General features: G+C 49.1%; 6 protein-coding genes, 2 long non-coding RNA genes and 1 other non-coding gene across 9 annotated transcripts; 5 read left to right on the top strand and 4 right to left on the bottom strand.

Annotated features, from left to right (window-relative positions):
- Window positions 1-7,442: 7,442 nt before the first annotated feature.
- LOC123596782 (translation initiation factor IF-2-like) lies at window positions 7,443-9,070 on the bottom strand. The gene is made up of 5 exons (XM_045475092.1): window positions 8,830-9,070; window positions 8,375-8,496; window positions 8,187-8,309; window positions 7,605-7,701; window positions 7,443-7,483 (listed from the first exon to the last, which is right to left on the bottom strand). The coding sequence occupies exons 1-5, from the start codon at window positions 9,068-9,070 to the stop codon at window positions 7,443-7,445; spliced, it is 624 nt and encodes a 207-aa protein (XP_045331048.1).
- POU3F1 (POU class 3 homeobox 1) lies at window positions 8,986-11,975 on the top strand. The gene has a single exon (XM_045476803.1). It carries the CDS (start codon window positions 9,069-9,071, stop codon window positions 10,425-10,427), a length of 1,359 nt encoding a protein of 452 aa, XP_045332759.1. The 5' UTR covers window positions 8,986-9,068; the 3' UTR covers window positions 10,428-11,975.
- An 18,077-nt stretch (window positions 11,976-30,052) lies between these two features.
- Window positions 30,053-41,742, bottom strand: UTP11 (UTP11 small subunit processome component). The gene is given in 9 exon segments (XM_045476802.1): window positions 30,053-30,793; window positions 31,531-31,641; window positions 33,687-33,817; window positions 33,905-33,929; window positions 33,931-33,999; window positions 34,483-34,596; window positions 35,213-35,315; window positions 36,763-36,824; window positions 41,578-41,742. Coding segments are annotated over 9 exon segments (762 nt in total). The 5' UTR covers window positions 41,641-41,742; the 3' UTR covers window positions 30,053-30,709.
- Window positions 41,743-46,499: 4,757 nt separating this feature from the next.
- FHL3 (four and a half LIM domains 3) lies at window positions 46,500-54,730 on the top strand. Its single transcript, XM_045476801.1, has 6 exons — window positions 46,500-46,720; window positions 51,908-52,081; window positions 52,169-52,343; window positions 53,359-53,528; window positions 53,622-53,808; window positions 53,935-54,730. Exons 2-6 carry the CDS (start codon window positions 51,926-51,928, stop codon window positions 54,087-54,089), a joined length of 843 nt encoding a protein of 280 aa, XP_045332757.1. The 5' UTR covers window positions 46,500-46,720; window positions 51,908-51,925; the 3' UTR covers window positions 54,090-54,730.
- A 4,485-nt stretch (window positions 54,731-59,215) lies between these two features.
- SF3A3 (splicing factor 3a subunit 3) lies at window positions 59,216-84,026 on the top strand. The gene is made up of 17 exons (XM_045476800.1): window positions 59,216-59,438; window positions 59,725-59,772; window positions 62,250-62,302; window positions 62,408-62,513; window positions 65,017-65,089; window positions 65,452-65,543; window positions 66,981-67,063; window positions 67,738-67,876; window positions 68,375-68,443; window positions 69,097-69,164; window positions 69,325-69,432; window positions 70,622-70,691; window positions 72,859-73,023; window positions 73,114-73,224; window positions 74,407-74,497; window positions 82,666-82,721; window positions 83,731-84,026. The coding sequence occupies exons 1-17, from the start codon at window positions 59,343-59,345 to the stop codon at window positions 83,806-83,808; spliced, it is 1,506 nt and encodes a 501-aa protein (XP_045332756.1). The 5' UTR covers window positions 59,216-59,342; the 3' UTR covers window positions 83,809-84,026.
- Window positions 84,027-85,838: 1,812 nt separating this feature from the next.
- On the bottom strand, window positions 85,839-88,166 carry LOC123597647. The gene is made up of 2 exons (XR_006712191.1): window positions 88,081-88,166; window positions 85,839-86,253 (listed from the first exon to the last, which is right to left on the bottom strand). It is a non-coding gene; the product is annotated as an uncharacterized LOC123597647 (long non-coding RNA).
- On the top strand, window positions 87,516-89,374 carry LOC123597646. The gene is made up of 2 exons (XR_006712190.1): window positions 87,516-88,911; window positions 89,101-89,374. It is a non-coding gene; the product is annotated as an uncharacterized LOC123597646 (long non-coding RNA).
- A 2,756-nt stretch (window positions 89,375-92,130) lies between these two features.
- Window positions 92,131-139,582, top strand: INPP5B (inositol polyphosphate-5-phosphatase B). Its single transcript, XM_045476789.1, is given in 26 exon segments — window positions 92,131-92,252; window positions 92,983-93,065; window positions 93,452-93,546; window positions 94,373-94,470; window positions 94,587-94,616; window positions 96,563-96,673; window positions 100,520-100,702; window positions 100,705-100,838; window positions 100,841-100,916; window positions 118,552-118,648; window positions 120,564-120,731; window positions 121,875-121,976; window positions 122,768-122,882; window positions 123,243-123,359; window positions 124,237-124,424; window positions 125,924-126,035; window positions 128,022-128,131; window positions 129,079-129,214; window positions 130,485-130,595; window positions 131,558-131,720; window positions 132,555-132,790; window positions 133,562-133,675; window positions 136,470-136,554; window positions 136,938-137,065; window positions 138,379-138,490; window positions 138,741-139,582. Coding segments are annotated over 25 exon segments (2,994 nt in total). The 5' UTR covers window positions 92,131-92,252; window positions 92,983-93,008; the 3' UTR covers window positions 138,857-139,582.
- LOC123600205 lies at window positions 134,434-134,537 on the bottom strand. Its single transcript, XR_006713569.1, has one exon. It is a non-coding gene; the product is annotated as a U6 spliceosomal RNA (small nuclear RNA).
- Window positions 139,583-139,953: the final 371 nt, after the last annotated feature.

Here is a 139,953-nt window from a genome sequence, read left to right as displayed (position 1 = left end):
AAAAATGTTTTTTAAAGATACACCCTCTTCTCTGAAGCCCCCTTCTTCTAAGACTGAAAGCCAGTGTCTACTTCCTTCTGATACTAAAAGCCGGTATCTCCCCTCCAACTCCCCCCTCCCCAATTTTAAAAATGAAGGAAATGAGATCGTAGTGGCACAACCATGTGCTCATCGTTCAGCAGCCATTCTTTATTGGAACCACTACAGACCAGGAATTGGGCAGGGTGCCGGAGAGACAGAGCCAACTACCCCCGGGAGCTCACAGCTCCATAGGAGAGACAGACTCACAAAGGGTAATGCATGACCATGCAGGGCTGAAAATGCCAGCACGGAGTGGAAGCAGGGCAGAGGTCATGGTTTAGTCTCCAGTGGGAGCACGAAGCCTTCCCAGAGCATGAGACCCTTGAACTAGGACTTGAAGAATGCGAGGAGGGAGCATTCCAAGGAGAAGGAACTGCGTGTGCAAAGGTAGGGAGCCATTAGGGTCTGGTGTGGAGGGGAGGGGGGGCAGAAGCTCCGAGCTGCTGGATTCAGGGGATACACAGAGGCGGGACAGGACTTTGGATGTAACAATGTGCACAGTAAAGACAAATGGAAGGCTTCTCGGGAGGCAAGTGACAGGTCCAAGTTGTGTCTTGGGGAAGCATTCTGACTTGACACAACACAGGGGCCAGAGGAAGGGAGACTCATCCTAGACCAGTCCTTAGATTTGAGGATTTATCTACTCCCCTTGCATATTCTTTTAACATTACTTTCCTGGAGCCACTGAGGTGTAGGCTTTGGCTGTCCCTTGAGGTGCTCAGAGCCAGGAGGCTGATGGGCTTACAAATGGAGGTAAACTAAGGCACTGTACCTGAGGGTCCTTTAGAAAGGACAGCAGGGACAGGAGTCTGACGTATACTCTGTTCCCAGCCACAAAGCAAAGTTGAGATTCGAGGGTGATTTTATCTACAATGACAAGTCCACCCCCAGGCTCAGACAGGTATTGCTCCAGACTCGGCAGACATCCCCAAGTCAGACAGATGTCCAGGGCTCAAACAGACATTGCCCCCAGGCCAGGAAGATGTTGCACCAGGCCTGGACAGATGCTGTACCAAGTTCAGACACATGTCCTGGGCCCCGACAGAAGCTATCCCGGGGCCAGATAATGTGCTGGGCTCAGCCAGGTGTCCCAGCCTCAAACAGATGTTGTCTCTAGCCCAGGCAGATGCTACCCTAAGCTCAGACAGATGTCTGCCACCAGAGATACATAAAGATGCTAAGAGGTCCCTGGGAAAATATAATTCCTAAATCCTCCTTTGCCACTCCCCCCCCCACCTGCTACCCTCAAGAAAGCTGAGGAAGGCCAGCACTGAGCCCAGCCAACTCTCTCCAGAGCCCCCAACTTGTAACGGCCAAGGAGCCCTATCATCCTGTCCCTCCCTCTGGCTCCAGGCTAGTCTGCTACACGGAAGGGAGAAAGGCACGTAGAGTGGGGTGATGAATGAGGCACAGGCACAGGAGTACAGGGCACCTGTCCCATCTGTGGTGTGGCAGACAGTAATGCCTGGGCTACCCGAGCTGACCTCAGGGAGAGGGGGCTGGGGGGTTAAAGGAAGGAGTGGGTTGATGTAAGGACCAGGCCCACTAAGTCTTACTTCTAAACAACACTCTGGGACCGGCTGGAGGGAAGAGGCCCTGTGACCTCATCCGCATATTCCCATCTCTGCCCAACACCCTAAAAACGTCGTTACTCAGTCATTTGAGGGTAATTACTTCTCCAAAGCTGGACAGCATTAGGCTAGGGAGAGAGGAATAAGGAGGCCGGCCCCAGTGTGGACACAAAGTGGAAGATAGTTCCATTCATCAGCTTGGCTGGAAGAATGACCCCCCACTCCCAACCCCCCCTTCTCTAGGAGCCTTCACAGGGGCAGTCGGGATCCAGAAAGAAAAAGACCTTTCCCCTCACAACCACACAGCTATTGTCAGGAGCTAGAATTAATTGCATGGACGGCTGTTGTGCAGAAGTTGGGGTTCAGAAACCGTGGAGTGCTGAGTGTTCCCGGTCTGTGGGTGGAGGAGGGAGCTGTTAGTGGTGGGATGGGGGGGAGGAGTTTTAGTGAGAGCCTAACAGCCCCATCTACCCTGAGGGGCCTCCCTACTGGTCTAAGTCTCTTACAGAGAAGAGCTAGGGAGGCAGCAGTTCATGAATATGTAAATTAACCTTGAGCCACGCCCCCAGCAGGTGAAGGTGGGACCTTCCTTCCAGCTCTACCTACTGCCCCTGAAAAGCTACCTGGAAGCTGAGAAAGGTGAATTGGGTCTTTAAAACCCCTGTCAAACAGAAACACGTTCTGACACAATGACCAACACTGATGCACACACATCAACACAAACCAAGCACCAGCACCCTAACCCAAGCACACAAACACTTTAGGGAAATGTATAAGGTACAAACACGGATTCATGCGAGCACACTAATATACAGTCACCATATACACAAGCACACCAAGCCCAACACACTATTGCAAATGCTGTACCACACACAAACGCAAGGGAATCCCCCCTTCCTTCCCTGCACCCTACCCAAGCTGCCCACTCCCCACCTTCAGTCAGGGCACCAAGTCAACACCAGGCCCGGGAAACCACCTCACTCTTCTACTGAAGGTGACAAGGACTTAAATTATCATTCACTGCTCCCACCCACCCTGCGGTGCTGAATTTTGCAGCCATCCAGATAAAAAGTGTGTTTAAGAAAGAAAGAAAAAGAGGAAGGAAGGAAGGAAGGAAGGAAGGAAGGAAGGAAGGAAGAGAGAGAGAGAGAAAGAGAGAGAGAGAGAGAGAGAGAAAGAAAGAAAGAAAGAAAGAAAGAAAGAAAGAAAGAAAAGAAAAGAAAAGAAAGGGAAAGAAACTCAAACCCAGCCCCAGCCTTTCAGAGTGATTAATCCCTGCTAATGATTTACCGATTTGCAGAGAGCGTGTTCTGCATAACCGGATGGTGGGCATTAACACCAGCTCAGAGGCTGCCATTCTGCTAAAAATGAAAGTCAATTTTAAGAGCAATTGGCCACCCCTAATTTGAATATTCTACAGATGCACTGGGAGGACCCCCCACCCCCACCCGTAGACTTAGGGGCTGAGGCAGGGGAAAGAATGCAAAGACAGATTCATCCCTAAGAGATATTTCACCTTCCATCCCTCCTGCCTTTCACCAAGACTGAGAAATAGGGAGCCTTAGATTCAATAGGTGAGGCTGCTTCCTCCTCCTCTGCCACAGGCAGCAATGTCCTTCCCACCCCTCTATTCCCCAACACCAGGCTTTTGCCAGCACAGGCAGGACAGAAGGGATAGGACACCTGGAGGGGCTGAGTTTAGAGGGGAAGATGTGGGGGCTTGACAGCTCAGAACAGTGATCACATCCCATATGGGACAGCTTTTTGGATGGTGGTGAACACTATGAATCTGTCCAGCTGGCACCAGTCAGCACGGAGGCAACGGATGGACACGATGACCCTGGCACTGCCCCAGGTCAGAATCTGTGACAGCAGGACCCTGCCAGACTCTTTCAATCAAAAACACATTGCAGCCCAGAAAAGAGCAGGGTGTGGGTGTGGTCACTCCTGACACGGCTTAGCAGGAACTGGTTGGGGAGCAGGCAGTTTCCACTCCTGTCCATACAGCTTCTTGCGCAGCCCAGGAGAAAAAGCAAACCACACTTTCCAAACTTCCATCGGGGCAGTGGTCTCATCTCGCCTCCATAAGCCACCCAACAGGGACCACCCTGCCCAGTTTACAGATGAGGATGCTGAGGCTGAGTCACGTCCAATGTCATCCAGCAGACCTGAGTCTGAGCTAAGATGGAACCCTGGACCTCCGACACTCTGAAAATGCGGGATCCAGGGTGAGAGGGGAAAACTGGCAGAAGGGAAAGGGAGCAGCTGTGAGTGCTGGCCAAGTCCTGTCCCCCTACCCCCAGCCCGGCCACCTCAGCAAAACCTCAAAGCTCATGCACTGCACACAGAAGAGTGTCCTCAGACACTAGCTCCCCCAGTAGCCCAGATCTGCCTTTCCTTAGCTCTTTTCAGCACCATGACTTCCAGTGAGGAACCCAGGGGGAGCGTCCTGGAGTCTGTGTTCCCCCAGCAGTGAGAGGCCTTGGGTCTGCAGACACACCTGCTCTCAGGGCTTCTGGGACTCCCAAGCACCCACCGACCAGACTGAGAAGACACAGCGCAGGGGCTCAGAGTCCAAGGGGGAAAGCAGCCAGACCCAGCTGCCCCCTCTTCCTCCCTCCCAGATCTTGCTCCGTGTGCCACTGTGTCGGCTCACCAGCCTGGGATGTGTGTCTGGGATATCACAGTGCATATGTGGCCGCACAGGTGCTGATGGTGAGTGTGGCTGTCTTCTAGAGGCCGCGTCTGACTCTCTCGGGCGGAAGCATGAATGTAGATTACAGAGTTTGCGTCTGCAACTCAGGGCTTTGCAGAAAGACCGTGTGGGGTTGGAGTTCATCCCTTCGGAGCTTCCCCCACCCCCGCGTTCCTCCCCCCCCCCCCCCCGCAGCCCCCTCCGGCTGTGAGACCCCCCACAGTGAGGGCCCCATCTGCTGGAGGCTCGGTGACCTGTGTCAAATGAGCAGGCGCTCAGTCACACTCCAGAGCCTGGAGGAGACCGCACCACTCTGGGAAAGCCCAGCAGCTCCTAGCCCGGGGGCGGGCTGAGCAGGGGCCCCGCTGGGGAGGGAGGCCCCAGAGCCTCTGAGACTGGCGGCGGCCTGGCTGGGAGCTGCCCTCCACAGACAAGGAAATTGGGGGGGGGGGGGGGAATAGGAAAAGAAAGGGCTTCCCTGCTTCCTTGGGACTAGCACTGCTGCTGACGGGCATGAGCCAAACTCTGAGCAGGGCATGGGCCCTCCTCCAGCTTCTGATCCCTTTGCGGGATATATTAGTTCCACAGGGTGTGGGTGTATGCATTAGCCTGTCTGCGTGATAGGCGGGGTTCGCCTCTTTGTATCTGTGCATTGGTGGGGAGAGTGTGCATGTGTCTGTGCGTTCATGTTGGCGAACACCAGGGTGTGCCTGTTTGTGTGAACTGGCATGCCAGAGGAGAGTGTCCATGCTTGTGACCCCAGGGACCTGCAGGTCTCCTGTATTCCGCGTCACCGAAGGGATGCCTACCTGAGCCTCCCTGAGCCTATGTGCAGGTTTTATGCATGTTTCCTTTTAGACACACGCCTGTATTTATCACTGTGTGTCTGTTTGTGCGACTGTGAATTCCGACCCAACAGGATGACTCCCTGTGTCCCTATTGTGAATCTGTTATGTTCGTCCCTAAGCTAAATTGCACGTGTGTACCTGTGTGTTATGTGTATGAACGCATGTCTGTTCACAAGCCTCAACCATTCAGCACCTACATGGGTTCAGGTAGGTGTCTGACTTCTGTCTCCCAATTTTTCCCCAGGCCCTGGGAGGGCAGGGCTCCTGGAGGAGAGAGCCTGTTTAACTGCAGGCATCTCTGCCAACGGGCATGTCAGAGCCCCCGGAGTTCTACACAGAATCTCCAGGAGCAAACACAAGGAGAATGTCGAGACCTCTGGCAGAAGCCTAACTCTCAAATACAAGAAAATTTTGACTCCAGACCAAACCCATACATTGTAGAGGCTCTAAAACTTTCAAAACAGAGATGGGACTGTTACCCTGCCCTAGTCTACACGGCTCGCCCCAGGGCAGTATCTAACACTAGAGCTTCAGGGCAGGCCTAAGAAGCAGACAGTCCTGTCCCCATTTTAAGATGAATAAACCGAGGCTGTGACAGGCGAAGCAGCTAGCACAAAGTCACCGGGCTGCTAGTGGGGGAGTAGGAGACAGGATCAGGACTGAGACTTGCTGGCTGACAAGCTGGTAACCTCGGAGCCCGGCTTTGCTGCAGACACCCCTCAATTCAGCACACACATGGGAACTGGGCTTCAGAAGCCCCAGATGGTCCAGGCCTGCCCTCCCCAACCTCCGCTCCCCAGAGAGCTACCAGAGATGGAGCCGGGGGGCTCTCTCTGCTGCGACAGCCAAAGCCACTGTCCCCACAGGTGTCCTCCCCCATCAAACAGCAATGGGAGCACAATAAGAAGCAGGACCTCTGTAGATTCTGCACCCCTCGGACAAGTTCAGTTTCCTCATCTCTGCCCTAGGGATAACAATCTCAGGGCCCCTCCACAGAGCTGGGAGGTGCAGGTGAACGTGAATGGATGTACAAGCACTTGATAGGGGCACCTAGGTGGCTCAGTCGGTTAAGCGTCTGACCATGATCTCAGGTCATGATTTCACAGTTTGTGGTTTCGAGCCCCACGTCGGGCTCTGTGCTGACAGCTCAGAGACTGGAGCCTACTTCGGATTCTGTCTCCCTCTCTCCCTGCCCCTCCCACTCATGCTCTGTCTCTCTTACTCAAAAATAAGTAAACATTAAAAACAATTTTCTTAAGCACTTGATAAAGCACTGTGCCCATGGGTCACTGTTCTTCAAGTCTCAGTGGCGATTCAAAGGCCAGACATTGTAACACCTGACCACTGTCCAGACACTTCCCTTCCTCCAACAGGAACAGAGAGATTCACAGAATCTGATCATCACAGCTGGAAGGCACTGAGAGGTTAGCTGGTCCAAACCTCCACAATGCCACTTGATGGATAAGAAAACTGAGATTTGATTAGGGAAGGAGAGTAACATGCCTGCTCATTGGGCACTCACAATAGAAACAACCAGAGTAAAAGCCCTTCCTGAGAGTTTTTCACCCCCACTGTCTCAGACTACCATCTGACTTCCCTCAGTGAGACAGGTGGGCTGCCTATGGTACCGTTACTCCCAATTTACAGGGAAGAAAACCAAGAACTACAGGGATTGGACCAGAGTTATTCTCGCCCAGGAAGATGGTGGCAGGTCCAGGTAGGAAGCCCAGGCTTCAATGTCATGCTGGCCTTGGTTAGGGCTGGCATAAGAGTAGCCTTCACTACAGAACTCCCACCTTGGCCCTAACTCCTAGGCTTGGAGGAGGGGCCAGGAAGGCAAGTGTTTTATGATCTTATGAAGGAAAGGTGGCTCAAGGTGACCACTTCTTGGGCCAGAGTCTAGGAAAGCCAAGCATCCCCAGCTGGATTCAGACAGAGCTCCATCACAGCTCTTGAAGCAAGGGTGGTACCCAAGATGACTGCTCAGGACAGTGGCCAATGGCCAGACAAGGGCCCTGCCTTGTCCCACTCCATCCCCTGAGGGCTAGCCAGAGGCTGGTCTAGGGCATTCAAGGCCTGGATGAGCATAGTCTGTGCCCAGGACGACCCTTATCACTGTGGCCTCTGCCCCAGCTACCCCAAGGACCATTCCCAATGCAGCTGCTATCTGAGCCCCCATCACCCTTATTTACTCACTGAGGCTCTATTCTGCAGTTCTAAATTCCCCAGTAGGGTTTAGCTGGGCCCCTAGCTCAGTTCTGTGATCTGGGACCCCAGGGCCCTGGAATCTGTGGATCCACGGGGGGCAAGACGGGGGGGGGGGGGGGGGGGGCGGCGGTGAGCCGTCAGCTGGGAGACTCCCTGGGACCCAAACCTCAGTGCAGAAAAGAGATGAAGACTGCAGCTCACTCCACTTGGCCTCCAGCCCAGTGTTGGTCTTAGAGGCACAGAGTAGCTGCACTGAGGTCCACGTCCACTCAGGATCTTTCAAGGAGCCCTCAAAGAGCTGGGGAGATGAGGAGATCCCCACACTGTACACCTCACCCCTCTAACAAGACTTCTTCGATCTCAATTCCCTTTTCGGCAGCCCGGGCAAGTCCGTTAAATTCCAGCCCGGGCTCCACGCGAGGCTGGACAGCTCCCGGCCTGCACGCGGCATTTCTGAAGTGCCAGCCGCCCTTTCCCAAGTCCATGCCACTCCTCACCTGGAGCAAGTTTCGCGTCCGCAAGTGACCCCGTCATGACCCCGACCAATGAGCCGGTCACGCAGAGAGACGAAGCGAGGAGGCGGCAGCGGCATGGGACAGATACCCGTGGGCGCAGTACGTCCACCACCCCCGTCGGCGGCGTTTTCGCCGGAGCTTCGGTCTCTACCTCAAGGTCCTCTCACTCCGGAAGCCCGGAACGCGGCCTGGATACGGGAGCTCCCGCCTTCCCGAAGCATCGCTGCCGCCGGCCATGCGGGCCCCGAGCCGCCCGCGCGGTACTCACCTGGTCCGCGGAGTCCGGAAGAAGGGGAACCCGCACGAGGCGGGAAGCCAGGGCTGGTCCGACTCCACCCGCACCCAACGCGCTCTCGGGGCCGCGTAGGTCGGCGGAGTTGCGACGCTGGGTCTAGAAGGAGAAGAGGGAAAACGAGACGGGCCGGGGAGGCGCGCAGAGGAGAGCTCTGTGCCGGCTGAAGCCGCGGGAGGCAAGGCGGCCGAGGCGAGCAGCCGCGCCGGAACCGAGCCGGGACCCGCGCCGCCTCCGGCTCGCAGCCGCCGAGACCCGCGGGAATCCCGGCCCGCCGTCAGCGGCACTGCGGAGGGAGGAGCGCGGGGCTGAGCTGCTTCTCGGAGCCTGAGCGCCTCCCGGAGCCCGCGATCCCCGCCGCCGCCTCTTGGCCGCCCGGGCAGGAGACGGGCGGGAATTCAGTTCGCGTGGAGTGTGGGACCTGCCGGGCTCCGAGTCTCCTGCACCGGGGGTAAGCGGGGCCCACGCAGCCAGGACGAGAGGGGGTGCGGTCCCAGTGCCACCCCCGCGCCACTCCCCACGTGGCGGCCGCGCCCCCGGGGCGTGAGTATGTAAGCGGACGGTAGGGGGGCCGTGAATGAAGCCCCAGCGGCCAATCAGCACGGCCGGCGCGCGGGACCCCGGGAGCGAGGCCCAATGGCGAGCTCTGGGCGGCCGGGCCGGGCGGCAGGCGGACGCGGGGGGCGGGGGCCGTGGCCGGGGGGCGGGAGGCGGCTCCGCGGGCAGCCAATGGGCGGCGGGTGGGGTGGGGCTCCGGAGCGCCGAGCGGGTCGGGGCTTTAAGCCGGCGGAGCGCGGCGGCGGGGCCCGCAGACGGAGCGGAGCGGCGGCGGCGGCGCGGCGCTGGGCGCGGGGCGGCATGGCCACCACCGCGCAGTACCTGCCGCGGGGCCCCGGCGGCGGAGCCGGGGGCACAGGACCGCTTATGCACCCGGACGCCGCGGCGGCAGCGGCGGCGGCGGCGGCCGCCGAGCGGCTGCACGCGGGGGCCGCGTACCGCGAAGTGCAGAAGCTGATGCACCACGAGTGGCTGGGCGCGGGCGCGGGCCACCCTGTGGGCCTAGCGCACCCCCAGTGGCTACCCACGGGAGGAGGCGGCGGCGGCGACTGGGCCGGGGGCCCGCACCTGGAACACGGCAAGGCGGGCGGCGGCAGTACCGGCCGAGCCGACGACGGCGGCGGCGGCGGAGGAGGTTTCCACGCGCGTCTGGTGCATCAGGGGGCGGCCCACGCGGGCGCGGCATGGGCACAGGGCGGCACGGCGCACCACTTGGGCCCGGCCATGTCGCCGTCCCCAGGAGCTGGCGGGGGCCACCAGCCCCAGCCGCTCGGGCTGTACGCGCAGGCGGCCTACCCGGGGGGCGGCGGCGGCGGCCTGGCCGGGATGCTGGCGGCGGGCGGCGGCGGCGCGGGGCCCGGCCTGCACCACGCGCTGCACGAGGACGGCCACGAGGCGCAGCTGGAGCCGTCGCCTCCGCCGCACCTGGGCGCCCACGGACACGCACACGGACATGCACACGCGGGCGGCCTGCACGCGGCGGCGGCGCACCTGCACCCAGGCGCGGGCGGCGGTGGCTCGTCGGTGGGCGAGCACTCGGACGAGGACGCGCCCAGTTCGGACGACCTGGAGCAGTTCGCCAAGCAGTTCAAGCAGCGGCGCATCAAGCTGGGCTTCACGCAGGCCGATGTGGGGCTGGCGCTGGGCACGCTGTACGGTAACGTGTTCTCGCAGACCACCATCTGCCGCTTCGAGGCCCTGCAGCTGAGCTTCAAGAACATGTGCAAGCTCAAGCCGCTGCTCAACAAGTGGCTGGAGGAGACCGACTCGTCCAGCGGCAGCCCCACCAACCTGGACAAGATCGCGGCGCAGGGCCGCAAGCGCAAGAAGCGCACGTCCATCGAGGTGGGGGTCAAAGGCGCACTCGAGAGCCACTTTCTCAAGTGCCCCAAGCCCTCGGCGCACGAGATCACCGGCCTGGCTGACAGCCTGCAGCTGGAGAAGGAGGTGGTGCGCGTCTGGTTCTGCAACCGGCGGCAGAAGGAGAAGCGCATGACCCCGGCGGCCGGGGCCGGCCACCCGCCCATGGACGACGTTTACGCACCGGGCGAGCTGGGGCCGGGAGGGGGCGGTGCGTCGCCGCCCTCGGCGCCCCCGCCGCCCCCGCCGGCCGCACTGCACCACCACCACCACCACACACTGCCCGGCTCGGTGCAGTGACCCCGCGGGCCGGGCCCCCGCCGGCGCGCGGCGAGGCGCCGCGCGGCCTGAACTCTTTTTGTTCGGTTGCTTTGGATTTTACAAAAAGCCCAGAAACTTTCGAACAAAACCAAACACCCGGATGACCCTCTCTGGCGAGCGGCGAAGACGGCCGATAGGCTGCGTCGCCCGAGCCCCGGGAGAGAGGAGCCAGAGATCCGAAACGCGCCAACTCACCGGGCATCCTGCCCGCCGCCTGCTCCCCGCCCCCATCCCCTCGACGACCCCCGCCCCTGCCCCCCCGGGCTGTTCGGGGCCGGATCCCGGCAGCGGCCTCCCCACAGCGACAGGTAACGCGGTACGGGGTTAGGGATTCCCCGGGAGAGAGGACGAAGAGAGGAGGGTGCCCTGTCCCTCTCCCCGGCGCGGACTCCCGAGCCTGCGGGTTGAGGGTGGGGGACTGTCACTTTATTCGCTCCACGCCTCTTCTCTCTCATAAGGATGCGCCCCACCCCACCCCCCTTACCCTTCCTCCGGGCTTGGTTTTTTACGGTTTTTATTTATTCACGGAGCCTCTCGGCTCCTGGGGTCCTTCTAACTCCGCCCGCGCCCTTAATTTAAATCGCTGTATACTGTATTTATCGGGGCCCCGGAGGGGAGGCCGCGAGAGCCGCGTCTGTGTATAAAAGCAGGAAATAGCCAAAGCTTTAATCTAGCCTAATTTATTTTTTCCCCTTACCTTCCCCTGCCCTACCCCCAAAAAGCAAAACAAAAACAAACAAAAAAAAAAAACTAACAAAAAAGATTCGAGTGTTCATTTTTTTCGTTTCGTTTTATCCGAGCTGCGATTCGGTTCCCGGCCACGCGGGAGGGGTCTGCGCTCCCACAACATAGTCCATGGGAAGAGGCTTCTGCCCCGCTGCAGACTGACCGCTGCACAGCAGGGCCCCCGCTCCCCGCGGGGCCCTGCCCTCCTGGCCACAAACAAACGAAACTTGACAAAGTTGGAGATATTTTTGGACCAGCTGTAGAAATAAGCCGTTCCCTGAGAACCTTCTGCCTGATTCCCTGCAGCTTCCGCCTGCTCCCTTTCCAGCCCCACCTGGGATGCGGGATGCTGGGCGGCCAGGAGAGAAATCCCCAAGTTTGGGGTGAGGTGGGAACCATGTAAATATGTGAGATATGTACACACTGGCGGGGAGAAGAAACATTTTGTGCTTGGTTTTTATTTTTGGTTTTCCGGGTTGCCCTCCATCCCCATCCTAAAGGATTTTGTACACCGAATAATCCGAAAAAAAAAAAATATTTTAATATGATTTCCAAATTTCTGACCCATCTCTATTTATTTTCTGGATGTGTTTGGAGCTTCCCCCCTTCTCCATTTCTTGTTCTGTTTGTTACAGTTTGGATTTAAATTTTGTTATTTTATTTTTATTATTTTTTGGAACAATGTTTTGGTGCATTCTTTGTATCTTTATTGCAAAAAAAAATAATGTAGACTGGGAAGTTCCCTTTATATTTATGTTATAGTAAATATTTTATTACTCACATAAACATGTACCCCAGGGCTGTGTCCTGTCCTTTTTACTACGAGGGTTGGGTTGGTTTGCGGGTAAAGCGTTGGGATACGCTAGCTAACCTCTCCTAAAGTTCTGGCCACACTATCTTGGAGCAAGGTGACCACACAGACCTTCTCTCAGGCCAGTATGAGGACTGCCTGTTACTTGGGCAACAGTTGGGCCCCTGCCTTTAGGCGAGTGAGTTTTAGGGAAGATGAAGCTGCCTCGTGTCCCCTCCCGTAAACAAGACTATCCTGAGACCAGACCAGAACCTACGACACTGCAGACACCACACTGATTTCGGGACAGCCATTCCCCAGGCACAACTGCTTCTCAGCCAAGGAAGAATTGCCTGTCTCACGTGGACCACCAGCCTGGCATCTTTGTGTTCCCCACCCAAGACCCCAGACCCTGACTTTGGTCTCCCTTTGCGTTCCGTGTGTGGCATCCAGGCCAGCTTTACTCTCCCAGGTCATGGGGCAGTCGGAAGCAGGGTCAGGCCCCACCAGCCCACCCCAGCTGGCTCTCCACCCACAGAACAAATGGTGCCTGAACCTACCTGGATCCACTGGGAGTTCTAACAGCTTCCACAGTGGTCCTGCGGGAATTAAGTGGGCCTGGGGAGGGAGTCCTGCCTGTTTGCTTAGGCAAAGCCAGTCCTACTTCTCTGCAGACAAACCACCTGCCCCAGCTTCTCTGGTGGAGGAATGAGGGCAAAAACAATTGTGCCACCAGAAGGCCCTTCCATCTCTCCAGGGATGGGTCCCCAAGGAAACCCCCCTTCCCCCCACTCAGCGAGTGATGCCTATGCCTGTGGGAAGACTCAACAGTGATACAGCCATGTACCTGGGGGGAAAGATGCAGTCTCAGACATCTCCCCGTTCAAGCTCTCAGCAGCAAATGTCTCCCCACCACCTCCTCAAAGTCATGATGGTGGGGGAAGATCTGGATTCCAGGGCCAGAGCTCAAGGTTACCTGTATCCCCGTCAAGATTCTCTTTTTCCTTTAAAACAACTTTTAAAGATACGCATAAAACATGGATTCAGTTTTCTCAGGAGGAACTAAATGAGGTTTCTCTTGCTCTTCATGGACACAAAACCTGAAGCAGCACAAGCACTGGACAGGGTTGGGGGGTGGGGACAAGTTGTGTCCCTAGTGAGCGTGTATGCGTGGCCCCCTCCTGCCAGGGAAGCTGCCCAAACCCAGGGGCTGGGAGAGGCCTTGGCTCCAGCCGACGCATCTTGGGCACCCAGAGAGGTGTTCCCAGGCCGCCAGTTCAGTGGTACCTGGCTAGGCTGAGGCTTTAGGATGATGGTACCATGCTGAGAGTTCCTGGTGACTTTCTGGGCTCTGACCCTCAATCTCAGGAGGGATTGTCTCTGCAAGTACACAGGCCGCCAAGATTTTTCCAAGGCTCAGCCTCTCACTGCTGGTTTCTTTTTCCTCCCTTCTTCAGTCCAGCCTAGTAGGCAATTAGCCCTGTAATTCGCGCCCATGTCCCAGCCATTGCCTGTGCTGGTGGGCCCAGTGAGCCTTCTCAACGCTTAAAGATGAGGCCGGGACTGTAACAGCCAGGTGACAGCATGGCCTCCATTTCCTGCTCCACTAAGTGGAGAACTTCGAATCAGCCCCATACTCCCCCACACTCTCTCCTCATTCCTCCATTCCTGGATTTGTCCCAGCCTCGGGGCCCTGAAATGGAAGCAAATGAAGCTCAGAGCTCCCTGCCGCCTGCACCGCCCTGAGCCTCAGCAGGTTTGGAGGTTGGAAAGGCAACAGGGAAGACCAGGCCTTTCACTGGCCTCTGCCTGCAGCTGACACCAATTGATTGATTGATTTCCTAATTGTCTGCTTAATCCTGTACAAGAGGGTGGATTTATTATTTAAGCAAGTCAACTCAAAAACAGCAAAACAATGTGGCCTCCCAAGAACCAGCAGCAGCTGAGGAGTAGAACAAAAAAATGAAAAAAAAAAAAAAAGTGGAAACAAGGATGGGAGAAAAGCTTCCACTTTGTGAAGATTTTACTTAACGAGCACCAGCCTGGGACAGCTACCCGGTGACCGACCCCTTGGTCACAGAAGCCCCCAGAGGTCCTTTCCCTAGTCTCTAGCTTGGGATGGCCATAGGAACCATAGCATATTTGACTGTGTGAGGAGAAACCACAGGGAGAGAGACAGATTTTGTCCTGGAGTCTTCCTCCTTGGATACAATACAGCTTGGGAAAGGTTTCTCCATCCCGTGTGTACGTGGAGTTACGTGCTCACTCCCGAGGGCCCCAGACTTCCTCGTATTCAAGAGAGGCAGACGGCCCTAGCATCAGTCTTCAGGGAAGCCCAAGCGTTCCCAAGCAGATTTGGAATTTTCTGATCCCAGCTCTCTCCCCTTCTCACCTGAAGAAAATTATTCTCTATGATCATGTGGACACAGATTCTGTTCCTTAAGAGAGCTTCATTCTCCCCATGTGAACCTGTGTGTTGGTGTATGAATGTGTGTGTGTGTGTGAGTGTGTGTGTGTGTGTGTGTGTGTGTGTATGTGTGTGTGTGCTATAGCCGCTCCCAGAAATAGGGGGGAAAGGAAGGCCATGCTATACCACTAATGACTTGAGCTGGGAAAACATTGACAGGGTGGGGGGGTGGCTAAAACAAGCAGGAAGGTGGCCATCATTGTCAACAAGGCAAACCCAGAACCTAAACCTCAAGGACGCCTATATTCTCCCCCCACGTCCTGCCCCAGGAAGTTGTACTAGCTTGTATGTCACATGGCTTAGGTCCTGTACAATCATCCCTCGACCCCAAGACCGGGCTGGGTGTCCACAGAACTAGCTGACCCCCAACCGTAGCCACCCACTTAGAGCTATTTGGAATGGAGTCTCCTCCAGAGAGGCTCTGGGCCTGCTTGTGGGAGGGTCAAGTTCCCAGTGGCTTTCCCGGGCCCAGGCCTTTTGGAGCAGGGCTTGAGTTCCAGAAAGGAGACCCGCCTGAGTAGGGAGAGGAGTGAGAGTAGGTTAATTATCTGGCCCAGCTGTTCCCCCTAAGCTTAGCGAACGGAAGTCACCCAGGGCCTCTAGCTGAGTGACTGAAGCCAGAGGAGCTGGCCATCTAGTCCCTGCCCAGCCTATTTGAAGGCATCGGAATTAGTGTTTGGCCAGCCGTTCGGGGCTCCATGTGGGAGGACTGCCCTCTATTGGTCCCGGAGCTGGGACGTGGCCACAGTCACCAGGGCCGCCTCACAGCTGAGCATCCCGCCCCCCAAAACTCAGCTTCAAGTTGGCTGTGGTAAGTGGGTTGCCGGGTAGAGCGGAGGCAACCGTCGCCTCCGAGAAGGCAACCCTGCTTCACGTGCACACAGGCTTGCCCACAATCCTTCCTTCACCTACCTCCCCTCCGGTTCTCCACCGTTCTCAGAAGTTCGCCATCAGGCTATCTCCTGTCTCTCTCCCACTCGCACCCTTGCCCGGCCCTCCTCCCCTTGGCCGACTGGAACCCCAAGCACGCCCTCGCCAACTTGCTACCTCACACACATGCTCACACGCTCGTGGCCACACCCATAACCGCGGGCCAGTGCCGGCCCTCTTGTCTTGGGCACTGGGCTCTCCGGAGCTAACCTGGCACTTGTAAACATTTGGTTGAACGCACACAACCATGCTTTGCGGCGTTGGACCAGGGCCCTTTCTCTCAGAACGTGCAAGCACTTACCCCACAAGCCGCTTTCCAATCCCTGCCCGTCATTGTTCCCGGCTCCTCCCAGATCTCTCCTGCTCCCTTCAGATAATTAAAGTTAGGCTGTGTGTTTGTATGTATGTGTGATCTTATTTTTTAAACACACACCCCCACACGTACATATGCGTGTATATATACAAACACACACAGCAATTAGATCTATCCATTCCTGCCGCCGTCCCTCTTGTGCAGTAAAAACCTCAGCTCTGCACATGCCCCCACATCGCCACGCGATGAACCATCACCTAGTCATGGGCTCCTGATGTCACACACACATACACACAGACACACGCGCACTGGAGCTTTCACACAGTTACATCCACCCCAGCTCCCTGGTGTTTCTCCAGGGGCACAACCCACCTCCCACCCACCTCCAGGGCATCTGAATGGGCTCCCTTCAACTGAGCTGAGCACCAGGAGGGCTCTGCTTCAACGCCCCCCACGCACACACCCAGTGGACATGTCGTTAGCTGAGCCTGACCAGGGTGGGTCCGGGTATTATTAGGCTGCAGAGACAGCACGGAGGCATATGGTCTCGTACACAAGAAATAATGTTCATGTTAAATCAGACCTCATGCATAATGCATGGTGCCTGATCTCACATTATTTTGGGTGTTCGTCAAAATCAGTGTTCTTTCTTGCGAGGGCTCCTGAAAAGAAGGGGGAAAGACATTTGCTAATGGCACCCACCGCCTGGACCCAGGGAGCCAACAGTGCCCCCGGAGCGTTCCTCTGGCCCCACTTCACCCACCAGCGGGTCTCATCCCTCTGGCCCGTCCGTCTTTCCCCACAGAAGGAGGGGCTAACTCCGGTTCGTAGCAGGCTCGAGGCCCCGTGTTATTTTTATTTCTTTTCTCTCAGCTCTCTGTCCCCCGAGGGTTCTGGGGAATAGCAGTGGCTCCGTCGTTCTCACACCCGATTCATTTGCCGTTTTATGAACTCCCCGTTGATTCATCGCCTCCCTAAGTCAATGATTCACTCCTGATGGCTTTTCAGAAATCCTTCTTCAAAGGCTCCAGATTATTCAGCTCTGAACAGGGGCAGACCTGGACCCTGCGTGGCTACTGCTCTCCTTGCTTAGGGTGGAAAATTGTCACCTTGCTTGGCCTTTCCCCGGGACTGGCCACCCTGAGAGGAGGGAGTGCTCCCTCCAAACAGAAGCTGCTAGAGTTGACCCCAGTAACTTGTGGGCAGACCCGGCTCTCCAGTAAGGCCCCCTCCAGACATTGTCATCAAAGTTCCTAGGGAAGCTGTGTCTTGCGGGAGGCAGGGAGCAGAATGGTGAAGCACAGTGTCTATAGGACCAGACAGATCTGGGTACAAATCCTGGCTCTACCTCTTATCAGCTGTGTGACTTTAGGGCAGCTACTTACCCTTTCTGTGCCTTGGTTTCCTGATATGTTGATGAGGGCAATGCCTACAGCATAGAGCTATTTTGAGAATTAAGTGGGATGATGTACATAGAGTGCCTGGCATAAGTAGGTGATGAATGAATGAAAGCTGTTTTATTGTGGGGCCTATGCAGGGCATTGTACAAAAACAAGTGAACGGGAAAGAAAGCCAAAATGTAATGAACTTTGGCCGTGGCCCCCACTCTGTCCAAGGCGCTCTGACATAATACTTACCCAGCACTTACTTCGTACTTACTTTCATTATCTCACATTAATTACTCCTATTCTGCAGATGAACAAACTGGTACCCAGAGAGCTTTAGGGACCTGTCCACGGCGACAAGACTGGTTCATGATAAAAGCTGGAATAAAACCTATTGCATCTGACACCTGGATCCATGTTCTATTTACAGCAGTGAATAGCAGTGTCCAGTGCTTGGGGCATGGGCCCAAGGCAGAGGAGGTTCCAGAACTCAAGACTAGGCCAGAAAGAGAAGCTTGAGGACCAAGGGTGTTGGAGCTCATTGGCTAGGATCTGCCTCCTCTCTCCACCACTTTGCCATGAGGTTCAAGGAAGCTGGATGCCTTGCCCGAGCTCACCGAAGAGGTCAGGGAGCCCTCCTCGTGCATCCATTCAGAGAGCTGCATACTGAGCGACCGCATACATGAGGCAAAGAAGGTGGGACCTGGTGTCTTCACAGGCTTTCCTTCTGGCTGCACCACCTGCTACCCCTGGGACCTCAGGCAAGCTGCTTATGCTCTCCATGCCTCAGTTTCCTTGTCTGTCAAAAGAAAATCATGATAGCACCTGCCTGGTAGGATTGCTGAGAGATTATATAAACACTTAAAAGAATGCCTGGCATGTTGTAAGTACACATTAAATGTCAGCCATAAAATTAATTTCATATGTACAATATATGTTATTGTATTATTCCTGGGCTGAATCAGTGTGGAAAAATCATGCCCAGCTTGATTCCAGCAACGCTTCCCCCTGCCCCCCCCCCCCACCCCGAATTACTGCTCTTCACTCTCAAAACCATTCACTCTGGAAAGAAAAGTTCAAGCTCTCCATCCCACTCCACAGATGAGGAAATGGAGGCCCAAGGGTGTGGAGGGACTTGCCCAAAAGAACTCAGAAAGTTAGTGGCAGATGCAGTCTCCCAACCTATCCCCTACTTCTGCCTCTTCATGACAATCCCATGTCCCCAAGAATGTGTACTGAGTCCCTTCTAAGGCTCTGTGTAGGCTCTGGGGAGATAGCACCGAGACGGTCAGAGAAAACCTCATAGACGGCAGTAGCAGTATTTAAGCTGGGTCTTGAAGAATGAATAGGGGTTTCCCTTGGGGCTCACTGCTCAGGGCCTGACCCTGAGGAGGCAAAATCACTCAGCCCCAGCGCCCTCAAGACCCCATTCCTTCCCCCTCCCTAAACCTTCATGCTTCTTGCTGCCTTGGCCAGTACCCATCCACTAATGGGCTCCCACCCCCTCCTTTGATCCCGGCACAGAAGACTCAACTCAGGACTAAGGCTCCTAGATCCTGGGGAGCCACTTACTATGAGACTAAGTCTGAGTGTAGATTCCTTCCAGGCCCCAACTCCTGGTTCTACTGCCACCCTACCCAGAGGTTAACCAACAAACTATGCTACAGGGCATCCTAACATCGAAGGTGGGTCCCAGGTGCCTGGGTCCAGGCCTCACTCCACTATCCATCCTCGGTATGACCCAAGTTGTGTCATCCCTGGAGTTTAACATATGAAGTAGGCATTCCCTCACTTATTTATCCATCCATCAGTCCGTCTATCCACCAGCTCATCCATTCATCCATGCAACCCTTAACCACCTCTTCAACCACCCACCCATTCATCTATCCAACCACCCACCATCCATCCACACATCCCATGATCCAATTTAACAATCAGGCCCTATATTGAGCACTGGGAACACAGAGATAAATCAGACCAGCCCCCCTGTCCTTAAAATTCTCTTGCATTAGCTTCTTCCCCTCACTACCTCTCAGTCATGTAGGGTAGGCATGTGAGGACCCACGTGAGATCATTGTTCGGGAGGAAACAATGAAGTCTATTGTTGCATCTATGCATCTTGTGTGTCAGAGCACTGGGAACCTCCACGCGCCATTCATTTCTTCAGGGCCCCACAGAGGATGCAGTCAGTATGGCTTCTGTGTGGCCCTAGGACTCCCCTTAGCTCCGTTTTCTCACTCCAAGAATGCCAAGTGCTGACCTAAACTAGAGAGATTTCAAAGGAAGCAGAGGAGAGGAAGGTGCTTATAAACATAACTTCTGCCAAGGCTAAAGATCGCCACTGGAACTCAGTCTTTTCTACCACAAATGGCAGCAGCATCTCAGCACCAGGGAGATATGGAGAAATGTTCTGGTCCTAGGCCTGTCACCACCTGGCTGTGTGACCTTAAACAAGTCCCTGCCATTGTTCAGACCTCAATTTTCCCACCAATGTGGTGTGAGGGGTGGTCTCTGGATCCTCTCAGCTCTGAAGTGGCCCCTCTCAATTCTCGCTTCCCTTCTAGCCTGGGTGGGCCTGCCCCTCTGACAATGGGGCCTCTCTGACCGGCCCACACATGAGGAGGGGTAGGAGATGACGTGGTTGGTGTCCATGGCCTGGAGTCCTCTGACTATTCAACACACACACACCCCCCGCGACACAAACAACCCTCAGTGGCCTCCCCCTCCCACCCCCCAGAATCTGGGCACAGCTGGGGCTTGCTATGCCCTGGCCACCCCATGAATCACCCCTCTATGGTCCCGCGGGGGAGTGGTCCAGGGAGCATCCTACGCCCCCCATGGGGTGAGGGCCAGAATCACAACCCTCAAGTAGGCAGTGTCCACAGGAACAATGGGGGCCTGTGGCTCACAGCAGGAATGCAGCCATTGTCCTGCCCTGGCCCCCAACCCCAAGGCCTCAGGTCCCCAGGCCAGGCAGGCTGGCGTGGGTCGGTGCGTCAGGCACTCGTGTGCCTGGGCCAGGACACATGGCCTGCCGGTTCCCCTCTCTGGGCAGGCGGGTGGGTGGGCTAATGGGCCAGACCCCATCTCCATACCCAGCTTCACAAAGGATCCGTGCCCAGGGTGAAGAGAAGCAAGACAGGGCCCAAAGAAGCCAAGCTGGCCTCCGACCCACCCATCCCTGGGGTACTTGTAGCAGACTCAGAGAAGGGGCCTCCCAGCTCTGAGACCCAAGCTATACATCACAGTGGGGAGGGGGACCACATTAGAATAATGCAGGATTCGAGTGGGGTTGCTATAGCGACGTATTAGGGCAATACATCTAGGGAGCCCCGGCCCCTTGGTGATGTATGACTCTGCTTAGCTGAGGGGAGCAGGGGGAGGGGATCTATCCCGCCCCTCCAAGGGGACAGCAGACACCAAACATTCCCTTCACTGGGGGAGAACATCTGCCTTGGACTCCAAAAATAGGCTTCTCAGAATCCTGTCAAGACTGAAAGAGATGCTCTGCCAACCCAACCTCCAACAACCCCACCTTAGTCCATGCTCTACTTGGCTTCAGCTTCAAATCCCAGCTCGAAACTCAGCCTCGACCCCACTGTGCCCCGCACCAACCTCAGGCCCAGCCCCCAACCCAGCCCTTCCCCAGCTCTGTCCTTTCTGCTTCAGTGCTAAAGACCATCCCTGCACTATCTGCCCAGCATCCAATGGGATTAACAGAACTATATTGGGGAGGGGAGGGTGTAGGGGAGCAAAAAAGGGAACAAAGGGGAAGGAGGTAGAAACATCCAGAAATGTTCCTCAGCCAAACCACTCAAAGCTGTTAATGTGAGAGATACCTGGAGAATAAGTCTGAGGGCACACATGCGCTCCCTTTCTCACCCACAGGCCTCCCCATGCCAGTATCCGGGCACCCACCCCCATCTAATGCCAAGTCTGGAAATTTAACTTCCCTCCACATAGTACCGGGGCCAATGAGGGGGTGAAGTGGTAGACTAGCCTTAGAGAAAAAGTTGTATTGGGGCTCCCCATGAAGGAGAGCTCGTTTAAAAATCTTCACGTAATGTTTGCTGTATCAAATCATTTGTACTGGCTTGCCCTCGACCCTTTAGGGACTTCAGGGAAAGATTCTCCTGAGATAGCCCCCTTTGCTACATCCACCTGAGCATCTTGGTGAGGAAAAGAAGGACAGATAACCCCATTTAAGAATCACAGGTGTTGGGGCGCCTGGGTGGCGCAGTCGGTTGGGCGTCCGACTTCAGCCAGGTCACGATCTCGCGGTCCGTGAGTTCGAGCCCCGCGTCAGGCTCTGGGCTGATGGCTCAGAGCCTGGAGCCTGTTTCCAATTCTGTGTCTCCCTCTCTCTCTGCCCCTCCCCCGTTCATGCACTGTCTCTCTCTGTCCCAAAAATAAATAAACGTTGAAAAAAAAAATTTTTTTTAAAAAAAGAATCACAGGTGTAGGGGTACCTGGGTGGCTCAGTTGGTTGAGCATCCAACTCTTTAATTTTTTTTTTAATGTTTTATTTTTGAGAGAGAGGGAGAGACAGAGTGCGAGCAGAGGAGGGGCAGAGAGAGAGAGACAGAATCTGAAGCAGGCTCCAGGCTCTAAGCTGTCAGCACAGAGCCTGACGCGGGACTCAAACCCATGACCCATCAGATCATGACCTGAGCCAAAGTCAGACGCTTAACTGACTGAGCCACCCAAGCGCCCTGAACATCCGACTCTTGATTTTGGCTCAGGCCATGACCTTGTGGTTCATGAGTTCGAGCCCCATATCGGGCTCTACACTGTATCTCCCTCTCTCTCTGTCCCTCTGCTGCTGTCTCTCAAAAATAAATAAACACTTAAAGAAAAAAATAAAATTAAAATAAAGAATCACAGGTGTTCCTGTAAGTATATCCCTGTCTCTCTGTATCTTGATTTTCCCTCTACATATCCTTGTCTGTGTATAGCTCTCATTGTACGTGTACATGTTGTTGCACACGTGTGTGTGCATGCATGCCTTGCCTCCTCACTGAATGCTAATTTTTAGTTCACTCAAGTGATTATAATAATTGCACAACCCCAAAGAAGTCTTCCTTTTTCCCTTTTGAAAGTGACACCCTGGCCCTGTGCCAGATAGGGGATGTGGCTTCCGGCAGGAGGTGGAAGATGCAGACCATAGAAGTCACCCCCCTCCCACCAGAGGACATAGGTCATAGGATAAGCCAAGGTAGGAAGCAGTGCCCTCTACATGAGCACACGTGTCCACCCTGCCCGTGAACACACGTGCATAGACATGCATGCACACACACTTTGGTCCTAGTCTGGCGTTGTCCCCACAACAGAAGAAATTAGGTTCATTCACAAAAGGGATACACAAAAGGGGCTTCTTTTCTCACTGTCCTTCACCCATCAGGTGCCTTTCTCACACTTGCACAAACACACATGCTCGCACACAACGTACATACATTCACACACAAGCAAAGAAAAAGGGAAGAGAGAGATTAAGAGAAGGTAGGTGAAGACAGAGTGCATGTGCCCAGAGGGCAGTGCCTGGGGTGGGGGTGGCAGGGGGCCCAGGGCACTGAGTGGGCAGGAGACCTTCATGGCTTCCTCTCTTCCCTAGCCAGCGACCAAAGGTCAGCCCAGGCGGATCAGCCACGTGCAGTCCATCCACCCCCAGCAGGCCATGTGAGACCAAAACCAAATCCTCATCAACATACCATTGTCCTACAGAGCCCAGCCTTGGGCTGAACTGGACCAGCCCCCTCCAGCCCAAGACTAGTCAGTGCCCCTCTAGAACCTATGGTCTCCATCTGAGAGGAACCTCTGGGGCTGGGGGGGTGGGGGGGGAGGGTGTCTCTCAGCCCCACCTTGAGGACAAGCTGGGTGATGCTCCCCTGGATCCTATCCCTCTTTGGCACTTCCCATCCCCTTCTGAGAAATGGGAAGAAGCCAGCTTTCCATTTGCACTGAATGCCTGAGTGGGACCATGAGCAGGGGAAGAAGGACCATCTCTCTCATGTTCCCTCCAAGGGGCACATACACCACACCATGCCACCCCTGCCCCCTGCCCATTGCCCCAAATGCTCTAAAGGGGAAACAGAGTGAAGCAGAGAGGGTTGAAGAGTTGCCCTGAAGGTCATCTTGCACGTCAGCACTAGGAGGGGCCCCAGATCCCCTTGCGCCCTGGCTCCCAGCCTGGACCACAACACAGGCTCCATTGACTCCTGGGCACCCTTTTTCCCAAGATGCACGCAAAGCTGTGGGCTTGCGGTTCCTGCCCACAGGCCCCTGGGCCCACAAGGCTCCATGTAGCCTGGCCCCACAGAACCCACCCAGGGAAAGAGGCCAGAGCTGGCTGCCTGGATGGCCGTGGGTGGACACAGCTCCCAAGGGGCTGGCAAAAGGGAGGAAGAAGGACGGGATAGATACTGCACCTACACAAGAATCTCTTAGATCTGGGCTGCAGGCCTTCATGGCCAACCTCCAGACCCTGTCCTACCCAGCCTGGAATGAAGCCAAAGATAATGGGGACCTGGCTAGGACAGATTCTCCATCAGTACCACCTTTACCCCTGCCCCCCCCCTTTATTCCTTCCAGAAACAGGGACCCCTTGGCCCCACCACTGAGACTAAACCTGGGGCAAAGCTGCCCTGGCCCACCCTCTGCCTCGTAGAAGGGAAGTCCAGGAGAGGAAAGATGGTGTGTCTGGGGGAGGGGGATTGGAGGAAAGCCGGGGCCAGGAAGGGGAGGGCTGTCCCAGCAGGATGACAGAGAGATGATTAAACCCACAGAGAAGATTGATAAGGGAGCTGAGCAGCTGCAGCTCTGCAAGGTGGGCTGGGGACAAATCTCATCTTGTCCTGGCAGCCTTCAGAGCACTGGGGGGCTGGGCCAGCCAGGATGAGCTCATGACCTCCACAAGCTCCCAGGGCAGGGAGGGGGGTGCGGGAGGAGGGCTGCTCCCATCTTCTTCCCCCTAAGGCCTCTGACGGTGGCTTCCAGAACCCAGCCCCCATTCCCGCCACCCGAGAGCTCCTTCACCGCTCGACACCCCAGTGCACCTGGGCAGCATGCCCCTTCTCACCAGTGCCCCCTTCACCCACGGCATCTTTGCCCCGGCTCTCACTCTCGTTATTATTAGATGTGATTTACGGTGGAAACGCTGAGTCAGACAAACCAAGAGTCCCCAGACAGAAGCAGTGGCAGAGAAGAGTCCAGGCGAGATGGCCGTCTCTGGACACCATCCTCAGAAGACAGTGAGTTGGGGCACTGAGAGGAGCTGGAAGTCCATTTCTGCTGTTTCTCCGGTCTGCTCCAGACCCCAAAATCCTCACCTGGGTCTCCCGGGCATCCAGACCCCCTTTCCGATGCCCACCCAGCCTCTCAGCCTAATCCCGTCACAGCCTGGATCTGCCTTGGCAAGTCCAGAGAACAGCCCAGGGATCCCGAAGTCCTAAAATCCAGGTGGTTCTACTGAGCCGTTTCCTCCAACCAGGGCTCATGGTTCAGAAGGCAGCCCGATTCCCAGAGATGGAGAGAGGCAGGGAAAGTGCACTGCTGGGGTCCCAGCCCCCCACTCCGTAAGCGGCAAACACGGGCACTGTGCGTTCACGTGGGCGTCCAAAGGCACAAGAACGCGTGGGGAGCACATGCTCCCGCTCCTACCTTGCTCAGAGGAGCTCAGTGGGCAGGATGGTCTTCACTCCCTGGGTCTCTGACTCCCTGGCAGGGAGGAACTGGGCATTGTTGCCAAAAATAAACGTTCCCTCTCCCGCTCCCTGGCTCTCAGCTCCCGCTCATTAGGATGCGTGGCGTTTGGCTGCGGTCCCACACCTTGCAGCTCATTATAAATATGCAGTCGCTGCTGGCGCTACCCCAATCATCTCTGCAATCAGAGCTTTTAATTAGGTTAATTAAATTGTATCAAATCTCGCAGGGACGCAGTTCACTGATGCTGATGAGGCAGCCAAAACAGACCCCAGCTCCTCCGCTAATGAAGGCCGCTGCCTGCCTGCGCAGTGAGGGAGCCCGAGCGCATAATAAACGGGCACGTCCTCTGGGAGGAGCTGCTGCCCAGGCCCAGCTCTGGGGACCTAGCAGGGGGTCTGCATCAAGCCCACCAGGCTCCAGCTGCAACAGAGACTCCCACCCCGGGGACCATCCCCTTCGCTCGAGAACTGGGGGTTCTGGGAGCCTGGGTAGGTGGGCAGCGTCAGGGCCCTGAGCACCTGCCACCTCTACACAGAAAACCTGGGCATGCCCCCAAGATCCAGACTTCATGTGGGGTTCCCTCTTTACCTCTCCTCCACAATGGCCCAAGAAGGCCAGGACTCTGTCTCCTACTAAACACACACACACACCACACCCTGTCACTGCCCCTCTCAATTGTCTTATTAGCCAGGGAGGCCAGGCTGGGACCGGAAAGCTCACCCAGCCATTGCTGGCCTGGTCTCCATCTGCCATGGAGGCCATCTGCCCCCACTGGGGGGCAGGCGGGGAGCAGTTTATGCTACCAGCCAGTAACAGGAAAGGGTGGTCTCCCAGTCTCCATGTGCCAGATGGATCCTGCAGCTTCCCACCTACTGCTCCACCTAAAGAGCCCTCTCTGAGGGACCTGCCCCCGATCTCCAGGGATCAAATTAGCGAGAGATGTGAGGTGGTTCCCTTCCCCAGCCCCTGTCTATCCTGAGCTGACCGCCCCTGTCCCTTGGCAATCGACCGCTGGCTACCAGAGACCACAGGGCCCTGCAAAGGCTCTCCCCTGCCTTTAAGCAGGAAAGCAGATGCTGCCACCTCCAAAGGGGCTGTCCCCAACGCTCCACTTGCCTCAGCTCCAACCCCCTCCTCTTAACCCCTCCGTCCGTCACTGGTCTCTGTGGCTGAGCAGCAGAGAGAGGACAGGGGAAATTTCCAGCGCTCTCGGGACATGTTGTTTCTGCTGTAAAAGCTGGTTTTTTTGGTTTGGAAAGGTTTTTTTTCCACCTAGTAATGTAAAAACATGAAACCTGAAACCAACCCCACATTTGTCACCTCAAAAGAGAAGCCTTTGGGGTAACTCGGAGAAAGCTGTAAATGAGTCAGGCTGATTCAGGGCGGGGGGGGGGGGGGGGGGCCTGCCCAGCTGCCTCCGGGGCATCACAATTTCAATTAACACTTATGATGTGAGCAAGGCCATCAGGTGACAGACAACAAGAGGAATGGAAAGGGCTTCCTTCCCACCCTTAACCCCAAACATAGCAGTCCCCACATAAGCTCCTCTTGCCTAGAAATAGCTAGGTCCTGGGGTCTGTTCTGGACCAACGTCTACAACCACCAAAGCCGGGGACTCAGGACTGCACCACAGCCCCAGCACCGAGCAGTTTGCTCCCCAGATGTGAGAGGAAACGGTTACTCTCATGACGAGGGCTATCAAGTGAAGCACGCAAGACCGGACAGAGAGAACTAGGTACAAACTTTGGTTGGACAGATACAGAGGAGACAGAACTCTCCAAATGCAACATTGATGGGTCTAGGAATGAGGAACACGCAGATTCCGTACAGGGAGTCTGAAGAAACAAGAGAGATTTTTTTGCTCTCCGACCAGAGCGGTGTAGGAAAGAACAAGCAGAAGCATGACCCAGCCAGCCTCTTAAGCTTCCAAACTCTAAGGGGTGGACTTGGGAAAGCCAGCTCTGCCTCTCGGGGTTTCGTAGCTTCATCTCCACTCCTCCCCTGCACTTTTTGCTGAGACAAACCCACGGAGCTGGGTGGGAGCCCCGCCAGGAGGGAGGCCCGGTGACCTGCTGGGCAAGAGAGCATGTACCCTCTGACCCCAGGAGGCAGCCGCCCGAGCCCAAGAAACCGCCAGCTCAGCCCCAATAGTATTTCGGGTCCACCCCCAATTCCTCCACTCGCCGGGGGCTTTGGGTCAAGACTCCCACCCAAGCTCCGGCCCACCCTCTCCCAACACCCTGTGCACAAGGCTGTGAATCAACGCATGGGGAGAGCTTGAGGAGGGAGGCCAGCACCGCATACCCACTTGCCTCACTGGTTCAGGTCCCAACAGGCCCTGGCCTCACCGGCCTCCACAGGCAGGCAGAGCAAGTCTGCGTCTGCTGGCTGCCTTCCCTGCTGGAGGATGTGCAGCTCTAATTGTTCACTGCCCCACAACCAGCAGTGGGGGAGAGACAGCGAGCTAGACATAAACCCTCGCAACTGCTCACGGGGAGACCCCCTACCATTTCCTGGTGGAACCACCCTCTCGATGTGGGACTCAACAGGCTTCCTTGCATGGGCCTTACTAGAAACGTTGAGGGGAAAAGCCCTCTCCTGCCCCTTCCTTGTTTTGGGACCACACTTACCTCAAACTGCAGGAGTAGGGGTGGAGAAAACCTTTTTTTCCTAAGAGTTCTCCTCTAAGGCACTGAATTCAGTAAATAGGAACTAAGCACCTACGTAGTACAGGATGCTTCCAACAGAAGCCAAGAGTGCTAAGAGAGTAGACACCAGCACCCAGAGAAGGGGCAGCAGCTCCATCTACTGGGCCGTTTCCTACCCTGTTGCCAGGAATCAGTTCCCTCTAGAGTTAGAAAAAGATTTAATCCGAGAATAAAGCTAAGGCCTGACACTCTACTGCTGGAGTCAGAAGGGCTCTAAGAGGCAGTGGAGTAGGACTCAGGCAGGATAGCTGGTTCCCTGCCCAAGAAACCTCGATGTTCCACGTCAGCTATTGTAGCTGACACTCTGGGGACCTCATTTGTACGAGACCTGAACCACACAGGTTCTGACTCAGAGCAATGCCTTCCACCTCCCTATGCTGCCCGCATTCCCCTTGGCACAGCTAGAGCAGGACGCCACCAAGAGCCCAAACCACCTCTGGGGCCTGGACGTGTGGATCCTAAGGAAACAACAGTCTCTCCCCTTCCCAAGCAATGAGCCAGGAGTCCGAGGTCCCACTGAGCGCCAAAGCATAAGGTCCTGGCCTATTTTCGACACCCAGGAGGCTGGGGCATCTGTCTTGGGTTCATCACAAGGGGCAGGCAAGCTCTCCTTGGGCCTCAGAGACAGCCCTCAGTGTTAACAGCAATTCGGGACACCTGGTTTTATCTCCTTATAGTTCTCTATCTCTAATCTGGAATTTACGGTAGTCCAAAAGGATAAACGTTCCTGCCTACGCACATGCCTCTTCAATGAAGCATTGCTGTATACCTACAGAACACGTGAGGACTTACTTAGCACCTAACCAGCGGATGTGAAACCCTGGTGGCACGTTCGTGTACCAGAGGGTATACAGGTGTGCGCATACGTGTGTGCATGAGGCCCGAGGGGTAGTACCCTAAAAGTCTATTTAAGTGAGAGCCAGGGCACCTGGGTGGCTCAGTCAGTTAAGCATCCGACTTCGGCTCAGGTCATGATCTCACGGTCCGTGGGTTCAAACCCCACTTCAGGCTCTGTGCTGACAGCTCAGAGCCCGGAGCCTGCTTCAGATTCTGTCTCTCTGCCCCTCCCCCATTCATGCTATCTCCCAAAAATAAACAAACGTTAAAAATAAATAAGTAAATATAAAGTGAGAACTAATGAAGTGTGTGTACCTTTGTGTAAGCATAAGCTTCAAGAGAAGGCATTAGGTATATCCCTTCCCTGCCTCCCACCTTCCTATCCAGCAGGGACAAGGGATACGAGTCCGAGTAGCAGCACCAAGCTGGTTTATCCCAGGAACAGACTCTGCCCACTCCTGTCCAACATCCACAGGATAAATCCCTTCCCTGGCTCAGGACTCAGACCTCTATGTCATAAGACCATTAACATTTACTTAGCTCACCACCTCCCCAAAAGGAAGTTCACACAGAGACTGTGAAGCATTTCCTTCCTTAAGGCAAAAGCTACTAACTTCTATTCCCTGGCCCTTTTTCCTACTTTCCACGGCTCCCAAATCTAAACCCCACTGGGTACACCCTGAGGAAACATGCTTTCATTTTAGGCTTTATATAGGAGCCTAACAGTCATAGAAACTTATTAAGTTTTAACGATGATTTTCGTTTTCTCTTTAAAATCCAGGCACAGCTGTTCCTCCTCCAGGGGTGAGGTGTAAGCACACCTCCCAGAACTCTGCTCCTCCCACATTTGCTCCAAGCATGCTCAGTCCTGTCTTGACCAGCCTCAGCTTACCACCCCGACATAGACAGGAAGAGTGAGACTCTAGGAAGACAAAGGAGCTGCTACACATGCTCTGCAGTCCGCACCTCCAGGGCACAGGCCTGTACCAAGCCATCTACAGCCTTGGAATCAGGAGCTGGCCAGAAGTGCAGAGGGCAGGAACAGAGCCAGATCTGTCCGATATAAGCTTCATCAATAAGGAGGTGCCACCATGGGCTCCTAGTTCCAAGGGTTTCTATCTGTAGCTATAAAGCGTAAGAGAAAGAAAATTCCTCCTTGGCTACTTTATGAAGCCACTGAATATCCATAAACACAGAAGGCAGGAAGGTAAAATCAGTCTGCCCACTAAATCAAACATGCAAGCATTAAAAATATTTATTTTAATTTCTACTATGAGCATACACTACTTTTAAAAAATTAATGATGTGTGGCACCTGGATGGCTCAGTTGGTTGAGCATCCGACTTTTAATTTTTTTTTTTTTAAAGTTTATTCATTTTTGAGAGACAGAAAGAGACAGAGTATGAGCAGGGGAGGGGCAGAAAGAGGGAGACACAGAATCAGAAGCAGGCTCCAGGCTCCGAGCTGTCAGCACAGAGCCCAATGCAGGGCTCGAACCCATGGATCACGACCTGAGCCGAAGTCAGATGCTTAACCAACTCAGCCACCCAGGTGCCCTGAGGATCCAGCTCTTGATTTCAGCTCAGCTCATGATCCCCTGGCTCATGAGTTCGAGCCCCAAACTTGGGATTCTCTCTCTCTTCCTCTCTCTCTCCACCCCTCCCCCCCGTTTGCATGTACGCACACGCTCTCTCTCAAAGTAAACTTTAAAAAATAAAAAATTAAGTGATGTAACAAAATGGAAGAATTGAAGTGAAAAAAGATGTAAAATTGTTTACTGTAATTACAACTACAAAACACAAAAACGTAATTAAAAACCAGTACACACCTTTATAGAATGGAGGAAATAGGGGCGCCTAGGTGGCTCAGCCAGTTGAGCATCCAACTCTTGATCTCAGCTCATGATCTCACAGTTTGCTGTCAGCACAGAGCCTGCTTGGGATTCTCTCTCTCCCTCTCTCCTGCCCCCACTCATGCTCTCTCAAAATAAATAACTTAAAAAAAAAAAAAAAGAATGGAGGAAATAAACCAGAATGCTCACAGTTTTGTTCACTTTCATTGCCCTAGCTGCTAGCACTAATAACTATTTATTGTTCCTCAATTAGTACTGGGATTAGGGAAGAATTCGTTTATTTCCCAAATTTGCAGTAATAAGATTATATAACTTTCATAAGGAAAAAAATATATAGGAATATAAAACTAAGGCTGATTTCACAACCCTCAAAACAGTAAGACATGGGAAGGGGCTTTAACGGTGTCCACAGAAAAATATCACATGTCAGATCTATAATAAAATTACAAACAGGAAAAATCATGTCATTCAGGCTAATGGAATGTGAAGTTACTCAGGGAAAAAAAAAGGAATTCTCTTCTGTATGGAATGACAAAGCTCATCTGTACCACTTCAACGTTTTCGACGACTCTGAAATTTGTAAATAGCTGGGGAGTTCACTGTTTCTTTCTTCACCTTCACCTTCTGAGTTTTGTCCTACAAAAGATTAAAAAGGTTACCAGTGAACGGTAGGATAGCATTTTGTAAAACAGGAAGGTTAATAAACTACCTATTGGAAAGCCCCTAATTCAGTCCTTCTCAAAGTACGGGAAGGACAAAGCCCTACTACCCTCAAGTATCCCCAGATGCAGTGAATCATGTTCTCCCCTGGGAATCTACAATGCTACTACTATGTTAAAGTTTCCAGAAAAACTGAGAAGACAGGGAGTCAAATCATTTTTCTGTAGGGCTTATTCTCACACGGAACCCTAGTTGAGAAAGGCAGATCTGAACGATCTACAAAGCTGAAGAATTTGACATTTAGAGGAATGGTACTAATATGAAAGGGGCATCACATAATCCTTAGCTGTGCTATTTAACAACACAATGTTGTCTATTTTTAAACACCAATGAGTGACACACACTGCTTTGTTAACCTGCTTAAATGTTACACATAGCTGCTCATAAGCTATAAAGTTCATATGCTACCTGATCCTACCCTTTGCTGTTCCAAAGCACTGACTAATAAGCCCCTTATTACCTTCTTAATCAAGGAACATTTCAACACTGTCAGAGTAACAGACACTGGCTCAAACCACTGCCCCTGAGGAGCAGACATTTTCACTGGGGTTGATTTACACACAGCTGAAATCCAGTCTAAGTTAAAACCTTTACAAGAGAGAAAGGAAAAAAAAATAAAATAAAAGGAAGGGCCTAAGGCTCTCTCTCCTTACCAGAAGATCTTTGCGTGTTTGAATTTTCTGTGCAATAACAAACAATTTCTTCTCGCGTTCAATCCGCTGTGTCAGGCAGTTATACTGCTTTTGCCTTTCTTTAGCTATCCGCTGTGGAAGAAATACACACCCGTTTTCAATAAAATTAACAAGATAAAAATGAATTAAAAACTGCTTTTAATCCACTCAAGTCCAAATGCATAAATGGTTTCATCAACTCCCTCCTCCTTACTCAGAATCAACACAAGGGACCATAAAATTGCCCATTTTAGGAACACCAGATTCTAGAGCTAACAGAACGTTGGAGACTTGCCCAGGGACACAAGGTTCACCTGGAACAGAGTCAGGACTGTCCCACGAGTCTCAAGGGTCCCAGGAATCTTTCCACTACTACACTAAGCTGTTTGACCTTTGTGTGAGCGTCCCGGTTACCTAAGGCAATGCAGGAATGAGCCAATCCTGGAAACCCTACAAAGTGAACAGAGAATAGAAAGGCTAATGGACAGTGTGCAGGTGTCTGAGAACCACAGAACTCAGAGAGCAGGACTTTTTCAGCAGAAGCTGACCTGAGAATTCTCACTGCTGAAATATCCCCTCAAAGGCCAGTGGCCCTTCAATTTGGGGGAATCATGAACCCCTGAGAAACTGATGAAAGCTGTGGATTCTTTCCTGAAATAAATGTGTATGTGTGTTGGTGCAAATTTGTGCAAACGCATATGCCTATCTGCACAAAATGTCTGTGTGGAATGAGAGTGTTCACAGACTTCCTACAGCTCATCCATGGGCTGCCCACCCCTCCAAGTTACAGAGAGATTAAAAATTCCCTTACAATCCACTCACCATCAGTCTCTTAATGAAAATATTTTTGCTTTAAACAAAACAACCAGAAGAAACAACACCACTGGACAAGAACAGCAAGATCCAAATCTTTCCAACTTACAAGGCATGTCTGTGAACTATTCTGTTGGGAGCACTAATCTCTTTAGGGACCACCGTAACACTTGAGAAGTGTTAGTGACACAGCTAATTGAAAATACAACTAATTGACAAACAGGGTTATCACGAGAATACTAGTCAGCCGGCTCCTCAGCTGGAAGTGTTATCTACAAGGGGGGACCATCACTGGGCTTTAGATTTAAACAATTCACCAATTCTAGCATAGTCTCGCAGCAGTGGTTTCAGACAGCTTTTGTTTTCACTTTATTACACAGACTGTCAAATTTATGGGATTACCCAATATAGTCAAACTAATTAGGGGTATTTATATTACCAACGCAAGTTTAGCTGCCTCTGAGCTAGAGAAACTGCTGTGAAATTAAACATTGGAAGCAAAGCTGATGCGGTGTAAATGATTCAAATCAAAACAGAACAGCTGTCTGCTTGAAACACATTGACAGCATTTTTTTTTTTAATGAATCAGTCAGAAGTGAGAGTTCAACTCCAGAAGGCTCTGAGAAAAAGCATGTCTTCTGCACAAACCCAGTTACAGTGATGGAAAGCACCATAAGGAAAAGTCAATACAAAATTCTGGTTACAAATGTATAATATGTAAAGACTTTTTGAGATGTGTATTTGCTGCTGAAGGTTCAATATCAGAATATACCAAAATCTTCAGTGTCCCCTCCTCTCTGCATTTTACAAGGTAGGCATCAGTCACAAGTCTTAAAGGCACAAAGCCCAGAGTGAGAGGTGGGATTCAAATGCAAATCTAAAAGCCAGACCAGGGGCACCTAGGTGGTTCAGTTGATTGACATCAGTTTGGGTCATAATCTCTGTGAGTTTGAGCCCTTCACTGGGCTTGCTGCTATCAGCACAGAGCCCGTTTAGGATTTTCTGTTCCCCTCTCTCTCTGTCTCTCCCCTACTCACACTCTCACACTCAAAAATAAATAAAACATTTAAAACAATTTTTTTAATTAAAAAAAATAAAGCCAAACCCTTAAGCTTCCAACCACTAAGCCACACTATGCCACACACCCCCCAATCTTAAAAACCAAGGAACCTTCGTCCATTCCCATCCCATCATCAAATCTTCCTTCCACTTTTCTAAGGGAACTTAATGAGCTTTCCTTAATTATAGTAAATGCAGGGGGGGGGGGGGGGGGGTGGATCCTAGATTCTCCTAAGCTCAGACCTGAAAACAACGGAGAAAATTACCTTAAGTCGAGTCTGCTGGGTAACACCCTTCACTTTCTCCTTCTGCAAGGTCTCTATTGTGGGTCTATTAAAGACTCTGTCAACAAGTTCCGGGGCTGTTCGCAGGTGAGTGGCAATATCAAACTGTTCAACTGAAAGTCAAGACAATTCTTAAGGCACTAACACCAAACATACACCAACATGCTAGACTATCCCAGAAACCCTCAAACATTTCATACCTTCCTTTTTGGTGTCAAAAAAAAAACACATGCTTATTCTGTTGCTTTCCCTGGAAATCCAGCAGATGGAGCTCTGATTTCAGTCTTTCAATTTTCTAGAATACGGAACAGGATCTCATTTTACACTGGGTTCTTCCAGGGTATCAGAGATGAATGTCAAAAGTGTAAACCATTTCACATCATTATCACAAGCCAGCAAAAAATGTGCTTCATTCTTTTAAAGAACGGCTAAACATCCATCAAGCACCAACCACAGTTAAGTGACTGGGCTACACATTCCACAAAACTCATTTAATCCTTACAACAATCCCATGAAATAGAAATGAGGAACCAATCTCTCAAGGATGTTAACTTGTCCATAATCATGGGGCTAATAAATGGCAGGGCCAGAATTCAAACCTAAGTCTGTCTCATTTCCAAATCTGAACTCTTTCCACTCTACCATACTGACTACACTTCTAAATCATTATACCATACACAAGTACTTCAAGAAGAAATCAACTTATAATTTGAAGTCACTGAATCTGCATTTCTTTCCTTAACAAAAATACAACAGAACAAAGGGCTTCAGTTGTTACCTTAGCTTCTGCAACCCTTTTCATTTCTATGTATTTGACATCCTGGGTTTTCATCAGTTTCAGCTGTTCTGGAGTTACTTCTTCCTTAGTCTCCTTAATAACGTGAACTCCATCCTAAAATCCAGATTTAAAAGATACAGTCCCTCTTAGATTAAAATCACTGATAAGCTGTCAGCATAGCTTATGACTGGAACAAAGACAACTGAATGCCATCTGCAACAGCAGTCCAATGTACTAAGCCCCTAGATGCATGTTCAATTTAGCACCTCATCATCCACTCTTAGAACAGCTCCAGGCAGAGGTGGCTGGGTGGCTCAGTCAGTTAAGTCTGACTTCGGCTCAGGTCATGATGTCACGGTTTGTGAGTTCAAGCCCTGCGTCGGGCTCTGTGCTGACAGCTCAGAGACTAGAGCCTGCTTCGGATTCTGTCCCTCTCTCTCTCCCTCTCTGCCCCCCACCCCCACTTGCACTCTCTCTCTCAAAAATTAACATAAAAAAAAAAAAAAAAAAAGAAAGAAGAGCTCCAGTCATAAGACAACTCAGATTCAGGAGTAGAAATGCATGCTGTTCATGAAGGGACAGTTTGCCTTGGATACTGACCAAGAGCATTTGGACCAAGTGGAGAAGGGCTAAATAAAGGCCAAGGCTCCTTCCTCTCCACCTCTTCCCCCATCTTATTTTCTTTATTGAGTTGGAGCTCAGAATACCAACTGATCCATTAGGTACCCACCTGGAGTTTAACCCGAGTCATTTTATAGTAGAATTCATCTGGATTTTTTTCAAGAGCCTTCTTCCGGAGAGCTCTGAGGTACTCTTGCTTTTTCCGGTAGTCACTAAAAGGCAGTTTAAGTGAAGTTCATAACAAAAAAAATCCAAAAACAAAAAAGCACAAACAAAAAAACCCACAAGAGCACACTTTACAAGCATCTAAAGTTCATACAAAATGAAACTCAAAAAAGCCAGAGCAATGACTAGATTTGATCCAGACTCCACTGTCACTAATGTTGAGATCCCATCACTGTAGGCTACTCTCTTATCCCAAAATTCACCTGAAACTGTCCCCATCTCACATGTTTTAGCGCTATTTACATCTTTAGAGGGAAACACCAAAGAAAGCACATATTAAAGCTCATTAGAAAGGGTTCTGATCAGGGCGCCCGGGTGGCTCAGTCGGTAAAGCATCTGACTTCGGCCTAGGTCATGATCTCACAGCTCGTGGGTTTGAGCCCCGCATAGGGCTCTGTGCTGATGGCTCAGAGCCTGCAGCCTGCTTCAGATACTGTGTCTCCCTGTCTTTCTGCCCCTCCCCCACTCACGCTCTGTCTCTCTCCCCTTCAAAAATAAATGTTTAAAAAAAAGAAAGGGTTCTGATGCAAGCTTGGGCACCAACTGACCAAATAAGGTTCCAAAACTACACAGCACAGAATAGCATACTGACTAGAATCGTGGACTCTGAAGCCAGACTATCTGGATTAAAACCTTAACTCCACCACTTCTAGCTAAGTAATCCTGGATAATTTAGCTAACCAATCTGCATCTTAATTTAATCTGTAGCATGGGTATGATGAGAATAGTATCCCAGAAGGTTGTTGGGAGGAATAAATAAGTGTAAATATTGCAAGTCTCCCAAAACACTACCTAATCCAATAATAGCACTCAGTTATCATTATTAGCCTTAACTCTGGGACCCAGAGCAATCCACTTAATCCATCACCATCTGTACCAGGAGCACAAAAGGACCTCAGCTGACATGCATAGTTAACAAATAATTATAATTTATTCTCCAAATAAAGTGCCAAAGAAGAAAAATAGAGGTAATTGTTTTATGAAATGTTTTCAGAGTTCATTATCACCCACGCTCAGTCTTATGAATCCATCTTTCATATCTCCTCATTCCACACCACACACGGGACTTAAGAGACTCAATAACTGGAATTTTAGATTCTATCTTGCATTTCAAGAGAAGGGAGAGAAGAAAAGAGATTCTGCTTTTGGCTCAAACACCAAGGCAGGGGCAAATCAAAGCGACTATGAGCAAACTATCTGGAACAACAGAATTAGAAAAAATTTGCAGTGCAACTGTAGTTAAATAAATAACGCTCTGCCCAAACAAAGAGAGAAGTTTAGGGTCACAAACAAGTATCTGACGGGTTGCCAGCGTTCTGGCCATTTTATCAATGGCAGGAAATTATCCCCCGTCAGACACTTGGGCAATCCAGCTGCCGTGCAGGGAAGTGGTCAACCTTCTTGGCAGCACCTCTACCGGGAAACCGAACTCACTCTGCACGAAGTTTGTAATCTTTCTTTTTTTCCAGCAGGCCCAGATGTTTTCGAAAGCCAGGCTAGAAGACAAAAGGGAAAAAAAAGAAAGTGCTTAGTTCCCCCAGCAAACACATGCCCAAATCAACATGACACCTCACAAGAACAAGAGTCTCTGGAGTGCTCAGTAAATCCATGTCCTTGGAGCCAACTTGCTACCCTGTTCCCTTCCCTCCCCCACTGGGCTCTGCCCAAGGATGAGAGGTACTATACGGACGCCAGAGAGGTCATAAGCACTGCCATAGTAGGTTTCCTGGCCTATTAAGGACAGAGAGAGGCAACAATGACTCGGCACTAAGCAAGCAGTTGCCAGCTGTACTAAAATTACTACAGCCTTAATCCAAGGGTTTAAAAAATACTATGAAGGGAAAATATAATAACAGGGAGGCAACTGTGGTAAGGGCTCTAAATTTAGAGTCCAAGAACTGGGTTCAAATCCAAGCGTTACCTCTTAACAACCTGTGACCTTATGCAAGTCACTTCACTTCTCTGAGCTGCTGTTTCCTAACTTTAAAACGAGAATAACAATACCTGCTTCCCCTGGTTATCATTAGGATTAAATGAGCCTCTGTAAGGGGCAGGGCTGGCACCTGGCCTGGCACAAGGCAAGTACCCACCACATGTTTACTGTTATTATTATTCCTTTGGTAAGAAGTAAGAGAGAAAACCGAGTGTGACACAGAATACCCTTCTGACACAGAACTTGGATAGCATGGAAGGCACAAGGATTATATCTTGGTATTATCTTTCTACAAGCTATTTGTTGAGCAATTAATATATGTCAGTATCTGTGCTAGATGTTTCTGCCCACATCATCATAACAGGCCACATTTATTAAGCATGTACTCTGTTACAAAGCAGTCTGCTGTGCTCGTTACACACAATCTCTTAATCCCCACAACAAACAGGAGAAGTAGATAAAACATACGATTGTTATCCCAATTTTCCAAAAGGGGAATAAAGTTTAGAGAATGACTTGCCCAAGAACACAGAATAACTGGCAAAGCTAGAACCAGAACCCACTCTATGTCAGGCCAGAGTCTGTGCTCTTTCCCACAAGAGATCGCATCTTCTCCTGCTCTGAATAATCTCAATTTTTGAGAAGGTACATACACTTCTTTTTTTTTTTTTCTTAATTTTTTTTTAACATTTTTTTTATTTATTTTTGAGACAGAGAGAGACAGAGCATGAACGGGGAGGGGCAGAGAGAGAGGGAGATACAGAATCAGAAGCAGGCTCCAGGCTCCGAGCCATCAGCCCAGAGCCCGACGCGGGGCTCGAACTCACGGACCGCGAGATCGTGACCTGAGCTGAAGTCGGACGCTTAACCGACTGAGCCACCCAGGCTCCCCAAGAAGGTACATACACTTCTAATACAATACTACACACAAGTTTAAACTTGTATAATATTAGCAGATGACATTTTTAAGTTACCTTTCTCAATTTTTATCCTTGAAATGATGCAACAAATAATTCAATAATTAAAATAACAGCCAAACTGAAATCAAAAACACAACAAACACAAGAAACAGGTGTTGGCGAGGATGTGAAGAAGAAGGAACCCTCATGCACTATTGGTGGGAATGAAAATGGATGCAGCCACTGTGGAAAACAGTATGGAGGTTCCTCAAAAATTAAAACCAGAGGGTGGCCCGGGCACCTAGGTGGCTCAGTCGGTTGAGCGTCCGACTGACCTCAGGTCAACTCAGGTCATGATCTCACAGTTTGTGCGTTCAAGCCCCTCATCAGGCTCTGTGCTGACCGCTTGCTTGGAGCCTGCTTCAGATTCTGTGTCTCCTCTCTCTGCCACTCCCCTGCTCATGCTTTGTCTCACTGTTTCTCAAAAATAAATAAATGTAAAAAAAAAAAGAATTTTTTTTTTTTTTTGAAACTAGAGAGTGGCCTGGGTGGCTCAGTCAGTGGAGCGTCCAATTCTTGCCTTCAGCTCAGATCATGGGACTGAGCCCCTGTGTCCGGCTTCACACTGAGCATGAAGCCTGCTTAAGATTCTCTCTCTCCCTCTCTTGCTGTCCCTCTCTCCCACGCATGCTCTCACTCGCTCTCTCTAAAACAAAAAAAACAAAAAAAAATTCGAAACAGAAATACTCTACGATCCAGGAATCATAGATACTGATTACAAAAACGCTAATTCAAAGGGATCTGAGTTATAGAAGAAGACTGGCCATTGCATTTGAAGTAGCTCACCTAATTATACCTACTCCCTCCATACAAAACATCTTCAGTAGCTGGCCCACCACCTCAGTGAAGAACCTATGGCATAGAGTCCAAACTTTACCCAGACATAGAGTACCCTGGTCAACATGTTTACCCATCTTTCCAGCACGGCCTTCTTCTTACCTCTCCCACAAAAATCCTCTATTCCTACTCAAACATGACCGTGTCATGCTTATGTCCAGCCTTAGAAGCCCTCTGTCTTCTGGAGTGCCGGTGGCTCAGTCAGTTAAGTGTCCGACTCTTGGTTTCAGCTCAGGTCATGGTCTCACGGTTCGTGAGTTCCAGCTCCACAAGTTTGAGCCCCGAGTCCGGCTTGCTTGGGATTCTCTCCTGCCCCTCCCTTCTCTGTTAATCCAAACCAACTACTTACAACTGATATTTTGGATACACTGTTCAACCTCTTTAAGCATCAGAGTCCTCATATGGAAAATATGGATAACATCCACCTCATAGACACGCTGCAGATTTAAATGAGATCATCCTTGTACAGCATGTTGGGCTGTACCTAACATACAATCAATGCTCAAAAAGTGACAGCTATTATCATTCCCTTCAAAGTTCAGCAAGCTTCCCAGGAAGCTCCCTCATCATCTCTACTTTTCCCATTTAAATTCCTCATTTGGCAGTGTTCCTGTGCTCTTATACAGGTGCCTCTTTTTTTTTTTTTTTTTTTTTAAAGTTTATTTATTTTTGGGACAGAGAGAGACAGAGCATGAACGGGGGAGGGGCAGAGAGAGAGGGAGACACAGAATCGGAAACAGGCTCCAGGCTCTGAGCCATCAGCCCAGAGCCCGACGCGGGGCTCGAACTCACGGACCGCGAGATCGTGACCTGGCTGAAGTCGGACGCTTAACCGACTGCGCCACCCAGGCGCCCCCAGGTGCCTCTTTTTATATATATATATACATATATTTATTTTTGAGAGAGAGAGAGAAAGAGAGAGAGACATGGAGTGTGAACGGGGGAGGGGCAGATAGAGGGAGACACAGAATCTAAAGCAAGCGCCAGGCTCTGAGCTGCCAGCACAGAGCCAGAAGCGGGGCTCAAACTCAAGAACCATGAGATCATGACCTGAGCTGAGGTCGGAGACCCATCTGACTGAGCCACCCAGGCTCCCCTTATACAGGTGCCTCTTTATTCATCTTTTAGTGGCCTCTGGATTCCTGGTCTGATTTCTGGCTTTGCCAGTTGCCAACTACAGCTGTATGTCTTTAGGCAAATTACTTAACCTATCTGAGTCTTAGTTTCCCCATCTGCAAATGTGAGAAAATAACGTACCTACCTCCACACGGTGTCAACAGTTAAATGAGATAACGAGTAAAGCATTCTGCACTTTTGGCTCTGGCACACAACAAACACTGCTATCGTTACTTTTTTTTTTTTTTTTTTTTTTTTTAATTTATTTTGAGCGAGCAAGCAAGCAAGTGGGGTGGGGCAGAGAGAGGGGAAGAGAGAATCCCAAGCAGGCTCCACTCTGTCAGGGCAGAGCCCAGCTCAATCTCATGACCCTGGGATCATGACCTGAGCAGAAGTCAAGAGTCACGCTCAAGGACTGAGACACCCAGGCGCCCCTATCATTACTTTTAGATAGGCCCACAAATAGGTTCAAACAGGTACCACAATTAGGTGGCAAATTGCACTATTGCTCCTAGCACACGACTGAGCACACAGTAAGTGCACAATAAATATCTGATAAATGCTATTAAGGAGGAAGACTGACTCTGGTTAGGAGGCCTTGGTTCCCCCCATCAGTGAGCAACACAACTTTGGACACATCTTTCTCCCTCTCTTCCCCACCTGCAAAATGAAGTTGGACCAGATAACTAGGTTGTATATGTGGTTTTTAAGCACAGTGAAATGGATGCGCTGGTTCTGCATATATTAAACTAGTTTCTACTCAACCTCCCCAACACAGACACACCCTTCACAGAAGTCCTACAACTGTTTATCACCTGAATTTAGGGTTTAGGACTCGGCAAGTCACTTCTGCTCTCTGGGCCTCAGTTTGTTCACCTGTACAATGGGGATGGAAAACATTATGGCCTGAGACATAAAAAGCGTATGCGGCAGACCTTCATAAGATTCTACGCTAAGCCCACGCCTGTCGGTGTTACATTATCAGCACCGATCTCTTGGGTTACTGACCCCCGCCCCCCTACGCAGTGGGCAGGGCTCTGCACCCTTAGATGCGGGTTCCAGTTCCAGCCGGTATGCGCTTTGGCCTCACCTTCCTCCCAGGTCAAGCATTTTACACACGGCGTCTCACCCAACTACCTCCGCACTGAAATTCCGCAAGACAGCTTTGACTATACCCAAAGAACCGGTCGGGAGTAGAGCAGGGAACGGGAACGACGACCCCCCCTCCCTTCCCCAGGCTTCGAGGCTCCGCCCCAGGCACGCCGGCATCATTAGCATATATTTGCATTTATTTACGTGCCCCAGCAACGCGCCAAAGGGACCTGGTGCCGCAGGTGAGGAGAAAGGGGTGAGGGAAGCACACGGGGCCACGGGCCAGCGCTCGTGGGACCTGTGCGGTCCTACCTGGCTTCGCTCTCGGTGTTCTCGCTGCCGGGACTTAGCCGCCTTCCGAAAAGCCGCTGCCATCGCTCCTCACGCCTGGAAAAGCTCAGGAGACAACGCCAGCCCCGCACCGCCTCAGCCGCCTAGTACCTCGATCCTACCGGAAGTAGGCCAGGGCGCCAGACGCTTAGGACCGCCCACTTCCTCCCCGCAGCCTATCCGACCCGTGCGTTTCCGGAACAACGTCATCTAGCAAAGGCGTCCAGCGCGAGCTGCTTCTGGGAAGTGTAGTTTCCTAGGTCTAGTCTCGTGACCCTGCAAGACTAAGTTCTCATTCGCCAGAGCTTGTGCACGTGTACCCAGATCTCTCGTTTTCGCGCTCCGCTCCGCATGGTCACCTGGGAACACGTGGCTGGCACGGCCCTGGGGCTGAGCCGTGCTTGGAGTGTGCGCATGTGCAGTGACCAAACAGCTCTGCTCCACTTGCCCTATTTACACGGTGTGTTTAGAGGCAGGAACCGTGTGAATTTTAACGTGTACAGGAAAGAGCGTTCTAGAGACAGGAGACCTTAAAACCAGGTTTGGCTCTGCCACTTACCAGCAGCTGTGACTTTTGACAGGTCTCTTGACTTTAATGAGCATCATTTTTCTTCGTCCATAAAACAAGGATAATAATAGCGTGCACCGCTCGCTTCACAGGGCCGTCGAGAGACTCACAGTTGAATGGAGGAGTTCTATCCCTTACAGTAGTTGTAAAGTTGGAGTCCCTCACACCCTCTGGGGCATGGCAGCTGGCTGACAGGACGGGTATCAGAGGCAGCACAATGTAATGATTAGGACCATAAACCATACAGGTGTGATCTGATGCTAACAGCCACCAGCCAAGACAAAATTAGCTTCATTTAACCTCTGTCTCCCCACCTGTAAAATGGTGGTAATAATACTATAACCTAGAGAATCGTTGCAAGGATGAAATGAAATGGTATGTCTAAGGTGCTTGCTGCCGCGTTCACCTCTTAACAAGTTCACAGTCGGGACGCCTGGGTGGCTCAGGCGGTTAGGCGTCCAACTTCGGCTCAGGTCATGATCTCACGGTTCGTGGGTTCGAGCCCCCTGTCTGGCTCTGCCCTGACAGCTCAGAGCCTGGAGCCTGCTTCCGATTCTGTCCCCCCCCCCCCCCCCCCCCCGCCTCTCTCTGCCCCTCCCCCCCTGTGAAAAAAATAAACATTAAAAAAAAAAACCTCACAATCGGAGCAATGGATGTTGTTGTTGTTGTTACTACTATTGTTACTAAACCTACCCATAAGGATAGAGAGAGGGTTGGGCACAGCAGAGCTCTTCAGAAGCATTTGGTTTCTTTTCCACTACACGAAGCTAGCCCTCAGCAAGTCCTATAATAGCACCCATTTGTCATGACAGAGCTCACTCCTCCAGCTGAGGCACTCTGAGGAAATCCTCTCCTCAGTCCCAGGAAGCACGAGTCTAGTAGACGGGTGGGTACGACAAAGCTGAAAGTAGCTGAGATCGGCCACGTGACAAGTTTTTCCCTGCCTGTCCGTCCAAGCCTTGCCCAACGCAGGCACATATGTTAACAAACCTCCACCTCATTTGTGACTTAACCATTGAAACACAAGGTCCTTCATGATTTAGCCCACCTTCCCAGTCTCAGCTCAATTAAGTGGGCCCAAGAATCAGCCCTGGAATTGAATTGCACACCCACAACCTATCAGCTTGGATTTAGGGCCACATCGTCAAATTCTCTGAGCCCCGTGTCCTACTCTATCAAATAGCGATAATAATATAACCAACCCCTGTGGCTTTTGTGAGAACCCAAGGAGGCAACGACTAGCACTTAGCATGGTGCCCTGCATATAGTCAGTATTTAACATGTTAGCTCTCCCTCTACCCACTCCCCCCCCCCCACCCCACACACACATATTCATTTCACCCTCTGCACCCACAGAGCATCACTAGGTTTGGGGGCATGAGAAGACTGTTTCTGGGCAATCTAAAAGACGCTGTCTGCTAAGCCATGAGGTCTGGCAGGGGCTCCAGGCAGCCCAATGGGTAAGAGCAGGCAATACGCCCAGAGAAGGAAGGAAGTTTTCTCACTGGGGGAAGGAGGGCTTGTGATCACAAGCATCAAGGAGTGATTCAGCACCCAGAGGAAACCATGAGAAACCTGTCAGTTGTCAGTTGTCAGGCTGTCGCCTTGTCTTAAAAACACTTCCAAGGTGAAAGATAGCTGGGAGACCCTGAACAAGCCCCCTTCCACCACAAGATAAGAAAGGGTGGGTGGGGGCCTCCTTGGTGGGTGAAGAGACAACCAGCTCCCACTCACCCAAGGCTAGTCATATAGCCATCAGGCTCTGCTTCCAGCCTCTGCTCAAATACACCTGTTCCCTACAGGGAGGGTGGGGGTGGACTGATGGGAAACGGGAACAAGGAGTCCATGTGGCTGATCCCTAGACCTTCCTGGGGCACGTTGTCCTCCTGGACCAACAGAAATGTGAGTCCACTCAGGAGTTAGAAATGGGGAAGGGAAAGGACAAAGCCCCTGCCCTACACCAGCGTCCGTCCCCCAGGCTGAGCCAAGTCAGAAATCTAATTTTCTCCGGCTTCCAGATTCCTGGCCCCAGCAGCAGAAACTTAACAACTGACCATGAGAAGGAATATGTTGGGCAGGGCGGGAGTCCCACCTCTTCAATGCCTACTGTGTACCTTCCTTCAAGACTCACAAGAATGCTGTGAGACAGGGGAGTCCACTACTCTTAACAGATGAGCAGACTGAGGCTTAATACGGTTGAATGACTTAAGAGGCTGCAGGGCCTGACAGTTAAGCTCTTTTGGCATAAGGAGCTTTGACATTTGACTGGATATGAATCCAGGCTTTGCCATTAGTAGCTGTGTTGCCCTTGGCAAGTTAACTCACTCTCTCTGTACCTCCATCTTCTCATCCTTAAAATGGGTATAAGAATACATATTTCATGCAGCACCTGGGTGGCTCAGTCAGCTGAACCCCTGACGTAGGCTCAGTCATGATCTTGCAGTTCATGAGTTCAGGCCCCATGTCGGGCTCTGTGTTGACAGTTCAAAGCCTGGAGCCTGCTTCAGATTCTGCCTCTCTCTCTCTCTCTCAAAAATAAATATTTAAAAATATATTTAAAAATATATATTGCATACCGTTGTTGGAAAATCAAGTACGCTAATATATGCAAAGTGCTTAGGCAGAGATCGGTGCAAAGATCTTAGGAATTACTGGCTCTTATAAAGGCTGTTCAGCAGAGATTCAAGCCATGAGTAAATACCAGAGACCCCCAACTCTACCTTTGATCCAGCACCTTCCTTAGTCATAACCCCTCCCTCTCTGAAGGCTACTCATCTTTGCCTCCCCTCACCCCAGAGCAGACCCCTTCTTGTCATCTCTCCAACCTGGCAATCTTCCCTGCCCTCCCCAGGGCCAGGAGTCTTCTACATCTTCAAGACAAAACCCAGAGAAAGGGTGCACCCATGGGCTGGCTGTTCACCCTCTGGACTCCAGATAGCAGGTACCTGTGATCCAAACTGGGGTGGAGGAGAGTTGAAACTGAAGCAGCATCTGTCATTCCTTCATTCATCAGGTATTAATTATGTGCCAGACCTTGGAGCAGGTATGGGAAATACAGGAGTGAATAAGAAGAAACCTGTCCCTGCCCTCATGCAACTTACAGTCTAGGCATCAGGCACAATAATACACAAACAATTGGTTTAATTTTGGAAGGAAACCTGGCCTCGGGGGTGACTTGGTACCCAGGAAGGCAGGCATATGATTCAGAGATGGGAGAGGAAGGTACTCAGGAGCCCCAGCCTGGGAGGGAATGAGTCTGTGCTCTGAAAGCTTGGCTGGATCCAGCCTGGGGGATGGGAGAGCCTCTGTGGGCATCTCTTACTCTAGAGGCTGAGGTTATTTCTAGGGTTGGTTTGTTGTCTCTTGTTTTCCAAACAGCACAGCAGAACCTCCTCCTCCCTCCCCCATCCTACCAGATCGAGGCTATTTATGCCTAGTGACAAGCCTGAGGATCCCAGGGGGGGTGGCCTCAAGGACCTGGAGGGGCCTTGTGTCCCTGGCAGCCGCCAGTCCTCCCTCCCAGGCACAGGGAGGAAGCCAGAGGATTGGAAACTGTAGAGGTGGGGAGTCCTCCTCCCCACCTCTACAGTTCCCTCCACTTCCCTCCACACTGCCACCTGCAATGCCCCATCCCTGCACACTCCTCACACCCCTCCCTGAGAAACCCAAAAATCGTGGGGCCAAGGACTAGGGTCTCCCCTGGGCCTCAAAGGTCAAAACTATTCCTGGGCATTGTGGAACCCAAGGCCGAGATCGTCTGTCCCAGGGTACAGCTGGAGGTGAGGAGGTGGTGACCTGTTTTTGCCCCCCAGAGTTGTGAAATCAAGCCCTTTGAAGGTCCAGGCTCTGACCAGGGTTGGGGGTCCTCTCTTCACTCCTTGTTTCCTGAGAACACCTTGGTTCCCGCTGATAAGAGCCATGACAGCAGTCAAAAGCACCCGCTCTTGCCGGCTGAAGTCCTCTTTTACAAACTCGGGCTACGTGTGACCCCTGGGGGTAAGCTGGGGGTGGGGGGAGGGGGGACATGAAAATGGCATGTGGACTCTTGGTCCCCCAGTGGACCTTGTTCGGCTGGGTCCCGTACCCCTCGCCTGAGACCGAGTACAGCCGTCTCCCGCTGGCTGCTGGTGGGAGGCGTGGGGGAGGCTGGGAGTGAGGACAGAGAAAGCAGGGAGGGGACGGGGGCGGGGTCCTGGCGGCCCGGGGAGGTAGGGAGAGCCAGGTTAGACTGGGCGGGCCGAGGGGCCCTGGGGCGGGATCGGGCCCAAAGAGGAGGTGTGGGCGGGGTCTGGCCCCCAGCCTGCGGGATGCGGGGCCGGGGCGGGGTCCGCACTCTGCGGGCAGGGGCGGCCGGAGGCGGGGTCCGGGCGGGGCGGGCCCCGCGCGCACTTCCTCGGGGAGGGGTTGGGGCCGAGCTCCCACTCGCCCACACAGTCCGTGTGCAGCCGGCACCCTCACCGGCGGCGCGCTCGGCCCCCGCTCGGCCCGGCCCGCAGGTACGAGCCGCCGCCGAGGGACGCGCGGCCCGGCTTCCCCGCTCCCGCCGCCCGCTTCGAGGTGAGCTCCCCGCCGTACCCGGCGCCGAATCCCCGCTCTGGGCCCCGGCCGCCGCCCCCCGCCCGGGTCCGGCCGCGATAACCTGGGGACGCGCTTGGAGAGGGAGGCGCGGGGGCGCTGAGCCCCGGAGGGCGCCCCCCGGATCGCACGGATCCCGGCCGCCCGGCGGCCGGGCGGGGGCTGCTTCGAGACTTGGCGGGGGGAGGGGGCCAAGTTTGAAACGGAGAAGCCAGAGTCGAGCGAGGGACCGAGAGGGTTCGAGAAACTGAGGCTCCCAGAAAGGCCGGTGGAGCGAAAGCGAGACAGGGATACGAGCGATAGGCTTAGATAGGGGGAGGCTCAGGGATGCCCGAAGCAGGGACAGAGACTTAGGCGTAGAGTCACCGAGAGCCGACCGGAGGCATAGGGAGGGACCCAGGTTTTGTGGAACGGAGCATTTGAAGGAGAAGCATACAGTGATCCCAGTGAACACGCTGTAGCGCCCTTCCCAGGGCCTTGCAGGGTCCTGGACAAGTAAGGGGCCCTTGAAGCCTAAGCTTCTTTAGCCTTGTGGTAGATCAGCCTCTGTGAGGCCTATGGAGAAGTCCAGAAACTGGAGACAGAGACGCTCAGGAACAGAGATGTTAAGAGAGAGAGAAGGGGTGGGGTGGGAACCCCTAGGAGACCCTCAGATACCAAGACTTGGGTGTACAGAGGTAGAAATCCGCAGAGCCGGGCCCTTGCGAGATGACTAGCCCACCCCAAACATAAAGACAGCTGAAGTGTGCAGAGACACAGACATGCTGAGTGGGGCAGAGCTGGCTCTGACGGAGGTGCGCTGACAGCTTGGGTCAGACCTGGAGAGACTCAGGCCTGAAAAGACTGGGAAGCAAGGATGTGGAGAAACAGAAACTCTGGGCCAGCCAAGCCCCTGTGAGGCAGAGGACCTGAGACAGACTAAGATCAAAAAGGAGCCCCAGGCATACACCAAGACAGCCCCAACTTATTTTTAAACTCAAATCTTGGACGCACTGCTTCAGCCCTGGGGGATCCGGGGTGAATGAACTGTTCCTCTCCCGTCCCCAGAGCAGCTGCTGGATCCTGCTTCCCACCGCCCCCCCCCCCCTTCCCCTAAACTGCTCTGACTCCCAGGCCCCATGGGGGGGAGGGGAGGGGAGAAGGGAGAGTTTGGGGTTGGTGCCTGATAGCAGGATGTGGGGGGTGAGGAGAGTTAGGTTTCTCCCCTTAAATCTCCTGTCAGTTCCTGGGACTTGGGGGGGGGGGAGGGGTCTGAGCTGATCCTGACTCACAGCTGCGGGGCCTCGCCAGGGTCCTCCTGGACAGTATAGGGTGGAGGTGGGGGCGGGGGAGAGTTGAGGGGTTGGCATGGGTAGTTGGAAGGGCTTCTGGTTGTCTTCCAATCGCGGGGTTAGCAGCTGGGAAGAAGAGTCAGGCTCCTGTGCTAGTGATGTCACCAAGTATCTCCTGTGTCCCTGCTCTTAATGTTGACCACCCTCTTTACCACCACTGCAGCATTTTTAGAGAGACAAACAGGAAAGGGCTCCAGGCTGGAAAGCAGGGAACCTGACCTCTCTGAGACCCGAGTGACCGTGGGCCTGGCTTGTCGCCGGTTTCTGTACTCAACTGTAAGATGGGGATGGTACCCTAGCCTGCCTGCCTTTTGTGAGATCCAGTGAAATGGTGGCTGGGGTTGCACTTTGTGAGAGGCCACACTTTGTGTGAACACCTGCGTACCTGTGTGAGGGGTCTCAGAGTTACGCTCGCTGGGATCAGGCTGGCCCCACTGACCTCCTCAGCCAGCCCTATAACCTGGGCCTCTTTGCTTCCCCCAGCAGAACTGGAAGTTGGTGTGTGTGTGTGGCGGGGGGGGGGGGGGTCCCTCTTTGTTCTCTCCCTGGGTTTACCCTGGGAATGTCCAGATCAAAACCCAGGCCAGCTCCCTGACCCAGGCCTGGCTCAGAAACTTGACTGACCCCAGTGTGAGTGAGGGGGCTAATAATAAAAACACCGATGGCTACCATTTACCGACTATTCACTTTTTGCCAGGTGCTTTCCAAGCACCAACATTTAAGCCTAACGACAACCCCAGGAGTAGGAGGTAGTCTTAGATAAGAAAATAGGCCCAGGAGCTTCAGTGACTTGCCCAAGATCACCCAAAAAGTAAGTGAACAACAAGTCAGGATTCAGATCCACATGCCACATTTGGGCCTCTATCACTACATGCCACAGCCATTCTGAGCTCTGGGAGGTGCCAGACGTGTGTGTCTGGGTCAGGTGTAGTAGTGAAGTGTGTGTGTGTGTGCGCGTGTGTGTGTGTGCGCGCGCGTGCGTATTGGTGGGAGCAGGGGCTGAGAGCCATCTGGCAGACTGAGCAGTCTACCCTGTGCTCGAGCGTGCACACGCATGCACACACACACACACACACACACACACTAGCCATGAAGGAAAATAAGATTGGCTCTCTTCCTAAGGGCTAAGCTCCCTTAGCCCTGCCAGGGAAAGTGGGAGGGAGATGGGGAGGACGGGGGATGGGCAGGGACAGGTGGGCCTTGATAGTGCCCTTCACTGTCCTCATTAAAGCCCAGCTGGACGGACTAGGGACTAGGGAATTCTGGGAAGGAAACAGAAACCATGCTCATACCCTATTTGGGGTGCCCCTGTCTCAGAGTGGTGACTGCATCCCAAGGGATGGCCCCAGAGCTAGCCTGGGCCTGGGAAGGTGATGGCTGCTGTGGGCCAAGCCAGGAAGGAAGGAAAAGACCCAGGGCACCCCTGGACAGACCGTAGCCACACTCCACCTGTGTGGCCCCCTGCTGCCCAGTGGCTGACAGCCCAGACGATACTCAGATGTTGGGCCAGAGGAAACCCAGGCCCGACTGGTAGGGAGCGGACTGAGAAAGAGGGCTACGCTCTACCCTACAGCACAACTCTGCCCCAGAAGTCACCTCTCTGAGGACCCCAGCCCCTGGAGGCCTCATGGCCTGGCCCTGGGTACGAACTTTGTGCCCCCCCCCCCCATTGTACAGAAGGGCAGTTTTGAGTTCACAAACCATCCCTTCAAGAACCAGGCCCTCCAGGCTTGGGGCATTTGCTGGCGCCTGGAGTCTGAACTCCAAGCCAGAGCAGTGCTTCTTGGCCAGAATTTCCCACTGGGGGTGGCTGAGAAGAGGAGGTCTTTCCCTCCACTTGAGCCTGGGCAGGCTCTGGGGACTGCCAGTTACTGGGGTGAATGGGGGGAGGGGGTGGTGGGTTTGGTGGGTTCCTTTGTCCTCCCCAGGCTCCTCTGAAGCTGTGGGAACATCCCCTTCCTCTGAGTCCTGGTAGTTCCTCTCCACCCACCCTAGGATCCAAGCCCTTAGAGAGCAGACTTCATGATGGAGGAGGCTGGGGGTGGGGAGCTCTGAATCTGGGGCTCGAGACGAGTCAGGGGCAGCAGAAGGGACTGAGAACCCCACTTCCCTACCCCCCCCCCACACTCCCCATGCTCCTGTTCCAGAGGCAGCTGTGTGTATGACCTCATCCCACAAACATGCTTTGTTCCTGAGAAAATGGAAAGTGTCTGAGGTTTGGTGGGGGCTGGGTGTCTGCAGCAGCAGCTCTCAGGGCTCCCCCCTGCCTGACTCCCCACCCGAGAGGGGGCCTGATTGGGGAGAAAGTGTCTCCTGTGACTCCCACTCTCACCCTCCACTCCCCCTGCCCCAAACCCTTAGAAACCAGAAAAGCTGGGGAGAGGCTGTTTCTCCCAGAGGCAGGGGGTGGGAAGTAATGACCCCAGGGGATGGAAAGAACTGCCAGGAGCGGATGCCCCTTCGGAGATGGCAGGGGGCACGCTGCATAACCTCCATCTTCAGTTTACCTCTCCCTCCCCTGGCATCTCCATTCCTTCTTCTCTCCCCTGTTGTTGGTCAAACCTGACATCTGGCCATCTGCGCTGCCACAGCTGCTGCCTATGTTGCAGGCCAAGGCTGCCCAGGCTGGTGTGACCAGAGACCCCCGCAGGGGCCGGAGGTGGGGTGAGGGCAGAGGGTCCAGCTGGGGAAGCTTGGCTGTGTCCAGCTTGCAGTACTTCCTTCCTGCTTAAACCTAGGCTGAGCCTCTCAAGTCCTTGCTTGGGCTGATTCTGCAGGAGGGAGGCCCGAGGTGACTTCCACCTCCGCCATTCACGACCCAACATCCTTCTACACACCCCATTCATGTCCCTATGCTCCTCACTCCGGAGCTCTGGCTAGAGGTTCCTTTTTCCATGTCGCTAGGGCTCCTTCCTGGGAGTCAAGAGAGGGTGGGGGTGCTGTTTATATGGGATATAGAGTGGGGTGGCTCCCTGCCCCTGCTGTTGTCCCCTCAGGGACAGTAGGAACAGTGGAAGCTACACTCAGGCTGGGGCAGGAAATGAGTCACTGACCCAGGAAAAGCCCCCTCCCCCCAGATCTGCCAGGGCCCAGATAAGAAAACAACTTCTGCTTCCTGATTTTTTTTCCTGACCCCTTCTCTCCCTCCTCCCCCCGCCCCGAACCCCCATTAAATGCAGAAATAAACATGCAGGGGGTGCCTGGGTAGCTCAGTCAGTTGAGTGTCCTACTCTTTATTTTGATCCCTGATCACGGGATCATGGGATCGAGCCCCGCATCTGGCTCTTCGCTGAGTGTGGAACCTGCTTGAGATTATCTATATCCCTCTGCCCTTCTCCCCCCATCCCCGCTCCTGTGTGTGCTCTCTCTCTCTCTCTCAAATAATTAATTAATTGGTTAAAAAAAAAAAAAAAGAGGGATGCCTGGGTGGCTCAGTTGGTTGAGCGTCAGACTTTGACTCAGGTCATGTTCTCGCAGTTCATGGGTTCGAGCCCCACGTCGGGTTCTGTGCTAACAGTTCAGCCTGGAGCCTGCTTTGGATTTTGTGTCTCCCTCTCTGTGCCCCTCCCCTGCTCGTGCGTGTGTGCGTGTGTGTGTGTGCACGCGCGCGCGTGCACGCCTGCACGCTTTCTCTCCCTCAAAAAAATAAATGTTAAAAACAACAAAAAAGAAAGAGAACAAATGTGCCAGACTCCTCGGTTTCCAGAAGCAGCCCTTCCTCTTCACCACCTGTTCTGACCTGGCATTTCTTATGCCTGGTCTCTTGCAAAAGGCTTTTACAAGGGGCTGAGTCACAGCCCCTCTGGGTGACCCGCGCCCCACCTTTTGCCCCTGGCAGGGCGCACTCATAGCCACCATGAGCGAGTCCTTTGACTGTGCGAAATGCAGCGAGTCCCTGTATGGCCGCAAATACATCCAGACGGACGACGGCCCCTACTGTGTGCCCTGCTATGACAATACCTTCGCTAACACGTGTGCTGAGTGCCAGCAGCTTATCGGGCATGACTCAAGGGTAAGGACTGGACCTGACAGGGCAAGGAGTGGGTGGAGGCTGGCGGAGGGGCAAAGGTGCCAGTGTCCCTTGCCACACGCCCCGCAGGAGCTGTTCTACGAAGACCGCCACTTCCACGAGGGCTGCTTCCGCTGCTGCCGCTGCCAGCGCTCACTGGCCGATGAGCCCTTCACTTGCCAGGATGGGGAGCTGCTCTGCAATGACTGCTACTGCAGCGCCTTCTCGTCTCAGTGCTCCGCCTGCGGGGAGCCCGTCATGCCTGGTACGTCCCCCGGGGGGCTTGCCGTGTGTGGGACCGGGTGCCTACATCTGGGTAGGGTTCTTGCACACACAAGGGACTGGCGCATGTATGGTGCGTATGCGGAGGCTGACTATGCTTAACACCTGCACACACAGCATCTTTCTGGAAATTCAGTGTATACAGGATGGGTCATGCCCGTGTGCTCCCGGGAGATTAGCATGCATGGGGACTGGCACACCCAGCTGTACACATGAAAGCGGAGCATGTACAAGAATGGACAAGCTTGGTACATTCCTGAGGGTTTGGCGTGTGCCGCACCAGCAGGCCTGCTACGCTCCTGTGAATTGACCATGTATGGGCAGACGGACAGGCTTGGTACACGCCGGGGCGCTTGGCACGTATGAGCGCCTGCACGTGTGGTACATGCAGAAGCGAGAAGTGCAAGGAGACCATCGTGCTTGGTGCATTGGGGCTTGGTGTGTGCAGAAGCAGATAAACAGAGGGCTTCACGTGTGTGGTGACCCGCATGCCTCATAGTTACGTGAGGCTTGAGGACGTGTGGAGAATGACATTGTTAGGACATGTCAAGGCTCAGCGTGTACTGGATCGATCACGTCCGGGGCATTGGAATTCTGTGTGGGCAAAGACTTGCTTGCCTAGTATATGTAGGATCGTTGTGGTGTGCTCAAACCATCATGTCTGGCATGTAAGGGCTTAGCGTGTACCGAGTCATCGTGCCTGTGACACGGAGGCCTGGCGTATGCTGAGACAGTCATATCTGGTACACATGGGGACTTTGCTTATGCCAACTCCTCGTGTCTAGTTTCTGGGAGCCTAGCATGTGTCCAGCGAGCGTGTGCAGTGTTCGGGGGAGGGTAGCATGTGCCGTATATGGGGCCAGGGTCCTGCTGCATGTGCATGGATGCCACCCTGCTTAGGCTGTGGGAACAGCGGGGACCCTCCTCGGGAGGGTAGCAGAGGGTGGCACTCAGGAGCTTAGGACACAGCCTCTGAGCGGGACCCCTGTTCCCCACAGGGTCCCGGAAGCTGGAATATGGAGGCCAGACGTGGCACGAGCACTGCTTCCTGTGCAGTGGCTGTGAGCAGCCGCTGGGCTCCCGTTCCTTTGTGCCCGACAAGGGTGCTCACTACTGCGTGCCCTGCTATGAGAACAAGTTTGCGCCTCGCTGCGCCCGCTGCAGCAAGGTGGGGGCTGGGCCAGTGGGGTGGGGGTGAGCCAGGCTCTGTTGTGGGGTGGGAACCGCCACTCCCTCCCACTGACAGATGCTGCCCCCGTAGACGCTGACACAGGGTGGCGTGACATACCGTGACCAGCCCTGGCATCGAGAATGCCTGGTCTGCACAGGGTGCCAGACGCCCCTGGCAGGGCAACAGTTCACCTCCCGGGACGACGATCCATACTGCGTGGCCTGTTTTGGAGAACTCTTTGCACCCAAGTGCAGCAGCTGCAAGCGCCCCATCACAGGTGGGACAGAGGTCAAAGGACAGAGCGGGTAGGGTGCAAGCAAGGGAATGGGATCTGGTGTTGGGTGAGGCTGAGGGACAGGACCGCGCTCCAGATCCGCAGAGCTAACCTCCGGCCTCCCCCCAGGACTCGGTGGAGGCAAGTATGTGTCCTTTGAAGACCGCCACTGGCACCACAGCTGCTTCTCCTGTGCCCGCTGCTCCACCTCCCTGGTGGGTCAAGGCTTCGTGCCGGATGGAGACCAAGTACTGTGCCAGGGCTGCAGCCAGGCAGGGCCCTGAGCCAGGACTCCTGGGCCCAGGGCCTCCAAACCAGGGCTCCAGGACTAAGGCTCCTTTTCCAAACCACCTTTGGGACCCAGCCCCACCCTCCACCCCCAAATTGGGGCTCCTCCTGGGCTCCAGGATTCAGCCTCCCTGCTCCCACATCCCAAACCGGTACTCCCTGACCCAGGGCTCCCAAACCTGGGCTCTTATGGAGCCTCCATGATTCAAATCCCCTCTGCTAACCTAGACTCCCCCTACAGTCTGGGTTCCCAGATCCCAAGCCCTCTCCCCAAATCAGGGCTCTAGACCCAGCCGTCTAAACCTGGACTCTGGGGCCCAGGCCCCCTTTGATCTAGACTTCTTTCCTGAGACGTTAGGTCCTCTGTGGGTGCCTGAGAAGTCCTCAAAAGTGGGCTATATTCAGGTTTGACCCTCCCCACCGTCATCCCAATCTAGCCCCGGGGCTGGGGCTCTCTGGACAGCAAAACAGGCGTTCACACTTTAAAGGGGTCCTAGAGCACAGGGTTTTGCCCATCCGGTATCTGTCGAGTGTTTTCTCCTTTCATTTGAGCTCCATTCTGCCCGGAGATGGGCAGAGGGGGTGGGACTGGCTCACCCCGCCCTTCCAGATTCTGCAATAAAGCAATGTGAGGAAGGGAAGGCCTCTGTGTGTTTGTCTGGGTTGGGCGGGGGTGGGGGGGGGGGGGGTGGGGGGGGGGTGGGGAGGAAGGTTCCCTGGCAGACAGGGAGGCTCTGAGGCTTTTCCAGACCTCCTCCGTGCAGGGCAGAGGAGGAAGCTGCTGGGATGGGAAACCTCCGGAGAACGGGGATCCCGCCGCTGCTACTGTCCATCTCAGGCTCCGCCAACCTCCCCTCTGCTGGCGAAGGACTTTTTCCTCCGGGTGGGGAAGGGAGGGGGCTTGGGGGAGGTCCCGGACGGGAGCGGAGTTGGCAGTGGGTTCCCCATCCAGTACAAACCGCCCCCCTCCACTGGCAGCTCTTCCCAAATCCCGCTGAGCACCCGGTGCGGATTCCCAGTCTGGGCCCAGACCCTCAGCCCCCTTCCCCCTCTTCCCGAGGATTAGCGGAGGCGGCCGGGGATCCGCTCCGGGCCGCACGTTTTTTGCCAAAAAAGGCAAGGATGCAGCTGCACGCGCCGCGGGAACATCTGGATCCGATTCCCGGCATGAATGGGTCACGGCCCCGCCCCCCCGTGATTCAGGGGCGGAGGCGGGAGTGAGCGAGGGGGGTTGTCCCCCAAAGTGGGGAGATGGGGCGGAGCGCTGCTCCCCACCCCGGGTGTCGGTCGCCCGCGGCCCCTGCCCCGCCCTTGGCCCCCCGACGGTCGGGGGCGCGCTCCCGGCACGCGCGGCTTGGGGCGCTCCTTGTCCTGCCCGCCGCCTCTTGGGGTGGGCACCCGAGCTGCAGAGCGAGTGGACCTTAGGGTCTCGTGGGGGAGGGGCCCTCCGGTCCGGCAGAACCACGCGATCATATGTATCTCATACTAAATCCTCCCAGAAATCCTATGAGGCGGGCATTTTTCCATTTCACAGAGGTGCAGACTCCGCTTGCCAGTTCCCCAAAGTCACCTAGGTAATCACAGGTGGATTATTTTCAGACTGCCTCCCGGGCCCGATGCAAATCCTAAACTTTCTGAGACTGTGGTTGCCATTTTTCAACAAACCTTTACAAATACCCAACATGCGTGCTTACAACTGATAATTATGTGTTTACATTTTTGTCTCTTTCTCCCAACGGCTTCTGTGAAGGCTGGGCTCGCGCCTGCCTTGCTCACCCTTCTATTTTCAACTCCCGGCACTTACTACTTGTTCAATAAATACTTGTGGAGGAAGAGTAGTCCAAGCATAGAAAACAGCTGGTGCAAAGAACGGGAGGCTTGAAAAAACATATGGCGCTTTGGGGAAGCAGCAAGTAATTTCATTTGGAGGAAGTGCCAAGAGACTAAAATGGCAGGCAGAAGCCAGGTCACAAGAAATTGAATGCCAAGTTAAACAGACCTCACCCTGCGGGTAAGCAGCCAGTGGAAATGTTTCAGCAGGGGCATAAGACGATCACTCTGACTGCAGCATGAATAATGGATTGAAGGGGTAAGATGAGCAGGCTCTGTAGGAAGCTAGAGCACTGGTCCAGGTGAGAGATAAAGAGGCAGGTGGCATCAGGAGTGGAAAAGACAGGACTCGGTGACTGGTTTGATAGACCGGAGAAGGAGGTTTTAGGGGACGGAAGGTGAATGGTTTTGCTTAAGTGGTCCACCCACCTCAGAGAAAGAGATGTACAGGTACTGTGTCATTGATCTCAAGATAAATATTTTTCGTCTTTAACATCCCAGAAAGCCAGATGCATTGTATAATGGGTAGATGTGACATAGATGGACAATTTTTTCTTCTTTCATAGTGGAACATAATGATGGAGTTAACATTTGATGACATTTTATATTTGATGATATATCATAGATCCCAAATCCTCCCCCGCCCCTGCCCCCCAACACAGTCTCGCCAATCTTGAATGGAGATTTCCCACCTCTTTTCTAGAGGTGCAAGAAAAGTCTCTGGTGAGGACTTTTGCCTGGAGTGCTCTCCCTGCGGTTTAGCTCTTGTTTAAATTTTTAGACATATAACCCTCACAACACCCCATCAGCAGGCAAGATGAGAGTCATTATGCCTGCGTTATTTTTCAAACTTTGAAAAACATAAAGCAATGCGTTCTCATTGTAGAAAAACTGGAGAATTCCTAAAAGTAAAGAGAAGAGGCAAATCACTAAAAATTGCTGGAGATATAACTTTCTAGTTCCTTTTTTGTTAAGCATGCATGTACATATGTGTGTCTTAATTTTTAGGGCTTTTTTATTTCATTTATTTATTTATTTATTTATTTATTTATTTATTTTAACGTTTTATTTATTTTCGAGAGACAGAGCATGAGTAGGGGGGCAGGCAGAGAAAGAGGGAGACACAGAATCTGAAGCAGGCTCCAGGCTCTGAGCTGTCAGCCCAGAGCCCGACGCGGGTCTGGAACCCACGAACTGTGAGATCATAATGTGAGCTAAAATCAGATGTTTAACCGACTGAGCTACCCGGGTATCCCATTTTTAGACTTTTTACAAATGTTTATTTTTGAGAGAGAAAGCAAGAGTGGGGGAGGGACAGAGAGAGAGAGGGAGACAGAGGATCTGGAGCAGGCTCTGAGTTGAGAGTGGAGAGCCCAATGCAGAGCTCAAACCCACAAATCTTCAGATCGTGACCTGAGCTGAAGTTGGACACCTAATCACCCGAGCCACCTAGGCGTCCCTTAATTTTTAGGTGTTTTTTTTTTTTAAGTTTATTTATTTATTTTAAGAGACAGAGAAAATGCAGGTCAGGGAGGAACAGAAAGAGAGGGAGGCAAAAATCCCAAGCAGGCTCCACACTGTTAGCTCAGAGCCCGATGCAGGTCTCAAACCCATGAAACTGAGAGATCATGACCTGAGCCAAAACCAAGAGTTGGACACTCAACTGACTGAGCCACGTAGGCACCCCTCTCCATTTTTCGTTTTTAGTTTATTTTTTAATTTGAAAAAATAATGCATGTATAAGTTAAGAAAAAAAACTTTTCATGCTGGGTATATACAAAGAAAAATTTCCCTCCTGTATCAGATCTTTCAGACTGTCTCCTCATTAACAATTAGTGTTGAACTTCATTGAGTTCATATAGATTCTTTTAATAGATTTATTTATTTTTTATTTTTTAATCTTTATTTTTGAGAGAGAGAGAGAGAGAGAGAGAGAGAGAGAGAGAGAGAGCATGAGTAGGGGAGGGGCACAGAGTGAGGGAGACACAGAATCTGAAGCAGGGTCCAGGCTCTGAGCTGTCAGCCCAGAGCCCGATGTGCGTCTGGAACCCATGAACTGCAAGCTCATGACGTGAGCCAAAATCAGATGTTTAACCGACTGAGCCACCCAGGCGTCCCCTTAACAGCTTGATTGAGGGATAAGTTACATACCGTAAAATTCACCCATTTTGAGTGTACAGTTCAATTACCTTGAGCAAATTTAATACAGTTGTGGAACAACCATTGCCATAATCCAATTTGAGAACATTTCTATCGCCACCAAATTTACTGTCACTCCGCTCTCACCTCCAGCGACAACCACTCATCTCCATAGACTTGCCTTTCTGGACATTTCATCTGCATATACCCTATGACATTTTTTGTATATGGCTTCTTTTAGTGAATGTGATATTTTCATGGTTCATTCATATTGTAGCATTCCTTTACTGCTGAATAATGTCCCATATTTTGTTTACCATTCACCAGTTAATGGATGTTGGGGCTGCAACCAGTTTTTGGTGATTATAAATAATGCCGCTATGAACGTCTGACTATATGGGAATATGTCTTAATTTCCATACCTAGAAATTTGCTTCATTCTTTTTTTATGAAGCTGTATAGCATTTCACTGCTCGGATGTACCATATTTTATTTTTTTATAAATTCAATTTTTTTGACAATTACTTTTTAAATGTTTATTTTTGAGAGAGAGAGAGAGAGAGAGAGAGCATATGTGGGCACGGGGGAGGGGAAGAGAGAGGGAGAGAGAGAATCTCAAGCAGGCTCCCTGCTGTTAGCAAGCAGGAAGCCCCACCGGTGGGTCTCCATCCCAGATCAGGACCTGAGCCGAAATCAAGAGAAAGGCTTAACCAGTTGAGCCACCCAGGCGCCCCACCATATTTTATTTTACCAGCCCCCTGCTTACAGACAATTAGGTGTCCTCCACATGCGAATTTCTTTTAAAAAAAAAATTTTTTTTTTACTGACAAGGACACTGAGGTCCATTGAAGGGAAAAACGTTGTCAGAGGTCACGATGATAGCTAAAGACTCAAGTTCCGGTCTCCCAGCTCCCATCCACGTTCTTCAACTACTCAGTCCACCATGTCCCTGCCTGCCCTGCCCGCCTCATAAAAGCCCAGAAAGCCGGCCTCTTAACCTCAGATGCCTGAATTTCTGGACGCCCTCTAGAGGCACCTGCAAGCCGCTCGGCCTCGCTCCGCCACACCTCCGGCCAGCAGGGGGCACTGCGGCGATCTCGACAGCACGGACTGTGCTCTCCTTGTGAGGCTCCCTTTTCTTCGAGTCCCAGAGGCACTTCCGGCACCCGCGGAACTTTGGTGCAGCCGGACGCTCAGCGCGGGGCGCGGGCGCGCAAAGCGGCGGGAGTCGTTTCCGGCCGTGTCGGTGGTGTGAATCGAGGTGCAGCGGCGGAGGAAAAATGGAGACAATTCTAGAGCAGCAGCGGCGGTATCATGAGGAAAAGGAACGGCTCATGGACGTCATGGCCAAAGAGATGCTCACTAAGAAGTCCACGGTGAGTGGGGCCTGGGCAAGGGCTACGTCGAGGCTGGGCCCCGTTCCGGTGTTTAACCTCGGGGAGCTTTCTTTGGCCCTCAGACCCTTCCCGCTCTGGACCTCCTGCTTCCTCCGGGGCTCCCTCTCCAAGCTCCGCCATGGTTACCGCCCCCGGAGGCGCCGCGCTCCCCGAGGCCTCGGCTACAGCCGCTGGGACCTGGGCGGGTAAGCTCCGCCCTCCGGCGGCCTTTCCACCTTCAGAATTCCGACTAACGGCATCTGTGTCACCGTTTGCTTTTCTTCAGCTCCGGGACCAGATCAATTCCGACCACCGCACGCGGGCCATGCAAGATGTGAGTACTGCGTTGTCCGCTTCTCTTTGGGTCGGGATGAGCTGGAAAAGAGAGGGGAGGAGGGGTGCGGGGTCCCAACATGAATCTTGGCCGAAGGTAACCACCAGACTGACCGGTCGTGGGTTGTCTGTCTGGAGATGTCCTCGCGGCTGCCAAACCCGAGGATACTGAACTGCGCTTCCTCACTTCTGTGAATGGGGACCTTTTATTCATAGCATCCCGTGTCCCATGATGTGCAAAGAATAGTTAAGTCAGTGGCCCAGGCACAAAAGGTACTATCCCTTCTCCCCCAAAAAGAATGCTCAATGTTAGTGTTTTCCCCTCAAGGTATTGTTTTGAAGTATTTGAAGTGTTTTTCCCTACCAAATTGCATTTACTTCGTTCAGTTTCTTACTTTTAGAAAGTGGATCAAAATCAAAATGTTGATTAACTTAATGCAACTTAGTTGCTCATTTAATGCTGAGTGATAGGTAAATGAAGGTTCATTATACTGTGCTCTCTTCTCTTGCATGTATTTGAAATCTGTTTAGAAATGATTGAAAGACCTGGGGCGCCTGGCTGGCTCAGTAGGTTGAGCATCTGACTTCGGCTCAGATCATGATTTCACGGTTTGGTTCATGAGTTCACACCCTGCATAGGGCTCAGCACTGACAACGCAGAGCCCGCTTGGGATTCTCTCCTCTCCCCCTGCACCCCAACTTGTACTCTCTTGCTGTCTAAATGAATACATTTTTTTTTATGGGGCGCCTGGGTAGCTCAGTCAGTTAAGCGTCCGACTTTGGCTCAGGTCATGATCTCACGATTTGTGAGTTCAAGCCCTGCATTGGGCTCTGTGCTGACAGCTCAGAGCCTGGAGCCTGCTTCGGATTCTGTGTCTCCCTCTCTCTCTGCCTCTCCCCTGCTTGTGTTCTGTCTCTCTCTCTCTCTCTCTCTCTCTCTCTGTCAAAAGTAAATTTTTAAAAAAATTAAAAAATTTTAAATACTTAAAAACATTTTTTTGTGTGTGAACATTTATTTATTTTTGAGAGACAGAGAGAGGCAGAGCATGAGCAGGGGAGGGGGGAGAGAGTGAGAGAGATACAGAACCTGAAGTAGGCTCCAGGCTCTGAGCTGTTTGTTAGCACAGAGCCCGATGCGGGGCTCGAACTGTGAGACCATGACCTGAACTGCAGTCGGATGCTCAACCGACTGAGCCACCCAGGTGCCCCTAAATAAATACTTTAAAAAAAAAAAAAAAAAGATTGAAAGACCTAATCAGAGTTTCTCGGTGCAGGAAATGATTAGTATTATTAGCTCCTAGTTCCTTATCTAAATTCTCAAAATCAAAAATACTGTGAAAATGGGGGCGCCTGGGTGGCTCAGTCTGTTAAGTGTCCAAGTCTTTTGGTTCAGGCATTATTTCACAATTCGTGGGGTCGAGCCCCTCGTAGGGCTCTGCACTGATAGCATGGAGCCTGCTTGGTTTTCTCTCTGCCTCTCCCTCTCCCTTTGAAAATAAATAAACTTGGGGCGCCTGGGTGGCTCAGTTGGTTAAGTGGCCGACTTCAGCTCAGGTCATGATGTCGCGGTCAGTGAGTTCAAGCCCCATGTCAGGCTCTGTGCTGACAGCTCAGAGCCTGGAGCCTGTTTCAGATTCTGTGTCTCCCTCTCTCTGACCCTCCCCCGTTCGTGCTCTGTCTCTCTCTTTCTCAAAAATAAATAAAATGTTAAAAAAAAAAAAAAGAAAAGAAAAGAAACTTTACAAAAAATATTGTGAAAACAAAAGAGTCTCTATGTTTTTTGGGTGGGGATGGGGACCGTATTTTTTTTTTGTTTTTTAATTACTTGGTGGCAAAATCTGATCTGAACAGATAAAAGGCTTTTTATGGCCTTTATCCTACTTAGTAAATAATGCATCGTTTTCATTGCGGGATTACTAATAAGTGTTCCAGATGCCAGTAGGGATGTTGCATAATATGTAATCATTTTCCAACTTAAAATTTCCAAATTCTGAAGTGAAATCTGGTCCCAAAAGTTTTGAAGAGGGAACTGTGCTATCTTGAGTTTGAATCCAAAGTAAGCTGTGAGATTTTTGCTTAGCCTGTGCACTCAGTCAAGCTTTGTCAAGTAGTGAAAGTCCTCTTGAGCTACCCTCAAGAGGTAGGGAACTTTTATTTTTGAGGGTGGGGACTGCTGTTTAGAGGGTGACTCTCTTATGTGATTCTCTGACTCTTCCAGGGAAAGTTAAGTATCAGTAGGATGTAAATATAGGAACACTCCACCCTTCAAAACATGTCACTTAGGTAGTCTTCACCTTGACGTGTTTTAAAAACTAAGCAGGAACAGCGCTATCAGTTAAGGGTACCAGAAAGCGCAGGAACTTTTAACACCACCATCTCTCAAGGTTTCCCTGACCTTTGACTAGTGGGCCCTGTTGGTTGCTGAGCCCTATAGTTCCAGATTACTTTGTTCTGATGGGTTTTGTGTTTGCCTTTCAGAGGTATATGGAAGTCAGTGGGAACCTGCGAGATTTATACGATGATAAGGATGGGTAAGTGCTAGTCCCAGCTAGTCCAGAAGTTCATGCCTCTGAGGAGCCACGATTAAAGGACTGATTGTGTGTACTATGTTCTTTGGATTTTTCCTGAAATTGTAGGTTACGGAAGGAGGAACTCAATGCCATTTCAGGACCCAATGAATTTGCCGAATTTTATAACAGACTCAAGCAAATAAAAGAATTCCATCGTAAACACCCAAATGAGGTATGGTACTTAGAAAGTATTTTTTCCAAACCTGCCCGAAAAGCACACTAAAGGAAAGGTGTAAAGAGAATAGAGATGTGCCATTTAGATGTCCCTTCAAAAAAGAACCTGCCATTTCGCTGCAAGCAGATATTTAGCTGACATCCTACAACTCCAGTGCTTTCAGTCTCCCCCTCATCTTTAGACCAAAGCCATACTCTTCCTGGATAGCCCCAGCCAGTGACTGAGCACAGTGAGGGTACTGTGGCCTGGCTATTTCCATCCCCTGAGAAACTCTTGGAATGAGTAGTCTTTGCTCCACAGCTCCCCATTGGGAGGTTAAAGACTTTGTCCTGTCTAAATCACAGTGTAGGCTCTCCCTGCCCAATCATGCTTTGTTTTGTTTTGTTTTGTTTTGTTTTGTTTTGTTTTGTTTAAGAATGGGGGGTGGGGGGGCAGTGCCTGGGTGGCTCAGTCAGTTAAGTTGTTTGTTCCCTTGATGGAAATAAAAGAAGAAAGAGGTAACCCATATGCAGTGGAAAATGGGTTTTCGTATATGTAGCTTTTCAGGTGATAGTGTATATAGGTAGGAGTGTTCCGTGAGTAGTAGGAGTTAGGTGACTGGGGCTTAGGCAAGAGATAAAAGCCTGTGATTTAGATCTGAGAATTATCTTAGATATGATGGTTGAAGCCATGAATCATAGAGTTCTGAGAAAGAGACGCCATGTGAAGGTAGAGGCCAAGCTTTTCCACATGCCTTGAGGGCATACCGATGACAATAAGGTACCTAAATGAACCGTATCCTGGGAACACTTCTATCACAGAGGTCAAACAACAGCTCTAGGTAGTGTGTCTTACTGAAAAGCTAAGCAAAAGACTTTCAGAAAGGAGGCCACTGGCATCACTTGTTGTTGACCGGTAAGTGCCAGGATTGCTGCTTCATCGAAGTAGTGGGAATGGAAATCTGGTCACAGGGGCCAAAAGTGGATCACGGGGAAGCAGAAGTATGGATTGGGGAACAGGCATTTAAAAGACTGGCAGAAAAAAAGAGGAGAGACAGGAGGGTCATAAGGAAGATGTGCATGTTTTAAAGGAGCGGGTAGAGAAAGGAGAAGACTGAAAGTACCAGAAAGAAGACATTGAAGTTCAGGGGTAGGAGATGAAGGTGCTTTCCCCCACCAACAAAAGTCTTCCCACCCTTTTGAAGGGTAGAGTGTAAAGTGTTTTGCCATCCAAGAGACAAGACACGAGTACCATTCTGATGTATTAACCTTATTCCAGCCCTGGTAGAAAGATGATAAGGAATACATAGTTTCAAAAAATGTTGGAAGGATGCCCAAGATACGCTAAGTGGGGGGAGAAAAGGTCCAATTATGTGAAAAACCTTGCACATGCCTGTGTGTGCTTGTACAAATGTGTATATTTAAATATATGGAATAGGGGTTTCCAAATTTTGGTGGATATATTTGAATCCTCTGGGGATCTTGAAAAAGTGTTGCTACCTTCCCCACCCTTCTGATTTAATTGGTGTCAGGGGCATCAAGATTTTTTAAACCACTCCCCAGGTGATCCGAAATGTTCAGCCAAGTTTGGAAACCTATAAAAAGGCCTCTTGGGAGGGACTCCCCGGTGGCTCAGTCAGTTGGGCGGCAGACTTCAGCTCAGGTCGTGATCTCACGGTTTGTGAGCTCGAGCCCCAAGTCAGGCTCTGTGCTGACCGCTCAGAGCCTGGAGCCTGCCTTGGATCCTGTGTCTCCCTTTCTTTTCTTTGCCCCTCCCCCGTTCATGCTCTGTCTCTCTCTTAAAAATGAATAAACAGTAAAAAAAAAAAAAAAAAAAGGTCTCTTGGGGTTCCTGGGGGGCTCAGTGGGTTAAGCATCCAGCTTTTGATATCTGCTAAGGTCATGATTTCACGGTTCATGAGTCCGTGCCCTATGTCAGACTCCACACTAACAGTGTGGAGCCTGCTTGGGATTCTCTTTCTCTCTGCCCCTCCCTCACTTGCTGTCTTTCAAAATAAATAAACGTTTAAAAAAAAAAAAAAAGGAAACATTTCTTAATAGTGCTTACCTATTTTCAACAGAATTAAAGGGGGATTTGGGGTTTTCATTTTTTTTTTTTATGTTTATTTTTCAGAGAGAGAGACAAAGACAGAGAATAAGCAGGGGAGGGGCACACAGAGAGATACAGAATTTGAAGCAGGCTCCAGGCTCTGAGCTTTCAGCACAGAGCCCAACACGGAGCTCGAACTCAAACTGTGGGATCATGACCTGCATCGAAGTTGGACACTTAACCAACAGAGCCATCCAGGCACCCCTTCATTTTGAGTTTTTGTGAGCAAGTGTTACTTTAGCAGTTTTTAGTCAAACAAAAGAAAAAGCAAGGTAATTGGAGAATAGTAGACTCATAATGAAAACTCAAGTCTAAAGTGTCAGAAGTCCAACTTTCTGTACAGCCCATTTCTGTGACGTTGCAATTTTTTTGTTGAAAAATCCACGTGAATTTTTCTCTTTTCTCCCCTCAGATCTGTGTGCCAATGTCAGTGGAATTTGAAGAGCTTCTGAAGGCTCGAGAGAATCCAAGTGAAGAGGCACAAAGTAAGTACGATTTACCCTTTCCCTCTAGCACTAACAAAAGTGCAGGTTAATGACAGAGCTCAGATTTTCACCCAAAGCCCCAGAGAAATTTATGGCCAGGGTCTCTTGCCGGTTTTCTCTTTGCTGGTTTCTGAGCTGTACTAACATCCTAAATTGGCCTTGGAGAAAATACTGATTTTTGTGCTACCCTAGCTCAGATTCGCTGACCTGGAAAATTGAAGTTTGTTCACTTCGTGAGTACAAGGAGGACATTTGGGTGAAGGGCTGTGTCATGAGACAAAGAACTAGCAGTCCGTTTGAAAAGCCAGGTCCAAGAAAGTGGTCTTTAATGTCTGAATCACTGGTATCTTTGATACTTTCAGATTTGGTGGAGTTCACAGATGAAGAGGGATATGGTCGTTACCTTGACCTCCATGACTGTTACCTCAAATACATTAACCTGAAGGCCTCAGAGGTAGGACCTGGGGGGTTACGGGGAGAGTGGTTCTGATTCTAGGGGGGAGTCAGGACATCAGGCTGGGGCTCCTGGACAGGAAGCAATTAGATTATCTGCCTTGTGTTTTGTAACCATTATGTAAATCTTAAAGAGGTGATGTGCTTTCTTGGGATGAAATAGTATTCAAAATGAAAAGTTTCTATAGTGAAAACAACGAGCATTTTATTTTATTTTTATTTATTTTTACTTAAGTACGCCCTACACTCAACTTGGGGCTTGAGCTCATGACCCTGAGATAAGAGACGCGTGCTCTACCAACTGAGCCAACCAGGCGCCCAAGCATGGTATTTTATTAATGAATTTTATTGCTTAATATAAGCATGTTTTGCTTTTGTAAATATAAAAAAAAACTTTTTGAGGGAGCATGCATGCGTGCGTTTGCGAGTTGGGGGGGGGCAAATGGAGAGAGAGAGACACTTAGGCAGGTTTCACACCCAGCATGAGATCATGATTGTGAAGTCATGACCTGAGCCGAAACCAAGAGTCAGACGCTTAACCGACTGAGCCACCCAGGCACCCTTAAAGTATTATTTTTTTAAAAAACTGAAACAGAGGGGTGCCTGGGTGGCTCAGTCGGTTAAGCGTCTGACTCTTGATTTCCACTCAGGACACGATCTCAGGGTCATGAGATCAAGCTCCACGTTGGGTGCCGTGCTGAGTGTGGAGCCTGCTTGGGATTCTCTCTCTCCCTCTCTCTCTGGCCCTCCCCTGTTTACACATACTCTCTCTAAAATAAACATAAAAAAAAACCCTCAAACACATACTGAGCTCCCGTGTTAGATGCACATAGTACTAGGTATATGAAAAATATAAAAACATAATCTGTGCCAGTAAAGGGTTACTTAGTGTCTTTTATCACAAGCGTTGAGACTGAATGTGACAATCTCAGAAAGTTCACAAGGAAGGGTATGATTAAGTTCCTTATAGGGTTGTGAGGAAATGTCCCAAAAGTTCAGGGACTGTACTTTAAGCTCCGTGAGGGCAGGTCCTGTACCTATCTTGTTCTCATTTGTATCCATGTATTTGGTCCAAAGATGCTTAATAAGTGACTGTATGAATGCACAAATGTTACCTTCAGGACCTTAGTTTAGGCTGTAGTGGGTGTCAGTTTTCAAGTGCCTCGCATATAGTTAGTGTTTGACAAATGTTTCTTTAGTTGACTGTTTGTTGATTTGATCTTTATTTTGCAGAGTTCATTTCGTGTCTGGTGGTCTACTCAGTGCTGTGGAATTAACAGCCCACTAGTGCAGGAATTAAATGATGGGGAGGAAAAAGACAAAGATGAGCCGGGCCTTGTTACTTTGTTAGCATTCAGTTTTGATCTTCATTTATTGGAGACTATAGCATAACTTGGTGCAGATACCTAACTGAATCTCTTGTCATTTCTCCTTTCAGAAGCTGGATTATATCACATATCTGTCCATCTTTGACCAATTATTTGACATTCCTAAAGAAAGGAAGAATGCCGAATATAAAAGGTGGGCTTTGCCAGCTGCTAGGCTCTACTGGATTTGATTAGGAGGTTATTTCATGTAAAGATTGGATGGCAGAGTTTTGCATTTTATTGCCTGGAACAAGGACACAAATGACTTCCAGGTTTATTGGAGGATACGGATTTTGAATGACATAGTTTTTTAAGCATTTGTCATACTCTGGCTCTAGAAAAAGATGCATTTGTTGGCACATCTGGGATCTTATGCCCATGCTGTTCTTAAATTTGTTTCATTGTGGAAGGAAGTATCATTCAGGAATCTGGGTCTTTGGAGTTTAATAAGAAAAAGATGAGAATTTCTCATTGTGACTGAAGTGAGGTGCCTGGTTCTGATGTATAGATGGAAAATTTTGTTTGTGGTTTTATGCCCCGGGTTAGTGATCTGTACTCCTTCCTCTCTCATTTTTTTCTTTTACTTGAAATCTTTTGTGTTAAGATTTTAGTGTTTGAAATTATATCATGAGAATGAAATGAGGTCAGAAAAGTCAGAATCAAGATTATAGGAAAAAAAGTCAATTGCAAGCCCCTTCTAAAATTTAGTATTATCGCTTTTAAAAACTGGTGTTACTAGGATTATGATTGTATTTTACGGGACATAAAAAATCTATGCAAAACATAAAAACTCTCATTGCTTTCTCTGTATTGCTTGTTCCTCTGTAGATACCTGGAGATGCTGCTTGAATACCTTCAAGATTACACAGATCGAGTGAAGCCCCTGCAAGATCAGAATGAACTTTTTGGAAAGATTCAGAACGAGTTTGAGAAGAAGTGGGAGAATGGTACCTTTCCTGGATGGCCGGTGAGCTTCAGTGGGGTTGGGAGAGGACAAGCGCAGGAATTGAATTAATTATTGTGCTTTAATATTGAGCCTCTATCTTAGGGCATTAGATACCGATCCCTCAGGATCAGTTGTAACTATGAGGTGTCCTTTGCCAGTTATGTCAGGTTTTCTTTCCATGCATACTTTGGGAATGAGATTTGTCAGGGCCTCCTTGCCATTGGCTGAGCTCTGGATTTTCACCAACTGTGTCATTACTGCTGGGTGGCTCCTGTTGCCCAGAAACTGAAAAGATTATATGCTAGAAGTCTGTACCATGTATTTTCACTCCTGATGATAAACTTGAGTTCTCCTGAACTCTCAGGGAAAGAATGACCATCTTTCTTTGGCTCTGCTCTTACGGGAATTTGATTCCTAGTCACACGTGTACAAGGAGGGGACCATCCACCACCTGGTAATTTAGATAGGTGTCTCCCTTGCCTTCATTCTAAATGTGGATCTTCCTGTTCTTCTTGCTAGAAAGAGACCAGCAGTGCCCTGACCCATGCTGGAGCCCATCTTGACCTGTCTGCATTCTCCTCCTGGGAAGTATGTTTTCTTTTTATTTTTTTTTAAGTTTGTTTATTTATTTGGAGAAAGAGCATGCACAAATGGGGGAGGGGCAGAGAGAATGAGATAATCCCAAGCAGGCTCTGCACCATCATCACAGAGCCCAGTGTGGGGCTCAAACTCCCCCACTGCAAGATCATGACCTGAGCCAAGATCAAGAGTCGGACACTTAACCAGTTGTGCCACCCAGGCGCCCCTGTTTTCTTTAGCAACTGTACTGGTCTCGCCTGTTCGCTGCTCAGAAGAGCCACTCAGTCGTCTTCTCTAATGCCGTGAACCTATTATGATAAGACACCAGTTCATGGAACCAGGCATCTACGAAGAATGTGGAAAAATAACGATAGAAAGAAAAAAATTAAGCCAACGACTTTGAAAAGTGTAAAATAAAATAATTCTAACTATATTAAACTATAGCGGAGGTAATCACTACCAATATGATTATGTATGAACTTGACCACAGAGTCAGTCCTTTGGAGAATTTGAACTTACTGCTAGGTTTTGGCTATGGAATGTGTGGTTTTGCCACAGCTTCAAGAACACCCGCACACCAGCCTGCGAACACCTAAGTTTGAGCCTTTTGTTGTTTCTCAGAATCTTTTATATAAAATGTAACTTGTCTCTTTTTTATGTAGGAGTTGGCCTCCCTGGGTCTGGACAGATTGAAATCTGCACTCTTAGCTTTAGGCTTGAAGTGCGGTGGGTAAGAAACTGCTTTTTCTATCAGAACTATCTCATTTTACTGTGTGTTTGCACAACAACTGGCTCTGATTCCATTCTTTCCTGTCACCGCGCACTGCAGAAATATGCAGGCCTATATGATAAAAGAACTCTGAAATCTTTTGCTCCTCCCGTCTCCTTAGGACCCTAGAAGAGCGAGCCCAGAGGCTCTTCAGCACCAAAGGAAAGTCCCTGGAGTCACTCGACACCTCCCTGTTTGCCAAAAACCCCAAGTCAAAAGGCACCAAGCGGTAAGTAGCTGGTGTGGCACCTTGGTGGATAGTTTTAAAATTTTCCCATGCAGAATGTTTTATCGCCATTATTGATTCAGAGAGGTCTAGTTTGCCCTTTTTTCCCTGCAAACGGCAGTGCTATCGTTGTAAACCAAGGACAGTCCATACTCCACTGATTGAGAGTAGGTGAAACCGTTCTAGGTACTTTTTGTCACCTCAGGAGGAGATGGAGGCTGAATAGGGTCGGGAAATACTCTTCTAAGTTTATTTTGGCTCTTGACAATTGAATCTTTTTCTTTGAACTGAAGTATAGTTGATCCTATGTTACATTAGTCTGAGATGTGCGACCTAGTGATCTGACAGCCCTCTGCTTTTTTTAAAAATTTTTTTTTAATGTTTCTTTATTTTTGAGAGAGAGAGAGCATAAGCAGGGGGAGACACACAAGAGAGAGAGGGAGACACAGAATCCAAAGCAGGCTCCAGGCTCTGAGCCATCAGCATAGAGCCCAATGCGTGGCTTGAACCCACAAACTGTGAGGTCATGACCTGAGCTGAAGTCCGACGCTTAACCAACTGAGCCACTCAGGCGCCCCTGACAGCTCTCTGCTCTATGCCATGCTTCCCACAAGCGTACCTACTGTCTGTCACGTTACAACGCTGTTGCGATGCCACTGACTATATTCCTTATGCCGTACCCTTCATTCCTGTAGTTGAATCTGTTCTCGAGCCGCATGCTTGTACAGGGTATTTTTTAAATATGAGTTTTTCGTAATGCTTACAACAACTCTGAAAAGTAGTTATCCCAATTTTTTGCAGATAAGGACTCAGAAAAGTAATGGAATGTGCCCATTATCTCACAGTGACTCAGTAGCAGGGTCAGGATTTGGGCCCAAGTCTGCCAATCCCAGAGCTTGCCTCCTACACCACATTTCTTTTGTAGATTATGATGATGGAAATTTAAATGTCTCCGTGTGTTTTTCACCTTCTAGAATGAGGTCAAAGAGGAAGCTTCTGAGCATTCCAAGAAAGAACCTTAATACTTCTGTCAGCAAGTCCTAAGTTGAATAGAACATTTGCTTTCACAGCATGACATTTGTCACATGCTTGTAGTTTTTAATGCACCCTTGGAATAAATGTTCCCAGATACAGGGGATAAGGCATTGGGCAAAAGAACTCTTGAGTGATATGGCTTGTTTCTTGTTTCCAGCGACACTGAGAGGAACAAAGACATTGCCTTCCTAGAAGCCCAGATCTACGAATATGTAGAGATTCTTGGGGTAAGCAATGGACTCTGCTGAGAGCTATAAGATACAAGATATAGGAGTCAGAAATGTGAATTCTTAGTTGTTTTTTTAGGATCGAAAGAGAAAAGGGTAGATGTTAAACTACTTCAGTAGAAAATAGGGTTCTCTCAGGGTACTTGGGCCTTTAGTGAAGTCCCCTCTGTTCTTAAGTGCCTTTTGTTAAGTGATATTTCCAAGGCCAAGCAGAGAGAAGAGACTCCCCTCTCAGTATAGTATCCAGAATTTTGCAGCTTCTTTGCCTGCATTCCAGAATATACCTAGAAGATGACCCAGGAAACAGAAGGCAAGTAGGAGAAAAATCTATAGCAGTTTAGGTATGATTTTTACTATGAAAAGGCATTACTTACGTATTTAGAAGATTATAAGGAATTTGCTAGGGTTAGAATGTTAGTGGTACAAAGCTGGCTGTGAACTGCATCTTGAATATTCTTTCAAGAAAGGGCTGAAGGGTGAGTTGGAGTAGAAAAAGCCCTAATCAAACCCAGAATGCTTTTCTCAGAAAGGAGGAGAAGGGAAATGACTCTTTCAGAGAAGAGAAGGTAGACGAAAGGGCAGCACTCATCCAGAGAAGGTCAGGATCTCCGGGAGTCCTGCAGAAGACCAGCCTTTTGGATAGTCTCTGCTTTGTATAATTTTCAGCTGCTCTCAGAGCATTTCCCTATACAGATGCTCAGATCGCCTTTTGAACAGGTGGCTCTGACTCAGTAGCTTGTTTATATGTCTTTGTTGCCATGGATGTTTTCATTATGCTCTTGTTTGAGGACCTTGCATGTAATAGCTGTAAAACTAGAGTCACCTGTTGGTTCTCAGCCGCTTTCAGTAAAAGGGTGGCTAGGTCTTGGAACCTGGGACACTGCTATTCCCCGCAGTGAACTTGGGCTGTGCTAGTATGGTCAGCAGTCTGGGTTGCCAGTCCTCCGAAGATGATTGGGAGGCTAATTTGTACCCATGACATAAGGTGTACACACGACTTTTACTTTCTCCCTCCTTTGAGAGCACTTTGGTTTCCCTGCCGGCAGATGGCACCACTCTCTAGACTTCCAGTCAGAATGGTTTTCAGAAGTTTCTCTCAGTATGTAGTGGTATGATTTTTACTGTTATCTCAGCATTTATCGATACCTGTTGGTTTCCAGACATTGTACTAAATCCGTGGGTACAATAGTGAATATGACATGGCATCTTGGCCTTGAAAAGCCCACTTTGTGCTTGGGGGAGACGAGTAACTGCAGCGTGATGTGATGTGTGCTGCAACACATTGAAACTGCATTTTCTGATTAGAAAGAGGGAGAAAAAAATGTTCTAGGAAGAGGAAACAGTAAGGATGAAGGTAAAATATCACGAAGAGGAACTAGATGTTAAGAAATAATGAGAAAATCAGTGTGCGTGGAGTGTGCCTTATAAGGGAGGGAGTGGTCAGGGAATAATTTGGAGAGTTATGTTGGAAATTTGGACTTTGTTCTTTAAACAGTAAGAAGCCAGTAAAAGTTTTTTTTAAGCAGAGTGTACCATCAGGTTCTTTTTTTAACGTTTGTTTATTTTTGAGAGAGGGGAGTGTGAACAGGGGAGGGGCAGGGAGAAAGGGGATCAGAGGATCCGAAGCAGGCTTCATGCTGACAGCAGAGTCTGACAGGGGTTCGAACTCACAAACGGTGAGATCATGACCTGAACCGAAGTCCAACGCTTAACCGACTGAGCCCCCCAGGCACCCCGGGTGTTTTTGGTTTTGGTTTTGTTTTTTAAGCACATAAATCTGGGAACAAATGGAATTTGGACTGGAATGAGGAGAGAGTTAGGGCAAGTTAGAAGGTTGTCATCTTGACGAGGAAGGAGAAGAAAAGACTGGGTAAGGAAATATTTTTAGATACAGAAAAGACTTCTTTTTCTGTTCTGTGATCGTCTGTGGCCGCATTGAGTAGCAGAGGCAAGTGACATAAGACCTTTGACTTTTTCCTTCAGGATCAGGAGAGCCTATTGATAAAGAGTTCTGATCTGAAGGCAGGACTTGCCTGTTATTGTACAAGCAAGAAAACCGTATCCTTGGATGTGAGGGATCAACAAGGTTGTAGGAAATTAGGAAATTGCCCTTCTTGTTCTGCACTACTTTTTCTCACTTCCCTCTTCATTTCTGGACCTGACTTAGGAACAGCGACATCTTACTCATGAAAATGTGCAGCGCAAGCAGGCAAGGACAGGAGAAGAGCGAGAAGAAGAAGAGGAAGAGCAGATCAGTGAGAGTGAAAGTGAGGATGAAGAGAATGAGATCATTTACAACCCTAAAAACCTGCCCCTGGGCTGGGATGGCAAAGTAAGTTCAGCACTACCCCCTTCCTGTTGCCCATTTGGGATGCAGATGCAGACACTAGTCTAATACTGATTCTTATCTGGTCTCTTTCAGCCCATTCCCTACTGGTTGTATAAGCTTCACGGTCTAAACATCAACTATAACTGTGAGATATGTGGAAATTACACCTACCGAGGTCCCAAGGCCTTCCAGCGACACTTTGCTGTAAGGAATTCAGAGCCGTTTCTCCTGGAAATTGAAGTATGAAATATGCAACTTTCAAAGAGGATAGGAACAGCCCGAGAGAAGCGTTAGCGTCCAGAGCTTAAGGGAAGCAAGAAGGAGTGGATCTAAAGTCAAGCGTGTGGCATTTGACCTTTGGCACCACACTAGCCTAGCATTACACCTAAGATGGTTTCTGGAGGCATTCTGCCACTCTGCTGTTTGAACCTCATTTCCGTTTCCCTTGCTGTTTCTTATACTTCTCTCCTCGTATCTTTCTGCCAGCACCTTAGGCCATCCTCTGACTCTTTGGTCATTTCTCTACCCACTGCTAGTATACAAAACCAGAGAAAGGACTGACCGCCTCCTTTTTTGTGTCTTAAATGGGCTTTTGCGTCTTTGAAAAATAAGAACTAAGAGGATAACGTTTATCAAGCAAGTTTTGAGACAAGGCATTATCTGGATGGTACTCCAGTGAGTGGATTCACCCTTGTTTTGTTTCTGTCTTTGGTTTCTAGTACTTGGAAGGAAATCTTATAAATGGAAAAGATTTGCTAGGCCAAGGTTAGAGAATTCATATGAACTCCTCTCTCCCTCCTTCAGACATCCATACTAATTGATCCTGGGTCTTTTCTGTTGAGCCCCTGAGTAGTCTCTGAGTCTTTCTCAATATTACCTTCAATGCATTGGAATTGACACCCAGGAGAAAGCCCATGCCATTTGCCGTCCCCGAGCCCAAATTGTCATCGTCTCTCCCTGTTCTTCACATCCTTGCTTACTCCTGGTAAGCAGCCTTCTTTGCTTACAAAGGTGACGCTGACCCGCCATCAGTAACGCTTACTCATGCTGGTGGTGGGAGTGCGTGGGAGATGACTGGTTAATTAGAGTTGTGCTGTTTTCTGTGGTCTTGATACAGGTTTTATCTGGACCACTATTGGATCTGGATCTAGAATGTCGGTTTTATGTATTGACCCCGTGGAGAAAACAATGCAATGCTGCTTTGAAATAACTTCCTCTTCTCGGTCATAGGCAGCTGTTTACAAACGCAAACTGCAGAAGGAGTGCTGCCATTACATGGAGTCTTTTACATGGGGTCACGTTAGGGCTTCTGAATAGAATGGAGTTTGTATTCTGTGTTCATTTATTCCCATTTCACATTGTCCTTCCACTTCTCTCTTCTCCCAGGAGTGGCGTCACGCTCATGGCATGAGGTGTCTGGGCATCCCAAACACTGCCCACTTTGCTAACGTGACACAGATTGAAGATGCTGTCTCCTGTGAGTATGCTTTATTGACTGTTTCCCTAGGCCACACCAAGTGGCCACCCCTCCACTTCCCTGCCCCAGTACCTGGTGTGTCCAGGTCTAAGGTTAACAGCTTGTGGACTTGGAGAAGTTCCTACAGTGACACAATAGCTACATTTTTGACTGTGGCCTTTGAACTCCTCTGTATGTAATATGAGTGAATGGGTATGTGTCTTTTTCTGAATTCGTTTTAATGTGTTGAAAACTACAGATATGAAAGACAAATAGAAATGGTCCCAGCTTATTCCTGAGGTGACAGGGCAGATACACAGAAAAGTGGTAGCAAAATACCTTTTGCAGAAAGGAGTAAAGTGCATGTCAGGAGATGTGCTGTTAACCTTAGTCATGCTCCCTGCTTTGCCTGGCAGTGGTATCTTTTCCTGCCATTAGCATCACTCACAGAGAAAGGGGTGCTCCCCCTCCACTCTGAAAGTTCTGGTAGTCCCCCTCGGGATCACGTCACACCACTTAGCTGCTTGGCCAGCTGACTCCTTTGGCCGCATACCTGGAGTTGTTCACATCCACTGCAGAGACACATTAGAAATGACCTTCTAGAGGTACCTGGGTGACTCAGTCAGTTAAGCATCCATTCGACTTTGGTTCAGGTCATGATCTCACAGTTTGTGAGTTCAGGCCCCACGTTGGGCTCTCTGCTGTTAAAGCAGAGTCCACGTCAGATCGTCTGTTCCCCTCTCTCTCTGCCCCCTCCCCGCTTATGCCCGCATGCATGCTTACTCGCTGTCTCTCTCAAAAATAAACGTTTAAAAAAAAAAAATAGAAACGACTTCTAAAGAGCTCCTTGAACAGTGGTGACTGCACTTACCCTCAGTGAGCATTGAAGGACAAATATCATTGTCAAAAACGTATTTTGTACACCTGAAACTAATAGAACGTTGTATGTCAATTATACAATTATATTTCAGTAGTACAAAAAAAAAAAAAACCCAAAAACCCTCCCTGATCCTGCCTAGCCTGTAGATTCTGGGGACTTTTTCATTTAGTGTTATGTGCAGTCAGCTTTGGGGACTTCTCACTGTCTCGTTTTTCCTCATTCGTTTACAAGTCAGGATCATACAGTCTCTCCAGAATTATGAAGTGCCTCATTAGCAGATCATCACATTAACTTCTAATTTACTTTTCATTTTTGCCCTTTACTTTGTTGGGATGAAATTAAAATAGTAACAGAATCTCATAGAATTATAACTGCATTTTGAATGCAGTCTCATTTTTAGATGTATTTTTTGGCTGTGCACCACTAATAAACACATCACAGTTAATTTTTTGTGTATTTTTTTTAATGTTTATTTATTTTTGAGAGAGAGAGAGCATAAGTGGGGGAGGATGGGATGGAGGGGGAAGAGGTGGCTCCATGCTGACGGCAGAGAACCTGATGCAGGGCTCAAACTCACGAACCACGAGTTCATGACCTGAGCCGAAGTCGGGCGCTTAACTGACTGAGCCCTCCAGGGTGCCCCCGTGTATTTTATGTCCCGTAATTTGCCAGAGTTAATCTATTATTTCTGATACCTTGAGATTGACAGTGACATTATTTAAGCTTAGGGTCATACGAACTGCTAAAACAAAAGTGAGACTTTTATTTTGTTCCATGTTTGTTTGTGTTACAGATAGTATGTATCCTAAGCATTCTCTTCAAGTCTTATGTTAAATAGAAGTAGGTGAGGGGTGCCTGGGTGGCTCAGTCAGTTAAGCGTCTCGACTAGGTTCAGGTCATGATCTCATGGGTTCGTGAGTTCGAGCCCCGCATCGGGCTCTGTGTTGACCTCTTGAGGAGCCTGGAACCTGCTTCAGATTCTGTGTCTCCCTCTCTCTCTGCCCCTCCCTCGCTCATGCTCTGTCTCTGAAAAGTAAATAAACATTTTTTAAAAATTAATAGATAAATATTTAAAAAACATTTAAAAAAATTTTTTTTAAAAGGTGATAAGCCATTCTTACCTGCTGGCTGTTGTGTTTTTTTGTAAGTTTTTATTTATTTTGAGAGTAAGAAAGCATGAGAGGGAAGGGGCAGAAAGAGGAGGGAGGGAGAATCCCAAACTGGCTCCACACTGTCAGCGTGGAGCCTGACCCAGGGAGCCCCCCTGAACCGTGAGATCATGATGTGAGCCCAAGTTGGATGCTCACTCAACCGACTGAGCCACCCAGGCGCCCATAACTGGTTGCTGTTTTTAAAGGAAATGATGCTGCACATCCACACTGATTTTTAAGATTGGCTCATGGTTTTATTACCACATTCCGCAAGAGAAAGATGACAACATTTTTCCCACTTTTTCTTTTATGGGCATTGGATTAAACCACATTCCTGGATTATTTCATACTGGTGGTGGATATTCTTTTAATACACTTATTTATCCTGTTAGGATTCTGTTTAGAAGTTTTGTATTTACGTTCAGTAAAAGGTGTGCTTCTTGTTTTCCTTTGAATCACTTGTCAGATTCAGGGATCAAAACTGTATTCGTAACATAAAGTGGGTAGGATTACACACTACATTCTCTTGTCATTTGAAACTTTATACTTCAATAGAGGTTACTTCTTCATACAAAGGGGCAGCCAGAGAAGATTCTTCAGTTAATAACCTGTACAACTCCTTGATTTATTATGACAGAGTGGAAACCAAGTGCTTTATTTCTCTTCTGTTTTATTTTCTTTTTCCTGCCAATACTTTTCGGTAATGTTACATATATTTTTTATTCTTTTAAGTCTTTCGACAAGAATTTTCTTCTCTTTGTTTCTTTATTCTTTCTAAAACAGGCATTTAGAACTCGATGTCGTTCTTTTAGGAATCCATTAGGAATATCCATTAATGATACGTTTGCTTGTTTTTATTTTTTAAAGTTGTAATTTCTGATTAGAGTATTTTTATTTATTTATTTTATTTTTTTTATTTTTTTTTTCAACGTTTATTTATTTTTGGGACAGAGAGAGACAGAGCATGAACGGGGGAGGGGCAGAGAGAGAGGGAGACACAGAATCGGAAACAGGCTCCAGGCTCTGAGCCATCAGCCCAGAGCCCGACGCGGGGCTCAAACTCGCGGACCGCGAGATCGTGACCTGGCTGAAGTCGGACGCTTAACCGACTGCGCCACCCAGGCGCCCCTGATTAGAGTATTTTTAATTGTATTTGATTGAGTACCTTTTAACTCCCTTTTATTTATTCCTGTATTTCCTGGCCCATGCAGTGAGATAGAGAATTTCTGCCATTAGAATGTATTGTATTTTTGTATTCAAGTGTGTAGTCTGATTTGTTAAAGATTTCTATAGACCCAAGAAGTGCGTCTCTCCATCTGTAGGCTGTTTAATCTTGCAATGTTCAGGTCCTTAAATTTCATAATTGTATTTATTTCACATTCTGATAGGGATATGTTGACATTCTCAGTTATAATTAAATTTGTCTCCTGCATTTATACCGATTTTGTATGTATTTTATGTTGTTTGAGCCACATAAACTCAAATTGTATTATAACTTTACTGATTACTTCTCTTTTTTTTTTTTTTTTTTGGAAATTCCCTTTATCTGATGGCTTCTTTGTTCTTTTGTGATGGACTTAGACCGTTTCCCAGTTATCAGAATTTTGGCAGCAAATGTGGGCCATTTTTACCCTAGTCACCAATACTCATCATTGTATAGGCATAGGAATATTAAGTCTTTTATGCTTCATTGTATTAATTGATCTGTTTGTACTTAGGTCCTTTGCTGGAAAGGTTACCTTGTTTTTTAGATTTCTCATTTACATGGATTAAATAGTAGACTTATATCTCTTCCTTTTAGATAGATATTCTTTTAATATTTCTAACTTTCAGGTTTCAACTAAGTTTATTTCTGTTATTAATTTTTATTAGCTATTATTAGCATATTTTATTTGGTTGAATTATAGGAGTGATCATGTCTTGATGACCTGAAACACTGAAAATGTTATACTTATTTCTTACTCTGTGATTCAGTCAGTAGAATATATTCTGTGTTCTTAATCGTACCCTGTTTATCAATGTTTTTACCACCTCATTTATAAAAAGTGGCTTTTCTGCTTTCAGATTCATGTCCTCTCTTGTCATGATCTTTTACCCTAGAACTTGGTTGACGGATTCCGTCAGGTTCTTTACATTTTGATACGTTCTGTTTCAAGGGTAAAGTTGGTTCAGAACCACATTCCTAGTGTAGTTTTGTGTGGTGGTTAAGAGTGCAGACTCTGGAAGGCAGCCTGTAAGTGTTCAAATCATGGCTCCGCCACTTGCTAGCTTGTGGGACACTGGGCAGGTTACCTCTCTCAGTGCCTCAGTTTCCTTATCTATAAAACGTGGCTGGTAGTAGTATGTCTACTTGACAGAGTCGTCTTGAAGGTTGAGCCAGATATGCAGGTACGGTGCTTACAACCATGGCTGATGGCCGTGCCGAGCTACCCAGTGAGGAAGCACAAACTGTCCCCGCCCTCGTCATCTCCACTTGCGGGGGCTCCTCTGCAGGTCCCACGAGAGGGGTCCAGTCACCTCCGTCTTTTCACTCAGGGTTTGATTTTGCTATTGCTAACTACCGTTTATCAAGTGCTTGCTGTATGCTGGGTAAATGGGAGATGTTTTACACTCCCAAATCTGTAGAACAACCGGTAAAGTAGTAGGTCACCCGCATTTTCAGACCAGGAAAGTTAAGTAACTTTTTCAAGGCCCCGTAGTTTATAAGTGGAAAAAAAGCCAGGGATCAAACCCCCTTTCCACACTGCCAAAACTGCCTCCTTCCAGTCACCTTCAAGTAGGGTTTTTTTTTTTAAGAGTTGATCATTGGGGCGCCTGGCCGGCTTAGTCGGAAGAGTATGTGACTCTTGATCTCAGGGTCATGAGTTCGAGCTCCATTTTGGGTATAAAGATCACTTAAATAAATAAAATTTTTTAGAAATTAAGAATCGATCATTAAGTTGATTCCAGAAAGAAATGCCATGAATGCTCTCCGTGGCCATACTAGATTTTCAGAAAAATTTATTTTTTTCTAGAATATGGTTGGGAGGTTCATGATGCTTCCGTTGCCCGAATTATTTTCAGAATTTATCTCTTTATTCAAATGTCTGCTTACTCAGTTTCTCTCATACACGTTTTTATTACTGCCACTTCTTTGATTTGTTGTATCGTTTCCATCCATCATGACTTCCCTTGATATTTTTAGGTTCTGTGTATGACATGAATAGTGTTATCCCTGTCCCAGTATCACTGTCTTTTCACTTTTTCCCGCACCCTCTGTTGATCATTCATAGATTTATTACAAATTTATCATCACTTCTCCCCTTCTCCTTTTCCCCCCAGGCATTTGTTCCTTCTTTTGAGTATCCCAGGTTAACTCTCTGGCTTCCTTTCAGACTTGCAGGAACAGATCAATGACTGGATACATACTGGCTCCCACAAGATCGTGACAGGCTTTATCTCTGGTGTCTCACTAGTAGTAAGCAATTATTGAATTGAGGTTAATTCTATTGTTGTGTAGGGTTTCTGCAGTTTTTCTTCATTTCCTGCTGGCAGTTTTATTAAACCTGGGTTATCCTTTTTTTTTTTTTTAAGATTCTGAAGTAGACATTTTAGGAATTTTTGGTTATAAGGAAGAGAGCCTATAAAAGTGAACTCCATGCCCCCCACCCTGAATATGCCTTTCTCTGTACACACACCTTCTCCTTTTTCTTGTATTTTTTAACCCGAGTTCATATGAGGGCAACTGTCGCCCTTGCTCCGATGCCCTCCTTCAGCCTGCCATCGCCCAGCTTGGTCGGCGTCTAATTGTCCCCATTTCTAGTACGGGGAGAGACAATAGATGGATGCAGCCGGGTCTTGTGCCATCTGTAGTCCAGTCAGCTGGGTCTCCGGTAGTTAGCAAAAGTGGTTACTTGTTAGATACACCAAGAAGATGTGTTCCCTAATAAGGTGGTGGTCAGGGAAGTAACCGTTGGCATAGCTTTTACACTGGATCCACTTACTGATCTTTGTTTTAGATCATTCTGTTGACATTTTTCTTCTGGAGTTTTTAGCCAGGAGAGAGGGATTCAGCACCGTCATTTAAATTACAGTTATTTTTAGGGCGCCTGGGCGGCTCAGTCAGTTAAGCGTCCGACTTCGGCTCAGGTCATGACCTCACAGTTCGTGGGTTTGAGCCCCGACAGCTCAGAGCCTGGAGCCTGTTTCAGATTCTGTGTCTCCCTCTCTCCTCTGCCCCTCCCCTGCTCATGCTCTGTCTCTGTCTCAAAAATAAGTAAACATTAAAAAAAATTTTTTTAAATAAATTACAGTTATTTTTGTTTTTTAAGTTGAAGGAAAAAACGGCCAAGAAAGAGCGCTGTGAAATTGCCCGCAGAGATCTCCATTATTTAGGTGGGTGGTCACCACTGACCAGTATTCACTGGATATAACTCTACCTGAGAAACTAACAGCATCAGGTGCAGTTATCATGTTGTTTATGGTAATAGCATAAGAAATTTAAAAGCCGTAATGACCTCTGTGGACATTGCCTATGAGAGCAGTTGCTTTGCTAGATCATGATATTCTGTCTCTGGCTTTTTATTGAGTGGGCTATGTCCTCAAAAACAGGAAATTGAATTTGTTCACCTATTAGCGAATCCACACTGGTTCCCAAAGGTGACCCCATTCTTTTCTAATTGTTTTTAGATGCCTCTGAAGAGTAGTATCCCCCTTACTGCTCCATAGTTTCCTACATCCATTTTTCTTTTCTTTCTCGGGAAAAAAAAAAAAAATCATGACAACCGAGAGAAAAATCACCATAGCATTTCTAATCTCCAATATTTCACTGTCTTCTGGGTTGGATTCCTGAATGGCCTAGAATAGAACCTGACAAGACCCTGCCCTTTGTCCTTGTAGCACATGATAAATTTTCTGTTCATTTATGATATGCTTATTATCTGAGCGTGAAGACTTCAGTTAATTTAAAGCAACTAGCAAGGAGGGAAAAGATGATGAGGTCGATATCTGTATACCAGGCACAGAGCTAAGCACTTTCTCCTTTGTTGTCTGTCTCATCCCCCATATAAGGCTTCAATTTGTTCTATGTGGTATTTCTTTTAATCTTGTCAACTTTAGAGTAGCTCTGCTTGGGAGATGTGAAAGCATACAGGTATCAGATAGTTGTGCCTTTTCTGTCCCCCCAGTAATATTTTGTCCTCTCCCTCAGTGGACCTGTCCTAGCTGTCCCATGTAGACCTCTGTTCTGAGAAGGCACCTTCTGGCAACAATCTTAACAGAGTTACAGCTCTCTCTTCTGGGTTAGTACCTGTCCTGCTGTGTGTACACGTGTGCTTGCTCCCTCAGAAGCTGTGATAGTTTCTGGAAATGTTTGCTACTGTTCATCTTCTTTAAGATAACTTGTTCTTGAACTGTCAGAATTCTTATTTTCATATCTCTAGTGTTTGTTGAGCCATCTTATCGTTCAGATTCTTTGGCCATGATATTTCACCTTTTTTTCCTCCTCTGAAGCTTCTCAGATCTACAAACCAGCCTTTAAATGAACATACGTGACCATGCCTGGTGTTCCCTTTCTTTTCTGTAATGAACTTTAAGACCATAAGGTCACTTTCTCTGATGATTCTCATAGGTTGTACCACATTAACTTCTTCCTTGGAGGGTGTATCAGTTCTCTATTGTAAGAGGGCTATGGTTTTGTTTGATCCAACTTGTCTTTTACAGCAAAGCAAAGATCATGGTAAGTTTTGCCACGGAGGAGCTTTCGTCTGTGGGTGGTCCAGAACTGAAATTCTAGTCTGGGGAAGGCAAAAAGTCTCATCCAGGGGAATCTTTTTTTTTTTTTTTTTTTTTAAGTACTTTTTTTTTTTTAATGTTTATTTATTTTTGAGACAGGGAGAGACAGAGCATGAACAGGGGAGGGGCAGAGAGAGAGGGAGACACAGAATCTGAAACAGGCTCCAGGCTCTGAGCGGTCAGCACAGAGCCCGACGCGGGTTTCAAACTCGCAGACCGGGAAATCATGACCTGAGCCGAAGTCGGACGCTTAACCGACCGAGCCACCCAGGTGCCCCTCATCCAGGGGAATCTTAATGGGGACAGGAATTTTGTAGCATCATGATATTGTCTGCCTGATGGGTATTCAGGCCACTCTTGATTGCTGTTCATTTTTCATCCTGCAGTGTGGGCCAAGCTGAAACTGCAGAAGGCATCAGAGAGATGGCAGCCTGACACTGAGGTGGGTGCTAACATGGCATTGGGGATAGCATCAGGTGACAGCTCCTTCACCCTGTGGAAGGGAGGTGAAAGGTGGTCCCCAGTTCACCGTAGTAGCGAGTATTGGCCAGAAGTGCCAATATCTGTGAATTGGCTCTTCATATGTAAACCTAATTTACTGGTGATATTAAATGTGTGTCCCGAGGCGGGTTGTATTCTGCTTCTGAAATTTTGAAGCGGCAAGCACGAGCACCCAATGTCTTGCCCTGCTATGAGGATTCATAAGCTAAGAAGTTGTGAACCTGTATCGTAGGTTAGGTCTCCTTCGAGGAAAGCATCTAATGAGAGATGACCCTCTCTCGTGCTCGCGGGGTGAGGAGGCACCCTTGTTGGTCTCGAGATAGTCCTCCCACAGAGCACAGTTGAGGGATGAGGAATGATGTGTGTGTGAAGTGAGGTAGCTGTTCCCTTTCTCTGAGGTCACTGGTTTCCAATATCCCTTTTTTTTTTTTTTTTTTTTTTTTTTGTTGTTGTTGTTGTGGTAGCAGCAAAGCCATCTTCAGACTGTAACGTGGAATTCCAATACATAAGATAAAATAAAGGAGAACTGCACTGGAAATGAGGAAGCTCAGCCTTCTTGGCCTCCCTTTCAACCCCCCCCCCCCTTGGCCTCTTGGGCAGACACTGAGGGTTCTTGGGGATCCTTTGCGAATTGTTGTCTTAGGTCACCCTTTCTCAACCAGGGTTCATCATCTTAGACACACAGGGTGATTTGAATGAACTATTTTCTCAGGTATCCCTGGGAACTGCTACCATTCTAGTCACCTAGGATGTGTTAGTTTATGACACACAATGGAAGCCTTAGGACAGTCAGGTTCAGTGGCCTTGCAGATCCCCAGAACCCCAGGTGAGCAAAGGCCGTCTCAGCTGAATGCCATGAAATCAAGCCAGGGTGAGGTCAGGTGCCCAGAGGCTAGTTCCAAGCATTTCTCCCAGGAGGTATGGCTAACAGTGTGCCCCTGTCCTTTCAGGAAGAATATGAAGACTCCAGTGGGAATGTTGTGAATAAGAAGACATATGAGGATCTGAAGAGACAAGGACTGCTCTAGTGTTCAGGGACGTATCTCGGCTTTCGGGCTTGTCCAGGCTTACCTGAAATCTGCCTTTTCTATTTCTCCCAACCAAATGCTCCTAAAGACTCTGCTACTTAGTCTTAAGGTCTAGTGTGCATCTTGGGGGGGAAAAAAAGCAAGGCATGCTGGCAGATTGCAGGGTTAAGATGTGTTTTATCTTTGTTTTATATTAAAAGATTCTGTCAGAAAATAAACCCAGCCCTTCTGAATGTGTCTTGTTCTAAAGCCCAGGATTATGGACTAACCTAACTAATCCTTTTGTTCTTAACACTTCCCTACCTCTTTCTCATCAACTTAAGCAGCAACTGAGGTTTGATGAGCACTGGTTAATGTTACATTTATTATGTTAGGTAGGTCTAACCTAACTTCTTCCCCACCCCCATTTGCTGCCATTTCCCCAAATGCACATTACCGCAGGATAAGCCCTGCCCTTAGTTGAGTCAGCCATTTATGCACGTACTACAGAAAGGTGGCGAAGACGAGCCAGGGCCTCTCCTAAGGACAAGGTTGCAGAACCACGATTTGCCTTTTGTATTTGCATAAAGGAAGGAGTTGGGCTGTTGTGGAATGGGCCTGCAGCCCTGCGCCGTCCCTAAGCCTCAGCAGTCTGGCACACAGTGGGTCTAAGACAAGCTGTGACTTCACCCACTTGCCAGTTCACCGCAAGTCTTTGGTGATCCTCCTCCTGCAAGATCCCTACTTGACTAAGAGGTGGCTAATATTCTTGTGGACTCCAGCCCCAGGTAGCCAAGATTTGGGTGGCATTTGGCAGCCGCCCTCGGATCCGAACCTGGTTTCCCAAATGGAAAGAACTAGGGGAGCCGAGGAGGCGATGATCTGCCCACAGGCACAGTTGTTTGAAGGCCAGAGCCAGCTCCAGAACAGGATTTCTCCAGAGAGCTCCTTTGGCCCTCAGCACTCAGACCTTCAGTTTGTCTGTCTGTAATGTATCTGCTTATAAAAATCCCAACTCCAGAACTGGCCCTTCCTATCACACTCCTCTGTTGCCCTCGTCCTCTCCATGGCAATAGGGTTTCACCGCCCCTGCCCCTGAGTCCTGACCTGTTGCTCTGGGTTGGTGTTGTCCTTCCTGGTTCAACTGTCTCTTCAGGCAAGTCCTCACGCGTTCCTTTGTTCGTTCCTTTGTTGCTTAGAACCTGAGCCAGACAGCCTCTCCAGGGCTCGAGCTGCTGAAGCAGAATGCATGGTAATTAAACCTAATCGAGCAACTAGAAACCTTGAATACTGAAAACCGGCCCAAAGTGCAAGCAGACATTGCCGTTTGGGAAGGGAGTTAAACAAAACCTTGGCACTGGGAAACAGGTGGGACCGTCCCTCCAGCTTTCCTGCTGGAGCGACAGCAGCACTGGGGCCCCCAGGGGATATATCTGCTGCATTTCAACTGTCACATCCCTCAGAGCCTCCTCTTTAGGAATGGGTACCTGGATTCCAGGGTCAGTACAACCTGTATTTTACCGTGTGTGGGGGGGGGGGAGGTGGGGCCAGGTCCTGGGGAGTCCTGCTATCACCTTTGCCTAGGTGACTGCAGTCCTTATGCAAATTGCACCAGAGAGGCCTTGGAGGAAATATGCCGCTTCCCTGTCACAGCAGCAAAGGATTCTTTTCTTCTTTCTTCATCCAAACACATATTTTTAGTGCCTTCTGTGTCCCAGCTAGGTTTACAAACCTTGAGAATTAGGTGAAGGTGAGACCATGAACGGGAGCAGAACCAGAGGTACGGAGACCCAATAACAGCCTCCTGGACAGGGAGAAAGCCCTACAGCTGACCTCCAGCCCCGAGGGCACAGAGCTATTAGCACAAACCATCAGAAGTGGTTCTCCCACAGGGGACTCCCTGGAATCTGGACTTCATCTCAGCTCCCTGACCAGGCTCGGGAAGGAGCGTGGTTGCTCCCTCTTGGCTTACACCAGTAGTCCTTAATCTTTCCAGGATCATAGATTCCTTCCGAAATACGAAGATAAAAACTGTGGACTCTCTAGGAAAATACATGTGCATAGGTAATTTTACACACCATCTAAAGGGTTCACGAATGCCCGGAATCCCATTCTTGGTTCCCGAGTCTTATGAGAATCTCTCCCTTAGACGTGGAGTCTGAACCTCTACCAGAGCACTTCCTGCTGAGAACAGGTGACTCAACTCCCTCTTTAAGGAGGGAGGCTGCTCATCAGAGAAGGTCAGGCTGGAGACTCGTTCCGGGCTTGCCCCCCAGACAGGTGCTGCCGAACCCAGTGGCTGATCCTGGGATGAAACTCCCAGAAACAGGAGTCTCCTCACTCCCACCTCAGAGGAAAGCCAGTCGGTCTGTGTCCAGCCCCAACGGGCCATCCCTTTCCTCCAGTTGTCTTCTGTTCCTCTCGCTGGGGTCAACTTGTCCTGGCAGGCTTTACAAAGAGAGCACCCTAAAAATGTAACCAGTGTGTTAGAGGAGTGAGGGGCAAGGTTCCTGGGGTTTTTCTCCTCCCTCTGCATTATTTAATCTGTCCTTGGGATGATGGCTCCCCCTCATTGTTCAGATCCTGCCAGCAGCTTCACCTCCCGAGTTCTCACGGTAAGAATGGACCCGCAGCCTCTTCCCGCACACCACCCTTTCCACCACCAGCCAGCCAGACTTCTCCCATTCCAGGTGGGTTCTGGGAGGACATGGGCCTCCCTGCCCTCCTGTCACTCCTGAGAGCCCTCTCTACCTTCCAGGTTTCTCCTCTACACAAGTAGGCATGTCCCAGTGGGACCTTGGGACGGGGGTCCTTCGCTCTGCCCAAGCTACCAATTGGCTTTAATTTCTCCCTCCAGCTACAGTCTGGACAGCGTTTGGCTTGTGCTCTCTTCTGCCTGTGGCCCCTGTGTGTCCCTCCCCCATCCCCCGGCAGTAACGTCAGAAGGAATTCCCAGAGCTGACCAATGATTCCAGGGGCTGCATCGTATGCACACGTGTTCACTGCCCTCCGTAGCTTCAGGTGTGCAGGTAGGTCTATGTCTGGGAGAGGCTGGGGCACAGGGAATCATTAGGAATATTCTATCTAACCATAGAGAGTTGCACAAACCAAAGCCAAAAGTAATGCAGATTAGGAGGTTATCGGCCAGGCTTTCTGATTCTGCTGTGTCTGGCCAGCTCACACTCAGGCTGTCCCTCCAGCCTCATCTACCCAACCCAGGGAGGAGGAAAAGAGGCCTGTGCGGGATGCCTGGGCCCTTCCTTTCACATGGACACAGACATCTGTGTAGAGCCTCTGGGCCCTTCTCTTCACCTTTGGAAGCTGAGATCCCCTTGGAGAGGTGCTGTTGGGAGAACTGCTTCCCACTTGTGGTGTTGGAGGGGAGGGAGAGGCATGGACACCTGCTGGGAAGGGGTGAGGGGAGGGGTGCTTGGCTGGCTCCATCACTAGAACATGCGACTCTTGATCTCAAGGTCTTGAGTTTGAGCCCCACATTGGCAGTAGAGATTACTTGCAAAAAGAAGACAGGGGCACCTGGGTGCCTCAGTTGGTTAAGCGTCTGACTTCGGCTCAGGTCATGATCTCATGGTTCGTGAGTTCAAGCCCAGCATCAGGCTCTGTGCTGATAGCATGGAGCCTGCTTCGGATTCTCTGTCTTCCTCTCTCTCTCTGCCCCTCCCCCGCTTATAGTTTCTCTCAAAAATAAATAGATAAAGTAAGAAACATTTTTTAAAAAATTAGAAGAGGTGAGGGTAGAGAGAGAAGTGACCTCTATTACCAGGAGATCCTATCCTGCTTCACCTCAGCACCCTGGATCGTGAGCACTGCCCCAGATGTGTATTCAAGACCCCTGCACAGAAGGCCCCAGCCGAGAGGGGTTCTAGCTCCAGGGTTTCCCTGGAAAGAGACAGATGGAAGTGCTGAAGGAAGAATGAGGTCAGGGAAGCGTGTCCTGTGAGCCTTGGGAACACGGGGCTGGGGGAGAAGATGGAAATAACGCCCGCCCCCCCCCCCCCTCACCTGCAGCAGTTTTCTGCCTTGCGTGGAAACACCCAAACTGGGCTTAGCACACTCTTCCAGGTCTAATCTTTCAGTACTGGGGGAAGCAGAGCCAGGATCCAGATCTCCAGTGTCTAAGACCTACCTCCTGCCCTTGGCCCAGCTCTGGTTTAGAAACAGGGTGGGATCTGAACCCTGAAGAACCCGGACAAGGTGTGCCCTGATTTGGGGCCCTCTCTGTGACCTGGGGTTTCTCTGCCCTGGGTTCTGAGAAAGCCCATCTCCCCCCAGCACCTTCTGATGTTGGACACAAATGAAGCCCGATCAGAGGCACCAGATGTCTCTTCCCTGTCACTGCACCTGCTCCAGTTCTGTCTCCCCTTGGGCCTAGGATGCTGCTGTTGCCATGCCAACAACAACATTCACTCTCAGAGGGGCTGTTACTAGGCTCCAGGCCCCTTTGTGCTTGCCTTAGTGTCACTCTGACTGTAGGGCTTACGGGAAGCAAAAATTCAGCCCCTTGGTCCCTTTCTCCGTAGAGGTTGACCTCTCCTGCTCCCCAGCCTCAGTTTATTCACCTGCGGGAGGCAATGATGGGGATCTCTCTTTGCAGTCCTCAACAGGGTCCTTCACTCTCTCTGGCCCCTGCAGGACCTCAGTAGAAGATATCTGTGGCCAACAGTAGTCATGGAGTTGCTTTGCTCAGAGGTAGCTGTCCCCAGCCCAGGGACCCCAGCCCTTTCTGGACTCTGTGACCATCCCTAACTCATGACTGTTGCTGGACCCTGGGACTGCCCCTTCTCTTCCCTGACCTCACGACCTCTTTCACTTGACCTTTCCTTGACCTGTGACCCTTGAGCTGGTTGCTCCCTGCAGTGGTCCCCTCTCTCCTTTTCCTCCTACCAGTCCTTCTGCTGGTCTTACTGGTCGCCCAGAATCTGGCGAGCAGTCAGTTCACCCCTGCTCCTGTCCAGGTGAGCAGCACACGAAGGAGGAGAGAGCCCCCTGGTGCCTTCACCTCATGGGAACGGAGCCACAGTGTCCCAAGCTGTCCGCAGATATGACACAGCTTCTACTGTTTCTGAGAGATGTGCTACCCGGAGGCCTGGGGAACACCACCGTGAAGTGAAGCGTGGGATGGGGCTGCTGCGGGAGGAGGGAGGGTTGCTTACACTGCATGCAGTAAGCTGCTGCGAGAGAGATGCTGAGCAGGAGGGAAAGGAGCCGCTGGTTGGGATTGGGGCAGGGGGCTGAGCCTGGCCCAGGACTGGCTGTCCCCGCTCCTCCTGGACTCCTGGCATGCTCTTCTTCCAGCTGATTCAACTCGGTGCTTCCTGCTACGTGGCCCAGGGGAGATGAAACCAGTCCCAGCCCAGGCCCCCGCTGTCCTCGGTGCTGCAGTGGCGGCTCACTCTGCTAGGCCCTGAATGAACTGGGCTCTGGTGAGCAGCCCCGCCAGCCTGGGGCCAGAGCCCCTCCTCCATGGCCCCTGCTCTGGCTTCTCCCATCGCCCCTGTGAGCTGTGAGCCCCACCCCGCCACTCCCCAGCCCTGAGCCTTGCCCACCCACTAACATCCAACTCTGAACCTCACTCTTAGTTGTTGGTTTTTTTTTGTTTTGTTTTTTAATTTTTTTTTTCAACGTTTATTTATTTTTGGGACAGAGAGAGACAGAGCATGAACGGGGGAGGGGCAGAGAGAGAGGGAGACACAGAATCGGAAACAGGCTCCAGGCTCTGAGCCATCAGCCCAGAGCCCGATGCGGGGCTCAAACTCCCGGACCGCGAGATCGTGACCTGGCTGAAGTCAGATGCTTAACCGACTGCGCCACCCAGGCGCCCCGGTTTTTTTTTTATATGTAATTTATTGTCAAATTGGTTTCCATACAACACCCAGTGCTCACCCCAACAGGTGCCCTCCTCAATGCCCATCACCCACTTTCCCCTCTCCCCCCACCCCCCCATCAATCCTCAGTTTGTTCTCAGTATTTAGGAATCTTTTATGGTCTGCCTCCCTCCCTCTCTGTAATTTTTTTTCCCCCTTCCCCTCCCCCTGGTCTTCTGTTGAGTTTCTCAGGATCCACATATGAGTGAAAACATATGGTACCTGTCTTTCTCTGCCTGACTTATTTCACTTAGCATAATACCCTCCGGTTCCATCCACGTTGCTACAAATGGCCAGATTTCATTCTTTCTCATTGCCAAGTAGTATTCCATTGTATATATAAACTACATCTTCTTTATCCATTCATCCGTTGATGGCCATTTAGGCTCTTTCCATAATTTGGCTATTGTTGAAAGTGCTGCTATAAACTTGGGGGTACAAGTGCCCCTATGGATCAGCACTCCTGTATCCCTTGTGAACCCCGCTCTTTGGAAGGCCCTCAAATCTGAGCTCAGTTTTTACCAACCCTCAGCCTCTAGCCACACCCTAACCTCTCTACCTTGTCAGGCTGACCCTTACATTTGAGATCTACCCTCCTCATCACTCCCTGAGTCTGAGCTTTGTACCTTCGGTGCCCCAACCCCACCAGCTTCCCCCTCCCAGTTCTCCCTTCCCCCTTCTCCCTACCAGCTCTCCCCTTTCTCCAATCTCCGTGGAGGCCCAGCAAAGCTCCTCTGCTTGTCCCGGGTGGCAGCACTGTAGCAGTTTCAGGTCGTGACTGTCCCCATACACAAAGCCCTTTCTGGGATGGGGGCTGGGACTCTGCAGAGGGGTTACCTCCCCCCACCCCATCCTGCAGCGGAGTGTCACAGCACTTCCCCAGGCAGCGCTGCTCTGCTCCCAGACCTAGGCCACCTGACGTCCCAGAAGACTAGCTGCTTCCCACTTAGCTCCTGGTGACCACCAAGGAGCCAGCCCCCAAGGGAAACGTGAGTGTCTGCTTCCCACCTGCCTGCTGCGGAAGGCAGAAGCAGGAACAGGGCTGGGGGCAGTGGGACAGCCACATGGGGCTTCAGCCCTGCCTCTGTCCAGCATTCGCTCTACATCCAGTCTGAGCAGAGCTGCCCGCCCCTCAGCCTTCCCTCCACTTTCTCTTACAGGGGAAAATCTGTGCCACCTTCTCCTGCCAAGGTGGTGACTGCTTCAGAGGGCAGGAAGCTGTGCCCTGAGGGCTGGGACTCCTGTGAGGTGGGCCCTTGGAGTGCTGTCCTTCTTCAGAACTACAGGCCTTTCATCTCCCGCTGGGGCACAGTGGGTCAAGCAGCCAAAACTGGCCAGAGCTAGACCTGGCCGGAGCCCGGCTGCCTGGGGCCCAGCAGGCTTGACCCTCTCAGCTCTACATCATACCAGATCCACGGTGGCAGCTGGGATCTTCCAAGCCTCCATGACATGCTTCCTCGTTTCTGGTCACCCCGTATGTTCTCTGGGGACTGACCGGCAGAGCTCATGGAGAGGGAGCTGGGGGTCCAGGGAGGTTCAGCTCAGCCCATGGCCCACTTTACACTTCCTGCCTCAGTGAGTGGCAGGGGAGGGGGAAGCAGAGTATGAATGGTCCCATTTCTTCTTGCAGCTGAACTGGTCCAGCTCAGGCTTTGTTGCAGCCTACGTGGCAGGGACCCCTGGCTGTCATGGGACAGTGGCTCAGCCCTGCTACCAGGAGTCCTGCCAAGCCTCAGCTTCTCCAGCTGGATGGGAATCTTCATGTCAACCGGGTTGCCCCAAGGGTCACTAGGAGGGCCCCTCCACGAGGCCACGGCTGTGGCCACGCTGCTATTCCTCCACTCTGCCCTGCTCCCTTCCTGCTCCCCTAGCTGGGCCCAGAAGAACTGGGGAGCAGCAGCTAGGGAGACTCTGTAGGCCCTGCAAGCCCCCAGTCCCACCCCCAGCTCTGACTCCTACAGCTGTATCTTTAGTGAGAGGGATTTATCAGGTCCATGGCATGGGCTCCAGGATCCTCACTTCTCCTTCCCAGGGCCTCAGCCTGAACTTGGTGCCCTCCAAGGGGGCAGAGCTTCAGCACTAATCCCAAGGAGAGGCTAGCGTTCATCTGGAAAAACAGAACTTCCCTCCTGACCCCCCACTGAATGGGAGGACCCCAAAGTTGTCAGTGTAGTTATCTGGGGAGAAAGAGTTCCAGTAGAGGCCAGAGCGGGCCAGCCTGGATGAAAGGAGTTGAGGCTGGAATAGAGGAGAAAATGAAAATGCATTATTTTTTTCCCCGTAAGGCAGACATGGCCATCTTCCTTCAGGATGCTAGGCGGGGAACTCTGGCCCCATGACGTGGAGGGCTGGGGTGACGGTTAGAGCAGTCATCAGGAAGGGGGAGCTCAGAGTACCCCAGGACCTAAGGAGTTAATGGAGGCGGCGAGCCCCCCAGCGCCCCCGTGATTGGTGCGGGCATGCTGGGACTTGCAGGCTGGCTGACCAGCGTGTGGCGCACGGGCTCCTGGGAAACGTAGTCACTAGCCGGCCAGGGCCACGGTGTCCTACGTCCTCAGGTCCTCAGCGGTGACAGCTCAGGAGGTAGGCGGCAGTGGCAGGGGGCTGGGAGCAGGTGTGGAGCAGAGAAGCCAGGGCCAGGCTGGGCAGGCGGGAGTGGGCAGACTGAGGGCTGAGACCCTGGTCCTGCAGCTGTCAAAACCGGACACCCCCTGGCTTGTGGCTGATGCAATCAGGCCTGCTGGGCGGGGATGAGGGCCAAAGAGCAATGCGATGTGTTTTCCTGTCTCTAGGGAAAGAGGAACGGAACTGGGGTCCTTGTCCAGGATGAGGCCCTTCCCTTCCCTTCCCTTCCCTTCCCTTCCCTTCCCTTCCCAAGAAGAACAGGACATTTCCCCCCAAATCCATGCAGACGCACCACTGACACCCTCCAAAGAGGTGCCAGCAGGGCTAATACTGCTCCCCCAAAAGGGAGGCAGAGCCCTATCCCGGGAGCCATGGGACCATGCCTCCCTCTCCAGTAATGGGACAAGGCACCTGCCTTCCAACAAATAGACCAGACCCCGCTCAGAAACAACCGGACGCCCTTCCAAAGGGTGGTGCAACAAACTGTACATCCCACCAGGGGCAAAGGGATGGCCTCTCTCCCTAGAAACTAAAGGGCCCATCTAAGGAGGAGGAAGGGGAGGGTCAGGCCTCCTCTAACCTCTCTGTACAAGGGCTCTCCTCCTTGCCCCTCAGCCCTCTGAGGCAGCTCCATCACCTCCTGGGTAACTTGTTGACCTAAGGGGGCTCCCATCTGCCCTCTCCCCAGGGCGTGTCTGCTCAGCAGGGACAAGCATGGACCAGTCTGTGGCGATCCAGGAGACCCTGGCTGAGGGTGAATATTGCATCATCATATCCTTGCCAGCATTGAGCTCCCAGCCCCGGCGCCTGCCCTCACTCTGGGAGGTGGACCGGACCGTGTCTATGTGCCTGTCTGCTTTCCTCCCTTTCTCTGTGCCTTCGGGAAAGAAGGAAGCTAGTATTTACTACGTGCTTGCTCAGTATCAGACTCCTCCCGGTGCTTTAAATACTCTGTCATCCTCCCAACCCGCTGTGACGTTGGGGGTTATTATCCCCCTTTCACAGATAAGGAAGGGTCAGAGAGGTGAAGTGACTTGCCTAAGGTCACACAGTGCATCTGGGTGAGCAAGGGAAGGGCAGGGAAGGTGGGCTGGGCTGGGTTGGCAGAGACCTGGTCTCCGGTTTCGTTTTGGTTTTTCCTTGACCCCGAGCAGCAGGCAGTTCAAGGTGTGCTGTGTGAGGGAGACAGCAGGCAGAGCCGTCTCCTGGGACTCGTGCGCCACCGCCTGAAACATGGTGGCCAGGAACACGCGTGAGTGAGGGGTTTGGTCCTTGCCTGTTGGGCCATGGGGTTATTCTTCACTGTATCCTCCAGCTGGGCTTCAGCCATCCCTCTGGGGCAGAGCCTAAGTCTTCTAGATTAATTAGAATAATGATCACTCATATGTTTTGAACACTGTATTCTAAGCCCTTCCTGTGTATTGGGCTCACTTAATCCTCAAAATCTATTGGAGAAACTTGTCAAGCAGAGACAGCTGAATGTTCTGGTCCAGATCTTGAGTTGCATGGCCTGTCTGCCTGGGTTCAAATCCAGGCATTATTGCCTCTGACCCACGTGATCGTGAGCGAGTTGTTTTACTCCCCTGTACCCAATACATGTTGCCAGCGATGCCCACATATTACACAGAAGGAGAGAGACTGACAAATGCTTGTCGAAGGTCTCAGAGCCAAAAAGTGAACCTCAGGATCTCAGAGCTGAGGGGATGGGGGAGGGGCACTCGACATTTTCTAACCTACCACCCTGACTTTACAGATAGCAAAACTGTGGTCAGAGAGGGAAGGGGTGGCTGAGGTTATGGTGTTGCTGTCACACGCTACAGACAGATCATGCATGTGTTTCACTGACAAAGCAGAGGCACCCCAAAATGAGCCAAGTTCAGCTTTGATCACCTATCTGTAGAACGGCAGTCTCTGATGGGCACCGTGGACAGAGAAGGCACAAGGTTTGTGCAGAGCAGGGCACCACCAGCACGATCCTAGGGACCAAGAAGGGAGTGTGAGCACTTGGCCAAGGCCTCCTCGATGAGCCTGAGGGGCGGCCGGTGGGCCCTGTCTTCACCTCTGCTTCCTGCCCTTAGTCTCTTCCTGTACACGCACCGGAGGATGGCCATTACCGGGGACGATGTCTCTTTGGACCAGATAGTGCCGGTCTCACGGGATTTCACGCTGGAAGAAGGTGCCACAGGGGCTGGGTGGTGTGAGTCCCTCTCCTCTGGGCCCCTGGGTCATTTCTGCCCTGGTAGCGGCTGGAGTGCTCAATTGCTAAAGCCATTTTCATTTCCCTCCCCACAGTGTCCCTGGATGGTGAACTCTACATTCTCGGTGAGTGGTCTTTTCAGCGTGAGTGGCAGTTAGTTAGGGCAGGGTCCACTGAGAGAATGGTGTGAGGAACACTCTCTGATGTCCTTACCATGGCAAGCAAAACGCTGTAGGATCAGGCCCGCCCATCTCCCTCCCCCCCCCCCCCCCCCCCCCGCTTGCTGTGCTTGGAATCTTCTGGATTGTTTCCATCACCTTCCAGCATGACATGATCCCACCATGGAGCCCCTGCACATGTTGCTCCCTCTTTCTGAGAGCCCCCACACCTCTTTTCACTTAGCCAACCCATCCTTCGGGGCTTCAGTTCACACTTTACTTCTTCCAGGAAGCTTTAGTTGAGCCTCCCGAAGTTGTGCCTCCAAGATACACATTCCTTTTTCTCATCCTTGACGGCTCTCTGTCACACACGGTGATTTTTTTTTAAGTTTTTTTAAATTAAAAGAAGATTTTTTTTTTAATTTTTTTTAAATGTTTATTTTTGAGACAGAGAGAGACAGAGCATGAACGGGGGAGAGGGTCAGAGAGAGAGGGAGACACAGAATCCGAAGCAGGCTCCAGGCTCTGAGCTGTCAGCACAGAGCCCGACGCGGGGCTCGAACTCACGAACCATGAGATCATGACCTGAGCCGAAGTCGGACGCTCAACCGACTGAGCCACCCAGGCGCCCCTAAAAGAAGATTTTTTAATCTATTTTTGAGAGAGAGAGCGCGTGCTCACAAGAGGGGGAGGGACAGAGAGAAAAGAGGGAGACAGAGAATCCAAAGCAGGCTCTGAGCTGTCAGCGGAGAACCCGACACGGGGCTCTAACTCACGAGCCGTGAGATTGGGACCTGAGCCAAAGTTGGACGCTTAACCGACTGAGCCACGCGGGCACCCCTAAAGTTTCTTTTTTAAGATTATTTATTTTGAGAGAGACAGAGACAGAGACAGAGTGAGTGGGGAAGGGGCAGAGAGCGAGGGAGAGAGAGAATCCCAAGCAGGCTCCACACTTAAGTGCAGAGCCCGACACAGGGCTCGAACTCACAAACTGGGAGGTCATGACCCGAGCGGAAACCAAGAGCTGGATGCACAACCGACAGAGCCACCCAGGTGCCCTTGGCACCTTCAGTGATTTAATTATTTGTAGTGACCTATTTAATGCTTGCCTTCTCTGCTAGACTGTAGTAGAGCCGTAGGGTTACAACAGAAATGAATATTCAGTCAATGAGTATCTTGTGTCAGGCACTATGTTAAGAGCTTTACGTACACCATACGATGCTTCCCCACCACAACTCCATGAAGCCGTCACTGTTTTCCCATCCCCATTTTGTGGACAAGGTAACTGAAGCCTAGAGAAATGAACTAACTTAGTAAGTGGTGGAACCGGGATTCACACTCAGAGTCCAGACTGTAGAGCCCACAGTCTTGATCACTCTGCTAGATTGCTCCTGCTCATTCATTAGTTGAGCGCATTTGTGGGTGCTCACCATGAGCCTACAGGGTGCTGGGGGGTTCTGCGATGAGCAGGACACCCTCCACAGTCTAGCTCCTTGCAGACAGGCCGTGTCCATTCCCCTTACCATGGTATTCCCAGTACCCAGCACATGCCTGACGTAGTCAGCTAGACCCAGACAGCCCCTCTCGTCTGCTTCTATGTGCAAATTCCCTTCTGCTCAGGGATGGGTAGACAACAGGTCAGAGAACGTGTCCCCGTCCAGCGCCATCTAGCACTCTTGTGGGGAGGCTTACTGACTGTTAGAGCCCTGATCCATGCCCCCCTGCGGAGTGGGGAGGATGTTAATTTGGAGCTGAGGGTGTAGAGGTTTCTTTACCACCCAGCAGCAGCCTTTAGTGAACTGCTTAAGGGCTAACAGGGCTTTGGGATCTTGGGCTGCTGATTCTCCATTCCGGGGATGACAGCCTTGGTAGTTCTGGAGGCCAAGGGCTCAATTCCCACCTCCTCTGTGCAGGCTCAGATGTGACTGTCCAGCTGGACACCGCGGAGCTCAGCCTCGTATTCCAGCTACCTTTTGGTTCACACACCAGGATGTTCCTCCAAGAAGTTGCCAGCGCCTGTCCAGGTAGGTAAGACTCCAGGCTCTCTGGGGTGGGGCAGGGGGTATGGCTGGGCACTGACCTACCCACCGCCAGTTGACTTTCCATCCTTTGGACTCACGCTCCACAGTTTCTGTGCCCTCTCCATGCTGCTGGCCTGAGGCCACAGTGCCCTCAGGCCATGAGCCAACCATGGGTTTGCATTTCTGGCTTCCCATTTCTAAACCTGAGCGGAGCCCCCTTTGTCCTCCCGGCTCTAGGCTGGGTGGGCTGTGATTCTGATGCAGAATCTTTTACAAGTTAGCAGGGTCAGCAACTCCTAGAGGCCTATCTTCCATCTCTCTGGCAACCACAGCTGGGCATATGGGCTCATCTGTTCTTGAACCTTGCTCTGTCTCCCACGGCAGCTGAGGAAATGGTCTAGTTTTGGCTTAGCAATGAGAGGTTAGTGGCCTCTGGGGCAGAACTTGTATAGATCAGGATTTCAGCCAGGCAGGTAAAGGAGAGTTTGTACAGAGCAGAGAATTAGCCACAGAACATGTAAATCTCAGTCACCAGGTACTGGGCTTAGGTGTATACCCAACACCATTATTTGTTTCCTTTCCAGTTAACATCTTGTCTCTGTAGGAATGACGGCGGCGGGTGGGGGCTTCCCTTCCATCGTGGTCTAAATGTCTGGGGGGCTCCAACTTAATTTGCCTGGTATGCCAGAAAGGGGACTGGCTTTGGATGTAAGCTGGGGTATGTGGGATAAGGAAGTAGAAACAAGATTACAGATCCTTGAATGCCTGGTTAAGGGGTTTGAAGTTTATTCTACAAACAGGGGGAAATTTGCCTCCAAAGGTTCAACTAATAAGGATAACTCAATTTATGATTATTATTAGTAGATGTAGGAGGGGTAAGAGTAATAACAGCAAAGAACATGGACTTTTAAGCTGCACAGCCCCTTGCATTTGAAACCTATCTTTGCTGATGATGTGTCTTGGGACAAACCACCTCACCTCTCTGAACCTTGGTTTTGTAGACTTGTAAAGAATATCTTCCTCATGGAGTAGTGAGAATTAAACGGGAGAATACACGTGAAAGTGCCCAGCACATACTAGGAGCTCAAAACCTGTTTCTTCCTTCTGTACAAGAGGGCCCGTAACTTAGCTAACATTCATTGTTGACTCAGTGTGTGTTAGATGCTGTTCTAAGAACTTTTTGCACATTATCTTATTTTCCTTACCATACCTTACAAGGTTGGTATTAGCAATGTCTCCATTTTACAGACAAGGAAACTGAGGCTCGGGGAGGCTAAGTGTCTTGCCTGAGTACACAGCTGGTAAACTATGGAGCCAGGATTAGACAGGACTACATAGTGTCCTCCAAAAGAGCTGAGCTCGTGTGTGTGTGTGTGTGTGTGTGTGTGTGTGTGTGTGTGTTTAATGCTATGAAAACATTTTTTAAGTTTATTTATTTATTTTTAGAGAAGGGAGGGGGAGAGAGAAAGAGAAAGAGAGGGAGAAAGAGAATCCCAAGCAGGCTCCACACTACCAGCATGAAGCCTGATACGGGGCTTGAACCCACGAACCGTGAGATCTCAACCTGAACCGAAATCAAGAGTTGGATGCTCAACTGACTGAACGACCCAGGCGCCCCTTGCTCTTGTGTTTTGATGCAGAATCTTTTACAAAAGTGTTTCCTATCCCATAGAAACGGCTCAGTGAAGAAAGGCTTCATGGAGGAGGTGATATGTAAGCCAAGACCTGAAAGATGAACAAGGTTTTTCCCAGGCAGGCAACAAGGGGGAGACAGCTGTCAGAAGGAAGAGCAGGTTGTTGAATGGGATTGAACTTGGAGATAGGAGGGTGTGGAGAGAGCTGAGCCAGCCGAGGCCAGCAGAGACAGCTCAAGAAGGGTTTTAAACAACCAACAAAGACCTTGGACTTTGCCCTACAGCTTGTGGGGAGCTGTAAGAGTTTTAAACCTAGGAATGACAAGGTAGGATTTGCATGAAGGAAAAGTTCCTCTGGCAACTGGTTCCAAAGGGGAGAGACTAGAGTAGGGAGCTCACCGGGAGTGCATTGCAGGGGTTCCGGCATAAAAACTGAGGCTTGGGCTAGGGATGGAGAGGAGAGGGTGCACTGGAGAGCAAACTGAAGAGAATGCAGGTACCACATGGGCAGTGAGTTTGGGTTGTGTTCATAACTTTACCCCAGTGGTTCGAACAGTGCCTGGCACTCAGGAGGCACTTCATGGATATGTGTTGAAATGAAGAACAGAGCTTGGTGCCTGGCTGTGAGTCTGGAGAGAGAGAGGAGTCAAGGATGACTTTGCTCTTTTAGGCTTACGTATCTGTCTATCAGTCCCTTTACCTGCTCTGCCTTCTGGGGACCACACCTGGGATAGCCAGCAGGGACACTGCACTGAATCAAGTTCCCTGAGTAGTCATCATGATGTGGACTCCCTCAGGGAGGGGCCTGGGTAGGAAGGGGACTCTCACTGGTGAAGCCTTGGGTGCCTACCAGCCCAACCCTTGCCTTTTACAGATAAAGGGACTGGAGTCCAGGATGAGGGTTGAGGTGAAAGGTGAGAGGAACTAGGTTTTCTCCACCCGGTCCCTGGTGGATAACATGCAGCATAAAAGGCCAGGGAGTAGAAGTGCCTTGGTCAAGAGACCACAATTAGAGAAAAGAATTAGAGAACCCTAACTGAGCACCTACTATGTGCCAGACATTTTTCTAGACATCTGGACCATGCACACCAACCATATTCTCCTGTTCTGTCCCTTGAGCAATACTAAAGAGTAGATATGCTGTTTATAGATGAATAAACTGACATAGAGAAGGTAAGTAACTTACCCAAGGTCATTCCTCAATTGAATTGATGGGACGGGGTTTGGAACCCCAGGCTCTAACCCATGCCCCCGGGGTCCAGAGATTTCAGTTCAGATCCCAGCTCTGCCACTTCCTAGTTGTGAATGTGAACAGTGTATTTTATTTCTTTAGGTCTTGGCTTTGTCATTTGTACAATGATATGAACCTGCCTTACCTACTACTCCAAGAGATTTATGAGGATTAGATGAGGCCCAATATGGATTAACACTAAGCAAATACCGAAAAGAACTTAAGCTATTTCTGCCGGTGCCGTACTGGGGCCTGGAACCCAAGTTTCTTCATTTATGATGTCCCTGCAAATCCAATTAGGTTCGGTCAGGTTCATGCAGTTTTACAAGAAGAGCAGGCAAGATAGCATAGGAGACCAAAAGCATTCGGGGCCCAGACAGAAGTGGGTTTGAGTGAGAGGCAGAAGCACTCAAGAATTTCCAGGAAGAGGTGGCAATCTGTTAAAGGGGAACCAGAGGTCTTGTCTTGAGAGGACCTGTCTTGAAGGCATATCTCATAGCAAACACACTACTTTTACCTAGAGTGTGTTTTTACTAGGAGTAACTTACAAGTTGCTGACGGAGATTATGGGCAATTAAAGCACCCAACCCACTCCCTAGTACTGACAGCTATTTGAGTTCCCACTGTGCCTCTCACTCTGCGACCTAAGACTTACGGTCTCTGAGCACAGCTGCTATGGGATAATATAGTTCCTCACTTCCTACACTTAGTTGTGAGGATTAAGAAGTAATACACATATGAAGCACACACCTTAGCACATAGTTACCACGAGGAGTAGCGCGAGTCTAGCTTGGAAGGGCACTTTTTTCTTTTTCCACATTTATTATTGCATTTGAATCCCAGATGCACCCAGTGCTCCGGGAAAACAGGCTTGGAGACTCTCCGGAAAGGCTGAGCGATTTGCTCACCGGCCTACAGTCGTGCAGAGGTGGAACTGGCTCTTCAAGCCCGTGGCTCAGCATTCCCTCCTTTTCCCTGCCACAGGTTTCGACCCGGCGACCCCGGATCCTGAATTCCTGTGGCTGTCTGTATACAGGTGCACCCGGCTGGAGCCCGATCCGCCCACGCCGCTCGGTTGGAACTCTGCCCCGGGCCCCCGGCCGCCATGCGCCGGAATTGGCGGAGGCAGGTATCCGTCTCGAAAGGGGCGGTGGAGATTGGAGGAAGTGGGGCTGCGGGGGCGGTCTCATTACTGTGCAGGGAGGGTGGGGCTATGGAGAGTATCGGCCTTCGATTGGTGGAGGTGGCACGCGGGGGCGGGCCCTTCTGGGGGCGGAGCGGGCAGCGCGGGCGGGGCGGCGCGAGCGGCGTGATGAAGAGCTTGAAGAAACTGGCTGGGAAATGTCCGCCGCCTCCGGCTCTCGGGAGTGCGACTCTGCAGGTCTTTGGCGGGCTGTGGGAACCTGGGTTGGGCCTCTGGGTCGGGGGCGGCGGCGGGCCCGGCCCGCGGGTGGGCAGGGTGTGCGGTTTGGCCGGTGGACGCGCGGGGCAATGACCAAGGTCCTGGCCCTTCGGGGGCGGGAACGCTGGGGCTGAAGTTCCAAGGGGATGTTATTCTTAGCTGGCGTGGTGAGGGCAGGCGGACGGCTGTGTGGTACCCCGGAATCTGGAGGCTGAGGTTGTAGTAGAGCGCCGTTCCCGACTCGCTGTGTGCCCTGGAGCCAGTCGCTGCCTCTCTCTGAGCCTCAGTTTCTCCATCCTGACCTTCCGAGGTTGGCCTGTGTTGGGGGTGCGCTCGCCATGACCGAGCCTTCCTTTGGGCGAGGAATGGTGTGTGTATTGGGCTGCCTGGCTCTCTTGTCAGTCTTTGGCCCGTGTGATGGGGCTGTGCACAGATCCGGGGTCCAAGAGAGCCCTGTTCACCGTGGGACTGGAGGCCAGGATGAGGTTACAGGTGAAAGGGACTAGATTTTTTCCACCCAGCCCTTAGTGGGTAGTGTTGTGCAGCACAAAAAGCCAATTGTTGAACAGGAGGTTGTCTTTTGGAAAGCAAGAGGCCCAGGGCTGAAGTTTGCGTCAGTCTGGTGCTTTGGGAGGACCTGCAGACCTGTATTTTCTGAACAGCCCCTTGATTTTCTGCACGGGCTCCCTGGTATGTTTTTCCCCTGGGTGCGCCCATGCGGCTCCAGTTACGTGAGAGCTTTGGCATGACCACTGGTACCCATTCGTGCCTCCTTTCTCAACCATCTGCGAGAGATGAAGAGTCTGTCAAGTGGCTGTGTAAGTGTGGGCCAGCACTCCGCTTGCTCTTATAAGGCTTGGAAACTATGAGGGGCTGGGGCGTCGGGGGTGGGGTGCGGATAGCACGTTGCACAAAGTTTGTAAAACGAGAGGAAATTGGGTGAGCGAAGGACTTCCTCAGTGCTTATGCTTTTCCTTCATTGCAGCTGCCACAAGAGGCGTTTGAAGCGCCTGATGGTGCTGATAGTTTGCATCTTTCTGGGGCTTATCTCAGCTCACTTGAAGGACTTGATCTTGAGACAGCTGTTGCTTCAGTTCCCATGACATCCTGGGCTGTGGTGCTGGGACAGGTGAGAGCTTACCATTAAGAACAGACCCAGTGGCAGCAGAAAGAGGCGGGTTGTGTTTTCTCAGCCAGCATGCCAGGGCCAGGTTGCTGGAGTGCTTCATTCCCTACGTGGAGAGAAAGGTCTTCTGTGAGAAGTCGGGACAGCTCTGAAGCCAGTTATCTGCCCCTGGGTGATAAACGCGCAGGGATCTCCCAATCTTTCTTTTGCTTTCAAAAAACAAAACCTAGTCACATGCTGGTGAGGAATTGTCGTCAAGGTTTTGGTTTTATTTTTAGTCTAAAATGATTTGGCCCCATCATAATAACCTACGGTAAGTGGGGTTACACTAAAGTGCTAAGTTTTAATTTAAGTTTAATTTATAGATTACTCATTTATAAATTAAGTTCGTTTAAATTCAATTTAAGTTAATTAAAATTGCCAAATGAATCATGTTAAAACTGGTAAGAGATGGTACCAAGCCCCCAGTTCTGCCTCTCATCTCTGCTTCCAAAGTTGCTCTGGCCTCAGAGGAGAGTCACATCTTCTACAACAGGTAGGAGAAACTTCTGGGGCCTCCTCCGACGTTCTGGATAGTCCAGGCGCCAAGGGAAACAGGTAGTGGATTTGGTTCTTTCTATACGCGTATGATCAAAATACCCACTTCTGGATAGCCTGAGGAACCAACCTGAGGCGAAAGGCTGCTTAAAAATGCTATTTGTGATGTACTTTAGGAGAAACAAGGCTCCCTCAAGGAGCTGACAGTCCATACTTTGAGGCAAGAGAGTATAGGGTTAGCCCAGCAGGGCAGTGGTCCTTATAGGGTGAGCCAAAGGGATAAGAGTACCTCAAAGGCCTAGGTAATTTGGCGGCCGGGGAATCTGGTCTTCACATCTCGCCTTTGTTTTGGTAGAGAAAGGAAAGAGCTCACTTCGATGCTTCTCTCCCAAATGTCCATTCTTTGATTTGTCTCTGCTGAATTTGGGGGTGTCAGGCCAAGTTTGGTAGAGATTGGGCAAAGACCTGGAGCTGTGTTCTGGAAGATTCTGAGACATGTGCTAGAAAGGGAAAGAACTACTCAGAAGTCCCATCGGATGCTCTTCTGGGCTAATTTAACAAAGTGGTAATAACACTCAAATGTTGGTCTTTTGAAGTGGTTTTCTTATTCCATGGCTGATTCAAAGTGAGGCAGCTTTGTAATAACTCAGATTTAGAATGAGATGCGCCATGAGTATTTTTGCCCCTGGACCCAGAAAACAGCATTAGAATCTGTCTGGCCTGAGAAAGGAAATGAATGCTATTTATATCTCAGGGCAGCATAAAGGGTAACCTAGATTACCAGGGTAGAAGCCAGAGAGAATGTGGGAAAAATAGCCCCTGGGTTGGTCCATCTCTCTCTCTCTCTCTCTCTCTCTCTCTCTGTCTCTCTCTTTCAAGAAGTAAAATCTGTGTGACCAACCTATCCTTTTAGCAGCGAAGAGGAATTCTCCTAGATATTTATCCTGCAGGTAGGAACATTGCCCATTCTCTCTGCCTTTGTGGGCCCCTAAGCTCTGAAGGCCCCTAAGCAAATGAGTTTGGATCACTTTGTTTAAACAAAAGAGAACTGTGCTCCTTTTTTCTTCCTCCTTTTGTTGTTCCCTTCTCCATTTTCCCTGTTTGTCCCATTTAGCCTCCTGTTTGTTTCTAGAACAGGAGAATCCCCAGATGACTTTTCCTTCCCTCAGAAAACAGTTTGTGTTGGAAGTCTACAGGGGGAGTCTTGAGCAAGCCAGGTGACCCACAAGCATTCATTTAGAAGTGGAGCTTTGCACAGAAAAATCCTCACGGACTGAAGGTTCAGGAAGAGAGGCATCAATATTCATTAGAGGGAAGACAGGGTTGGAACATAGAAGCGAGCTGACTTGCATGTTTTCTTTGCTGCTTAAGATATACTGTAACAAATTTGTAGGCTTTACCACCCCTCATGCATATGCAAACTGAAACTAGCAAAAATGAATGGTGAGGATTTGAAAAAAGTGTGTGTCTAATTTTTACTTATTTATTTATTTTTTTTATGTTCCTTCTTGCACCTTGGTACAATATTTGACATGTCTCTTGACTTTCCTCTCTTCCATCTATGCAATGAGAATGAATGTTTACCTCCAAGAAGGTCACCTCTAAGTTATTTAGAGATGCTTTTGTTTGGGAAACACACTCAGGAATTGCAAATGCCCACTTTCCAGAGCTTAGAGACTGGCTGCCCTCTTCAGGGCCTATCCTAGGCCAGATTCTTCCAGATAACTAGTCATTATCTTCTTACTGCTCTCTCTCCCTCCAATTTCTTTTCCGTGAATGCAGTCTCTTAAAATCTCTGTCATCCTGGACTCTTCCCTCTCCTCTTCTAATAACCACGCTATTTTTTAATCCCCATAGTTCACGTAAGTATCGTCTTACTTGAATGAACCCAGTGGTCTCCTTCCAAGTCTTCCTAACCTTGAGGCTGCTTCTCCCTCGGGATCTCCCTAGCCTCTAACTTTTATCATGCCCTATTTTGTATGTGAACTTGAATGTTGTGCCACTCTCTGTTGCCCACAGGATAAAGTTCAGATTCTTTTGCATGACAGTTCAAGTCCTGCACAGCCTGGCTTCAGCCCCCTCTTATCTTATCTAGTCTTATCTGCCCCAACTCCCCTTCATTTCCTCTTCCTTCGAACTTGACTGCTTGTAATTTCTGGATAAAACCCTGTGCGTTTTCATCTTTGTTGACTGCTCATTCAGCTACATTTTTACAAGCTTGAACTTGCTGTTGTTAGCATTTTGCATCCTCTCTCCTCCCCACATGCCAGCCTGAGTGCCTTGCACATCACCAGGTGCTCAAAAAATGTCTGTAGTCTTTGAGCTATAGAGACCCGCGCAGTTCATCGCCTCAAGTGCTTAGTCACTTGAAAAGCTCCTGCCCCCTTCCTCTTTGAGTGTGCTCTGAACTTCTCTCCCCTCTCTTCCTGGTTTGCTCTTACCCACTTCTCTTTTCAGCTTTATCACCAGACCACAGACCAGAAGGTCCAGTTGAGGGAGAGCCTGGAGGGAAAGAGTCAAGTAATCTGTCCAATAACTTGTCACGACTACAGTCTGTTGCTGTGAACTGGGCTCACTGGAGTCTTCCTCCTTGAAAGCTAAACCGGTCATATTTAGTCCTTGTCAACCTAAGTTGGATTTGCACAGGGTGCAGGTAGAGTTTGAGTCCAGGGCTTATGGGTCCGCAGGGCACAGGATGTGTTTTTAGAGATGTCTAAAGAAACAGAGAGAAAACTAAGAAGCATGGTTATTTGACTTTTTAAAAATTTTTTTTTTTAACGTTTTATTTATTTTTAAGACAGGGAGAGACAGAGCATGAACGGGAGAGGGTCAGAGAGAGAGGGAGACACAGAATCTGAAACAGGCTCCAGGCTCTCAGCAGTAAGCACAGAGCCCGACGTGGGGCTCGAACTCACGGACCGCAAGATCGTGACCTGGCTGAAGTCGGACGCTTAACTGACTGCGCCACCCAGGCACCCCAATTTGACTTTTAAGAAAGTAACAACTATCTGGGGTGCTGGCCAGGCTGACCATTGTTTGTAATGCCGGGTGCCCTGTGTTCCGGACTTCTCTTCAGAGTTTCCCCGCACTGTGGACTATACGTAGCTCCCCGCTCTCCCTTTTTTAAAAAATAGACTGCACGTCCACTGTGGGGCTTGAACTCACTGCCCCGGGATCAAGAGTCACAAGCTCTACCAACTGAGCCAGCCAGGCACCCCTGGTTCCCCCTCATCATAGAGTAAAATCCAAACTCTACATGGGGTTCAAAATCTTACACTTTGGCCATTTATTACTAGTATGTATTTATTCCTAAAAAATCTTTTTTTTTTGAACATTTTTTTTAATGTTTATTTTTGAGAGAGAGAGAGAGAGGGAGGCCGAGAGAGAGGGAGACACAGAATCTGAAGCAGGCTCCAGGCTCCAAGCTGTCGGCCCAGAGCCTGACACGGGGCTCAAACTCATGAACCCTGAACAAATTTTTAAAATAAAAATTTGTTTATAAAAATGTATTGCTATCGAGGCACCTGAGTGGCTCAGTCGGTTAAGCGTCCGACTTCGGCTCAGGTCACGATCTCACGGTTCATGAGTTTGAGCCCCGTGTCGGGCTCTGGGCTGACAGCTTGGAGCCTGGAGCCCGCTTCAGATTCTGTGTCTCCCTCTGTCTGTCCCTCCGCTGCTTGCACTCTGTCTCTCGCATTGTCTCAAAAATAAATAAACATTAAAAAAAATTAAAAAAAAATGTATTGCTATCAAACTATTATTATTATTAGCAGTTACCATTTATTAAGCACTTACTGTGGGTCTGTGGGGCTCACACTATGCCACAAAAGTTCTGTAAGAGGATGTCCATTTCTCAGATGGAGAGATAGAGGCTCAGATAGGGTAGGTAACATGCGTGTGATCACTCACTGGTCAGTGACAGAGTTGAGAACAGAACTCAAGTTGTCTGTTTGAATCTAATGCTTGAGCCCTAATCCCTGTACTCTACTTCCGTGTCCCCTAATCCTTCTCAAACAAAACTTTTTCTTTGTACTTGTTTATACTACTTATTACTACTATTTTCTGAGGATGCCATAATGCTGTCTTTGTACTGAAATTATTTCTTCTGCCAGAAATACTTTCTGAACCTCATGTTTTTCTGATAGTTGATATCTTGCTATTGTTTATTGGTTGAGAACCCAAACTCTTGGGGCGCCTGGGTGGCTCAGTCAGATGAGCGTCTGACTTCAGCTCAGGTCATGATCTCATGGTTTGTGAGTTCGAGCCCCATGTCAGGCTCTGTGCTGACAGCTTGAAGCCTGGAGCCTGCTTTGGATTCTGTGTCTCATTCTCTCTCCGTCCTTCCCCCACTTGTGTTCTGTCTCTCTCTGTCTCTCAAAAATAAATAAATGTAAAAAAAAAAAAAAAAAATTAAAAAGAAAGAAAAAAGAACACAAACTCTTGACCCAGATTCCTTGGGTTTGAATCCTGGCTGTGCCATTTACTATCTGTGTGTTCTGGGGCAAATTCGTTAACTTCTGGTCTGCAAAGTGCAGATAATAATAGCACTTACTTCATCCGATGGAACAGTTTTGAAGATTAAACATATGTAAAGTGTTTAAAACCATGCCTGGCATGTAGTAAGCCTTAAGAATTTGCTATTAATATTATTCATGATAATACTACTATCATTGTCATTAACACAGCCTGATTTGGATTCTGGGTAGTTGGATCTGTTTATCTTCCTGTGAATTGAAGTACCTCTTGCTGGTATGTGTCTCCCTGTTTCAGACTGAGAGAGCCCTTGGCGTGGCCCCCTCTGTGTCACTGGTAAGCGTTGAACCAACTCGCTCACTCCTGCCAATTTGAAACATCAGGAATTTTGCTCGCATGGTTTTGCAGGTTCTTCTGGTGTGCTGGATTTGGAATGCAAAGGCCAGTGACTGAGAAAATAGGAAGGGACACCTCCTCCTAGACCTGTCTAGTAGATGCTCAGCAAGGGCAGGACATGATCTCCACCCAGCAATGGCAGCCACACACCCGCACACCCTGTGGACACCATGGTGGTACTTTTGCTTTGTTACCCAAGCAGATTCAACCCTTCTATTCATTTTCTACTTACCTCTATGAGTTGATAGTTTCCTTGAAGATCCTGTGCTCGTGCTTGCAAAGAGGGTGACTGTGGAGTCAAGCAGATCTGGGTTTTAACGTCTAATGCGATTAGAAGGTAACTTGATAAATGGTAGTGTTCATTATCAGAGCAGTGGGGGGTTAAGAGTGGCAGAGCTGGGGGAAAAAAGTGGTAGAGGGGAAAGAACTAACAGTTCCTGCCCATCTGCTGTGCACCAGGCATTGTGCTAGGCTCTTGACCCATGTAGATTTCGTTTGGTTATTCTTTTGGGTTCTAAGTTTGGTGGTATTATCCTCATTTTACAAATGAGGACACAAATTACTGCAGACTAGGCTGGCGGGGACAGGGCTGCTACAGATGACAAAGGGGGAGCTCAGGGAGAGGGCCCTAGGTCAAACCGCACCTTCACCTGGGCCCCCGCCGTGCACAGAACTTCCTTGTGGAAATGCAGACAGTAGGCGGTGGCAGGATTTAGTTCTGGCAGAGCTGGACAGCTCCATTTGGAGCGAACTGTGGTGGCCGATGATTCGTGAAGAGAAGGAGTGTGACCTAGGTCTGCATTTGTCCACTGTGGTAGCCGCATGTGGCTATTAACATTTAACTTAGGTGAATAAAATACAAAATCCAGTTTCCCGTTCACTCTAGAAACATTTCAGGTGTCTCAATGTGGCCAGTGGCAGCAAAGATGTAGAACCTTTCAGTCATCACAGAAAGTTCTCTTGGACAGCACTGGTCTGGATATGGGAGCATCTGCAAATAACTAGGGGACCTGCAGGGGGAAACAGAGCAACAGGAGGAGACAGAAGGAGCCACTGAATTAAGAAATAATGTTCCTGGGAGAAAAAAAGAAAATAAAGAATGCTGCTGCTCTCGTACAGGTCTCCAAAGAAGTAGGGTACTTGTATTTGGGTCTGGATTTTTTTTTTCCTTGTGTCATGTCCTGTTTTGGAAAAAGCCCCAACCCCAGGTCAGTGATAGGCCTGGCTACAAGATGTTGGCATCAAGACCTTGCCTCTTGTCTTTGTTTTGTAGCTCTGGGCCTTCAACAGGTCCGGTTTGGCTTTTAGAGCACCTTTTGGCCTTGAAGTGAGGGAGAGCCTCCAGTTAGCCACAGGGAGAGAAGACAGCAGTCACGTACAGCAAATACACTGTTGTCTCTGATCGGCGGAAGAGGCCAAAGCTAGAGAAATTGGGTAACTTGCTCAAGGTCAAACAACTAATGAGTGGCAGGGTCAAAATTGGAACCTGGGTCTTTGATTTCAAAACCCGTGATAAATGTGCAAACAATAAAATACACATTGTAGCTGCTTTTGAAAGTGCCTATAAGCAAAAAGCAAAAGAGGTCCTACCGTTGAGAAATGATTTCTGTTGACATTTTGGTTTCTACCCTTCCAGGATACATATGTGTACGTATGTGTCTGTAAAATTTATCGATATATTTATAAGCTTGTGTTATAGATGGACATAGACACACACTCTAGTCCTTTTTGATGTGTGTAGATAACAGCAGACCATGCTCTCAACTACCGCCTTCAATCCCTTATTAGCAGTTCTGAAGTCCTAACAGCTCCAAAGACTAAAAAAAAAAAATTCTATAAGTTTGGCCCAAGCCCACTTTGGCAGCAAGACTCGCTTGAACTGACATGAGACTATTTATAGGCTTTATTTATCCCCCCACACTTCACTACTCCTACGTCGCACTGTGGAAATATCAAAGTGTTTGATTCCTCAGTGTTGCCTCAGACTCTGCTGGGGGGTGTTGTATTATATACAGCATAGGTCACATATTAGCTTTTTAAGATCCCCCAAATTCTGAATTCCAAAGTACGCTTGGCCCCAAGTGTAAAAGTGTACGAGATCAGAATCGTGGATCCGTGTTAGGCACTACTGCTGCTTGAGCTAAGGAAGGAGCCTCCAGGGGCAGTGTTGTCTGTTTAGCCAGGCATGGGAGAAGGGCTTTGGTCCTGTAAACTATACAGTGCAATGCACAGGATTTGCAGGAAAAGCAAAACGCTTCAGCAGTTCTATACATCCAGACCAAGCTGTTACCATGGTTGACCTACTTACTAGGTAGCCTCTTACAGGAAAATGGTTTCAGTTGTAGGTGTGAAAGGTGGTCATCAAGTAAGCACCCAGAAAAGACAGTGAGCTCGATCTCTGCCTTGTGGCTCTTTGTTCACTGTGTGTTTGCTCACTGCCTAATATGTTCCATAAATTGTGGTAAGCCCAGGTCCACGGAGGAAAAAACATCAGCCCCTGCTCCCAAGGAGCTTGTGGTCTAGCTAAAGAGGTAAGACAAAAAGAGGTAAACACAGTGGCGGTTCTATTATGATAAATACCTTGATTGAGGCAAGCACTAGCTGTATGAAAATACAAGGAGAGGACCAGTAGAAGACCTTTTGAAGGGGGTGAACACTGAGCAGAGCCTGAAAGGATGATGTCTACCACACGAAGGTGGGATTGAGGACTGGTTAGGATCAGGGGTGGGGTTAGGAGACAGCATCTAAAGAGAAATCGTGGGGCACCTGCATGGCTCGGTGAGTTAAGTGTTCGACTTCGGCTCAGGTCACGATCTCAGGGTTGGTGAATTCGAGCCCCACATCAGGCTCTGTGCTGACAGCTCAGAGCCTGGAGCCTGCTTCAGATTCTGTGTGTCTCTCTCTCTCTCTACCCCTCCCCTTCTTGCGCTCTGTTTCTCTCTCTCTTCAGAAATAAATAAACATTAAAAATAATAAAAATAATAATAAAGAGAGAAATCGTTTTGGTGTGACTGGATGGGGGTGGTGGGAGATGGGGCTGGAAAGGGGGTCTGGGTGAATTACAAAGGTCCTTGTGTATAATACTCATAGGTTTGGGGTTGATTCGATAGTTGATAGAAATTATTGTGGGAGGGGTGCCTTAGTGGCTCAGTTGGTTGAGCATAAGACTCTTGATTTTAGCTCAGATCATGATCTCACAGTTCGTGGGTTTGAGCCCCAAGTAACTGCTTGGGATTCTGTCTCTCCCTCTCTCTCTCTTCTCTCCGGCTCACGCATGCACGCTCTCTCTCTCCAAATAAATAAGCTTAAAAAAGAAAAAGAAGTTATTATGGGATTTAAGGCACAGCAATGACCTCAGATTTATGTTTTCTTCTAGATGGTGGCAGAATGGACTGGAGAGGGGGTGGTGATGGAGGCAGGGAAATCATTGAATGTGCTTTCCAGAAATTGTAAGGGCCTAATCTCGGGCATGACAGTAGGGATAGGGAAGAGGGTCAGGTATAAAAATATTTAGGAGAGAGGATTTATAGGACTTAGTGAATGAACATGGGAAGAAAGGGAAAACCCAGATGTCATCTGTTAGATTAGGTGACAAAGGATTGGAGGTCTGAGGTTGGAAAAAGGGCAGAGTGGGAGTAGGGAAGCAGAAGAGGAGGAAGAAACAGGAAGCTGTGGTTGAGAGGGAGCCAGGGGGCTGGGTGATGGTAAATTTGGTAAAGAGCTGCTGATAGCCAGCCGCCGTGCTAGACCCAGGGGAGAAGAGATCCCGAGAAGACTGTTCTGTGGCTGGAAATCCCCCAGGTCACGCCTTAAACTTTCCACGCGTAGAGTGAAGAATGAAGATGTTCTGGTCGTCGCTGGGCTCGTTCCTGCGGCAGACATGGTGATGTAGGCCTGCAGGACGATTTTCCAGTACACTGCCCACTCATGGACAGAAGCTGAATCCATAGGGACGAACCACCTGTCCCCAGGAGATGTTCTTCCAGTCTGGCCCTTCCTAGGAACTTACGAAGCCTCTACTAGGAAGCCCCAAAACAAGATCCTGAGTCCTTAGCACTGACATGCAGAAGCAGAGCTCTAACCCATATTCCTTAATTTGCCTTTGCTCATTGTAAAGTATAAAGATATTTATATTGAAGTGCCTGCTTTATAAGTGAAGAAACTAAGACCCAAAGAGAAGAGGGAGCTTGTCACACAGGAAGATAATGGTACAGCTAGGCTTCAGCTTAAGTTTCCGGATACTTGCATGCATTTAACACATCGAGTACCCACTCTGCTGCAGGTGCTGTTCCAGGTCCCCAGGAAATCGCATAAAGACAAAGCCCCTGTCTTGCAGAGCTTACGTTTTAGTGGGGATAGCCTCCGATAAACTGATGAATACTCACAAGATATAATGTCAAATGGTATTGGTACTAAAGGGAAAAATTTCACAAGATTGTGGTTCCCAGACTGTGTGCTGAGGTATCTGGGGCTCTGTGGTGAATTCACAGGGACACTGTGGGACTTGTAAAAGTTTGAAAGTCAGCACATAGATACTTGAGGTCTGTTCTAGCTCCAGGTAGTTTACAGTTTCAACATTAGATGGTGCCGCATTCCTTCTGAAGACATTGTATCAAAAGGAAGGTGATGGGGCGCCTGGGTGGCTCAGTTGGTTAAGTGTCCGACTTCGGCTCAGGTCACGATCTCGCGGTCCGTGAGTTCGAGCCCCACGTCAGGCTCTGGGCTGACGGCTCAGAGCCTGGAGCCTGCTTCCGATTCTGTGTCTCCCTCTCTCTCTGCCCCTCCCCCGTTCATGCTCTGTCTCTCTCTGTCCCAAAAATAAAATAAAACGTTAAAAAATTTTTTTTTTTTTTTTAAAAAGGAAGGTGAAGCTGGGTTTTTGGTGGTTGCTGTCATCAAAAGCAAGTAGGGGCCTGGGGGGCTCAGGTGGTTAAGTGACCGACTCTCGATTTCGGCTCAGGTCACAATCTTACGAGTTCAAGCCCCACACCAAAACAAAAAATACAAGGGCCAGTTGACCATCCAACTTCAGTTCGGGTCATGATTTCATGGTTCATGAGTGAGTTGGGCTCTGCACTGTCAGTGCAGAGTCTGCTTGGGATTCTCTCTCTGCCCCTCCCCTATTCTCTCTCTCTCTCTCTCTCTCTCTCTCTCTCTTAAAATAAATAAACTTAAAAAAAATTACCATGCAAAAATCAGTGTGGCACGTTGTACGTGGTGTCCAATCGGATTCCAAAGTTTGAGAGGTTGTACGTACCCAATAGGCACACACATCTCGTTAGTAGGTAATTGTGGTTATTTAAAATGAAACAAATAGTATTTTTTCCTTCTATTTATGTGTATTCGTTTTCAAACTGCTACTTAAGTTGTTAGGCCTTAAATACTTAGTAATTTATTTGGCCCTAACTACTTGAACAGCTCTATTAGGTATATCTTTTGGCCTAGAGGCTCTTTGAAAAAAATCACAGGAAGGGTGCTGTGAACAGAGGAAGTTTAGGAAGTTCTGGAGAAAGGGGATAGAGTGATGTGGGTGGTAGGGTGGTAGAGAGAGCATCAGCCTCCTGATGTCTGAGCAGAGGCCAGAATGAAATGGAGTGAGTAATGTGGAGATCTGAAGGAAAAGCATTCCAGGCAGAGGGACCAGCAAGATCAAAGTCGCCGAGTTGGGAATGAGCCTGACATGTTCTAGGAACAGCAGAAAAGGAAATGGAGCCAGAGCAGACCAGGTGACGTAGAGCACAGTGGATGAGGCCAGAGAGGTGTGAAGGCCAGGTTAGGTAAGGAGCTAGAGCTCTGCTGAAAGATCTAGGTTGGAGCATGGAAATTTGGGAGTGGTCAGCATGTAGGTGGTTTTTAAAACAGACTGAGAGGCACCTGGGTGGCTCAGTCCATTAAGTGTCCGACTTCGGCTCATGATTTCATGGCTTGTGGGTTCCCACATCAGGCTCTGCATTGTCAGTGTGGAGCCTGCTTGGGATTTTCTCTCTCTCTCTCTCTCTCTCTCTCTCTTTCTCTTTCTCTCTCTCTCAAAATAAATAATAAATAACCTTCAAATAAAAAATAAGACTCTGAAACTGAGATCACCTAGCTGGGAAAGAGTGTAGCTGGAGAAGCAGTCATGCCAGGACCTAGCCTGGATTCATTCCTGGGGGTGGGGGTGGGGTGCATGGAGAAAAGAGGAGCCTTCAGAAAGTAAAGAAGTGGGGGGGGGGGGGTGGAAGGAGTGGTTTCTATCAAGTGCTGCCGAAGAGAGGTTGAAGTGAGCTTAGCTGAAAACCGAGGAACTGACCACTGGATTTGGCGACATGAATGAAGCGTATCAGTAACCTTAACACAGCAGTTTCAGGGGGAGCCTTGGGGAGTCATGCTCTGCCTCCTTGAAGGTAGAGTGTTCACCTACAGTATTTGAAACTCTTCAGAGCAGATTTGTCTTTTACTCTCCACTTATTTTTTTATTCAGTTATTTGTAGCGCTATGGACTGATGTCTGTTTCTTTTATACTTTGAATTATAATCCAGTATTGTTGCTCACACTGTTCCAGCTGTGACCATTGGAGCTCTTTCAGTTGGCTCCTGTGTTCATTTGACATACTCCCCTCATTGTGGGTGTTTTAATTTAATTTAATTTAATTTAATTTTTTAAATGTTTATTTATTTATTTTTTTTTTTGAGAGAGAGAGAGGGAGGGAAGGAGAGAGACAGAGGTTACGAAGCAGGCTCCCCACTGACAGAGAGCCGACGTGGGGCTCGAACCCATGAACTGTGAGATCATGACCTGTGCCAAAGTCAGACGCTTAACTCACTGAGCCACCCAGGTGCTCCTATTTTGTTTTGTTTTGTTTTGTTTTGTTTTGTTTTGTTTTGTTTTGTTTTGTTTTGTTTTGTTTTTTGAGTGCTTTCTTGTTTTCTGGCACTACAAAATGCTCCATCTTGTATATTTCCTACCCCAGACCTAAGATAACCATATCTCAAGGAGCCTTGGTTCCTTTTATTGGTGAATAAATGGTATTAGAAACCAGGATCTGGGTATTAAAGAGTGGTCCTTGCTACTGGTGGGTCCTTGCTTCTAGGCCCTCTTAGCTGACGGAGCAAGGAAATGTATGTGTGTATACTTACACGTGTGTGCCTCTGTATTTCTGCGTGTAACCATATGGATGTATGTTAGGTAAACATGAACTCATGCTGATATCTCCAGCTCTAATCCAGTACCACATGGATCATTCTAGTCTCTTCCCCTTCCAGGTTTATCTGGAACCTCTTTACCCCTACAATGAGACACCCAACCCCTGCAATCCACTACCCGTCTTCTTTCTTTCTTTTTTTTCTTCTTTTTTAAGTTTATTTATTTATTTTGAGACAGAGAGAGAGAGAGAGAGAGAGAGAGAGAGAGAGAGAGAAATTCCCAAGCAGGCCCTGCAGTGTCAGCATGGCGGGGCTTAAACCCACAAACTGTGAGATCATGACCTGAGCCAAAATCAAGAGTTGGATGCTCAACCAACTAAGCCACCCAGGCACCCCTCCTCTGTCTGTCTTCTTTAGTGTTAAGTTCCAGGATCCAGGTATAGTGACTTCACAATTGTTAACCCATATCCCCGTGGGAAACAGCATTTCAGCTAGAGTATAGTGCTTGCATACAGTTCATTTTGCCTTTATAGTCTTACAGGTTCCACTAATTTCCAAAGTTACTTAGGTCAGCACTTTTTTCTGTCCTCTTCATTGAGGCTGTTCATACATTTGTAATATAGTTACTTTGTCATTTCCCGTATTTTACTCCAGGATCCCCTGACCTCCAAAATGATTTTTTAAATTTGCATACATTAAAGTTCACTCTTTGTGCTATAGTTCTATGAGTTTTGAAGCCTATAGATAGTGTCATGTATCCATCATCACAGTTTCTTACAGAATAGTTTCACTGACCCAAAAAGTCCCCTGTGCTTCCCTCACTTAATCCTTATGCACCCACTGAACACTTGGCGACCACTGATCTATTTACCATCTCTAGAGTTTTGCCTTAACTGTGGTGTGATATAAGTGGAATCCTACAGTGTGTAACCTTTTCAGAATGGCTTCTTTCACTTAGCAATATGTGTTTAAGATTCATTCATGTCTTTTGGTGATTTGGTGATCCCTTATTTTTCATTGCCGAATAATATTTCATTATACGAGTACCATGGTTTGTTTATCCAGTCACCTATTGAAGGACATCTTGGTTGCTTTCAGCTTTTGATGAGTATGAATAAAGCTTCCATAAACATTTATGTGCAGGTTTTTATATGGACATAAAACTTCAAATCATAAGTATCTAGGAGTGGGATTGCTGGATCATATGGTTGAGGCTATGTTTAGCCTTGTAAGAAACGACCAAGCTGCTTGCAGAGTGGCTGTACCTTTTTCCATTCCCACAACCAGTGCATGAGAGTTCCTCTTGCTCCACATCCTTGCCAGCAATTGGTAGAGTCAGCTTTTTGGTTTTCAACCATTCTAATAGGTGTCCCTGTATGCCATTCACTAAGTCAAGTACCTTGGCTGTCCAAGCTTTAGAGTTCAATGAGAGTAAAGCAAGAGAGGTAGGATACAGTGGGGGATTTGGGTCTCAGAGATAACTAGCTAACCATGGGGTCATAGAAGTCTAGAAACAACCTGTTGTAGTTTCCTTTCTTACTTTTGTTGTATGCCGAACACAATGGGAAGATGACCCGAAACATTCCAAAAGAACACTACAGACTTGAGCTTGGATGTTACATATTTATATAAGACACATAAGGGATCCATATTCACCCAGTATTTTCTTTTGAATTGTTGAGTGATTGAACTGCTTGTGTGCTGGCTGGTATGCTGGATGATGGGGATGCAATGATGAATAAATCAGACATAGTTGTGTCCCCAGTAAGCTCACAGTCTAACCAGGGGGAGAAACAGTTATAATACACAGCAATTTAGGCTATAATGAAAGACGTACGGGGAGCTGTGGGAACACCAGTGGAAGGGCATCTGACCTTATCTAGGAGTCAGAGATGGTGGCATCTTAGAAGAAGTGACCTCGGCTCCCTCTCTCTCTGCCCTTCCCCTGCTCACTCTCTGTCTCTCTCTGTCTCTCAATAATAAACGTTAAAAAAAAAAAAAAAAAAAAAAGTGACCTTGGAGATGTAGTCCATAGCAGGGCTTGGCTAAGTACAGGCCATGGGCCTAATCCAGCTCACTGCCTGCTTTGTACAGCCTGTGAGCTAAGAATAGTTTTTATAGTTTTAAATGTCTGAAAAGAATTAGAAGAGAATAATTTTTTGTGACATTTAAAAATTATATAATCCTCAGATTTCGATGTCTATAAATAAAGTTTTATTGGAACAAAGCCCTGCTTATAGATCCTTTTACCTTATGCCAGCAGGGTCGAATAGTTGTGATGGAGACTACAGCCTGCAGATCCTCGGCCATTTACACTCTGCCCTTTGCAGAAAAGTTTGCCAGTCCCTGGCCCCAGGATGGGTAGGAGTAAGCCGTGTAAAGCAGAATGAGGAAGAAGGAAGTGGGTTTCTGATGGGATCATGGTATAACTGCAGTAACTTTAATATACTTAGACTGTGGCAGTCCAGGGCGGGGAGCCAGAGGACTGTGGTGAAAGATGCAGGTGGACAGGTGGGCAGGAATCAGACCAGAAGGAGACTTGGCAGCCATATTGGGAGGGTTGGGTTTATCCAATGGGAAGCTTTTAAAAGATTTTAAGTGATGTGATTAGCCTTCCTTTAAAAAAAAAAAAAAAAAAATCCTCTTGCCACAGTGTAGAGTTTGGGTCAGAGATGGAGGGGTGAGAAAGGAGGCCAGGAGACTATTAATCAGGTTTTTGAAGTCATTCCAGGGAGATGCTGGTGACATCGAGCTAGTAGGGTGACATTGGAATATATTGATTTGAGAGGCCTTTAGGAGGCAAAATTGAAAGGCCTTAGGAATTGATTGGAGGTACTGAAATGTAATTATTTTCATGTTTCAAATTGTACGTGTGTGTATGTGTGTGTTTTCGACTCTGAAGTTTGTTTTTTTCTGGTTCCTGTGAATGCATGGTTGAAAATCCATGTTTAGTAATCCATGTTTAGTAATAGTCTTCAGAGCAAAATTCTTTCGTGATGTTTCATCCCTCCAGTGCTCCTGGTAACTTGTGTGTTGAAGCAGCATCTTTCCGTGGCTTCTCCATTGCTGTTTTCTGTTGACAAGAGATTTGGCTTGTTATTTATTTTCTAAGTAGGCTCCACACCCAGTGTGGAGCCCAGCCTGGGGCTTAAACTCACGACCCTGAGAACAACACCTGAGCTGAGATCAAGAGTCTTGACACTTAACCGACTGAGCCACACAGGCATCCCACAGATTGGGCTTTTACGGAGCCAAGAAACTGTTGGCAGATTAATTTTCCTTTTCAGGTTTATCTTGGTTTAACAACCGTGTCAAAGTATTTATTTATTGAAAGTCCTTGGTTTGCTGTTTGGTTTTGAGGCAATTTGTTAACAATGACAAGTGCTTCCCATTCTCTAGAGCACTTAGACCCTTTCCAGTGTTAGATCTCTGACCCTTGCCTCTTTCCTCCTTGAAGTTCCACTTGGAGTAAATGGAGTAAATGAAACTATCTTATATTTCATAATATGCTGTGTGGCTTCCAAAGTTCTTACATGTCAACTATTTGATCCCTACAGTAAACCTGTGAGAAGGGCAGGGTAGGTCAAGTCACTGACATTAAGAGAGATTGAAGCCTTGCCCAAAGTCGAGAGGTCAGTAAATAGTAGAGCTGGTGATGGAGCTTAGGTCTGCAGATTTCAAAGTTTTATTCTTTTTGTAATGCACTCTTGTCTCTAGGAAAAGGGAGTCAGACCAGTGGGATATTTATGTTTTCAGAAGTAAAGATCTCTGGATGAAATGCTTGTTTTTTCTCCCTCCCTCTGTGCTCTGGGAGCTTCACTCAGACACCAGCACAGACCTTTCCTGTGCTTTCAAGAAGTATGTGGACAACCAGTGATTCCTAGACTACAATTTGAGAAGTGGCGGGTCTGTATATTAAAGTATATGTAAGTGTGTTTTCATTCCCTCCCCCTCCCTTTAGGTGTTTTTGACTTTGATGATTCAAGGTCAGATGGGAAAGGCATGCTTGTGGACCAAAGCTCTTGGGGTCAGGATACAGCAGACAACTTGCTCACAAGGTAATGCACTCTCCCTTCATTTGTGTCTCTTAGGGCCACAATTTTCCTCATTATAGAACTGAGACCATTACTGTGCATGATGTAAGTTGTCCCAAGGTGGCTGGCTTAAGAGATGTTGGACACTTCCTGAGCATTTACTGCGTAAGGCCCGCACTGTGCTTTTACCTGGATTATCTTATTTTAACCTAAGACATAGGTTCCATTATTTTCTCTGTTTTACAGCTACAGAAACAGGTGAAGAAGAGACTTTATAAGAATGTACCCAAGATCCAGACCTAGCAAGTAGCCCATCTAGAGTTTGAAAGTGGCAGTATAACCCTACCTTAGAAATGTAGAAGATTAGAAACGTTTTTATTTCTCCTTCCCATTCTTTTAGGAGTTTCCGGACTCTGAAGATACTTTTTTCCGCTTTTATGTTCTCTTCTTTTTTTCTGACATGCTATTATATTTAGCCTGTACACCAGTGCCCCCTACTGATTGTAGCCGGAATCTCATCTGGTCAAGATAGATTAAAAACTTGTTTTGGTCAGTATTTTAATTATGCACTGAAGCAGTAGCCAACAATCCCTGAACTTTATTTATTTTTGTTTGAGTTTTATTTATTTTTTTTAAGTAATCTCTATACCCAACGTGGGGCTTGAACTCACGACTCCAAGATCAAGAGTGGTGCACTCCACTGACTGAGCCAGCAGGCACTCCTGGAATCCCTGAATTTTAAATGATAGGTAGATCTGTCATTCTCAGCTCACTTATAATTAGTATGTACTTGATACAATACCAGATACTTGTAGCTATTTATTCAGTGTCAGAAGTTGTTGTGGGTGCTTCGTATATCTTAATTCATTAAGTAATCATTAGCAAAAGTTTCTGTGCTGTTATTAGGATTACGTTAGATAAATGTATCAAATTTTAAATTTTGCTTAACTTAAAAATTTTTTTGATGTTTGTTTATTTATTTATTTATTTTTCAACGTTTATTTATTTTTTTGGGACAGAGAGAGACAGAGCATGAACGGGGGAGGGGCAGAGAGGGAGGGAAACACAGAATCAGAAACAGGCTCCAGGCTCTGAGCCATCAGCCCAGAGCCCGACGTGGGGCTCGAACTCACGGACCGCGAGATCGTGACCTGGCTGAAGTCGGACGCTTAACCGACTGCGCCACCCAGGCGCCCCGATGTTTGTTTATTTTTGAGAGAGAGAGAGAGAGAGACAGCGTGAGCAAGCGGGGGAGGGGCAGAGAGAGGAGACACAGAGTCCAAAGTAGGCTCCGGGCTCTGTGCTGACAGCTTAGAGTCTGACATGGGGCTCGAACTCACGAACTGTGAGATCATGACCTGAGCTGAAGTCAGATGCTCAACTGACTGAGCCACCCAGGCGCCTCTATTTTGCTTAACTTTAAATGTTGGCATTTGAATAATTTTTAGTATGACTGTTAAAACTGCACAAATAAAAATGAAATACAGATTTTCTTGTTCTCCTCTTATTTCTGATTATTCCTGTGGAATAGAGATACAGAATTGTCAAGTCAAAGGATCTGGATAGTTTTATAGTTTCTTTACATGAAGCATTAGGGTCTAGAAAGAGCACCGTCAAATCTGGGTTCTAATCCATACTCTGCGACCATCCAACTGGGTGGACCATTGATGATGCTAGGTCTCATTTATCTTATTTGAAAAAGGAAGGGATTAGATCAGTATGTCTTCAAGGTCCCCCCCGATCTGAGATCTCTATCAGAAAATCTCTGGACCAATGTGCTATATAGTTGACAACATGTAAGTTTATTTAATTTCACATAGAAATAGTGTTGTCTTAGTAAATGCATTTAACTTTGGAAACTTCTAGCTTTATGTTCATGTATTTTGTCATGGGGAGACTCATCAGAATATGATAAATTTCTGTTTCTTTGTTTTTCTAGACAGAATAAATCCAAGTCTGACATCATTAACATGGTTCGCTCCTCCACTATCACAGTATCAGACAAGGCTCATATTTTATCAATTCAGAAGTTCGGACTGCGAGATACAATAGTGAAATCACATCTGGTGCAGAGAGAAGAGGATTATACCTATATCCAGAACTTCAGGTAGCTAACTGGGTGGACTGTTTTCAAAGCAAGGTGATCTCTCAGCTCTCTGGAATGTAAGCACTTCCCCCCAACCCCCCGTATCCTGGATTTGGAAGCAAATCCTTCTGCGGAGTCTCTCCCATCATTTTCGAAATGATCATTTCCTTTCGCTCTTCACTAGTAGGCATTTATTCTTGTGCCTTTTCTGGCCAGGCATGGTGGTAGGTGTGGTAGAGCGGAAGTGACACAGCTTGCAAATCGTTACAGCAATGTTTGAAGAGACATAGGGGCCAGAACAAGGAATGATATCCTGAAATTTGCGTATCTCTTGGTCATTCCAGGCCTTCGAGTGTCTATTTATTTAGTTTTGAGAGAGCGAAAGCATGTATGCATTGAAGACAGTCCTTTCTTTGTTTATATGTTTATTTGTTTTTGAGAGAGAGAGAGCCTGTGTGCGAGGGAGGGACAGAGAGAGAGAGAGAGGGAGACAGAGGGTCCAAAGCAGGCTCTGCGCTGAAAGCAGAGAGCCCCGTGTAGGGCTCCAACTCACAAAGCACAAGATCATGACCTGAGCCGAAGTCAGACACTTAACTGACTGAGCCATCCGGGTGGCCCTGAAGAAAGTCCTTTAAGTTGAAGTTAGTGAATTGAAGTTAGTGTTTGGTAATCTTTTTAGACAAGATTACTGGAAGTGAAATGAGTAGGGGTTGCAGGATTCTGCTAGATCTTTTTAAATCCGTGCACTGGGACTATAAACACAAGGTCACATTGCTTCCAGGTATATAAAGAGTCACTTATTGTGAACACTGCTGTTGCTTTCCTTCTGAAAGTCACAAGGTACTTCTCCCCGCCACCCCCCCCCCCCCGCCCCCAGTTCCCTAGCATACACAGGATGAAGAATCGTTTTGTGGATTATGGCTCTCTAATGTGTTTCAAAGCTAAACAGGAATGTTCAGAGTAGGCCTGTCCTGTTTGAAGTCCTCATGAAAGCACCAAAGTCACCCTTTGGTGCCACAGTCGTTGGTCTAAGTTAGATGTGACATTTCTTGTCTTCGAATTCCACCCCAAAGAGACTGAAACTGGGCAGAGTCAGCATAGGATGCTTTCCCCTGTCACGTCCATAGTCCTCCCAAGTGACTCATCAGTTCTCTTTGTTGACAGGTTTTTTGTGGGAACGTACAATGTGAATGGCCAGTCCCCCAAAGAATGCCTCCGGCCCTGGCTAAGCCATGGCACTGAGGCCCCAGATGTGTACTGTGTAGGGTGAGTGCCTCTCTTCTCGGTTGCCTCTACGTCTCGAGCAAGTACAGCTGGGGTTGAAGGGACAGGGACATGAACGTATAACTGCGTTTTCACAGCAGGTGAAGGGATTGAAAAATGAGCATGTGCTTAATAACAGCTGCTTCTCTGTTTGATGTTCTTATTTGTGGTAAACAAATTTCCGGCACCATTAAAGTGATGTGCTTGGCATTTAAATGCTATTATTTAATTGTTAGTGCAACCCTCCTGTTAAAATCACTACACCTTGAATTGACTTTCATCACTTAGACATTCAACACTTTGTCAGTCATAAAGCAAAGATCTCTTTTTGCCAGGGAAGGAAGGGTAGCTTTTTTAAAAGCGCCATCAGTCATTTTTCCCCCTCCATACTTCTGTCTTCTTACCACTGTCCTGGGCACTATGGATGGGGTGGGGGCAGCAAAGAAGCCTGTGTGGTAAAGTGGGAAGGGCCTAGAATTTGGAATTTATATAGACGCAGGCTTGGCCCCCAGTTTGCCATTCGGTGCTTGTGTGAAATAGCAGTCTCGGGTGTGAAATGGAGATGCTTCTAACTGCTTCACAGGCTGGTTACAGAGAGGAAATGGGTGGCTGCCCATGAAAGTGCTGGTGGTTCCTTAGCACTTAGTCCCTTGGCTTCAAGTGTTTATTTTTCTCCCCTCTTGAGGGCCCTGCAGTTCAGCTGGAGAGCCAGGATACATGCATCTAAACCAATCTGAGGACGGGTTGTCTCGCACGCTACCTTTCTTTGTCTGACCGCTTGCTGCTTATAATAGGTTCCAGGAGCTTGACCTGAGTAAGGAGGCCTTTTTCTTCCATGATACCCCAAAGGAAGAAGAGTGGTTTAAAGCTGTATCAGAAGGTCTTCATCCAGATGCCAAATACGCAAAGGTAAGAGAGGGGCCAGTGACCTTTAATTTTATGTTGCCACGCAGGGAAATTCGAAGACCGTTTTGGACTTTTCCTGTGACCTTTATCAAAAGCCAGTCCTAATTATTTCAGTTCCAAGTCCTCCAGAAGAGGCGCTGTGGGTAGGAAAGACGCAGGCCTTGGCGCTGGCAGGCTGTCCAGGTTATCACGTAGCATGTTCAGTGAGCTGAACAGGTGATCACCCTGTGTCCTGTTCGGAAGAAGGAGACGCATTAGCACCCTGAGCCAACCAACTTCAACACTCCTTTTCCTCTGGGACATTTATTCCCGTTTTCGACTGTGTTTCATGCCGTGACTTGAATGTTTGGCTCTGTTGTCCAGGTGAAGCTCATCCGACTGGTCGGGATTATGCTGCTGTTGTACGTCAAACAGGAACACGCGGCGCACATCTCCGAGGTGGAAGCTGAGACCGTGGGGACAGGAATCATGGGGAGGATGGTGAGGTTTTGGTCGGTATGCTTGGCACACCGGTGGCCTTGACCCCTAAGGTTTTGACACTGTGTGTCCTGATACCATGACTGCACGCGCCCCAGTTGGATGGTGCTGGTATGACAAGATGAACGGGGCGTTCAAGCACGGCTAGATGGAGCGGACCGCTCAGAGGTCAGATTTCAGTGAACTCACCCCATCCAGTTGACTTACCCCATTAGCACGTATCCCCGTGTCCGCTCCACGCCGGAGCCTCTAGTTGATCTGCCCCTTCCGCCCATGAAATATGTTGCAGAGACGATGTTGGGAAACCAAGATAAAGAAAGAGCGCCAGGGCCGCCTGGGTGGCTCAGTCAGCTGTGTGTCCGACTCTTGGTTTCGGCTCAGGTCATGATCTTACGGTTCGTGGGGTCAGGCCCCTCGAGAGAGAGATTCTCTGTCTCTCTCCCCCCCCCTTTCTCTCCCCCCCTCCTCTACAAGGTCAGTCCCCCCTTGAGAGAGAGTTCTCTCTCTCTCTCTATCTCAACATAAAGTTAAAAAAAAAAGGAAAGGATGCTGATAACAGGTTTGCAATTTTCTTGTCTTGAGGCTCCCACAGTCCCACTTTTAGGCTCCACTGCAAGAGCTTGGCTTCCTGTGGAGAAGGGCAAGCATGTGGCTTGCCTGTGACTTAGTGAAAAGTGGACTCAGCCTGGCCACTGACCGGCTAGTCACTCCAGCCAGTGACTCTGGGGTTTGTTTTCTTACCTGTTCAAAGACAGACAGTCACACTGCTTCATCTCCCTGTCAGGATCATTTTGAAGAGGAAACATTTTGAGGGTGTGCGGGCGGGAGTGACCGACACAACGAGGTGGCGAGTCGGATTCTGTCGGGCTCTTTTCCGCAGGGCAACAAGGGAGGAGTGGCCATCCGGTTCCAGCTCCACAACACCAGCATCTGTGTCGTGAACTCTCACCTGGCAGCCCACACAGAAGAGTGTGAGAGGAGGAACCAGGACTATAAAGACATCTGTTCTCGAATGCAGTTTTGTCAGGCTGACCCAAGCCTCCCCCCTCTCACCATCAGCAAGCACGAGTGAGTCTGGGCGTGGAGCCCAAGCAGTTCACCGCTCCTGCTGTGCAGAGCTGGGGCTCCCCCCTGTTGCGTTGGGAGCAGGCCTCCCACTGCCCGAGTGGGAGCTCCAGCCAGCGCTTGCTTCCACGCGGGTTATGTCCCATGAGATGTTCGGTTTCCCAACTCCCCATCCGGCAGATCTCTGGCATCTTGGTCCCATGTCATTTGTCCCCAGAAAAACGTAGGTTTATTTTAATGCGGGTCTGCCTCGATAAACAGCAGGAGGGAAGCAACCAAAGAACGAGCTTGTCAAGCTTTACAGCAAGCTTCGCAAGGTTTTAGAAGTATGTTTTCGGATCCTGTACATCTGTTCTTTCCAGAAGCGTATGTAGTTGAAATCGGACTGCAGTAGTATACCTTCGCTTAGTCTTAAACCTCTTGATTCACCGTTAGAGTTGTAGTTACAGCTGCTTAGAGAATCTTGTGCTGATCTTTGTTCCCTTAATCTCTAAAACTTCCCGTATGTCTAAATTCACGGCATGTTAGAATCCCAGGCTTTACGGTAACACTTGAAGCTTGTGCCACTTCTTTTAGAAAAAGGAAGAAGCCATTGGGGCCATGGTGTCTGCCAGGGAGCACACAGATTCAAGCCTCTCATCCCGCCTGCCACGGTGGTGGAACTGTCTTGAGCTCACTGGCCTTCTGGAAGCTGACGGGATGGCTTTCCTTCTCCGGGGAACCCAGCAGGGAGTGTGTCTTCCGTTCTGCTGAACCTCCGGCACCCTAGTTTGGGAGGTGGCAGCTTGCATGTCAGTCTGTCTGCTGTGAGCTCGTGGGTGCATTCATCGTGCGTGTCTACTGCTATGCATTCTCCAGTGCCTGGCTGCTGGCTTCAGATAGAGCAGTAGCGGACCTTATGGGATGTGCACGGTCATCTGGGAATGCTTGGTTATCCTTCACCCAAAGCAGCAGGTGTAATAAAACACCTGCCACACTTCGCACAAAGAGCCAACCAAGGATACAGTGGGGGTTTAACTCAGACTCCCCTGTGAAGGTTGAGCTTTGTTTCAGAGGAACTCAGCTCTAGAAACAAAGGCAGAGAGTATGTTTTGTGGACTGCGATGTGCACGGAGGCGACATGATGGCATCATCTGGTGCGGGGTCCCTGAGCAATCGACATGACACCCAATATTTGATCTCTGGTGCCTCGTCCCAGAAGTGAGGTGAATGGTGGTCTTGCTTTTAGACCTGATTAGGCTGTCTTTCCAACCACACAAGAGTAAAGTAGTCCAGGACGACTCCAGGCTGTTTCTCATGAAACTGGAGCAAGGTCCCGGAGTCAGCAGCATGTTAGCCGTGGCGTGAAATGGGATGGCAAGAGAAAAGATTTCCTGAACAGCTGGGTCCCTTCCCTCCCAGCCCCCAAGAAGCCGAGTCTCAGGGCGCTCCTGTCAGAAGCACACTGGCGAGGATGGGGGAAGTCCTGCCTACACTGTGAACTTTGTGCTCTGTCCTCGCAGTGTGATCTTGTGGCTGGGGGACCTCAACTACAGGATAGAAGAGCTGGATGTGGAAACGGTGAAAAAGCTCATCGAGGAGAAGGCCTTCCAGACGCTGTATGCGTATGATCAGGTACACACAGCCACCTGTGCCCTCTTAGGCAGCTGTCCCGCCACTGTGAGGGCACGGGAAGGCCTGGCTTCCCAACCCTCGGCCTCTTCTTCCTCCGCTGGGCAGGCTTCCCTGAGAAGCTGATGGCCTGTCATTTCTCTCTTTTCTGCCTTCCCTCATCCATGGCTGCCTCCCCATCGGCTCTTCCCTCGAGGCGCCTCATCCGCCTTGGGGGCAGGAACGTGTGTTCTCTCTCTCAGTCTCTCTCTCTCCCCCTCCCCTTTCCCCTGGTGCTTGCGTGTTCATTCATTTGTTCAAGAAGGGGCTAAAAGGGTGCCAAGTTTCTCATACAGATCCTTAGTGTGTTTAAGATGACTTGTTAAATTGTTTTCTGAGTGAGCCTCCTCCGCCCCCTCCTGCTCTTCAACCAGACTTGTCCAGTGTAAATGACAGCCGTTTCTCCTGAGCGGCTTTCTTCACTCCTGCCAGGAACCAGTTCTGGAACCTGCTGTTCTCCACCGTGGTCTGGGTCAGCGTTTCTTGCTCAGAGCATGAGCCATTTCACAGGACAAGAGACGTGTGTCTCACTGGCTTCCTTGAGGCTACTCGTCCCTGTAGGTTTCAAAACCATTCAAGTGGTCAGGGTTGTTCAGAAGGTTCAAGTCCCTTTTCTTTTTAGTCTGTAGCTGCCTTCTTATTGTCACCAGTCTCAGTCTTTCTGTTAACCTTTTTGTCCCCTGATGCACATCAGCCAGATGGGGAAACATCTCAACTTTGTTGTGTCTTTCTTTTATGGAATCATCTCCTTTTTGACCATTTTTCTCTCCAGTTCCTTTCCTTTCCTTACGTGTTTTTTCTCTTTTATCCCTGTTTCCGCATTAAGCCAATCTGCTCAAAACTGTTTACTGCATCTATATTCTTGAGTGAGGCATTCTAGCTTCCCTGGCAGTTTCCTGCTGACCTCTTCTTGCCTTCTTTTCTGGTCTTTCTTCAAGTAAAAGTATCTGTTTTGTGAATTCTCTGCTTTGCAGATGGTTTTAAGGTCTCTACATACTGATTTAAGACTCCTCTTACATTAATATCTACATTTTTATTGTTTCTGCGGCCTTTCCTTAGTAGTTTTTTTTTTAGGCATTCCTATTTTGGGGAATTTGGCAACTGTTGTCCCCTGAATAGCTGCCACCCTGTGTCCAGTGCTAGCTGGCAGTTCTTCATCAGTCCATGACAGGCCAAGCTTGGTCCCCCCGGGAGGAGACAGGAGCACCTGTGGTTGTTCATCTCCCTGAGAGTGTGATCTGGAAGGATCTCCTCAAATGAGTGCAGCAGGAGGAATGCTGGCTATTCTCAGGATGCACTAGGCACTATTCTAAGCTGACAGTTCTTTCCAACAGCCCCGGGGGGCAGACTCTCTTGCCAATCCAGAATTTGCAGAGGGGGGACATCAAGGCACAGAGCTTCCCCCAGTTCAAATAACTCATTTGATAAACTCCTTTAGAAAACTGTTTAAATTTACATTTAATTCATACTTGTTTTGGTATACTTCTGTTTCTACGTACATGAAAGTCCCCTTTGCTTTTTGCACTGTATTTTTCCAGACCCTTTTCCATGTAGTCCTCTCTCCATGTACAGTGGGAACAGCTGTGTTACGCAGATGAAATGTCTGATACTTGGAAGGAGAAGCTCCGTGTCTGTTGGTACCTGATCCTCTTAGGGACGTCTCAGTAAGATGGTACTCAGGTCCCTTGGATGCAGGTACACTCTTAGAAAAGAGCCTTAAAAACTGTACAGCAGGCAAAGGAGTGGTCAGCTTACTCCCCTTCCTAGGATTTCGTTCTCAGAATCTTACAGAATAACTTTCTCCTGGGACTTTCCCTTTAGGTTAGGGTTCAACTTCCAGATTAAAGCCCTTTCATCTGCTAATTCAAGGTTTCAGTTTTTTTATTTTGAGGTTTTTTGTTTTTTTTTGTTGTTGTTGTTGTTTTCCCCCCCTTCCATCCTTTTACACAGCTGAAAACTCAGGTCACGGCCAAGACTGTCTTCGAAGACTTCACTGAAGGCGAGCTCACGTTCCAGCCCACGTATAAGTATGATACTGGCTCCGACGACTGGGACACCAGGTAGGTAGGGAGTTGTGCAAATGGAAACCCAGAAATTTCGGGAAGCACTTGCCCCCATGGACCTAAAGAAGGAGATAGGAATCCTATGACTTCCCCGTGGTTTGCACTCTGGTCAAACGTTTTCCCTCAGTATCTGCTCATTCAGCAGCCCTACCTTCCCACATGTTTTCTTTTCGACTGCCTAAGGCTTTGTTCCACAATAATTTACTTTTCAGTTATGCTTAGGGTGATAGGATGATTCTAAGCAGCTTAGCTTGTACTTGGTCACTACATAGGAGTTTATCGTTTTTCTTAGTGCTTATGGCATGCCTCACATTATGTCACACACTTCTATGACCTCATCTAATCATCCCTACAACCACCGGAAGTAGGTGTGATTTATTATCCTCAATTCTTAGATCGGAGAACGGAGGCATGCACAAATTAAAGAGCCTCTCAAGGGGCACCTGGAGCGTGCGACTCTTGATCTTGAGGTTGTGAGTTCGAGCCCCATGGTGGGCATAGAGATTACTTAAAAATAAAAATCTTAAAAAAAAAAAAAAAAAAGAGATAAGAAATAAAGAGCCTCCCAAACAGGGAAGTGTAGAGCCAGGATTCTAACCTAGGCAGTAGGAATTCAGAGCCTGTTTAAACCACCATCTTTTAAGGGCCACAGAGTACTTACTTGCAGGTTGCCTTTTTCATCTCATCCCCATAGGAGGGTAAAGAGCAGGGAATCATTCTGAACCGTGTTTGGCTTAGAGACCTAGCAGCTGTTTTGGGTGATACCCACAGGGTACATGCTGTCCCCTGGTGGGCCCGAAGCACTGTGCCTTCTTGGGTCCCTGGGCCTGCATGCACACGCATTTGGAGGCCCTGGCCTGTCTCCCCAGCCGAGCCAGGGTGCCAGCCAGGCACTGGGCACTGGTGTGCCTGTGTGGGCCCCCAGCGCAGACTTTGTATTTCAGTGAGAAGTGTCGTGCTCCTGCCTGGTGTGACCGGGTCCTCTGGAAAGGGAAGAACATCACTCAGCTGAGTTACCAGAGCCACATGGCCCTGAAGACCAGTGACCACAAGCCTGTCAGCTCAGTGTTTGACATTGGGGTAGGTGGGGAGCTGATACCCCTTGCGATCACTCTGTAGGGAACTGGTTCTCATAACCACCTTTGTCGTTTTGGTCTCCTCCTCCCCACCTGAGTGTGAGAAAGCTTTTAAATGTTTTTAGGGGTGCCTGGCTGGCTCAGTCTGTAGAGCATATGACTCTCGATCTTGGGGTTGTGAGTTTGAATCCCATGTTGGGTGTAGAGAATACTTAAAAATTAAAAAAAAATTTAAATAACAGCGTTTTAATTTAAATTCAATTCATAATTATTTTCGTATATTTCTCCTATGTATTCCTACGTACATGGAAGTTTTCCTTTTTTTTTTTTTTTGGACTATGTCTTTCTAGGCCTTTTTCTATGCACATACAAATGTGTTAGTATCCTATATACAACACAGATGATGTTTTTTCTTTTTGTAAAAGAGATCATCTTATGCACATTGTTCTGAGAGAATATCTTTTTTTTCCCTACTGACTATGTCTTAGGAGATCTTTCTATGTCAGTAAAGGTAGAGCTTCCTCCTCCTCCCACTTCTGCTGACTCTGTATGAGCTTATTTCCCACATCCTGGCTAATACTGAATTTTATCACTCTGAAATTTCTGCCAACCCAATGAGCCAAAAGGAAAAGATACGTCATTATTATAGATTACATTTCTTTGATTGCCAGGTTGAACATCTCTTTATTTATTATCTCTTCTCCTGTGACTTCTGTTTCTTTATTTTACCAATTTTCGAGGGTTCAGGTAGAGGCATATCAGAATCTGTGAGGATGTGGTGGCTTGAAAAAAGCCTAATGGATGTTACAAAGTTTTATTATTGGAAAGTGACAAAAATTGTGTTTATAATTCACAATACCGAAGGGAAGGCCTGACAGAATCTTAGCTGATGGAGCACAGGTTACAGAAGCTTGAGAAATGCCACTTTAAATCAAACCCTAGAGAAGTTTCTCGCCGCAGGCCTGTTGACAGGCAGCAAAGTCACTGGACATCTTTCTGCCCCAGCTCTGCGACCTGGCAGAGCTCCCAACCAAGCTTTCACTCCAGTGTCTTCTCAGCTAATCAGGAAGCGGTTGGCTTTACCACAAGTTCAGCCTCTGGAGGACCCTCCGGAGACTATTGTTAATTGGGTTCTTTGTTAATTAATTAAATCTATTTAGTCTTCACTTTCTGTGTGGCTGTCAACTGCTCTTTCCCAATACTGTGCATGTCTTCTTTACTGAAAAGGAGGAAATGGGCAGAAGGCAACTCAGGCTCTGATGTCTCCCTCCCAGGTGAAGGTGGTCAATGAAGAACGTTACCGGAAGACTCTGGAGGAGATTGTTCGCTCCCTGGATAAGATGGAAAATGCCAACATTCCTTCTGTGTTCCTTTCTAAGCGAGAGGTAGGAAGGACATGTTAAGAGCATTGGCACGAGGCTCTTCTATTCATAGAACTTAAGTCTCATCTTCGAGGTCTCGGAATTCCAGGAGGCACCAGTCCGACCACTGGGCTCTAGTCTTCTTGACGGATAGGCTGCCACTAGTTAAAGCGAGGCTGCTGATGTTGGCTGAGAGGAGGGGGTTGTTGATTTAGATGATGTTCATCTCCTGATCGTCTATATCAGAAGCCTTTCACCTTTGTGGCTCCTATGTTTCACCCACACATGGGCCATTCATGTATTAAATGATGGCATAGATGAGCCAAAAGGTGTTGTGTTTGATTTTAGTGTAACTGGGTAGGTATTCTCGCGGTGGGGCGGTCGGGGCGGGGCGGGGGTGGGGGGCGGTTCTTCCTCCCAATGTTTTGCTCTGACTGAGATTAAATTGAATCAATTTCTTGGGTACACATGTGTTGGTGGGAGGCGAGGCAGTGTAGAAAAGGGATGGGCAGTGGAGGAAGTCAAGTTAGGGCTGAAGATTTTTCATGGAAGAGCTACAGCCTAGATCGTTGAGAATAGACAATACCAAGAAGCCAATCAAATGGAGATTTATGGCGAGGGTTTTGTTGATGCCCTAGAGGTCCAGCTACTTGGAAAGATGTGCTTGGTCTTCATGTTTGGGGGTGCACTTTGTAGAGGGTATCTTGGAAATGGCCTTTGGATATAGAAGATAGAAGATTTGAACTTTGATTCCTTCAGGGAATTTATTTATAAAACATGAAGTTTTTGGATTCCTGGGTTGAACATAGACAGCTGGTCTTAGTGGAGCTGTGGCCTCCCTGGTAAATGCCTAAATCAGAAACGTGATTCAAAAGAGGTAGTCCTTCATTTTCTTTCCAGAAAGGGCAAAGATTGCTCAGTTGGGGTGGCCGGGCAGGTTGCCGAGAAGAGAGCACTGGTCTGACTGGTCCCGGTCTTGCCCCCAGTTCTGTTTTCAGAATGTGAAGTACATGCAGTTACAAGTACAGTCCTTTATAATCCATAATGGACAAGTGCCGTGTCAGTTTGAGTTCATCAACAAGCCTGACGAAGAGTCCTACTGTAAGCAGTGGCTGAATGCCAACCCCAGCAGAGGCTTCCTCCTGCCAGGTAAGGCCTCTCTTCCTAGTTTCCCGGTTGCTGGTTTGGGGAACACTCTACCCTGCCTGTTTATTTTCCTAAAATAAGCTTTTTTGTTCCTGAGTGTTTTGTTGTCTGATTGAAACTTCTAAAAGCCCTGTGGATGTGAACCATCCATGAATAAAATATAAAAACAGTAAAGGGCAGGAGTTCAGCTTGAAAAGCTTTCTCAGCCATCTATGTGTTCCATAATTTCACAGAAAGAGAAGACAGAAGACCTCTGGGAAGCAGATGCTGCTATCGAAGGACCCATTTTCACTGTCTGCCTCACTATAATCAGCTCCCAGCGTCTGCTCTTGTAGGGAAAGATAACGGGGTGGTAATCCAGAAATTATATCTGGCCCTGGAATGTACCATTCATGTCTTTCCCCTGACTGCTCCTTTGCACTCTGCATCGTGCTGTGTGGCAGAGGGATTAAGCCTGTTTTGTGGACAGTTCGCAGGCTGATGTTTGCATTATATTTTCTGCTGGATCAGGTGTCTTCATCTGACCTGGCCCAGGGCAAGCGCCTTGATCCATGCCTTCAATTCTATTAATAATTCTAACTTGAGCTGTGCTCCTTTGTACTTGGATTTCATAGCAATGGCCTATTTCACATGTTTTTGTTTGTTGTTTTCATATTCCCACTTGGACTATAAACTCCTTGTTCATGTGTCCTCTGAGTGCTGAGCACATACATACTTGTTGGTTGGCTGATTCGTCTTATTTCCTTTCCCAGCCCTTTGTGCCTGATCCTTGCCCCCTCTGTCCCCTTTCCTCTTGGCCTCTCACCAGCCAACATTACTTTTAATGTTATTCCTCAGATTCTGCCATTGAGATCGAACTGGAGCTATTTGTAAATAAGACCACGGCTACAAAGCTCAACTCAGGTGAAGACAAAATTGAAGACATTCTGGTTTTGCACTTGGACAGGGGAAAGGATTACTTTTTGTCCGTGACAGGGAACTACCTGCCCAGCTGTTTTGGATCTCCCATTCATACACTGTGCTACATGAGGGAGCCAATCTTGGACCTGCCGCTTGAAACTATTAGAGAGCTGGTGAGTTATATGCCACAGGGAACCATCTAGAACTGTAGCAGCCGAGCCAGTCAAACAAGATAGTCTCTGTCTTTCGTACATAATTCATCAGAGAAACTCAGCCATGGATACTAAGATATGAAGCTTCCCTGGCACCTAATTTTATTCCTTTTTTTTTTGTTTCAACCATCACTTGGTCATTCTTCAGCCCGAACTAAATTTTCTGAGACATAGAAGGCTCCTATGGGGAGAATTCGAGTACAAGGGGACTAATTTAGAGCAGATTTGTAGTGATATGCATTTTTCCCCCTTCGAATGCACTTTTTTGATTTAGGGACTCTTGATTTCTATCCTCTTCATTCTATAAGGTGAAAACAGAGGCCCAGTAAGGAGAGTGATTGGTCACAGGTCACATGGTGAGTTAACAGTGGACCTGACCCCTGCATTTAGGTTTTTGGACTCCCAAGTCTGTGCCCTTACCTCGCAGACCACATTCTCGCCCTGGTTCTGACCGTGAAATGCTGTTGACAGGATGTGTTTTCCAGAAGACAATGTGTATTTCACCTGATTCATTGAAAACTGCTTGCTGTAACCCACTCCTAATTCTCAAAAATCACCTTTTGTACCTTGATTCTCCCACTTGATTTCATTTGCCTGTGGAATGTTTGCTTAGGGGATTGCAATGCTTTCCTTCTTCCATGGGTTCGCTGCCCCCATGGTCAGTATTTTGGAGCTAGCCTGTCAGAAGTTCCATTGGTGGGCCTTCAGACTATGTTTTTTATTTCTTTTCAGACTCTGATGCCACTACAGACTGAAGATGATGGGATCCAGTTGGAGAACCCCATGGGGATCCCCAAAGAGCTCTGGATGATGGTTGATTACCTGTACCAAAATGCTATCCAGCAGGTAGGTGGTGGTTAAGCAGTCAGACCTGATTGAGGCCAGGCTGCCTTGGGAAAGAACATCAGCTCCAAGAACTTTTGGTATAGGAAGCTTTTACCCCAAGGAACCTGTGGAAAGCTTTTCCTCCCCTAGGGAGTGAACGGGGGATAGATTCATGTTTCACACCCCCGTGAGACCTTGCTGTTACATACAGCACTTGATTACCCCCAAGGGAAGCAGCCTTGCACAGGATGGCCTTCGAGGCACAGCACGTTTCCCCGACCTGGTCTCTGGGGTCCTCCAAGTAGAAAGACATCTGGATTCTTCTCAGGATGTCAGCCTGCTATCCTTATGAGGAACTCTTGCCAGTTTCTGGGAAGGGGAGGGGCTAACTTGTTGATGAGCCAGACCAATGTAGGAGACCAGATGGAGACCCCAGGCCTTGAGTCAGGAGGCCTGACTTCAAGAGTGATTTGGGCAAGCTTCATGAAATCAGATTGGTCAGTTTCACTGAGTCATTCATACAGGGAGAAGACTAATACAAACTAGAGTCTATCACAGCTCTACCACCTGGGAGTAGCATACGTTTTTATGACATTCTCTTTTCATTTCTCCCCACTCCTCACATTTATCATTACAGTATACCAAACACTGTTCTAAGTGTTTCACAGCATTGCCTCAATTAGTTCTTACAGTGGCTCTCAGATGAAGAACCAGAGGTCCAGGAGGCTAAGTAACTTGGTCAAAATCCCAACGCTGATAAATGAGTAGGATTGGAATTTGAACTCAGGGAATTTGTCTGTAGAAGTCACCTTCTTGAGCAGGGGCCATGCTAATCTTATGTGTATCATTTCAGTTTTGGTACACATGCTGCTGAAGCGAGCAGAGAAGTTACTTTTTTTTTTTTTTTTTTTAACATTTTAGTTATTTTAATTAAAAAAAATTTTTTAATGTTTATTATTTTTGAGAGAGAGAGAGAGAGAGAGACAGAGAACAAGTAGAGGAGGGGCAGAGAGAAAGGGAGACAGAATTGGAAGCAGGCTCCAGGCTCTGATCTGTCAACACAGAGCTTGACGCAGGGCTCAAGCCCACAGACCTCGAGATCTTGACCTGAGCTGAAGTCGGCCGCTTAACCAACTGAGCCACCCGGGCGCCCCTATTTTTATTTATTTTTGAGAGAGAGAGAGAGAGAGAGAGAGAGAGAGACCGACCATGAACATGGCAGAGGGAGAGGGGCAAGAGAGAGGGGGACAGAGGATCCAAAGCCAACTTTGCACTGACAGTATAGAGCCCGATGTAGGGCTTAAACCACGAACTGTGAGATCATGACCTGAGCCCAAGTTGGACGCTTCACCAACTGAGCCACCCAGGAGCCTCCAGAAATCACATTCTTAAGTATTGTGCTAATCTACCTTCTCTGTAGAGCTCCGTTCAAGTGTAGCTTTTGAGCAATACATAGAATATTATTATTCAGTTATATGGCATTAAGTCATTTAGTAAAATGATTATAAAGCATGCTAGGACTCATGGAAATACCTTTATTGTCATAATCTTGTTTTCACAAGGCAGGGAGGTGCCTTTTTCTTTTTTTAATTTCATTTTTTTAAATTTACATCTAAATTAGTTAACATATAGTGCAATAATGATTTCAGGAGTAGATTCCTTAATGCCCCTTACCCGTTTAGCCCATCCCCCCTCCTACACCCCCTCCAGTAACCCTATGTTTGTTCTCCATATTTATGAGTCTCTTATGCTTTGTCCTCCTCCCTGTTTTTGTATTATTTTTGTTTCCCTTCCCTTATGTTCATCTGTTCTGTGTCTTAAAGTCCTCATATGAGTGAAGTCATATGATATTTGTCTTTCTCTGACTAATTTCACTTAGCATAATACCCTCCAGTTCCATCCACGTAGTTGCAAATGGCAAGATTTCATTCTTTTTGATTGCCGAGTAATACTCCGTTGTATATATATATACCACATCTTCTTTATCCATTCATCCATCGATGGACATTTGGGCTCTTTCCATACTTTGGCTATTGTTGATAGTGCTGCTATAATCATGGGGGTGCATGTGTCCCTTTGAAACAACACACCTGTATCCCTTCAATAAATACCTAGTAGTGCAATTGCTGGGTTGTAGGGTAATTCTATTTTTAATTTTTTGGGGGAACCTCCATCCTGTTTTCCAGAGTGGCTGCACCAGCCTGCATTCCCAAGCCTTTTTAACTTTCTCCATCTTATAAATGATATATTTTCTTCATGTTTTTCTTTTTCTGGTTAATCCCTCTGTAACACTGCAGGAAACATAGCTACTTTTAAGTTTTCCCTTATCATTGTGTATAGTATGCGATACCTATAGTGTTGTGTTCTTTTCTTTTAATGTTTATTTTGAGAGAGAAAGAGCATGAGCAGGAGAGGAGCAGAGAGAGGGGGAGAGAGAAAATCTCAAGCAGGCTCCATGCTGTCAGCGCAGAGCCCAACATGAGGCTCAATCTCACGAATCATGAGATCGTGACCTGAGCCGAAATCAAGAGCTGGACACTTAACCATCTGAACCACCCACGTGCGCCCTATAGTTTTATAATAGATGTTTTATCACTTTAAAGACCTGTCGTGGGAGCATGTTTGGGAAGGCCTGCAAGATGAATTAACCACATCAGCCCTAAATTTATCAGGGTGTTTACCAGGGTGATTCAAAGGCCTCGCTACACCGCTCACTCCCTTTTTACACCTTGCTGGTGATCATATTTCCAGGTCCGGAAATCATGGCCGATTTTCTGAGAATATAATGATCCTGTGACTTTCTTTCCTTTTGCAGGAAGATCTGTTTCAGCAGCCAGGCCTGAGGTCAGAATTTGAGCATATCAGGGACTGTTTGGATACTGGAATGATTGATGCCCTCTGTATCCTTCAGGCACTCATGTGTGCGTGCATGCGCGCGCACGTGTGTGTGTGTGTGTGTGTGTGTGACTATGATTAAGAGGTGAGAGAAAAGAAAGAACAGTATCTTAAGGCTCAAAATCTGATCTTGTGTCCTCAGCTATCATATTTTTCTTAAAGTTTGCATAGAGAAGACTTTACAACTTTAAGCAACTGATATAGCAGGAACTCATGAAGGCCCAGCTAAGCTGACAAAGAGCTTGGCCCCCTTCACTGTGTCAGGCTGGCATCCTAGCTCTGAGTGGAGAGCCTGACTGGGCAGGCTGCACTTCTGGCCTGTGCTCCTTCCTGGGCCTTTTCCTAACCATGGCACGGCATCACCTTTTCCTTAACGATGGGCCAAAAGCCGCCAACAATCATTCTGTGGCTGAAGCCCTGCTGCTTTTCCTGGAGAGCCTGCCAGAGCCTGTCATCTGCTACAGCGCCTACCATAACTGCTTGGAGTGTTCTGGCAGCTACACAGCAAGTAAACAGGTGAGGGGAAGCGTTAAGCATCAGCACACACGTGTTGCAGCCCCGGGCCTCATGGGGCCTGAGGGAACAAAGTGGGCGCAGTCCCTCAGACACAGTGTCCTAGTAACTCAGCCCCAGAGCTTTCCTTCCCGAACCTGTTCTTCCTTTCATGTCCGCTTTTTCTTTTAGTGGCTTCACCCTTAATTCCAGTGACTCAACCCAGAAACCTGAGTCATTTTGAGTCGTCCTCCGCTCACCTCCCACATGCCCAGTTCCTTTGATCTGTTACCCGTCGTCTTCTGTTCTCGTGCACTCACCTTGGTTCCAAGCCCTGGATTCAGGCTGTCCCTCTGCTGATTTGTTTTGCATGTGCTCTAAAGCTCTCAGACCATGTGCTCTAAAGCTCTCGTTATGTCACTGTTGGTCAAAAACCACACATGGCTCTCCATTGCCAGTTAATGATTTTCTTAAACAAATACTCAAGACTTTTCATGATCTGGCCTAGTGGTTCACACATGTAACATGCCATGGCAGAATAATCTAGAAAACTTGCTAATAATATGGGTTCCAGAGCCTCACCCCACATCCACCGAACCAGAATCTCTTTTGGAATATTTCTTGTGCGAGCTTCCCGACTGATAACGATGATGTGCCAATAGCTGGAATACTCATTGAATTCTGTCCTGATCGACCGCTCTCGGCTTAGCGCCTGTTCAAACAGTGGTGCTCCTGCTAAAATTGACTTCTCGGTTTGTTCTCTCTCCTTATCTCACTGTTTTCCTTCTCTTGCCTTTTTTACACTTTCTTTTGCCCTAATCCTTACCTCTGCAAGCCCAGTCTTGTCTTCAAGACCCAGCTGAAAATGTCTTCCATTCCCCTACATCTTTTGAGAGCACATAGTTAGAATATTGACCCCTAAATTTTTTTTAATGTTTTTATTTATTTTTGAGACAGAGAGAGACAGAGCACGAGCAGGGGAGGGGCAGAGAGAGACGGAGACACAGAATCTGAAGCAAGCTCCAGGCTCTGAGCTGAGAGCACAGAGCCTGATGTGGGGCTCAAGCTCACAGACTGCAAGATCATGACCCGAGCCGAAGTCGGATGCTTAACCGACTGAGCCACCCAGGCGCCCCTAGAATATTGACCTCTAAATTCACACGGTGCTTGATCTGTGCTTCTCTTTTGACTCTTGTGCAGAGTGCTCAGTGATCAGGACTTTCTTTGCATAGCCTTACTAATGTCCTGGGATTGTGCACTCAGTTGCTGGAATATAGCAGATGCCTAACAGATGACTGACTGACTGAAAAGACAAATCCCAATTCTCCCTCTTTCAGGTCATTTCTACCCTCCCCACATTCCACCAAAATGTCTTCAACTACTTGATGGCGTTTTTGCGAGAATTACTGAAAAAATCAGCAAAAAATCATTTGGATGAGAATATTCTAGGTAAGCAGCCAAGTGTCTGTGGAAAGCATCTCTGCAAACCGAGACTCATTAGCAGAAATGTACTTGAGGGAGGTCCCAAGACCACTGCCATGGAACTAAAATCTCCAGCTCTGGGCACAGTTCACCCTCATGCAGCTTTTGTTTTTCAAGCAGAAAATAACGCTTTGGGGCACTCCTCCCAACTCAACAACACAAGAAGAAGTAGTGCTTCTTTTGCTGAATTGTTTTGTTTTCTGTGTTTTTCATGCAGCTAGCATATTTGGCAGCTTACTGCTTCGAAACCCAGCTGGTCACCAAAAGCTTGACATGGCAGAGAAGAAGAAGGCTCAAGAATTTATTCACCAGTTCCTCTGCAACTCACCCTGAGCCTATCTCCTCTCCTATTTTATTTGAGGCAGCCAATTACCAGCCCCACCTGTTTCAGATCAAGAAGATATGAGGGTTCTTGGAAGCAAAAGCGGCAGCTGCCTGTTTTCCTGAGCCCAGACCCCCCCCCCCCCCCCCGTGGCTGTCACACTCATTGGTACTGTGAGTCGTGAAGACCTGGGGGGAATCCACCACAATAAAACTGACAGTCAGTGTTCAGCTTTAGTTATTTAACACAGATCTCTCTATTTTTAAAAATTTTAAAGATGTTTAAATAACTGTACTTCTTGTGCTCACTCAGCCAGCCTGCCTCCAGGGCATTGTCAGTGCCTTCCCTGTAGCCTGGGCCGAGCTCCCCGTGATCAGATATTTGAACAAACTTTGGGGTCCTGAAGGGAGAATGAATTGGACAGCAAGAATGCAAATGGGATCTGCTGGGTAAACAGGTCGCAGCCACCCCAGATGCTTCCAGTTCTCTAAGCACATGTGTATATGTATATACAAAGCCTACCCCCCTTCCTACTCAGATGAGGCTCAACAGCTCTGGGGCTGGCACTCAGCCTCTGAGGGCAATACAGTGGCTTGAAAATGAAAATACTGAAGAAATTGGTGTTGTGGTGAAACAAATGGGATTTTCTGGGTCAGCAAATCCTCTAAACTGTATATGATGCATCCCCTTTCTCATATGTGTAATATATTTTAATGATAAATGTATTTTTAACAGTGGTTGTTTGTATGTTTTTCTCTCTTAAGAGAGGGCAGTTGGACTTTTTGTGGCTTAAGCATTTCGGCAGCTGGTCAGGGGCCGGGCATCTATTTCTTTGGCCCCTGACCAATCTGGTGGGTGACGTTCACTACTCATAGTTTTCAAGCAACGGATGTACAGGCATGGCCAGAACCCCTTGACCCTGATGTAGTCTCCGGGAGTTGTCCCACCCTGAATATTCTAGAGAAGTAGCTTATGGGGAAAACAGGCAGTGACTTCCGGGAGGTTCTAACAGATTTAACAAGCATTTTGAAGAGACAGAATAACGAAGGTACACGCAAAATCGCTTCTTGGGCACTTGAACGCCTAGACTCCCTGGCTGTGTAAAATG

The sequence above is a fragment of the Leopardus geoffroyi genome, chromosome C1 (assembly GCF_018350155.1).
Source record: "Leopardus geoffroyi isolate Oge1 chromosome C1, O.geoffroyi_Oge1_pat1.0, whole genome shotgun sequence".
NCBI classification, from domain to species: domain Eukaryota; kingdom Metazoa; phylum Chordata; class Mammalia; order Carnivora; family Felidae; genus Leopardus; species Leopardus geoffroyi.
This window is presented reverse-complemented; position numbering and strand designations above follow the sequence as displayed.

What these genes read in the sequence shown, in the direction of transcription:
- LOC123596782 (XM_045475092.1), bottom strand. Translation starts at nt 9,070, where the DNA reads ATGCCGCCCCGCGCCCAGCGCCGCGCCGCCGCCGCCGCTCCGCTCCGT. An exon ending in CATTGGGCCTCGCTCCCGGG is followed by an intron (nt 8,497 to 8,829) that starts GTCCCGCGCGCC and finishes CTCCCTCCGCAG; the next exon opens with TGCCGCTGACGGCGGGCCGG. An exon ending in TGGGCTGGAGGCCAAGTGGA is followed by an intron (nt 7,484 to 7,604) that starts GTGAGCTGCAGT and finishes GTGGATCCACAG; the next exon opens with ATTCCAGGGCCCTGGGGTCC.
- POU3F1 (XM_045476803.1), top strand. Translation starts at nt 9,069, where the DNA reads ATGGCCACCACCGCGCAGTACCTGCCGCGGGGCCCCGGCGGCGGAGCC.
- FHL3 (XM_045476801.1), top strand. Translation starts at nt 51,926, where the DNA reads ATGAGCGAGTCCTTTGACTGTGCGAAATGCAGCGAGTCCCTGTATGGC. An exon ending in GCTGCGCCCGCTGCAGCAAG is followed by an intron (nt 53,529 to 53,621) that starts GTGGGGGCTGGG and finishes CTGCCCCCGTAG; the next exon opens with ACGCTGACACAGGGTGGCGT. An exon ending in CTGCAAGCGCCCCATCACAG is followed by an intron (nt 53,809 to 53,934) that starts GTGGGACAGAGG and finishes GCCTCCCCCCAG; the next exon opens with GACTCGGTGGAGGCAAGTAT.
- SF3A3 (XM_045476800.1), top strand. Translation starts at nt 59,343, where the DNA reads ATGGAGACAATTCTAGAGCAGCAGCGGCGGTATCATGAGGAAAAGGAA. An exon ending in CTGCATTCTCCTCCTGGGAA is followed by an intron (nt 68,444 to 69,096) that starts GTATGTTTTCTT and finishes TTTTTTATGTAG; the next exon opens with GAGTTGGCCTCCCTGGGTCT. An exon ending in CCCTGGGCTGGGATGGCAAA is followed by an intron (nt 73,024 to 73,113) that starts GTAAGTTCAGCA and finishes GGTCTCTTTCAG; the next exon opens with CCCATTCCCTACTGGTTGTA.